Genomic DNA, 144179 nt, shown 5'->3' on the forward strand with positions numbered 1-144179 from the left:
GTTTTACTTTTCCGCTATGTTCCTGGCATTATCCCTGATCTTTGGTTGATATCTAACTTCTTCTTTTTTTAATAGAGAAACTCATACTATTTTTGTAACATTGTCGGTAAAGTGAGCTCTGTTATATAAAAGTCTATTTTGGATGCTGCTTCTGACGTAACGAGCAGTGCTTTTATAATTTTCGCCTATCCACTGATTTCCTAGAAGAGCGGAAGTCAAATTTAAATATCACGTGATGGGACTGGATTATATCATGATTATATCTTCTGGATACGGTGACGATTCAACGAATTCAGTGATCCATTCCGTTCAATCAATCGGAATCATCAATCAATCATCATCCAATCATTCATCGATTTTTCTTCTTGGCTCCTTCTAAATTTTACCGCCACACAGATATCAAATGCATCATCAAGAGTACTAGTATACGGAATGCACAATCGTACGCTATATATACAGCAGTTGATGATGTGGATAGATAGGGCTAGTTAATTTAGAAATAAATTTACATTCACGTTTTTGTAGCGTTGACATTGTTCCATTATGTAAAGATTTCATAATTTCGTGTAATTACATGCTGAATGCGTTACTCATTATGCCGGAGCGCTTTGCGAATAATTTTTATCATAATTATATCAAAACATATAGGACAGGGAGCTCCTGTAATGATAACAATAATGCATCTTCTCCAATATGTTTTGATACAATCATGTTCTATATCATAGACCGAAGAAAGAATAGGAATAAAATACAACTATATCAGGTCAGGTCAGATCGACAGCCGCAACATTTTCGTTTTTGTTATTACCATTACATATATATATATATATATATATATATATATATATATATATATATATATATATATATATAAAGACGATGAAGACAAACAAGTTGACATAATGCATTAGAAAATTTGGTTTACAAATAAATGAAGTTGGATTCTAATGCATTATGTCAACTTGTTTGTCTTCATCGTCTTTATATATATATATATATATATATATATATATATATATATATATATATGTATGTATATATATATGTGTGTGTGTGTGTGTATATATACATATATATATATATATATATATATATATATAAATTACGGATATCAATAACACTTTATGTGCCATGTTTAGCGGGTTTTTTTTTTCTTCTTTTGTCGGGACTTCCCAACAATTTCACAAGTGGTTAGATTCGCGATTGTGGAGTATCAACAGTATGTCTGAACGGTAAAATGTATGCGTGCATGTCACATTCACGTCGAGATCATCTCAGTGTGAGGGACTCCTTTTGCACACTCCAACAATGTTTTAGAAAAGTCATTTATGATATTGGCTTCTTCATTTAATTGTGAAATATTGGACATGCAGCAGTGGAATTAACAGTTTCTTTGCACAAACCCGAGATATAAATTCTTACTGACTGTATAGCACATTTTGGTGATTTTGCTCAACATTCAATCTTCATCTAAACATTTCATCTAAACACGTGTTATGGCAAGGTGGTGTCAAGGTGCCATTATCATTACCGGTATATAAGCAACATTCTCTCTGTAGAAGGTTCACAGTAACGTGAAATCTATGACCTTGACGACAAAAGGACAGTTGTTTTTCGTTGCGACAAAGTTTTCTGCTACAAAAGTTAGAGAAGAGCAATTCCGAGTAATTAGAGCACCAATACCAAATAATTTGGTTCATCTCGATTGTTTAGCAATATTGACGCTGTGATCCTCAAGAACATAGGAAAATCAATTATCAATATGACCGGAGGCAAATAATTTCATTGCGCCAGAATTATACCAAACTTTTTTCTCTCATGATATAAGCTCAATGAAGGTTAAAACTTTGTCTCCAAAAAGCAGCAATTGTTTTCATAAAAAGCTTTTCAATCATATCATGAATCCGCGGTTCACTGTATGAATAAGCAGATCATTTTTATATAATAGATGCTCTATATACAAAACCGGTCAGTTGAGATCTTCGACAGCCTTGTGGAACACAACACAAACGATAAGACCTTTAAATCAAAGAAAGAACTATAGAACAATAACTCATGAATGATCTTGAAAGCCTGATTCGGTAAATGCTGTCCTCGTGTATTGTAATAATACTTGGTGAGCTTCATCTTACTGCTCGGTCTCGCTAGCGGAAGTGTGTTATTGTGTCAAAAGTTTCATAAAATGGGTAAGTGCGCCAGCGTCCAACACGCTCACAAGAATTACCACAGAGTTACCCCTAACATGTTTATGTTCCCTCGCTTGCAAGAATGTGATTGGGGTGTCAAAACACTGAATTTGTTTAGATTTGGAGTTTAAACTGATGTCGTTGATAGAAGTCCCATAAATGATTATTTTATTATTGCTCTCCAACAGTCGCAGATAATTTGCCTACCAACTTTTCATCCTAATATAAAATTTTCATCGATCGGCAGACCCAGTTCCTATTCAATTCATTTTTTTCTCCATCTCAACAAACTCAACATATACGCACAATGTGAATGAAAGCAAAGAAATATCAACACAGGTTATAAAAAAAAAAACAAAAAAAAAACAAAAAAAAAAAAACAAGCAAACAGCGTATCATACTTTTGATGGAGATTGAAGAAGGGAGACATTTGGGCGATAAATCATGAAGGATGGAGATGGGGCACCTACTCATACAAAGAAAAGCTTGTATACTGTGGGTCCCACTCATATAAATTATATAAGACTATACACACCATATATACCCGAAGGCACTATCATCGTCAATCTTGCAATGGCATGTATTTATTTATAACCCCTTTTTCTTCTCTATGATTTCTCCTAGACCGTTGTACTGCTTCATCTTCATTAAGCTTGATGATGAAGCACTTCGGGTTAATACCTTTTCAGCACATTGGAAAACCTTCAGGGAGAGTACTTTTTTCCTGTCTTTTTTTTTTTTTTTTTTTGGTGGCGATTTCTTTAATTGAGATCAGAGTCAGACTGAATTACATCAATCGACTTTCTTACCCTTCTTACTCAATTCATCTCTATAGCTAGCTATATTATAAAAATGAGAACAGTGTCGCAACTGATAACTTGCATTCCACTTAAATTCCACTAATATTGTCATGTGCTTAAGAGGTGTCATGGTATCAAGAAATTTGATATGAATATATAGGAACATTTGATTTGATAGCTGTTGAATTGAATACCTCTCACTTAGAAAAGCGTTTTATTTCCTTTAGTAGAGTGGCACGAAAATTATAACTTTTTACAAACAGACGAAAAGGTCCTTTTTTTTTTCTGTGGTTGCAACAAGAAAATTTTATAAACAGGACAAGAGTTTTCCTACATAGATACAAACCCTGTTAATTTGTGAAGATTCTTTCCGTTTTGAAAATGATTCCTATCTATTGTTAGTGGGTTTTTTTTTTTTTGAAAATGAGGGCTCTACGGAAATGATAACGAAATTTACTACCCATGTAATGGCATATTTTGAGATGTTATACTTCAAAGATAAGTATATCATACGAATTACAATCATTACATGTTTTGCGGGTTTTTTTTTTTGGCTAGAATTTGATTGAAGTTTTCCATCAAAGTCCTTTGTATATTCAACGAACTATTAGCAAAGGTGTCTTGTAAACAATGTGTTACTTATTTCTTTTGTCAGCCGCTTTTCTGATCTAGCAAATGTTCATGACGACATGACTCGCCCCGCCAACGGCTCAGTTGCAGGCAAGGTCACCAAGAGCAGCGAGCAGCGGGGATGTTACAGAAGAAGTGGAATCTGTTCGCAATTTGTGCAAATTTACACGTAGGTTCTATAGCATGACAATGAATGCTATGCATTTCACATGCTTTGATGTTCCATGCTCCAAGCAGCTCTTCCCTATAGAATTTGGATATGGAGACCAAAGGAGAGGTTCTCGATGTTTATCATTTTCAGCTGTATTTCAGAGGAAATGTTGAAATCCTATCTTTGACTAATTTGGTGGTAATCTTGTACGGAACAACATCACTATTTGACTCCTCGTTATAAAGTACCCCTGGACTGAAAAAGGTGTATAAGTAGGCCTATCTCATAAATAATAATGATGATAATAATAGTAATAATAATAATAATAATAATAATAATAATAATAACAACAATAATAATAACATAGATAACCATCTTGTGCACATTGTGCATATAAGTTCGCCAGGTTGATGAGCACTCGAATGTTAAATCTTAAGACTTAAGTAATTGACTAATGCGTGTTTCTGCGTGTTTAGTAGTATTTTACAGGTAAAGAATTGCAATTTTATTGCATACTAAACAGTTATAGAGCCTACTAATGGCTAGTTATGTTGTATTTTAGGAATAATGCATACGTAAACAAAAGTGCTGTCTTTGTCACATCATATTTTTCTCATTATGACCTTAGTTCAACTCGCATGTACTAGTATACAGACCTTGTGCTTATACCAAGACAAACTTTTGTACATTCCGGTGAAGTTTCATCTAATTTATGTTTTGTGTAATTTTCGAATTTATGATATACTACTTTGTGATGTGAGAAATATGAAAATAAATTGAAATGGAAAAAAAATGAAATGGGCATAACTTCTTGGCGGCACGGAGCATGGGTATACTATTGATAAAGGAGAGATTCTTGTTTCTTCTCCATCTCTTGGCCTATATAGTCTAGATCCCCTCTATAGCAGTAAAATCTCCCTGGTGGGAGTCAGTGGGTGGGAGATACTGTTCCTTGCGCAATACTCTCGAAGCAAGCAGCCGCCGGTAGATGGCGTCGTTCTCCGTGGCGGAATAAATTGGCCAATCAGCTGGCGTGATTATCCTTCGGTAACGAACTAGCGCCTTTTTCGAGAACGGTTGAACCTGTTGTAACACTCATTTTACCTCTTTATTTCAGTCTTGGTAAGTTTTGGGGTTGATTTTGTTTTGTATTCTAATATAAAGATATGAGTAGGAAAGGTTTATTTGTCTTATAAAGCTGAAAAATAGCAATAATATGATTTAAACTTGCCACGTTTTGCGATCTCCGATCTCTTGTAATGTGAAGTCCCACACAATGTAATGTATGTATTGTATGAACCTCGAAATTGAACGTAACACCACACTGACCATTGCAATTGGCACTGCAATGCACTGCGTGCTGTATAGAGAGTAGTGTAACAGTTTACAAGGCGTAACACTTAGGGCCTTAAAAGACATAGAACATTGCCTAGCCCGACCAGACGCCGTGCGTGCGATGCACGACTTATACAGCGACTGGGCTGTCGTTAAATGTGGGGGTTGACGTGACCGATGAAAGATCTATCTCATCTAGCAAGTGTCTAGAGCTAGATCTAGATCTATCTCATCATGCTCATCTTGGGCCCGTTTAATAAAACTTGCCATCAGTGACAGTGACCAGTAACAAGTTACAATGTACACCTGTAAATTTACACCTAACAAAATAGGTCTCTAGATTGAACATTTTGTTTTCCCAAATTTATGTAACTTTTATTGATTTCTGTTGCCCTGGTAGGCTGGACATGCAGTGAGCAAAGCAAGATAGGGACCTAGATCTAGATCTAATGACTTTGATGAAAATTGTACATGTAACGTAGGGCCTAGGCTATGGATTTTTTTTTTTTTTCATTCAATTGACCAGTTAGGGGCCTAACGTTACATCTAACGTTAGATTTCTACACTTTTGTAAAGGCATGACGACTTCTGCACACAAAGCAGTGACAGAAACACGAGAAACTTAGAATTTACTTGCAAAAGCAGCAGGGAACACCACTTGATAGTCAATCACCATATAAAATGCAAGCTACATGTGATACACATGTAGGAACCGAATTGCGAGAAACGCTTTCATCATACTGTGGCATTTGGCAATTTATCGATCGTTTTGGGTGGGTTTCGGCGTTTGAGCAGAATATGCCAACTTGGCACACTGTCGACTGAGTCAGGTGTGTCAACGTGGCACATAAACTTATTAAGAATAAACAATGACAATGTCAACACGCTGTTAGTTAGACCTCTTCTGGTAACAGTGCCCTGGGGTGTCATGGTTACGGTCTATTGAATACTCCAGTCTCCACTGCTTGAGCGTGTGTGTGCATCCCCTTATCTTTCTCTTTCTTTTCTATTTGTAGTATTTCTCCTTCTTTCCTTTTTCTTTCATTTTCAGGTACAGTATTTCTACAAGCATTCTAAATTTCATTTTCCATCCTATTAAGCATTTCTTTGTGGGTTTCTTCCTTTTGTCTGACTTTTCTCAATTTCCTATTCAATCTCATTTTCTGCCTATCTGTTTGTTGTTCCTTCTCGTAATCTTTCCCTCCATCTACATTTCTGCATTTCCTTTCTTAACTTTCCTGCCAAAATTTGAATGTGCGCAAAAGCATAGGTTCTAAATGCAGCCGGCAGTCAAATTTTGGATAACTTTATAGTCACTTTATGGGCAGCATATTCTAAAAGTGTAAACTACCATCAAAAGGATTGTTGCTGTAGAGTATTGCCTTATATCATTAATCTTCTTGTTAATGACGCTGACATTAATCTTCTTGTTAATGACGCTGACAAACATTAATAAAGGAGTGAGGAAAAAAGTGAGTTGCATGCTGGATGTCTTTAGTTTATGAACAATGAAGATTATATATTGATTGACAGTTGACTGAGGTCGTCAGTGGACCCATAAAAATGGAATCATTCAGACTTGTAGACCCACTTGACTGTATTGATATGAATCCAACAAATCTGAATTCATTTAAAGCTTGTTTTCTTGGATTAATCTGTGCTGCTTTGTGCAGTGAAGTTATGACGACATTTTTAGGGGGTATTTTTTGCTTTTACCCTATAAACAGCAAAGAATGCCGGTTCTGACTGAGCCCGACCCCACCCAGGCTGGAGGGGATGCCGGGAATGAGCCAGCGGAGGTCATGGAGACCAGTGAGCCTCTACCCCAGGAACCATCTCCTGCGACGGCTTCGCAACCAAGGCTCATGATAACCCAGATTGTCACAGAGAACTTCAAGTCGTACGCTGGCAAAGTGGTTCTTGGGCCATTTCACAAGGTTTGTGCTTGAATGATAATGAGCTAGCAATGAAGTATGATCTCTCCACTAATGCAGGGATTTCAAAACTTCCTATGTACCCCATAACTGTGAAACCACAATTTTAGTTGTGTTTGGCTTCTCGGGTGTCTATGTCATTACCGTATAACGAGGAATGTTCGCTTGCATTTTAATTTCGCGAATTTCGCGAGCGCCAAAATTCGCGAAATTAAAATGCATGCGAAAGTTCTTGCCTACACAATATGCATTGGATGCCAGTGGCAATTTGTGAAAATTTCATGCTGCGAGAAAGACTGTCAGTTCCAATTTGCGAAATTTTCATGCCATGAATATATCATGTTTTACAGTATCTAGTCAAATTTATATCCATAAGTAGATCCATTGTATGCTTACATTGTTGGAATGCCACTAATGGTAGCTGACAGCAAACTATTGCTTGGTTATCCTTTTGTCTGTTGACTGGTAAATGATCATACATCCTTGCCATCTTGAGTATTTAGGAGATAATGCTTCCTTATAGTTATTAAAAGATGGAAAATTGTTTACAATGACATGATTTATTGATCTCATGAAAAAAGAAAGAAATGAACTGATGATTCTGAGCAAGTCAGTTGATCCAATAATGACTGTTTTTCAATGATGACTCCACCTTCTCTTTGTAGTGTAATTTTACTACATGCTCTGAAAGTACGCTTCAATCGATTGATGTATAGTGAGGCTAGATCTTTGATCAAACTTTTACATTAATAAGAAAACTTTTCAATTATCAAAGTATCGCATGTTTTCACCAAGTAGTGATTGTGTTAGCAGCCACATGTTGCATGTGAATCAATGATATCATCAACCCATGCCTTGACCATTCTGTTTCTAATATTCTATTCTTATTAACACAAATTTGAACACATGGTGGACTTACAGTTCCAGTCTTTGATTATCTTGCACACCACAGAGTTTTTCCTGCATCATCGGCCCCAATGGGAGTGGAAAGTCTAACGTGATCGACTCCATGCTGTTTGTCTTTGGCTACCGAGCCGCCAAGATCCGTTCCAAGAAGCTCTCCGTCCTCATTCACAAGTCTGAGAACCACAAGGAGTTGACCAGCTGTACTGTCGCTGTCCACTTCCAAAAGATCATTGATCTTGGGGTGAGGAAATAATTTTGGTACCCCCCCCCTCAATTCTGGATGTTACATAAAGTTCTTTTTTTTTACCACTTGCGCCGTCAGGCAAGCAGATTTTCAATTGTTGCAGAACACCCCACACATGAATTTTGCTTACTTTTTAGTATTATTATCATTTATTTTAAGTTTATTTGTATTTGCATTTTTTTTCTCATTGTTCTGGTCTGTCTAGCCTGGTGACGAAGAGTATGAGGTGGTGCCAAACAGCCAGTTTGTAGTGTCAAGGACGGCCCACAAGGATAACAGCAGCAGCTACTACCTGGACGGGAAGAAGGTGAACTTCAAGGAGTGCACAGCCCTCCTCCGCAAGGCTGGAGTTGATCTGGATCACAACCGGTTCCTCATCCTGCAGGTTAGTTTCATCCCAGTCAGTCATGCCACTTTCGCACATTGCTTTCATCGGGCTGGTGCAGATGGTTCCATGACATTTGCTCCTGCGACAATTGCTCCCATGAAATATCTGCATGCTAAGCCAAACAGAAATTCTACCCACAAACATATCTCTAACCCTTATCTTAATCCTCACATCTCAAGCTAAACCTAAACCCCTATCGCAACCCTAATTCTTGCCCTGAGTCTTTGGAGAAAAGAAGACCGGAGCAATTGTAGCAGGAGCAAATGTTGTGTCACCAGTGTAGATATACAATGTATACAAAAGTCGTCAGTCTGTATCCAGATGTCAATTCAGTTTACCCTTCCTTGTTTCAGCATGTAGAATACACCATCAGATACAATATAGTGTAATAAGAGATGAAAACAGCATAACCTTCCTGATTTTCAGATTCCGAATTTTATTTCTGGTAAGATGATATTAAAAACCATGTATGAAATATTAAAAGCAGAGGTCCTAGTAAAAGGTTGGACTTGCCTTTTATTAATACCTGCTGCTTTCTTTTACTTTATGTTTGGATATCACAGCCATTCCAAAACTGATTTTCATCAAATAAACTTTGAATTCCCCAAAAGCATTATACCTCTGTCAAATTCTGCAAGAGGTTTCTCATTATCACTCAAAGTTGGAAACCTGAAGACCCATCTCAACCAAAACTATAGTATACCATCCATTTAACAGGGCTCTACACAAACCCATTTCTGCTACTCGTCCGACCTGTCCGTTGGTCCAGTTTTTCCATTTTTTACTGGTAAATTCCTGAAAAAAGTTACTGGTCCGACAGTGATTTGTACTGGTCAGGGACCGTTGGACCAGTGCCAATGTGCAGCCTTATATTTACAAGCGAAGAAGGGCATAAGCAATTCTTTGATGGCTGGGTTCCACAGGGTGAGGTGGAGCAGATTGCCATGATGAAGCCCAAGGCCCAGAGTGAGCATGAGGAAGGGATGCTGGAGTACCTTGAGGACATCATCGGCAGCAACCAGTTCAAGGAAGCCATCGAGGAGCTGGCCAAGAAGGTGGAGGAGCTCAACGAGGAGAGGGGAGAGAAGGTGAGCTGGCGCCCTCATGGGGCTAGCCTCTTTTAGCTTTTCACGCGCCACGTTCACGTGCCAGACGCGATCGACGCTTTGCCAACTGCACATATTTTTGCTCAAATGCACAACCGTGCACAACCGATCAATAATTTGCAATGTGCCACAGTACATTGAAAGCGTTATCGTGCGTTTCTGTTCCTCACACATATACACCTACATCACAGCAAAGCTTACAATTTTCTTTACAACTTTGCGGTACTGGATTCCTAGCCTAAGGGGTTTTATAAAAAGGTCCATGGTTTTGAGAAAGAAAAACAAAAAATGTCTTTCCAAAGTGCACCAAAGCAAATTACGGGATGAATCCTATGCGTAGACTGGGAGGTTGGCTGAAAGAAATCCTTAACTGCTTGATGTTTTTCTCGGCATGGGGACTGCTTGCAAGAGACTCTTGTGTGAGCTCTTTTTAAGCATTATGTGGAGCAGAGGTCGGCCAACATCCACAATACATAGTTTTCCAAATATATGGTCCCTTTAAATTCTGCAGCTATCCTACCATAAATGGAAGGCTCTTCAACCAATGAAATGTTATAGTTGCTCTAGCTGTGTAATGATGAGGTAATTGTGATATTCAGTAATAATATCAATTACAAGTTAGATGATAAATGCCAAAGAGTATTCAGATTTGTAAATTATCTAGATACATTTTCACAAGTTTATTTGTCTCTTCAATATGTTAAAGTAAGATATGGAATTTATCGAATAAAATGTTTAGGATTTTCCCTCTCATGCACAAACCCCTTTTTGCCAGTTGCTTGTCTGTTACTTACTTCTCCATGATATAGTTCACAAAGCTTATGAAAGAATTGTCTGTTTATATACTACATGTATTTTATTTTGTGTCCTTCACTTGTATTTTACCCTTTTATCACATTTGAGTACAAAAGTATAGCCACACGAGCAGAATGATATATAATCTTATTTATTTTTTTTTCAGTTTAATGACCTGTGGGAAAACAAATGCAGTTGAATGGCAATAAATATTTCCGGTTCCCATTGTCTGGATGGATGAACGCTTATGAAAGTTTAAAATGACTTTTACTTTAGAACTGAACTGAATGAATTTTCTGTACATGTCTCCCCAGCTGACTCGAGTGAAGGCCGTGGAGTCAGAGATGGAGGAACTTGAGGGGCCAATGAAGGAGGCCAAGGAGTTCCTCAAGTCGGAGAATGAGGTGACCAAGAAGAAGAACATGCTGTATCAAAAGTACATGTAAGTTGCCACGATCATTTCATCCATACTTGTGAAGCTGGTCCGTAGTTTCAGAGATTCCAACCAATATGATTTTATAGTATTTAGTGCCATAAACAGTGTGAAATGTGATATTATAGTATCACCTCTTCAAAGTATGACTTTTCATATTTCGAATTGAAAAAAAAAATGAATCCAATATGAACTACAGAAAACTGCAGAAAACTGCAGAAAACTGCTTCATCACACAGAAAGATGTGCTAAAAATTCTTGCAACCCCTACAAAAACATTGAACAACAAGCCTAAATGGGCGGAAAATATGCAAATGCCTTTGATACAATTTTCTCAACAATGTTGATGAAGTAGCAACATTTTACTGGGCCGTCCTTACCAAGGAAACATTTTTCTGACATTTTATTGGCCCAGGGCCAAGGGCTAGTGGTGATTTCAAGATTTCATGAAAATCTGATTTTCCTCTCAAAAATCAGATTTTTTGTAGGATATTCCATTTGGATTTTTTTATGTCAAGAAGTTGGCATCTTTGTTGTCCTGTTTTATGTTTTTTGCAAGTTTTACAGCCTGCGGTCTCTGTATGTGGCATACCTGGCATTTTTTGTGGGGGCAACAGTTTGTGAATTGGGGCTTGTAAGACAACTCTGTCATACTAGTAGTATTCACAGTTGAGAAGCATAGCAGCAGAACGAGAAAAGAGAATTCATTTTGCAAGAACGAAACTTAAACTGCAACTTTCCCACATTTTAGACAGTGATTGTACATCTCATTTTGCTATATGAGTAGTAGACTTGTGTGTATTTGATTTTGTCAATATCAATTGATTCGTGAAATTTGTGTAACTAAGACCACCGTCAAATATGAAACGTCGCTTCGATTTTCTGTGAAGAGTGTCACCTAGTAGTCTTGTTCAGTCCTGCCGGTTATGTTTTAACCTAAAACAACCTGATTTTGCTTTATGCTAATAATGATCTGTGACACAGTAGTATGAGGGATGTAGTTATTTTTTGTATTTTTGTATTTTTCTTTCACAAATACTTTCAGATATGTCAACATCAATTAAACATTTTTGTTATGAGAAACTTCTCATAATGACCAAATGTATTCACTAATGGTTTTCTCAAGTTCCATTATTATTTTTTTTTTATTGTGTCCACTTCCATGTACACATATATGTGATATTATTTTAATTACTGAATTGCCTGTTTTCAGAAGTTTAGATGAAACATTACCATTTTCTTCCCTATGAAATCTATGAATCAGAATTGCCATAATTTGTGAAATATTTTTTTGGTATTATTTCCTTGTGTTTGCTATAAAAGAATTAAACAAATAATCTTTCTTTGGATACCAGAGCGGAGTGCAGTGAGAACAGAGCAAAGGCTGAGGAGAAGAGAACCTCCATCCAGGATGGGATGAAAGAGATGGAGGAGGAATTAAAGACTCTAGTGGCTGAAACCAAGGCTAAGAACAAAGAACACAAGAAGCTCTGCAGGTAAAGTATCCCGTACAGTAAAAGTGGAAATTTTCGCAGTGTGGAAATTTTCACACATCCAGAAGCTAGCATGAAAATAAAAGCTTGCAAATATTTTAACTTGCCATATGTTCCAGGAATTAATGTTCTGATTCTGCGGAATTAAAAACACACAAAATTCAACTTACCCAGCCTGCCAACACAGAAATATTACTCCCGCGAAAATATCTACCCTAACACTATTCAGTCACTGGTGTGCTAATGCCAAGTACTTGCAGAACACTGTGCGGCACCTCAAGTCGTATTTGAAATTTGATGCTTTCCAGTGGAATCTTGTGGTTGCACAGGATGCCCCCAACAAATGGAAAATGCTATGTCATCTGTGTTCTACCATAATAAAATAATAAAAGTAAGAAAATATTTATGCCGGGGGGGGGGGGGGGGGGGGGTGTGTTAAATGTGCTTTGATAGATTTTTGATCAATTGTCACCCTCTGTACAAATGTATAAATTTGAACAATTTTAACAAACATGTCGGAAAAAGAACCAGTTTGAATCAAACCTGTCATCTACTGCTTTCCTGGCAGCAACACTACCACCAGGAAATCTCAGGTTGCCAGCATTTGCACAATGAACTCAGGAAAAGTACCCAGACTTGGAATTCCGATATGGTTATGTTTAATAGTCCAAGGCGGGCAAGGCTTATTGAATGAAAAGTCCAACACTGTAACCAAAGCCTGACATTCAAGACTGATGCTGGTCATGGTATGTCACAGAAATCTGTGCAACTTTTGTGTTAAGGTGATATTCAATGGAAAGTATTCCACACTTTGTCCTTGGTGTGCTATCTTGACATGTTTAGTTTTCTTATTCAACGACCCTGAATCTATTGCTGGTGTTTGTTTAACTGTTTTGTCTGGTACAAGTAAATGCTTCTTACACTCTTGGTATTTTTTGACACATTTCCTTTGGAGAAAACGATAATTTTCAGGTTTGGCATACAGTTTTCCACCACCAGAATGCCACTAATCTGTTGCCTCTGTGTCTTTGTCATCACCCCATACAGTCAGTACGAGAAGCTGGCAGAGAACGCAGAGCAGAAGAAGGCCGACTTTGCCGAGTTTGAGCGCCAGGACGTCAAATGCCGCGAGGACCTGAAGCACACGAGGGAGAAGCAGAAGAAACTCGTAAAGAATCTGCAGAAGGAGAAGAGCAAGGTGAGAGTATTTTCTGTGCCTCTGAGAGGAGAACCATTTGAGACCCACCTTAAAGGGACGGTATAGTTCTGGTTGAGATGGGGGATTCAAGTTTTATCTTTTTGCGAGATATAATATTAAAATCACTGATATATGAGATATGAAAGAGCATAAATTTCTGAAAGGATTTTAAGTTCATTTGTTCAAAGTTTGTTTTGAAATGGCTGAGATATGAAGAGGTCTTAATCAAAGGTGGCCCCACCTTTTATTAGGACCACTTTGATTTACGTCTTTTTTTTTTTTCTTTTTTTTTGATATCTCATTGCTTCAAGATAGATTTTCATCAAATTAACTTTGAAGTCCTCTTAGGATTATGTGCTCTCAAGTGGTTTTATTATCTGGCAAAAAGTTCAAATCTGAATCCCCACCTCAACCAAAATTATACCATCCCTTGAACTTGCCAAGATCTGTCATCAGTTTTCAATGATCCATCCAAACTTGACCTAATTGTAGATTAGCAAGCCAGCACACTCAGGTGTAGCAATGTGTCTCAGACTCAGTCCAAAAGAAGGGCTGCAATGACAAAATAGAGATTAGGGGATCAATAATAAGCTCTATGCAGTGAAAATTAATTTCATGTCATCTAGACCAGTTGATTGAATGAAGCACTCCAGTGAGTGCACCAATCAGCAAATAAAGAACAATAAGGTTTGAATAAAGTATAATTTCACACTTTCTCCAAGTTAGCTTGAATGAATAGAATAAACTCAGATGAAACAGAATAAGAGAGTTATGGGTTGTCAAAGTTTTACAGGATTCCATGTCATAGTAATGTTTGCATCAATCATTTAAAATGCAAAGTAGACGTTGCAAGTGCTAATTGACAGACAGATACAGCGTTCACTCTGACAATTCCTGGAGCCGAGATTTGTTAAAGTGTTTATCTACACAATGCACTGAATGCCAGTGACAATTCGCGAAAAATTTAATGTCACGAAAAAGGTTGTTGGCTCCAGGTCGTGAAAGTTCATGCCACGAATATATCTGGTGTTGAAGTATTCACTTGCTAGCCCTCTAAGATGAAAGTTATATAGCCTAAGTAAGTGAATATGTGTCCTTTTAATTAGATAGTGGATCATAGATTACAGATATGACAGTGTCTTAAATTGCTGTCAGTCATGTGAAACTGTTGGTAGGAATCTGAAAAGTGATACTTCTAGCCCCTTTCATTTAAAGGCATGTATAAAATCAGAAGGGAGGGATCTGTATAGGCTTGTACGTAATTTACTGAAACACACATGGAAGCAGTTGGTGAGCTACATGTATGCTGCGTGCTTGACGATAGACATTCTTGATGGAATGCTTGGTCATCTTTTTAATTATCTCTGTAGTTGGAGACACTCTTGGCCGTACCCGGGGACAGCGAGAAAGAAATCGAAGAGCTAGAGAAGAAGAAGGATGCCCTCGAGGAGAAGCTGAAGGTAGAGGAGACTAAGATGAGCGAGATCATGGCATCCCTCAAGACAGAGACCCAGGGTATCCAGGCTGAGAAAGAGGTAAATTCAGGGGCGGCCACTGACCGTTTTTTCTTACTTTTTCCTACTGTCAGGTTTTGCTGTCCAGGGGCCTGTTTCATAAAGATTGAGTGTAAGTCACAATCAATCGCAAATTGCATTTCATAAACAACTTTTCGATTGATCGCAAGTAATGCTCAATCTACTGATAGTTACGCTTGATTTTTCTTGAAATCAAGTGTAAGTGTCTTTGTGAAACTGGACTTGTGCTCAATATTGAACTTACGCTTGATTCACCGAGTTATGCTCAATAAATCTAGCATGAGATCAATCGCAGCTCTTTTCGAAACGGGCACGAGGATGGCCACTGACTGTTTTTCTGACTCTTCCAACAGTCTGGTTTTGCTGTAGATTGCTGAGAAAGAGGTAAAGTCCGGAACGGCCACTGACTGTTTTTCTGACTCTTTTCTACAGTCGAGTTTTGCTGTATATTGGTCCTGGGACATGCTAATTTCAGATTGATGTCATGTTGCTATGTGATGAGGTGCTGAAAAGATGCACACCCTGCAGAATTTCAGCAAACCAGGATTCAGCAATTTGCCACCATTATAAGAATAAATGCAGTGCATTCATCTTGTGGGTGGTAAAACTTGTACAAGTTACTGATTTTGTGAATATCAACACACTAGCAAAATTTGCAAAAATGAAAACACTTCTAAGAATATGCTTCTCTGACAGACCAAATTCTTTTTTCCCCAACGTCTGCATTGAAGGAGGACCATCTTTTGATACTTTACTATTGACATGACACGGCTGTGACTGGAATTGCTATTTGTATAGACACATCAACGGAAAAGGTCTCCAGACAGTCAAGCTGTTGTAACTTCTTTTTTGTACAATTGACAGAGCCCAAATTTCTCAACCATTTGCTACTTGCAACCACTGCTTGCACTCAGCACAACACCAATCCTTTCCAGAGTAGGATGACCTTGACCTGCCGTGACCCTTAACCCTTAAACCTCAACATTTTACCTCTCACCCAATGTCAATTAAGGCCAAGGAGGCGGAACTCATGGGCCTACAGAAGGAGCTGAATGAGGCCAAGTCCCAGAAGACCCTGGCCGATTCGGAGCTGGGCCGCCAACTGAAGAAGATAGAGGGCGCCAGAACCAATCTGGAGAAGGCTCGCACCAACCTGAAGACCATCGCAGAGAATGTTGTGGAGTGGCGCAGGTAAACAAACATACCGAAACCAAAGAGTCGTTCTTCAACTAAGTTCATCTCTCCCATTTCTTATCATGAGCACATCTGACCGTTTTGTTTTTGTACTTTTTACTCTGGAAAAACAGGGATACCAAGATAGTGTTGATCTTTATCATGGGAGTAATATCTGCCGTTATAAAATGGGTTCAAGAATGTAGCCAATAGGAAGCGCTGAAATGAGTCGCGTGTGCTTTGGTTATTCTAGTCCCATCGCACTGCGTGTTAAATCCACCGTGGTTAAATCCTATTGCTGATCGTCTGTGCGCGCGGCGGCTCCTTTGAATTGCATGCATACATACAGTACGCACTGTCAATCCTGTAAACAACTTCTAGTTCGGGCTGCCGGCCGGCCGGCCTTTCTTCCCTTGTGCATAACATGTGTGGCGTACGTGACGTACACTTTGTACAGTACAGTAGACCAAGCGTTGTGGGACCGGACGCGTACATGGAGTCACTTTGGAGGGCAAATCCAACAATTTAGCAGGTTAATTCTCACGCCGTTTTCAGAGTATGTTGTCTAGTAGGCCTATATGAGGAGTCTATATCAAGTCTTTAAGGTAAAGGGTGCATATTCTATGTAAAATAAGTAAGTTCTCATGCGGGAACTTAAGTGTCCGGAAACCCAACCCCCCATCTTACTTATACTGTATGTGCGGGATTTCCGAGTGCGACGTGCGTAAATGTTTGGGACGAACATCTTTGGACGTCTTGACCCACAGAGGTACGTGAAAAACGCTGGAAAATGCTGTTAGTTTTCAAATTTTCGACCCATTTTATAAAACAAATGATGCACAGGATTATTTCGTGGTGTTAGTGGAGGCGTAACTCACTCTCGGGTATTTACAATGTAGTGCAACATGTACTCGGCTTCGCCTCGTGCGTGTTTCACAATTGTAAATACCCTCGAGTGCACTATACACCTCCACTAACGCACTCTATCCTGTGCATCATTTGTATACTAACAGTAGCATCTTGCTCTGATGTACGACTGAAAATGTTAGATGATACTGAAAGACCATATGGCAGAGAATGTTACAGATTCATGCAAGCAGAGAACATGATTGTGCATGTTTTAGGTAGTCCCTATAACTAGCTGGGCCGATAAACAAATATGTGAAATAAAAAAAAAAAAATGTGGTAACATGTGGAATACTGGAATTTGTTTCCACCCATCCGCTGACTAAAAAAACAAAAGCAGAAAGAATTAAGCAAGCAAAGAAAAAAACATACAAACTCGAGCATAGTAATTTGGTTAAAAATTTTAGATTGCAAGAATAAAGTACAACAGAAACGCCTTTTTTGTCAGCAAACTGTTAATAGATTAACCTTACTTAGTTCATCAAGTCCCAAACCCACATTCTGTGACTTGATACTGTATTGTTTTTTTTTAAAGATATTTATCACTGTTTTCTAATATTCAATAGGGAGGATAAAAAGTACTCTCCCATTTCAGCCCTATGTTGGTCATTGGTTATTTGAGTAGTGAAACTATCAAAGCCTGTATATCGCTTAATTTATAACTCATCCTTAAAATGGCAAGCCAATACATTTTAGAAGGATAAACTCAATGTTTCTGTCTGAAATTCCAATCTATTTGTCTGAATTGGTGCAGACTTAATGCATTTAAGCTAATTCCATCCAGTTGTTTTTCCAACAGTGGATACGCAATAAAGTGAGGTGGGAGTTGTCAACTTAGCGAGGATGAAAAGATTAAATCTGCAGCAAATCTACATCAGGACTTGATGAGATACACTGTATACATAATATGTTGCTTTCTTGCGATGTCAAACTAATTGCATACTGCATTGGAACTGATGTAATCCGATCTGATCTGATCTGATGTGATTATCCATGCAGCACCATCAAGACCCTTGAGAAGGAGATACCAGAGATGGAGGTAAAGCTCAGTGCATCAGAGAAGGAGCTAGTGGAGGTGCGAGAAAAGGAGGCCAAGGCAGCATCTGGGGTAGGTCCCTCTTCTTCTTCTTCCTCCTGTATTGTGCAGAATCTCTGAAGAGTATACTCACACATTTATGGCAGGGTCTCGTATGTAACAGACATAGACTTGTGGCATAAAAAAGTGCACCTGTTTTACTAACATGGGAACTATTGAGCGGAACAATGAACCCAAAATTAGGACAGATTCAGAGCAAGCGCATTAGTGCACCAATGCAAACCTCAAATACGTGCACAGCTTTAACGCCCAAGTTCATTGACCCTATTTGCCAAAAAGATAAAAAATCCTGCAAAATTTCATTCAAATTCCCGGATCAATACCAAAATTTAATCATCTGTTCCTTGTGTCATTATCAACTTTTCCTGTAAGTTTCATTTCAATTCCATCACAAATTTTTGAGTGATTTTGCAACATGCAAACAAACAAACAAACAAACAAACAAACAAACAAACAAACAAACAAACAAACAAACAAATAAACAAACAAACCACCACCGACAAAAACATAACCTCATTGGCGGAGGTAGTTATGTCTGCCACTGACTGTCTCTGTCATTTGGCTGCTACAGGTCAAGGATCTGACAGTCAAGGTCCAGGATGCCCGCAGCTCCATGCAGTCGGCCAAGGACCGGGGCACCCTCATCTCAGCCCTCATGGAGCAGAAGAGGCTGGGGAAGATTGAAGGCATCCATGGCCATCTGGTAATTGTGATGATGAAGTGGATGATGCTGGTTGTGATGTTGGTGATAAATGTGATATTGATGAAGGTGATATGGGTGATGTTGATAGTGATGATGATGGGGATGATAATGATAATGCTGATGATGGTGATAGTGATGATAATGATGATGATGATAGTGATGGTGTTGGAAGATGAAGATGGTGATGATGGTGATGGTGTTGAAGATGATGATGATGATGATGGTGATGGTGTTGATGATAATGATAATGCTGGTGATGGTGATGGTGATGATAATGAGGATGATGATGATGATGGTGATGGTGTTGATGATTATGATGGTGATAATGATAATGGTGATGGTGATGAGAGTGATGACATTGATATTGATAGATGATGTGAAGATGATGATAATGATGGTGTGTGATACTAAAATGATGATGATGATGATGATGATGATAATGCTCATGGTGATGATTCTTCCTTGTGTTTGTTGGTAGTGGTTGTGGTGGTATTGGTAAATCATATCATGATCAAAATATAGGACTAGTTGATGGGTATACTTATGATATTAAAGGACAAGTTCACCTTCATAAACATAAGGATTGAGAGAATGCAACAATATTAGTAGAACACATCAGTGAAAGTTTGAGGAAAATTGGACAATCGATGCAAAAGTTATGAATTTAAAAGATTTTTGTGTTGGAACCGCTGGATGAGGAGACTACTACAGCTTGTGAGTCATATGCGTACAACAGTATAAAGAAAATGTAAAGAAAATTCAACATATTTTCACTTTTTTCGCATAATAAAAGAGCACTTGACTTGCCTCTTTCTAAAGGCAGGGGGAATAATGTTACCCATAACATTTGTCGGTAACGAGTCGGGGGAATGTGTACTTTTTTCAAAAGATGAAATTTTGTGAAATTCTCTTTATATTTTCCTTATATTGTTGTACGCATGTGACATCTAAGTTATTCACACACTGCAGTAGTCTTCTCATCCAGCGGTTACTGCACAAAAACTTCAAAAATTCATAACTTTTGAACAGATTGTCCGATTTTCCTCAAACTTTCAATGATGTGTTCTACTAATATTGCTACATTCTCTCAATCCTTATGTTAATGAAGGTGAACTTTCCTTTAATGATAATAGAATGAGATGATTGCAAAGATGGCAATTAGGATGATGATAAGAATGGTGCATAATAATAGAAATGATAATTGTGGAGATGATGACAAAGTTTGGGTGACGAGAGTAATTCCTGATGAAATGAATCAAGAGAATAAGGGTGAAATGATGGTATCAGTGCTACATAATGAAGGAATGACATTCTTAAGAGAGAGAATAATTAGTCTACACTGACATCGTGTAAATCCTCCTTTATGTCTCTGTAGCAGCCCATGTTGATGAATGCTTGTCTTCCATAGGGCGATCTCGGCGCCATTGACGACAAATACGATGTGGCCATCTCAACCGCCTGTGGAGCATTGGACTACATTGTGGTCAATACCATTGACACCGGAGAAAAGTGTGTCAAGTTTCTGCGCCAGAACAACATCGGAGTGGCTACCTTCATTTGCCTTGACAAAGTGAGCCATTTCTTCAGTATACTCTGGCGTAGCAATTTTTCAGACTTGGATGAAAAAGTTTTTTTTTTTTTTTGTTTTATTATCATTATTATTATTATTATTTTTTTTTTAGTAACCCAGAAAAATACCAAGTAGTATCGAAATTGGGTTTGTGTGAATAGATTCGGCAGGACTTACTCTTATGTCTTTGGGAATTTGGTGAAAAAAAAAAGGAGTCTGTAATACCTCTCTGCTGTTTCTTTCGTGAATTGTCAATATTCAATGGTGTTATTGTCTATAATGATGATAATACGTTCTGCTTATGTAGCGCATGGTACAACAAAGTCTCTATGCACTTTACAATAATTATTCCAATAACAACAGTATAGTTACAAAATACATGTACTACAAATGCTGTAAAAACACTACGATGAACTGCAAAAGTAATGATTAAATAAATGTGTTTTGAGTCTAGAATTGAAAGTCTTTTGAGTATATAGAGTTCTTGAAAAACATTTTGTAATAGGTGCCATATAAACTTTTCATATCACTATTACTATTATTACTGTTTTGGCATTTCCCTTTTCTTTCAGATCAAGCATTTAGAAAAGAGTGCATTCTCCAAGATGTCAACGTAAGTACTGCTTTTACTATCTCTCTTCTGTTTTTGATATAAGTTTATGTATAATTGAGATGTGTGTGTGTGTGCGTGTGTGTGTGTTTTGGTTTCTGTGTATTTACATAAGCATATATGCATGTATGTAGATATGTGTGTATGTATGTATTTATGTGTATGTAAATTCACAGTAAACAATATGATTTGAATTCACCCACAGTTGAGACTTGTGTTAATAAGACAAAAACAAAACAAAACAAAACAAAACAAAACAAAACAAAACAGAACAGAACAGTATGGTCACAAAGGCATTAAATAATTATGATAATAATAGTTGCAATTTATATTGCACAAAATCCATTGAATGAAATGCTCATAAAGTACTCATGATGGAAGGATAAAGGTAAGATAAAAAAAAAAACAGGAGCAGATTAAGAAAACAAGCACATTCATGCTGTCAGGAAAGGACATTCATACATATCAATGTACTTGCTCTTTCTCATTCCCCCACAAATCTCACAGACCAGACAATGTAGCACGCCTCTATGACTTGGTGCGAGTGAAGGAGGAGAAATTCCGCATCGCCTTCTACTATGGCCTGGGCAACACGCTGGTGGCCAAGGACCTGGAACAGGCAACGAAGATTGCCCTGCAGGGGCAAAAGCGCCATCGTGTGGTCACGCTACGTGGAGAACTTATTGAATCCTCTGGTAAGTACAGATATGTGTGTATGACAAGTAGCCATCAAATAGTATTAAATACAGACACTTGCACTCCTGTTGTAATGAAAATGGTTATAATAAAATTTGGATGCAAGAAACTAAAAATTCATGTTTCAATGTCATTTACATATATGTCTGTATATTCTTAATTTTGTTGCTATAGTGAAATTTCGATACACACGTAACAAAAGAGAACTGCTAATCCCAAACGACTTTGTTGCAACAGGAGTCCCCTGTAGCAGAACAGGTCTTTCAAGATTTTGAGTTATAACCAATTTTCATGCAGGATTTATGCCTCTGGTTACATTATATGTGTAAGGTATTGATTTTCAAGGCAGGAAGTTGCCAAGTTATTTCTAGAAACAAGGATAATGCTTCTTTATCATTTTGTCAGTACAATTCTCAATAGTGAATTCAAGTGACTTGTAGTGAGGACTCAGTCTATGAAATATACTCATGAAATATATGGCATATTCATTATTATAGAATGGGTTCAAAAATGTAGCCAATCACAAGCGCCAATAATGAGGCATGTGTGCGCTCTTTATTTTCTTACAAACATGCACGGGCGTGCAAAAAGTGCAGCAAAAAGTATAACTGCATGCTCACGGATGTCACAATGTACAAAATGTATATACTTCAGGAGCGCACAGTCAATCAGTTATAAGTGCACCCTCAATCACTCATGTATTTACTGTATAATTTCTTAGTTTGTGTTCAGTGTGTTTGGAACATTCCTTCGGACATCTTGGCTTTTGAGCGAGTTGTACATGTGACTGAGCGGTATTCACCTATTGTTAAAAGGTACATGAAAAATAGTTCATAGACCCATTTTACAGAAGGCAGGTTTAATTTCAGGAGGTACATTCAAGTGGAGATGCAATTTACTCTCAGGTATTCACAATGTCGTGCCACATGCTCTCGGCTGCACCTCGTGCACCACACAACATTATAAGTACCCTCGAGTGCGCTGCATCTCCATTAATCATGCACTCTAACCTGTGTATTTTGTTACTATCATCATCATCATTGCTATTGGTCATGATTCCTCCTCGTGTGATGCTAGGTACCATGAGTGGAGGAGGTAAAAAGGTGAGCAAGGGGCGCATGGGCTGCACCATCGTGTCCGACGTCACCCCCCAGCAGCTGGCCACCATGGAGAAGGAGCTGGAGGCGTGTCAGGCGGACGCCACGCGGCAACGGGACCGCCTCCGCGCGCTGGAGGCGGAGGTCAGCCAGCTGGGCAAGCGGCTGAGAGAGGCCAGGCTGGCCGTCAAGAAGCACACAATGGGGATTAAGGTGAGATTGGGGAGAAAGGGTGCGTGGGTGGCTTAGGCAGTGGCGGATCCAGGGAGGACCGCACTTGGTGCACGCCCCCTTTTATTTTTTGTTGAAACCAAAGAAATAAAAAGAAAAAAATGGGGGGAGGGGTGCGTGCACCCCCCTTAAATTTAATAATGTGTGTGTGTGTGTTAGTGTGTGTACCTGATATGTTTGCATAATATGATTGAGTTTATATGCATGTGTCTGTCTGTGTCTTTGTGTTAATGTGCCATAATAATACATGGTAATGGTGATATTGATAATATTTTGCTTTTTCATAGCAGTTTTCATGATGAGATTCATCTGAAACCCAAAGTGCTTTACTGATGGTGTCATTGTAGGTTCATACGTTTGCATTTCATCTTTTTGCATTACAAAGCGTGGAGCAGAAACTCTCTTGTAGGTCATTCAGGAGTGCTGCCTTAGTGGCCTCAATTAGGGTGAACAGTGTTGATAATGTCTGTTTGTGTTTTGTGTACTTAATTGTGCTGACAAAAAGGTACTGCTTGGACCTATCTCCTTATTCTACAACAGTGTGCAAGAAATTAGTGCTCATATCCAAAGTATTTAGTGGTTGCTGAGAGGTATTTCTTTGCTTGAGATTCTAGGACTAGCTGTTTAACCCTGTCACCACTGTAGAGAATACATAATTCTGTGTTTGCATATTGCAATGCTCTACACTTGCACTGGTCCGATGGTCCAGACCAGTAGATATCACTGTCGGGCCAGTAACTTTTCCAGGAATCTGAATGGACCAGTAAAAAAATCGAAAAACTGGGTACCTACTGGTCCGACAGACGAGTCGGACAAGTACGTAGCAAAGATTGGATAGTGTGCAGCCCTGCATACTGAACCAAGCAGTGTGAAATGTTATATTAAGCATTTAAGAAAACAAATTCATGGTCTCATCAGAAAACAGATAGAATTCATTGAAATGGAAATCTCTGTAGTCAGAATTGTTGTTACAGGTCATCCTCAACTAAGTCAAATCCAACGGGACTGCCAAAAATCCTTCCACTTACATGAATTTCAACTTACACATTAGAATTATCACATGTTAATCCATTCAAGGAAGAATTTTTCCTTGACCTGGTCAATTTTTCGAATAGTGCAAGGTCGACTTAAGCAAGGTTGAATGTATTTTAACCCTAAAAAGACTGGGCTATTTTGGTAGCTCGAAAGACTGGGGGGGGGGGGGCCTAAAGGGCCCCCCCTTAAGATCTCGGCCGTGGATTGCGCGATCGCCGCGGAAATTTGCACAATGGTAGTGTGCAATGTAATCTACAAGATCATATATTTAAATTTTACAAAATAATCTTCTTTTATTTTATTTTGATTTAATTATGCTAATTTATGCGAGAAATCAGACTCTTTGATCTAAATCAGTAAATAAAGCTCCAAAAGTGCTCATTTTTGGTCTAATTATTCTTTGTGGCATTCTTAGCAAGTGTACTTGAAAAAAAATTCGGTATCAAAATTAATTTCTTACTTATTTTATTGTTTTATGAATTTCTTATGTATTTCTTTGTTTTTTCGACCTTTTGTTTTTGTTGTTTTTTTAACAAAATTTGTGGCAGACACTTTTTGAAGCATAATACTCCTAAAACAAATTAATTTTAGCCATTGAGAGTAAAAATAAGCATATTTATATGAACCATGTGAAAAAACTGAATTTGCATTGACTTTGTACACAAAATCACATTTTTGAGCCATTTTCGGCCTCACGTGCATGTACAAAAAGTTATGTAACTTCAGAACCGTACCCCCGGACGTCACAAATTTGGTGTCAAAATGTGCGGGAAACTCGAAAGAAAAAAGTCATAGAGCATCGCGGCGAGAGCATTGCGTGTTGCAGAGTAATCGCGCGAAATGTCGAGGGGGGGGGGCCTTTTAGGCCCCCCCCCCCCCAGTCTTTTTAGGGTTAAGTTTATGAAGTCTACAGTGAATTGGGATTTCCCCTTTTCAGCCAATGCAATATGGAAATATAGACTTTCTGAAATAGAAAATGTAATTTTGTATTAAAACATAAAGTCACGGTCCCTAGTCACAAATCTATTTCCCCGGCATCAGGCAAAGTCAGAAGAAGAAGGACTCCTGAAGGAGCAGATTGGGACCTTTGAGGCCGAGCTGAAGGAGGCCGAGCAGGAGACGGATCTCTCCGCCCTCGAGAAGGTGGCCAAAGAGGCGGACAAAGGTGAGGAGACATTCTTCACTCGTCATGCTAATGCCATCGAGTGCTCACTGTCTGATTTGATTTGATTTAATTTGATTCAATTCAATTCAATTTGATTTATTCATTCTCTGTATGGCATTGCTTTGCAGTTCCATCAATTTCCAGCAATATCATCAAATTTTATGATGTATACTTAAATGAATTGGTACCACATAGTATGGTTCTTTTGCACAATTTCAACAGTTGTCACTACACATGTACATATATAGTATAATTGCATGCATTATTTATCAATTTCCATTTACAACTGCTGCCAACAATAAGCAGAAAGCCTGACTATTTGGTAACCGATGATACATAATATTCATACAATCAAACAAGGGGGTCCAACCATTTCATACAGTCTATTCTATTCTTCGAGATCTTGTGGAGCTTTTTTCAGAAGAAAAAATGTGCGCTTATCGGCATTCTCTCTGGATTTATTCTGGGTTGAATGAAATTGTCCTGAAGCTTGGCTGAAATTATCGGTGTGTGGCATAAATCTCATGACAAACATTGAAAGAAGTAGAAGGGTAGGTGCACCCTTTTCAGTGCCTCCATGACTGCTGAAAAATCAAGCTGTTCCATATCCCCTCTTGTTATTTATCTTAACCCGTTAAAGATGAGTCCCGAGTATACTCGGGCAAGTGTCTATGGGTAATGTGTGTTGTAGCAAAATCGGCCCATCCTCAACAGGTTAACTTCTGATAACTAAGCACAGTGAATTCAACCAGGTACATTCTCTTTTAGTGCTTTGTTGACACCTGTACTGCGAGATGTCGTACATGGTTTTATAGTTCAAGCTATATTTCATGACCAGAAATACTGATATACCATGAAGGCAAGTGTAGCCAGTTCTGCTCTTTATGAAGACGAAAATGCATTTTGAGCCCAGACAAGTGTGTACTGTGCACGCCGGAATAGTTTGCAAGGTTTTTATTTTTGCGAATTTTGCTAGTCGGTGCTATTTGCAAATTTAAAAACATGCAAAAATATTAACTCTGATCCTGACATGATTGTAACATGGACACATACATTTCTATGTTCAGTGCTGTATGCCACAATTGCAAATTTAACCACTCGCAAAATTGTCAAGAAGTCCTGATTTGTGACAATTCGACTTGCTAAATATATGGCGCATACAGAAGTTCACATTGGCTGCCTTATGATAGCACTGTAGGGGACCTATATGCTCACATTTTTGCACGCTTCTTGTTATGTCAGAATGAGGAAAACAGTACTTGATTCTTTACATCTCTTCCCCCTCCTGCCGTCCAGCCTACCAGAAGATCGCCGACGTCGCCTCCCGCATCGAGGAGGAGGTGAAGAAGCTCCACAACAAGATCATGGAGATTGGCAGCAAGAAGATGAAATCCCAGCAGGCCAAGCTGGATTCTCTCACCACAGAAATCGACGCCGCCAGCAACGGCATGACGAAGGCGAAGGTTGCCATCAAGACGGCAAAGAAGTAAGCAAGGCGGAGGAGTCGGAAAAAAAAAGGCCTTATGTCTCTTGATTTGGTTCACTTTTCGACTGATTATGATTATTGATTTGATCAATTATGCTACTTTGCGATCATTTTGTATCATTTGGGTATAAAAGAAATAGATTAAAGAAGTGAAACTTGGTTTGTATTGTTTCGTAAAAAACATAACAATCAAATCAGTTGACCAAAAATTTTTATTGCATTTCTGGATGGATGACATATTCCCTTTCCAGCTTTCATATGGTGTGCTACAGTGGTGAGCATGATTTTGAGTTCGAAGTGCATTTGGACTTTTAGATTTCTTTTTGAGCTTTCAGAATAATTTCTCTTCAATGTTTTGTGTAAAAGATGTGATCAGTGGAAGTGTAGTGGCTTTACTTTGTTTTGTTTTGTTTCGTGTTAGATGTCTATTTGTGTGTGCTTTCCTATGTGTATGTTTGCATGTTTATGAATGTGTTTTTAAAACCTGCCAAAATTGTAGAAATATTGCCCAGTCAGGAGATATGTGTTTTCAATTGTGTAATCCACCAACACTGCTGCTATCTGTCGTGTTCTAACAAACATTATAACTTGCTCAAATCACCATGGCAACCATTCTGTGCTCTCCACCGTTACCAGGAACATCAAGCGGGCGGAGGAGAGCATCGCCAGCATGGAGAAGGAGGAGAAGGAGAATGCGGAGAACGTGGGAGAGATCGAGAAGGAGTTCAAGCGGCTGGAGGAGGAGGCCACCAAAGTGCTGGAGGACTTCAAAGAATCTGAGATGAAGATGAAGGAGATGGAGGAATCACTTGAGCAGAGCAAAGGTAAAACCACCACCGGACAGGAAATGAAGCACCAGAAATAATGCCAACCAATACAATTTTATAGTATTTAGTACGATAAACAGTGTGAAATATGATAATACAATATTGCCTCCTGAAAGTTCGACTTTCATCTTTCAAGTAAAATTTAAAATAAAGCCAATATCAACTGCAGAAAAACAGCATTATCATATTATGGGAAGATATACTATAAGTACCGGTATCTGCAACTCCTACAAAGCGTTGAATGACAATCCTAAATGGGCGGGAAATGCATGGATGCTTTACAATTTTCTCATCTATGTTGATGAAGTAGCAACATTTTTACATGCCTGTCCTCACTGAAGAAACATTTTTTTTTCTGACATTTCACTTGCCCAGAGCCAACGGGCTAGTGATGGTGTCAAGATTTCATGAAAATCTTATTTTCCTCTAATAAATGTGATTTTTTTTTTATATTCCATCTATTTTTCTATGTCAAAAAGTTGGCATCTCTGAAGCACTCCATCCAAGTGGCATTAATGCTGCCACCCCTCTCACAACCCATTTATACGGGGCATGCAGAGTGCTCTAGGAGCACTCCCGGGCCCTATCTCATAGATGATGTTAGGATAGCAACTCTTGCTGGAATGGCAACAGCCAATCAGGAAGCTGGGTTGGGACAGCAATTCTTACTGGAATGGCAACTTCCAATAACAACAGCCAGTCAGGAAACTGGATTCTCATCGTTACCATTGCAATTGCCATTCCAGCAAGAGTTGCTGTCGTATCAACTTTATATGAAATGGGGACCTTGTGTGAACAGGCAGTCAGCCCTGGTAGGCAATGCTCTAAATTTGCCCCAATAACAATAGCAAATCAGGAAGCTAGATTCTTGTCTTTACCACGACAATTGCCATTCCAGCAAGAGTTGCTGTCGTATCAACTTTTTATGAAATAGGGACCTGGTGTGAACAGGCAAGTCGGGCCATGGAATGCTGTAAAGTTGCCCCTCTTAACCCTAACTAGGCCAGGCTATTTAGGTAGATCACAGAGCCGGGGGGGGCCTCCCAGGCCCCCCCCCCCCCTCCAGATCTCGGCCGTCGACTGCGCGATCGCGACGAAAATTGGCACACACATTGCCTATGATGTAATCTTAAAGGGAAGATAAACCCCAAGAGCAATGTGGATTGAGTGAAAGCAGCAACATTAGTAGAACACATCAGTGAAAGTTTGAAGAAAATCGGACAATCGATGCAAAAGTTATGAATTTTTAAAGTTTTAGTGTTGGAACCGCTGGATGAGGAGACTACTAGAGGTTATGACGTATGAGTGGACAACAATACCAAGAAAATATAAAGAAAATTCTACAAAAATCCATTTTTCATGAAAATCACAAATTCCATCAACTTGATATTGACATATGTTACGGGTAGCAATTATTCCCCCTGCTTTCTGAAAGAGGTTGGTCCATTGCTCTTTCATGATTCTAGAAAAGTGAATTTTTGTTGAATTTCCTTTATATATTTTCTTTGTATTGTTGGCCACTCATACGTCATATCCTCTAGTAGTCTCCTCATCCAGTGGTTCCGACACCAAAACTTTAAAAATTCATAACTTTTGCATCGATTGTCCGATTTTCCTCAAACTTTCACTGATGTGTTCTACTAATGTTGCTGCTTTCACTCAATCCACATTGCTCTTGGGGTTTATCTTCCCTTTAAGTACTACGAAGTTAGATTTTAAAAAAATTGTCATTTATGCTAAATTATGCTAATTTATGCGTAATGATGCATGAAATCAGACAATTTGATATAAATCACTAAATAAAGCTCGAAATGGGCACATTTTTTGTGTAAATATTCCTTTTAGTGTCCCTAGCAAATATAAGAGAAAAAAATTGAGCCATCCGAAAAAATTTAATAAGTATGTTATTGTTTTTTGAATTTCCAATATGTATTTCGTTGTTTTTTCGACTTTATGTTTTTCATTGTTTTTTCGGTGAAACTTGTCCGCGACATTGTTCCGAGCAAGAAAATATGTTATTAGTTGAATTTAATCAATAAAACCCCAAAATAATCATGCTTTTATGAAATTTGACTGTAAGCACAGTTTCCATTGAAATTGTACACGAATTCACGTTTTTGAGCAATTTTTGGTCTGACATGTATGTACATATTTATGCGAAACTTTGGAACCGTGCGCCTGGGCATCGCAAATTTGGTGTCAAAAGATGCGGGAGACTCGACAGAAAAAAGTCATGAAACGTCCTGGCGATAACTTTTCACGTTAGCGATACATCGCGCGGAAATTCGGGGGGGGGGCCTCGGAGGCCCCCCCCCCCCCCCCGGCCTAGTTAGGGTCAAGGCTAAGTGCAGGAGGGCTCCTACTTTCAGAGCACTCGGGAAGAGATGCGAAAATTTCCCCAGAACTTGATGGTCGAATATATCTTTTGCATGTAGAGACACTTAGTCATTGTAAAAAGGGTTATGAATATTATTTAAAAGTTTTAGGAAATGAAAGTTTTTCATGAATTATCAGTGATATGTTGTGGACTGGTGCTTCAGCAAATTTATTGGCATCAGTGACTGTTATGAGTTAATTACTCTGCTGTATTGGTGTATGTGATCATGAAAAGGAAGTTGGAATAAATGTATTCAATTGATGATTACCTCAAACAGCCATCAGTAATCATCATAATATATTTCTAGATCATTTCTAAAATCATTAAAATGAGATTGAACTCTTGCACAAGATCACCTTTAACCTGTTGAAGATAAGTCCAGAGAATACTAAGGCAGGTGTCTATGGGAAATGTGTGCTATACAGTGGACTCCCGTCTTAACAAAGTTCTTGAGAACGACAGTTTTCTTTCGTTAAATCGAAATTTTGTTCTTAACCAAACAAATGAACAATGAAAATATATAGAGTGGATAGTGTTGCGGCCAGAATTTTTACTTCGTTGTAACCGAAATTTCATTATAACTGCATTCGCTATAATGGGAGTACAATGTAGCAAAATTACTCCATCCCCAACGGGATAATATATGTTAAATGACTGCATCAGCTGTTGTGAATCAATTACCGGTATCATTGATTACAATTCCGATATTTTCATACTTTCTGAAAATCGTTTGTTCATGGTCTTCACGGCCAATTAATTGATGACTTGACCTCTGACCCCTTGAATGGTTTCTCTTTGTGTATTTTCTGCAGCTGAGCTGGAGCGTATACAGCAGCAGGAGGCATCAACCAAGGCCAAACAGCTGGAGGTCAAACATGAGTTGGATTCCTACAATGAGACGATCCAGGAAAATGAGCAGCGTGTCAAGCACTGGAAGAAAGAGGTAATAAAATGTCTTCTGAATTTAAGTGAATTAAATGATTCGCCTATCACTATTCAGGGTGTATGCACAGAATCATTCACACAGTTACCCCCCCCCCCCAAAAAAAAAAAAAAACCAAAAAAAACAAAAACAAAACAAAAAAAAAAAAAAAAAAAAAAAAAAAACATGTTGAAACCACAGCTTTTTTGAAACAAATGAACAGGGTAATATCGAGTCAAACAATAAACTCAAAAGTTATGACAGATTCAGATCAGATCTGGTTGAAAAGGTTACATAGGCACTCAAGATGTATGCTAGAATGGTGCAAGGTGGGTGCAGGATATTGTTCCCAAATAGCGTAGTGAAACAGTTCCTAACTTCTGAGGACTAATTGATTCCAAAATTGTCCCTAAGATCGGTTGAACTGATTGTGACATTTATTTTCAGGCACAGTGAAACAGATCCCAGGGCATATTGTATTGTATTGCACTGCAAATTCAGGCATTTTGCAATCCATGTGCCCTCATTTGGCTCATATGAGACAGTCCATTTAGTGTGTTGCTTTCTGAATGATGGGCCGACAACACCCAGTAAAGCTAGCTAGGTTAGACAAATCCAGAAATGTGCCTTGAGACTTATCACATGCGGGTTTGCTAGATATTTCTTCATTTGGATGACTTTCATTCCTTGAAATTCAGTCATGCCATCTGCCATCTTGGAAACAGTTGTTGACATATGGTTAGAGAACTCCAGTAGAAGCTGTACATTTTACTACCTTTAGTACATGTACAAGGTGACCTCTCTGTTGTTGACCCCGAAGTATAGGAAAATAGGCCTCTTGTAATGTGGATGTTGGTGGTGCATGGATTGTGAAAACTGAGAATTTGATGAGTTGATGCATCCCTGAAACCTCCTCCCTATCTCCAGCTTGGCAAACTGGAGCTGCACCTAGTGGACCGGGAGAACCCTGAGACCCTGCAGGAGTATGTCCCAGAGGACCTGGCCTCGGTCAACACAGAGGACGTCCAGTACGAGATCACCGTGGGCGAGGAGCAGCTGGCCAAGATGACTCCCAACCTGGCGGCCATCGAGCAGTACAAGAAGAAGGTGAGGCTGGCTGGGCAGGAGGCGGGAGTGAACTTTTCTTTGGCTGGTTTGAGGGACTAGCTGGCCAGAGAGGCTGCAAGGAATGTTTAGATGTAATGGAACCGGTTTGACTCGTTTCCCAAGAGCTTTGTGGGAACCATTGTAGATATTAAAAACAAAGAAAAAAAAAGAGAGTAAGAAATGGCTTATGACAGTGCTCTACAGTGGATCTCGGTTAAACAAGGTCAGATACAGCAAGGTATGTGATATAATGAGGTAATATTGTTGGTCCCATTCCTTTTATATTCTTTTGTCTTTATCCCTGGGGGGCATTTCATGAAGCAGTTTGGTCGGATATTTTTCTTACAAACTGTTACAAGGTACTGAAATCCTCGCATCTGATTGGCTGAGAGCAAGTTTGTTCAACAACTGTTACTTTGTCAGACAAAATGCTTCATGAAATGCCCCCCCTGATATAACGAGATACCTGATATAACAAAGAAATTCCAGTGGTCCCAAGCAGCTTGTTTTAATAACGTTTCCCTGTATATTCAAAATAGACAACATTGAATGTTGGCATAGGTGTATGTCTTTACAATGTTATTTGTCAGTTTGCTAAGAGTACATCCAAGTTTGATGCAAATTTTGAACACTGATGCAAATTTTGAGACTGACCACGTGGAGTTCTGTCTGCCCCAACTCAAAAAAATGCGTGCAGGAAGAGAACTACCTCCAGCGCGTGTCCGAGTACGAGGAGCTGACGGAGCGGCGAAACGAGCAGCGGCGGCAGCTGGAGGAGAAGCGCAAGCAGCGGCTGGACATGTTCATGGGCGGCTTCAGCACCATCAACGACTACCTGAAGGAGATGTACCAGATGATCACGCTGGGCGGAGACGCCGAGCTGGAGCTGCTGGACAGTCTTGACCCCTTCTCAGAGGGCATTGCCTTCAGGTACGTATGTCTGACAGTGGTAGTCAAACAGGAGTGTCGCATCCGTACACACTGTTAGGTGAAGAGGTTTGCAATTGCAGTCAAACCAGCCCATAGCGCCCTCCCAATGAAGAAAAAAAGGGTGGTTGTTATAAACAGGATGCCGTTATATAGACAGGTTATCCGGCATGTCGTGTATATTGCATGCATTATGTATCATCGTATACATCTATAAATGTATATAGCAGGTGCATAATGCACATGCTTCATGCACTGAACAATGCTGTTTATATTGAATGAGCTATTGCACACTAGCATACATACGGCAAGCAAGCTTTTTATGAGTTCATTATTATTCCTGAATGTTGAGTGAATGCAATGTTGGTGATCACTTAGCTATTTTCCACGAATGTCCGGCATCTCTGCAAAGCAGAAAAACTCGAAGAATTGTCTTCTTGGCTATTGCTCTGTATGGGTCTGTTTGCCGCTACACACAGGTGAATATCTGCAGTGAGAAACAAAATTGATGGCCACTGGTTATGCTAGACAGGTGGCTGCTATGCACGGGGTCTTAATTTTCCCCATATTTTAAAAACAGCTCAAAGTATTTTCATGAAGATTAGATATTACCAGTAAGTGATTATTTGACAAAAAATGTGAGCCATGGGATTCAAAGGCAAGGGTCAAAATTCAAGTGAAAATGCTCAAATTCCCAATTACTGGATCTCTGAAACACTTTACTATTAGCCATCCAAATGAAATCTTGTTCAAGGAATGTATAAACACTCTCTCTCTCTGTTCTTCCCCTGCAGTGTCCGTCCTCCCAAGAAGTCCTGGAAGGTGATTGCCAATCTCTCTGGGGGAGAGAAGACCCTCAGCTCGCTGTCGCTGGTCTTCGCCCTCCACCAGTTCAAGCCAAACCCGCTCTACGTCATGGACGAGATCGATGCCGCCCTCGACTTCAAGAACGTCTCCATCGTGGGCCACTACATCAAGGTTTGTTTTCCGCAATGGTACATTCCTAGCATTTAACCCTAATCAGACCGGCCTTTTTTGGCTATGCTGAAACCGGAGGGGCGGATTTTGCCGGCCCTTTTGGGGTTAAAAGGTCCTTGCAATCAATTTTTTTTTTTTTTGTAAAATAAAAATACACCCACCTCCACAGAAAGATTCATGTGTATATGCATTGCATTTACAAATTAGCTTGCACAGTTTGTTGGTAAAATTGTACTACAGTGCTATTCTCAGAAGTTAATGTTGGGGGGAGGTGGTTAAACCATCAAATAATAACATAACATGTGTGCCTTGCAAAACTGTTCTCTGATATGTACTGTTGCTGTCTTTCATAGACCGCAAGGTCATCCTTTACACCATGATATGGTGTGCGAGGGGGGAAAAAAGTGATATATTGTGATAAGTCAGGCCATACATTTTCGAAATATATATTTTATATACAAGAAGTTTTTGTGTCCTTTGTAAAATGGATCACTGTCGTACGTGACTCTGGCAAGGGTGGTCTTATGTCATCTTCATCAGAACTCGGAGAATTGCTTCTTTTTATTTCAATATTTGTGTGAAATCTGTCATGAGATCACTATTATACCCCCATTCCACATAGGGCAAGACCTCTGAACGACCACTGAAAGGCCATAAAAATTAGCAGATATCTCAATGATCTCCTAGGTCCTTCGTGGTTCCCAAGTGATCTTTCGGTGAACTTCATGGTCTCAAAAATTTTTTGAAATGGATCAAAATAATCTTTCAGCAGTCCTTCACGAAAATGGTCTGTCTGTGGTCTTTCAGCGATTTTTCAGCAATCTCTCAATGAGTGCTCAATGATCTTACTAGTCTTTCTGTTATCTTTCTGCAGTCTCTCAAGAATTGCCACATTTCTAGGGGAAGATCACTGAAAATTTATTGAGAGATTACTGAGGAACCATCGAAAGGCTAATCTCTCTGAGATCTTGATTGATCTCTCTCATATCAGGGGGGTGTTTCAAATGATCTTTCAGTGATCTCTTGATAGTCTCATCTGTCTCTGAATGTGCAGCAATTTTCAATTTGCTGGAAAATTACGTTTTGTTCTTTTGATGATCTTTCAAGGGATTTTCAGAGCCATTCCATATAGACACTGTTTTCATCTGGTCTTGGAGACTGCTGAGGGATCTTGGTAATTTTGGGTCTCTCAGTTGTCTCTTAAAGGGATCGTAATGTTTTGGTTGAGACCTAACCTCGGGTTTCTAACATTTGCGGGTGAGATTATGAGAAACCTCTTATGAAATATGAAAGAATATGTAATTCCAAATGGAATTCAACGTTTATTTGATGAAAATTGGTTTTCAAATGGCTGAGATACCGAAAAAAGAGCAATTCTAATAAACTGTGGGACCCACCTTTTATTACGATCGCTTTGTTTTACTTTACTTTTGGATGTCTCGGCCATTCCAAAACCCATTTTCATCAAATGAACTTTGAATTCCTCTTACAAGGGTACGCTCTGTACTATTTTACAAACGGTTTCTTGATATCTCGCAAAGAGTTAAAAGCCCAACTCTCACCTCTACCAATACTGTACCATCCCTTTAATATTTGGGGGGGGGGGGGGGGGAGCTTTCTGACATCACAGTACAAGTGAGATCAATAATATAGCATAAAATGCAATGTGATGTTTGGTTTGTTTCATTTCTCTCTCCATGTCCGTGCTCGCTCACCTGCCGGTTGCCTTCTGTAGGAGAGGACAAAGAATGCTCAATTCATCGTGATCTCCCTGAGGAACAACATGTTCGAGCTGGCCGACCGTCTGGTGGGCATCTACAAGACCCACAACTGCTCCAAGACCGTCACCGTCAACCCCCGCAAGCTGGCCCTCCAGGCGCCCATCGAAGCCACGGGGTAGGATGCAGGGGGAGGAACAGGCGTGGTCCCCTCTACCCCTCTCCAGAGACCCACAGATGAAACCAGACATGTACTCGTGGTGTCTCTCATAGTTGAAGCTGACAGCAGCAACGGGCTGTGAATATTTCCTACTTCCGCTCATTTGTATTCACTTTTTATAGCATTCGAGACATGAAGACAGAACACAGCGGGAACTCGTGTCAAAACTGATGTTACAAAATATACCACTAAAATTCCTGGTATCTCTGGCTCTGGTCTCTGTCTTAACCCTAAAAAGACTGGGGGGGGGGGGGGCCTAAAAGGCCCCCCCCTCGACATTTCGTGCGATAACTCTGCAACGCGCAATGCTCTCGCCACGATACTCTATGACATTTTTCTTTCAAGTTTCCCGCACATTTTGACACCAAATTTGTGATGCCCGGGGGTACGGTTCTGAAGTTACATAACTTTTTGTACATGCACGTGAGACCGAAAATGGCTCAAAAATGTGATTTTGTGTACAAAGTCAATGCAAATTGAGTTTTTTCACATGGTTCATATAAATATGCTTATTTTTACTCTCAATGGCTAAAATTAATTTGTTTTAGGAGTATTATGCTTCAAAAAGTGTCTGCCACAAATTTTGTTTAAAAAAACAACAAAAACAAAATGTCGAAAAACAAAGAAATACATAAGAAATTCATAAAACAATAAAATAAATAAGAAATTGATTTTGATACCGAATTTTTTTTCAAGTACATTTGCTAAGAATGCCACAAAGAACAATTAGACCAAAAATGAGCACTTTTGGAGCTTTATTTACTGATTTAAATCAAAGAGTCTGATTTCTCGCATAAATTAGCATAATTAATCAAAATAAAATAAAAGAAGACTATTTTGTAAAATTTAAATATACGATCTTGTAGATTACATTGCACACTACCATTGTGCAAATTTCTGCGGCGATCGCGCGATCCACGGCCGAGATCTTAAGAGGGGGCCCTTTAGGCCCCCCCCCCCCCCCCCCCAGTCTTTCGAGCTACCAAAATAGCCCAGTCTTTTTAGGGTTAATGAAACAAAGTCCCTTATTTTGTATTGTTTTCTACATCTGATATAACCAAAGTACCAAATATGAACAAATTTCCCTGTCCCAAGGGCATCTTTATTCAAAATTTCCACTATACATGTGGCAACTTATCAATACAAATTGCCTCTGGTCTACCTCCCAGAATTTGGACCTCCGCGATTCATTTGAGTCTGCTGATTCAATATTTAACTTGCTCTCGAGTCAAATATCTTTGGGCGTAAGGAAAATCAACATCGAGGTGTATATGGGGTGTAATGGGTGTGCGATATGTCTGGTGTTTGAAGAGAAGTTTGGGGAAACAACACTTTTCCTCTGTCGCATTTGTATATTACATGTTTATAAAAATTGTACATAGCACAGGAAAAATATGTATATTACGTGGTGATGGTCTGATTCATCAGCCTTGCTTTAGTCGTGCACATTACACTGAAAGAAATATTTATGCATAAACATGTACTGGTAATTGGTTTGCCAATATTGTGCAGTTTGTGCTCATTGTAACAATGCTTGTATACAAGGCATTATATTTGACTGTCTTCTGCTTAGATTACCCCCAAACAATCTTGCATGTAAGTCTTGAGTTTCAAGTGCACACTAAATCTTGATAAGGTTATCTGTAGCTTTAGAATACAGGATTTAATCAGTGATAAGAATGCAATGTACATTGTATGTGGTCCGTTGCTGAAGAAGAAAACCAAAGGTGATACATATAATTGTACAGAAACTACTGAATATGTGATGTAACATCTCTACTTCCACGACTCACCACATTCCATTGGATGAATATTCTTGTATACAGTGTGTACAGTGTGATCTGTAGGAACAAACTAAAAATAGCGTACACCAGCAAGATCATTGTAGTGGTTGATATCACAGCCCAGTCCAAGTATAAATCAAACATTAGCATACTTTGGGTGACTTCTCATTTGTGATAACACAGGAGAGACATTGTAAATTCCAATTAATGAACACTCAAGTTTTTTCATCCCCCTTTATGTAATATACCACCCCCCCCCCAAAAAAAAAGTACTGGTTTACTCTTGGATAGTGTATATACACCCATACATGTATCTATATGATTGCACATGATGTGAATAGATGGTTGTATAGCTATGCAGGATTTGTGCAGTGATTAATGATGGTAGTCATTAGTAATCATGCCACTCTCAAATTTGTAAATAAACAGGAAACTGGAACCAAAAGTATGTGTCTGCCTAGAGTTGCATTCGTACATGTCCTACTGACTCTTGTTTCTGTGTGCATGGAAATGACCACCACCCCCCTCCCCCCCCCCCCCCCCCCCCGACTGTTCAAAGGATGAGCACATAGTACAAAGTAACTGTGTGGACACCAACGAACCAATGATGGTCTTTGTCACTGCATGGATGTAATGGGATCAAGATGACTGTGTGTGACATGGGTTCTTACTTGAGAAGGTGCTGTCGGTCTGCAGAGTAGAGGCACACATTTTGAAAGGGAGAGCTTAGGTGACACATTTAAAAAGCAATTTGCAAAATAACACAAACAAAACAACAAAACCCTTTGGGGAGCAAGGGTCCACTCATGAAGCAGGGATGTGAGAGTTCAGTGTTTAATCTGATTTCAGATTTTTTTTTTTTTTGGTCGAACTAAAACCCACTTTTCATTTTTTTTTTCCCCTTTCTTTTTAAGTTCAAATGCATTGAAATGATCGCAGCTTAGATGGATGGTAGTTTTGATCGAGATGGGGATTCAGGTGTTAACTTTTTTTTGAGATGATGAGAAACCACTTTTATGAAATGCATTTAACCCTATTCTAACTGGGGGGGGGGGTCAAATTGACCCCCCCCTCGACGTTTCGCGCCGCGATTCCGCAACGCGCAAAGATTTTGCCGCGTCGTTTCATGACTTTTTTCATTGAAGTCTCCCGCATATTTTGAGACCAAATTTGCGACGTCCGGGTACACCGTTCTGAAGTTATGCAATGTTTTGCATATGCATGTCAACCCGAAAACCGCTCAAATTCATGATTTTGTGTGCAAATCCAATGCAAACTGTGTTTTTTTGTTTAATTGATATAAATTAGATTATTTCAACTTTTAACCATTGAAATAAATCAATTCTAATGTAGATAAGCTTGAAAAAGTGCCTCCAACAAATTTTGGCAAAAAAACAATAGAAAACAAAAGATCGAAAAAACAATGAAATACATAAGAAATTAACAAAACAATAAAAAACAAAGAAAATGATTTTGATTGCACTATTTTTGTACAAGAAAATTGTTTGATGTGTCTTGAGGAACTCTGACACAAAAATTTAATAATCCTTCCGTCTTTTTGATGGAGTTATAGGTGAAAATATGATTTCATGCGTTAATTTGCATAATTAATTTATCAAAAAATATGAAATCAACATTTTTCTATTGTATGACCATGTAATCTTGTAGTTGACATCCGGCTCTATGTTCAGGCAAAATTTTGCGGCGATCGCGCGATCGGCGGCCGAGATCTGAAGGGGGGGTCAAATTGACCCCCCCCCCCCCAGTAAAAACTTGGTCTCAAATAGCCCAGTTAGAATAGGGTTAAAGAGCATACAATTCTTAGAGTAATTCAAATTTTACTTGATGAAAATTGGTTTTGAATTGGTCGAGATATTCTAATAAAAAGCAAAAAAAAAATCATAATAAACACACCTTTTATTAGGTTCAGTTTGTTTTACTTCGTTTTATCACATCAACCATTTCAAAACAGATTGTCATCAAATAAACTTTAAAATACTCTAGAATTGTATGCTTTTTAATATTTCAAATACACTGTAAGTGGTTTCTAATTATCTTGCAAAAAGTTTAAGCTGAATCCCCATCTCAATCAAAACTATGCTGTCCCTTTAATGCATTTCAGACTTGTTTTTCAAGTTTCATAGTTTTTTTTTCACTTTTTTCTGCAAGACTCACACCCCTGTTCATAAAGGCATAAGTTTGCATGAGTGTATATTTGTGCATGCGTGTGTGTGTGTGTGTTTGTCAATTCAATGTGTTTCACTGTGTACAATGTACTACATGTATGAATGTCAAAATGTAAACTGTATACCTTAAGCCCGCCGCACACTATACGACTCACGACCTTACGACTGACAGACTGTGGATCCGAAATAAATCTTAGTATCCTCAAAATAAACACCGCTTGTTTATTTCAGAGCCACAGTCTGTCAGTCGTAAGGTCGTGAGTCGTATAGTGTGCGGCGGGCTGTACTTGCACAGCAATTTATTGCCAAGTACCTTCAACACATACTTTTGCAGATATTTTTGACATTTGACCCAACACCTTGCATCCTGTATACATTGTATACAATACATATATGGAAGCAGCTTTGAGCTTGTTGAATCCTTACCATAGAGGCGCACAATTTTGCAGAAAATAAATAATAATTGTTTGAATTTTGTACACTACTAAAGAATGGATCCACTATGGTGAACCATTCTCATTACCACAAATATATATATATATATATATATATATATATATATAATCACAAGTTTTGTTACAACAAAGTAAAGATTCAGGTCCCAAAATTATCATCTTTATATACTGTTAAAATGTACTTTATTTATTTGGCTACAACAAAATTTTGAAAACTGCCGGTCCTGAGGACTTGATTTTAATGGGAGTCACCTGTACAGTAATCACACTTTGTTGATGGCTTGTTTGTATAATTTGGTTGAAAATCCTCGAGTGTGTGTGTGTGTGTGTGTGTGTGTGTGTGTGTGTGCATTTGTTTGTTTTGGTCTTCCACTGACACACGTCACAAACCTCAAAATGCAACAAATGCAACAAAAGGTAACAATCACCAGAACGTGTGTTGTTGCTATAGAAACAAAAAAAATATATATACAGGAGGAGCATTGATGACATCATTGCATTTCATGCACTACAGAAGACAAGGCTGCAATGCCATAATGCTTGCCAGATATCAAGAATACACATTGTCAATTTCATTTGTTTTGAAACTTTTAATTATACAAATGCATTTGCACTATATGCATGTACATTGTACATGGTATGAATATGCACAGTAGACATGTAGGATCAACAGCATAAATATTCCACAATAACACACAGTAACATACAAGTTTTTTTTTTTAATCCGTGAGGATGAAATTCCAGAGATCTGAGGGTCAAGTATTACGAGGCTAAAGCTTTTTTAACCCTATTCTAACTGGGGGGGTCAAATTGACCCCCCCTCGACGTTTCGCGCCACGATTCTGCAACGCCAAAGATTTTGCCGCGTCGTTTCATGACTTTTTTCATTGAAGTCTCCCGCATATTTTGAGACCAAATTTGCGACGTCCAGGTACACCGTTCTGAAGTTATGCAATGTTTTGCATATGCATGTCAACCCGAAAACCGCTCAAATTCATGATTTCGTGTGCAAATCCAGTGCAAACTGTGTTTTTTTGGCTTAATTGATATAAATTAGATTATTTCAACTTTTAACCATTGAAATAAATCAATTCTAATGTAGATAAGCTTGAAAAAGTGCCTCCAACAAATTTTGGCAAAAAAACAATAAAATACATAAGAAATTAACAAAACAATAAAAAACAAAAGAAAATGATTTCGATTGCGCTATTTTTTTACAAGAAAATTGTTTGATGTGTCTTGAGGAACTCTGACACAAAAATTTAATAATCCTTCAGTCTTTTTGATGGAGTTATAGGTGAAAATATGATTTCATGCATTAATTTGCATAATTAATTTACTAAAAAATATAAAATCAACATTTTTCTATTGTATGACCATGTAATCTTGTAGTTGACATCAGGCTCTATGTTCAGGCAAAATTTTGCGGCGATCGCGCGATCGGCGACCGAGATCTGAAGGGGGGTCAAATTAAATGTGTAGCTTGGAGATGAGTAAAAACTGACATAAATCATACCTCAACTAGATTTGGAATTTTCAAGGGAAGTACATGTATGATGAAATCATACTGGTTTTATGATTTGTGATCATGAAATATCACTGCTCTCGTAAAATGCAGTAAATGCAAAGTGACATTCCAAACCATGTCCACACAGAATTTAAACGATATGTGTCTAAAGAAAACATGTGAACAGAGGGGAGGAAATTTCTTCAAAACACAAACTTATACAGTTCTACAAGAGACTGTTATGGAATTATTACGCATTGCATGTTTTCACCAGATACTGATATTGCTAACCACCACCAACGCAAATTAACAGGGTAATGATGTCAACATCAAATCTTTCATGGTTTGTGCCCAAATATATGACAGAACTCACCTTTTGGTCAACATTTTAGACACTATACCAACACATCCCCAAGATTCATAATCATTATATCATACTTCTTACAACACAGTAAACATTTGATACCTGGGACAAACAAGTTTTTGTCTTTGATTTTACATCAGTGACAAAAGTTTAGTGAAGATTTGTAAAGGTTGGTCCATGAAAGGCTTGTGACCTCTTGAAATCACGACCTCTCCTAACTTGCATATTGTAGCTGGGGTGACAAGACTTTTTATCTCAACTTTTTGCAAAAATCACATTTTTTAAAATTTAATTGTCAAATAATCATGTAAGTCACATTCTGTCCAAATCCTAGCTGTCTAACCCCCAAAATAAAGCCTCCACGGCATGTTGAAGAAACAGTAATCCCACAAGTTATAGTGCTTTGATTGCCATTTTTCTTCTCTCTCTCTCCTGAACATTTGACATTTTTGAGAAGAGAGGTTTTGTCACCCCAACAGCGATATGTGGTTGGGACTAAGACCACTGTTCCTTCAAAACCAGTGAAACTTGGAACAGTTTGTAACTTTCTTATGTCAGACCCAATTTTGACGAGACCTCTACAAACAAGTTTTGAATTCACTCTGTTTCGCTGGGCCAGCTTGAGTGCAAAATGGAATTGTACTTTTTAAGAGACAATCTACACCTACACACTCTACCCTCCAGAATCTATTCTTTACTTGGGAAATAAACTTCACAGATGTTGAATTGTCATCTTCTAACGTTGGATGCCTTGAGGCGCATCAACACATGCCCTGCTATAGCTGACATTTCCATGAGCAAGGTGTGCAGATATTCACTTTATCTTTGAGACCTTAGTGAAAAAACACCAACAGATTCACCTGCTGCAAAATAATGAGTATCTGTTGGCTAATTGATTGTTACACAGCGCAAATTTATCATTAACTTCGAATTACATGGTGATCAGCCAATACATATCTATTAGCAAGTGAGCATTATGCAAGATTTGGTTAATTTTGTCTGCAAAATTCACTGCATTGACAAGGAGACCCTCTATGAGGTAATATGTGGAGCATGTAATCACATTGTACCACAGGTCTTTAGGCTGTGTATTGTAGACGGCGCCCATTGCACTACACAGCATGAAGCAGCTGAGCGTAGGCACATTTTGTCATTCCACAGCGTGTAGCAATCTGCCGCATTATGCTGTCTGTTGCAAAACCACCATTTCCCATGAATCCAGCACTGTACCGGTGCTTTAACCATCAGCAACAAGTTTGAATGTCGGTCAAACCCGTCCACTGCCTGTGGTCCGACCCAAGCCTTACCTTGGCCCTGTGTGTGGTCAGTTTACCATCCACACTTCACTAAAGTAAAGTCTAGCTTGGGCTTCGCAGGTTCACTCTATGTAATGTCTATTGTGGTTCAGCGGCATAATAGTTATAGGTTTCTTTGGAACAAATGTACAGAGGTCAATTTCCTGGGGCCATTCCTTCTTGCGTGGGCGTCGTCACCGGTGGAGGGGGGTTGGGCTGCGCCTTGGGAACCTTGGCGAGGATGGTGGCGATCTCCTTGCGTTCGTCATAGTTCTCCCAGAGTTCGTACAGTTTCAGGATGTGTTGGGTGATCTCCAGAATCTGACGGCAGAAAAGGGATGGGGAAAGGAATCAGAAGCATGTGGTGGCAACCGATGCCACTTGGTGCGAAGGAGATGAAACTACCTTAAGCTCATGAAAATCATTATTATTAATATTTAGCCACAATAGTTTGAATGAATGAATGAATGAATGAATGAATGAATGAATGAATGAATTTATCATCCAATGCAATAACAATCATTGTACATGTTTATAGTCGTATCAGTTACATAAAAAAGCGAGGATAATGGGAACCAGAAAATAGCATGAATGCTAGTCAAGTCTGGCCCCTTACAGTTTATGCAGTTACAAAGTATAATTATTTCTTAGTTTATTACCGTTCAGTAATGTGTTACGATTACCAGTTATCAATAACTGTAGTACTAAAGAAAGGAAAAAAATCTGATTAAATGAACAGTTTGTGACGTAATGAATCTACTGATAATAATCTCTAATCCGTGTATATCAAAAACATAAACAATGTCTATAATATAAAGTGAAAAAATAGTATTTACATTTAAAAAGGTAAAATATATGCTAACAAAATGTCAGGAGTACATTAACTTTCTAACAAAAGTTCTACGACAGCTTTTCAAAAACTTGACCTTGATGGTTTCTTCCTAATTTTGATTGGTAGGTCATTCCAAAAAATTGTACCTAGGCAAGATAAACACTCTTTTCCCAAGCTCGTCTTTACCTTTGGGAAATAAAGATTCTCATCTTCTTTTTTCCTTGTACTATATCCATGTTGAATTAATGAACAATATTCTGACAGCGAATGTGGCAAATTCTCATTAATCAAGTCATACATAAAACTACAGGTAGATAATCTATGCAGTTGATAAACATCAAGTATCTTAATATCCCTGAATAATGGTCTTGACCTTGTCATGTACGTACTGAATGTTATCACACGTAGTGCCATTTTTTGAATTAATAATATAGAATTAAGATCAACTTTTTTGGCTCCCCCCCCCCCCCCAAACTTCAATACCATATGTGATATGAGGCTGTATGAATGTCTTATATAGCAAAATCAAAATATTTTGTGGTACAAAGTTTCGCAGTCAGTATAGGATACCAACCTTTTATTTTAATAATAATTTTAGTTCGGCAATATGACTTATCAAGAGACTTTCAAGACAAGACTCAAAACTCATCTATTTCAACAATAATTTTGCAGTTAATTGTCTTGTTGTTTTTTTTTTATATCGTTTGTAGTATTTTGTAACAATTTGGCTATTACTATTAATATCAAAATAATTGTAAAGCCCATCGAAACTTCAATGTGACATGTGCTATATAAGTAGAATGTATTCTATAAGTAAAATGCATTATCATTATCATTATGATCAAATATAGACATTTATCAACATATTTGACAGTCTTTTCTGGAGGTGATTAGGAAGCTAAGGATATCAGCAAAATTCGAATCTTACTTTGTCTAAGTCAACATTCAGCTGGGCAAACCATTGCTTCGTGTGGTCGTTTTGTGAGATGACGCAAGCCATGTGAAGGGAGGCTGAAATGAAGATGATACTGAAAACATCAGGCTCATTCTTTATCAACCATCGTACACATTTATTAACTATCTTTTTATTTCATCTTGAAATGAGACCATATTTCAATGTATTTTTGTATTAGTAAGGGTAAGAACAAATAATTTTGTTAAGGATAAAAAAAAAAAAAATATATATATTCTGTACAAGAAAGAGTCCAGTCAATCAGACATTGAACTCTAACCCACAAAAATATGTTCGGCCACAAACTTAACCCTTTGAGGACGAGTCTCGAGTATACTCGGGCAGGTGTCTATAGGAAATGCGTGTTGTAGCAAAATCGGTACGTCCTCAACAGGTTAAGTCAGCGATCCAACAAATCTCGGCATGCAAGGGCGGTACAAAGCTGGTTGGGGAAAATTTCATTTTGGCATTGATTAAGACTTGTGGCTGCTGTAAAACCTGGATATGACATTGTGATGTGAACTTATTCCGTGTGATTTAATTCCTAGAAAGAGTGTCACATAAAGGAGATGGAAAAAGCTGACAAACTTTTAGGTCAAGCGGGATGTCATGCCATACCCATGTCCCTCAATCTATCATGGTCTTGTACCCGACAAATAAATTGACTATCTTGACTGTCCAGGGGGGCGTTTCATGAAGGAACTTGTCGGATAAAATGTCCGACAAGTCAATTATATCCGACAAGTTCAGAGAAATCAGCCAATCAGACTAAAGAATTTCTCAAAACTTGTCGGATATAATTGACTTGTCAGATATTTTATCCGACAAGTTCCTTCATGAAATGCCCCCCTGAGCTGCATGGGCAATCAGGGTTTGGGGCAAGTCTTGCCACTTGACACAAGACTTTGTGCATCCGCACACTTGACGAACACAGCTGGGTGCTATCAATTGCAGGCAAAGGTCACTCTCCCCCCAAAATTTTGCCCCAGGATCCGATTTGCTTGGCAGGGTCAGGGGACAAATCCTAGTGAGCATCCACGCTGTGGTTTTTGGGGGATGCAGGGACTAGTGAGAGCACTGTGACACACACATACATCAGGGCTCAACACTAACTCATGTTTTTTCTGGTAAAGTCTCTTAATTTGAAATTTGGTGGCTGAAAAAGAAATGTAGTGGCCAAAAATAAAAGGATATATATATATATTATGTAAAAACTCTTTTTGAAGTTAAAGATAATATTAAGTTTTGGTACCTCAAAAGTTTCCCTGAATTTCCTTGTCTTATTTTGTGTTTCAGGTTAAAGTACCTTTCACATAACTAACACTGTGAGACTTACTCCCCCCAAAGTGCTCTCATGTCTTAGTAATCATGCAATAATGGTTGCGTATCAGAGCCGTTAGTTTGACTCGCCGCCGTATGGTGGCGAGGTAGTACTGTACACGTGTTGTACGAGACCATTATTGCGTGATAACTGCGACCAGAAGCCCCATTTTTGGATTTTAAGTTGATATTTACCCGCGATACTAAATCTGTCATGATCCTGAATGCTACAATGCGAAGCCCGATTACGCTATGCATATGGGGCTGCTGGTCGCTATGCGTATGGGGCCGCTGGTCGCAGTTAATTGTATGATTACTAAGACATGAGAGCACTTTGGGGCGAGTAAGTCTCACAGTGTTAGTTATACGAAAGGTACTTTAACCTGAAACACAAACTAAGACAAGGAAATTCAGGGAAACTTTTGAGGTACCAAAACTTTATGTTATCTTTAAGATGACGGCTTGTGCCACCAAAACACAGATAAGGCCACCACAACACAGTCTTTTTGAAGATTTGGTGACTCGGCATCAATTTTTGGTGGCCCTGGGCCCTCTGCTACTGTCAAGCCCTGCATACGAACACACGCATGCAAACAAACACATATAATGCTTCTACTGTATTTACTATGTGTAAGTGGGCACTGTTTAGAGTCCAATGCTCTTGACTTACCTAGGGCAATGAGGTAGGGTGGATAGAGTAAACAGATGTCTGTTCTTAGGCTGTCATTGATTATATGCCTATTTAAAGGGTACAAAAAGACACAAATATTCACAGCTGAACTTTGTTATACGGACATTGGATATAACAAAACCCTCTTATAACAAGGTAATTGTCATGGTTTTTAGGTCCTCATTTTAATGAGATTCCCCTGTATACATGTATGTGCGTAACCAAAAAGATATTTGCTGGTAATTCAGGTGAACCTAAATTTCACAAACACTTGTATGATGAATTCAGTGACAAATTGTTTGAACTGATACATAACAAAGAACTCAATAATATCTTGTTTAAAGATAATAAAAAGTTTTGGTACCTCAAAAGCTTCCCTGAATTTCCTTGTCTTGGTTTGTGTTTCGGGTTAAAGTACGTTGTCTGTGAGAATTACTCGCCCCAAAGTGCTCTCATGTCTTAGTAATCATGCAATAATGGTTTCGTACCAGAGCCGACGCTGTACAGCGTCGATAAATATTGTACGAAACCACTGACTGCGACCAGCAGCGTGCAGCCCATTGTACGCATAGCTAACTGCGACCAGCAGCCCCATACGCAGAGCGTAATGGGGCTTCGCATTGTAGCATTCAGGATCATGACAGAATTAGTATCGCGGGTAAATGTCAACTTAAAATCCAAGAATTTCTTCGATTTGAAGACTTACCAATTAAGTTGAAGTATTGAAAACAGGCTTCGAACAACGTTTGGTTCTGCCAATAGTCCCTTTCTGTTCGAATTGATGACTGAATGTGACTCGGTCGAGAGGACCTTGGGAGAGCTACATACACTGGATACTATGGCCAGCGCATGCGCACACAAACATCTTATCCGTTCATGGATTTGAAATTTGTGCGCATGTGATGTGTTCGCAGGCACTGGCTGTAGTATTCAGTGTACTGTATGTAGCTCTCCTAAGGTCCTGTCGACCGAGTCACATTCAGTCATCAATTCGAACAGAAAGGGACTATAGGCAGAACCAAACGTTGCCCGAAGCCTGTTTTCAATACTTCAACTTAATTGGTAAGTCTTCAAATTGAAGAATTTATGGGATTTTAAGTTGACATTTACCCTGCGATACTAAATCTGTCATGATCCTGAACGCTACAATGCGAAGCCCGATTACGCTATGCGTATGGGACTGCTGGTCGCTATGCGTATGGGGCTGCTGGTCGCAGTTAATTGCATGATTACTAAGACATGAGAGCACTTTGGGGCGAGTAAGTCTCACAGTGCTAGTTATATGAAAGGTACTTTAACCTGAAACACAAACTAAGACAAGGAAATTCAAGGACACTTTTGAGGTACCAAAACTTTTTATTATCTTTAAAGTTTCTTTCAAACTGTCATTAACACATTCTAAAAAGCAAAGCGGAGTCCTATCAGAGCACAACATTGGATATATGCTCCAAATCATTAGTGAGGACCACCACAGTGTACATTTTTTTTTCTTGGTCATTCTTGTATTTAAAGAAGCACTTACAAGTAACTGAGAGCTCTGTGGATTGTAAAGCACAATATATAGCATACTGTGTTTATGTACAATGCATGAAACCAATAGACTGTACTTTCAATGAAATGTGCTTAAACCACACTAGAAAAACCCAATGACATAGATTAAACGCTCCAAACAAATGTGCAAGTTTTTAGACTACAGTGACAAGTCACCAACAAATGTATGAAACAGTTAAAAAAAAAAAATCTATGTGTATTACAAAAGAGTTATGTTAAAAGCCAATTTCTGTCAGAACCAGTTGAACAATATGGCTAACTTACCAGGCTAGAGGTAGCAGTTGATCTTCTTGGCCGAGGTCCGCTGCGTATTGGGTCAGAGGTCGGTATGGGTGGAACACTATCAAACAACAATCCTGAGTGATCGGGGAACAATTCGATATGGATTCTGCATGAATGTCTCCATAAACAACAGAATTACATGCACATGTGCCTTCCACTGCACTACTGTCAGATCCAAATCTACTACTTATTGTCGTGTTTTGCCTTTGTTTCAATGTCTGGCTTAAGTGATGATTTCCAATTAAAGACATGCACACACACAAAACAAACAAACAAACAAACAAACAAACAACAACAACTGCAAGCTAAAAACAAACAAATCAAAATGAAACAGCTATTGTACTTCTGTAAAACATGAAACATTTACAGCATGAAAGTTTTGCGACTTGGAGCTGACTGCCTTTTTCGTGGCATAAAACTTTTTCAAGAATTGCCACTGGCATTCAATGCATTGTGTACACAAGAACTTTTGTGTGCATTTAAAATTCGTGAATCTTGTCTCCTAATGAAATTTGCAAATGTTTCATGCACATGAAAATTTCTGGTTTTACAGTATCCCATTTAAAGATCTTGCAGTGTCACTGAGATAGCAGAAGGTGGCACTTTGCACACAGTTCCTTGATTTTGAAGTTTTCATGTGAATTTGCTGCACCCATGACACCAAACTGCCAATGTCTTTTCAGACGAATAGCGACTTTCAGTACAACTTTGCTTGTATCGTAGTATTCTCTTTCTACTGAGGTGTCTTATGCTGTTACTGTATTCACTTAAATGAAATTAGACATACACAATTGTGCAGCTTTTATTCATATTTTGAAAATATTGCTTCAACGAAAATATGTGATAATCTTACCATGATTTCTAGAAGATAAAATTCACATTCTAGAATCTGGAGAGATGAAAAATATACCAAGAAGAAAGAAATGGCAGGGGTAAAACAAAGTAGTCACAAAAAGGAGAAAAAAAAAACCCACCCCATACAAACCAAAGCATTACTTGTTGGAAAAAGTATGCTGAAGTGTATGAATGCTCAATGTTAATTAAGAAATGCTACAGCCTGTTATGGTGATATGCACAAGTTCTTCTTTTTGCCACCCTCACTTTCAAAGGTAAGGACACAAATGTGTGTTTCTGTCTCAGTTTATTCTTCTATACACTGTATAAAGGAAAAGCCATGATATGAAAAAAGAAATCAAATTATAACAGTATTAATGAAAATAATGACAGTAACAATAAACATTGTCATTTTTTTTTTATCATTGTGATCATCAATCATTAATTATGAAGTGCTTTATACAAAATGTTTCACGGATCTAACAAAAGCTTCAATCATTACCTGCAAACTCTGCCAAATGCATTCTAATAACCATAGATTTAAGACAACAACAAAGCATTCACTTCATACGCAGAGAGGGAAAATAGTTCATCACAAACAGAACAGTACTATCATTATCATTATAAAAGACTGATAATAACATCTCATTCTTTTGACATATCAATGATTAGAAAATAATAATTTTTACAAAAGGGAGATGACTGTTCATACTCACATGAGGCATCTTGTACGGAAATTCTTGACTTCCACTGCCAAAGGCATAAGCAAACTTTTTCACTGCAGATGTTAAGAACAAGAACAATTATAATCTTACAATTACTGCATTCCAGCATTGAAGCAAAAAGCAACAGTATGGGATGATTTTAACATGAGCAAACTCGCCTATAATGATAGGCAAGACAAGAATCCAACAATCATTTATGTTGACCCTAGGATGCAATATGAAATAAGATATTTGTCTGACTACATTCATTATTGAAGCTTAAATACTAACCTTCTCAGAAAACTACTGAAAAAGCCATGGAAATTGTATGCCAACAAACACTAGCAGATTTTATATAGCTCACAACATAGGCATGTTAACAGGATGTGACTGTACTTTCCCAAAACATTTTATCCTCTTTAAACATGCCACTGTCTTTTTATGTCAAAGCTGCCCAAAGTTGCGTACCTTATTCTCTCCTTGGGCACTATCTTGATCACTTCGGCCCACTAGGTCAGAATTGCTTGACCAAAGTCTTCTTTACGTCACAGCAACTGTGTTTCAACTCTCCTCAATTCATAACTAAATTATGCATAGATTATTCATTATTTTTTTCTCCCTTCTAGATGCTGCCTAAATTATACAACTCTACTTTGCAAAAGAAAAAAACAACAACAATTTATTTAATGTGTCCAATGTGTTTCTGGAGTAGAAAGACTGTTTCAAGGTGAAGTAAATGAATCAACGTATGCACATGACATGGAAATATGTTTGTGCTCATTTTAACTCTGTGTGTTTGAGTTTGCAACATTGTCCACCACGATGAAATAGTTTTCAAAGGTAGCATATCTGCAGGGAGAATCCTGCCAGCTTTTGGCAGTACACGGCACGCTTGTAACCAAATAAACTATGTCTTACCGACTGCTTGACAACCACTTAGTAGCCTGCTGTTCATGAGTACACCAAACTCCTGTCAAGAGGAAAAGGTACACAGGATTTTGAGTAGATAAACACGTAGGCATTTGTGACACTTCTTCAAGGAAATACACTTACATACATGTGAAATCTAAACACACAGCATTATATTTCATACAAGTCATACAGAGGTGATAGAAAAATACAGTGGACTCCCGTTATAACAAAGCCCTCGGGACTGGCAGTTTCCTTTCATTATATTCAAATTTTGTAACCGAACAAATAAACAATAAAAATACATAGAGCGGATAATGTTGCAGCCTGAATTTTTACTTCGTTGTAACTGGAATTTTGTTAGTACCCTGTTCATTATAATGGGAATGCACTGTAGAACAGATGGAAGTTTTTGTGAACAGAAAGAAACTTGGAGAAGATGGACTAATAGGAAAAACAAAAGAATTAATACATTTCTTGATTAGAACATAGGGTGAGGGAAGAGGGAAGGGATAAGAGATATAAGAGAGATAAAACTGTTACCACACACCTCCACTTTGGAAGCCAGGAAGAGACAGGTTGGAGCCATCAGTAGAGGGTCAATGCTCTTCAGTGTGTTCCTGAAATTGTAAGGTTGAGAGTAAAATACAGCCAACCTACCAGAGTGGCCACCTGTCAACAGCGGCCACCTGCCTTATGTTACCAATGAAAAATCCCCCTCATGAATCCCCCATGTTGAAGACCCTGGGTATAGCGGGCACCTGTTTAATGCAGCCAGCAAGTTTAAGTATTCTGTGATAAATATTATCCCGAGTACAGTTGCCACAGACCCACACGGATCCACAGCCAAGTTGATATTTTAGCATGGTGTGTTGCTTTGTAGCTGTAAAGGTCATGCATGGTGAACAGTTCAATTATCATTCAGGCATAGCACGCACTCTTGAAAAAACTCACTTGCTGTATTCACACAAGGATGCACAAATGCGATCAATAACAACATTATTCAATGCATTAAAAATGTGCATATATATACTTCAACATGTCAGAAAACCTTTCTATAGTGGCCACCTGTCCACAATGGCCACTCTCCCTTGAGTGGCTGCTGTAGACAAGTTTGACTGTATTCCAAATTTTACATCCCACTGGCGAACCATTCCTTGCTCCAAGAACAGACTTCTGGTACTTTACTGGGATCTATTACACTGTCATTCCCAGTGTATGAAACTTCACATCGAATGATCCCAATGCCAATCAACAAACGTGATAAAGTAAGAAGTCAAATTCAAACATCTACATAATTCAAACAAATAATGTATAATTCATGTATCCATTGATTAAAGTAGATAAGTATCAAACACAAAATCAGGAGCTGCTTGCTACATATGTTTAAACCATGATATGGCAACCCCTATCCTCAACAAATAAACTCAGCAAATCACACATTCTATAATGTCTTCAAATGTCTTACTTTGCATAGAACCTCTTGAAGTAGATGGTTGCTGTACTAATGACTTGTTGTCTGACTTTCATCTGTTCTCCAATTGCCTGGATGACTACAAGAAGAGACAAACACACATTTACATATATACAAATTCCTTTTCAATACTGGTTTCAATGTAAAATTTGCATAAGGGGGGGGGGGTGGGTGGAGGTGATAATGAAATATTGTTCCAAGTTGAATCAATGGCTGAAAACAAAATCAATCATTGTAGTCAGGATACTTTGTGTATAAATCACTTACTTCCTGTAAAATAGAGCAGAACTCATCATTAACGGTGAGCCCAAGAGACCAGAACATAACACAGTTCAGCTATTATCAAATTATCAAGGCAAAGTGTCAAATCTGAAGTATGACTGGAAAATATTGGAATAGCATCACTCTCATATTTTTGGTAAAATTCCCAAGATCATGTTGGTGCTGCCATGAAAAATACTTTTAACTTCAGTGGCTGTACATTGCAATGAGAAACAGCTTTCAATAACTGTGATGCATTTTCACATTGAAGTTGATCTGATGGGTTTTGCTCTGAAAAAAAAAAAAAAAATCTATCAACTTATGACAAGGAGGTGCTTTCTTATCAATGATATTTAGAATGTAAAACTTGACATTTTTACATTATATACTATATACTGGTAAACACAGATAAATGGACACAGTAATAATCTAAATTGCTATCCACAATCAGTTGACTATTAAAGGTCCTGTTTACCTTTGGGAGCAGTGATTTAAGAAATTTTGAAGACAGTGCATTTAATGCATTGATATATATGTGTAGGTCTGTTGTACCACAAAACATCCTATCATATAAAATTTGTGATAAAGCCTTAAATATTTGGAAATATCTGAATTTTTCTCAGTAAACAGTAACTGTAAACAGTTTAGTCTGGAAACATTTTTATTATAACTATGGTTCACATTTTCCATATCTAACAACACTGAATATTGATTTTACCAATTCAAATATTTACTGTGGTTGTTTCTATCCTGAACTCACATTTTAGAACTATTTTAAAGCGCTAATGCTGGGTTTTTGTTTCATCTGCAAATGGTAAATTCTGACTTTAACTATGATGAGACAAACACTTGGCATTATGAGCTTATTAGTGAATTCATGTCTGTGAAGTCTTACTTCCAGCATAGAAGATCATGACCTTCTGGTATTCTTCCTCTGAGAGCACCTGGAGATCTTTTTGTCGATCCTTCATCAAGACTTGCTTATCCAGGATCCACTGTTGGCTGTTGGAATCAGAAAAGAATGCATGCTTTGCTCTCAAGTTACCACTGATCATGAAACTCTGTGAAAATCTTTGATTAGTAAAAGGAAAAGCAAATAAATATAATTATAAAATAATAATCATAATAACAAATAATTTATATATAAATATAAAACCTACAAGCACAAAACAAAGCCTAACAGTAGTATGCCCAAGACTACAACTACATGCCTAATGTAAATATGTTACCACTTCATAATACATGTAATTATGTTGGGGATTGAGCATTTGACCTATGTACATGTTGACAGGCAAAGTCCACAACTCACCCCATAATGCTTTCAACAGACCAATTTACTCATCTGATATATCCATTGGATATATATCAGACGAGTATGACCATGAACATAAAGAATCAGTGTGTAACAAATAACAGAACGAATTGAGTTGTCCATCCACTGTGATGCATTGGGCTAATCCCATAACAAATACTGTGAAATCCACAGCACAATTATTAGTGCAAAAAGGCATCATGTTATCTTTAATAGCTATCTATGTGCACATGTATCAAAGGTCTGTAGTAGGCCCTACACTCTCTCTGATTGATGTTTCTATCTTTGGTATGACAAAGTTGATCGTGAAGAAGATACTAATTTACCACATATTGTGTAACCATGACCTTAGTCCTTAGGTTTATTTCCTAATCTACCCTCCCTGCCCTCTGTAAGTTTAAGCTAAAGTTTGTAGTGCAGAATTGAATTGAATTGAAAAATTGAATTGATGCTTAAGGACTATAGAGTAAAAGCCCCAATTTTCGGACACTTAAGCTTTTTTTGCAATATATATTCAACTCAATTTTCCACAAAATGAAATCTATAATAATGTTTGTTACATATATCAAACTAATTTTTCCCAATACTGATTTTGTTAAACCGATCATAAAATTTCACGAAATCCCCAAATATTATCACCTTGTCAATTCCCTAAAATTCGGACACGCGTGCAATGTCAGTACGCATACAAGGCCGCTGAAAAATCCGCGAGCGCCATACCTTGTTGACGCAAGGTTGCATTGGGGATGTTGCGGCGCCCGTTCGTGTCCGAATTTTAGGGACTCTGCACTTGCATTCAGCCCCTGTACATTCATTCACTGCATCGGCACGTACGGAGATTTTGTTTTTCTTTTGTGTTTTTGAGGATACCATCACACTCTGAGCTTGCGATAAGCGAAAAATCTCGCAACCGAACGGCGTAATTTTCAATTTTTAGCGCTTTTTCGGCGACCCTGATTCTTAACACGGGCCCTAATTTGTGTGCGCTTTGGAAAAGTCGCGGCGATTCCACGATTTTGACGGCAAAATTTGGGATTTCAGATGGATTTTTGGAGGTGACTCTGGCATTTTCATGTGGTGAACGAGTGTGCTAGTAATGGGTAGTATGTGAAACGATGTGATATGCTTGTGCTGTGACAGTCGACTTTGCTGCCTTGTGATAAGTGGCAAGTGTTCGGATATTGGAGGCCGTCCGAAAATTGGGGTTCTTACTCTAAGGAATAATAATATGATATTGGTATGCAGGGCTGCAAACTCTCACTCACTGAGAGTGAGACTCACTCATTTTGGTCCTTTCTCACTCTAAAACTTTATTTCGTTTGCATGCATTCCTATTGATCTCACTCATTTTGACTCCTAAATTATAGCATTGGCCTATGGGAGTCTCACTCTCAACTAGTTTCCAATGTTGGCAGCCCTGGGTATGACAGAATAACAAAAAATTCAGGGCTAGGCTAGGCGCTAACAGTTAGAATCTAACGACCGTGGCCGTGTTAGGTTTTTTAACATTTTGATTTTTTCTTTAACTTTGAATGTTCTATAAATATAATCATGTATGCACTTCTCTTCTGTACGCATGGCCCTATTAGTCTGCGGACTTACTGTTATGCTTCTTTTGATTTGCAATAAAACCAAATTGATTGAAAAAAGATGTGTTATGCCTGTTGCGTTACAGATTTACAATACAGAGAGAAATTACATCACAGATATATAGGAGTGGGACTACAGACAGCCTGCACCATTGATCACTTCTGAACTCGATGAAAATGTTGGTAAACGTAGAGACATTTTCGAGAAATACACATGAATCACAATAATGCTGAAGGTATACGTACCAATGGGAACTTTGCCAGAAGTTTCCGGCCATGATTGCCCCGTAATGAATAGAAAAGCGGTACAGATTTCTTCAGCAGTAGGACCCAGGCTACTCTGCTCAAACAACTAGGGCGGCAAGCAAGGATGCTAGATATATGCTGATGGGTTCGATCGGTCGGCTGACTGATACGTCAGATCGCGCGCTCTTCGTGTATTTTACGTAGACCATCTGTTCCAGTATGCCAGTTAGAGGCGGAGTAAGAGATACACAACGGTGACATTAGCTGTACATGTTTTACCATATCTATCTACACTTCTATCTATCTATCTATCTATCTATCTATCTGTCTGTCTGTCTGTCTGTCTGTCTGTCTGTCTGTCTGTCTGTCTATCTATCTGCCTCTCTGTCTGTCTGTCTCTCTAGATCTATCTGTTTATCTATAGATCTGTATTCATTTTTTAGTCATTCATTTATCTATTTATCTATCCATCCATCTATCTATCTATCTATCTATCTATCTATCTATCTATCTATTCATCTTATTTTGATTCTAAACGTTTTAAAATCACTTTCGCACATTAGTCATCACTACAATTATTAAAAGCATTTTACATGCAGCCCAGGCTTTCAGTAAAGTGACTCAACAACCGTACCTTAATTGTTTTTGACAGTGACACCAGCGGAAAAAACAACAACAACAAACAAACATGACATTTTTAAAAAAAAGTGAAGCTCTGGAAGAACAAATCAGACTTTTTTCAGAGAAAGAAGACGAGCGGAAAGACAAGCAAAGATCCGAAAACATGCAAAATTCTTTTAGGCTGTGTTGGTAAAACCGAAAAAAATTTGAGCCTAGCATATACAGCAACTACGATAACGAAGACAAACAAGGCCGAACTCATTGTCACTAAATTATCATTTGAAATCCTTTAATAAAACAATTATATGAGATAAACATATTATTGTTAATAATAATGTCCATTTGACACACTCGTTTGAACTATTTGTGCTTTATTTAGCGAACATATTCAATTCAATTCAATTTAATTCAATTCAGTTATTTCAATTCTTCTTTTTTCCAACAAAACATAACACAGAATAAATCAGGGTTTATGTCATAAACACATACATTCGATTTTGCAAAGGATAAATGATACAGATAAAGATAGCATACTAGCAAAAAATACAAAGTTATGCTTTAGTTGAGAAAAAAATGAGAGGTCCACTAAAACAACCTTGTATATTGCGAACCACTCAAAGAAAAAATACTTATTTACAAATACTTACCACAAATATGATTTAAGACGAGACGGAACAAAACAGGAGAAACAAAACAACAACAACATGACACGACTTGACGGAATAGATGGAAAGAATGGAAGGAAAGAAAGAAAAAAAGAGTGGGGTAAATAACATAAATTGTATATTACGGGATATTTCCATATACAATAAAAAACTAAAATAAACACAGTCAGATCTTATCAAGACGACCCTATAAAAATGATACAATCAAATCATTCTGTTAGAGATCCAAAGAATCGAAATATCATAACCAGTTGCAGAAATAGATATACAGGAACCTGCGTGGTAGAGGTCACTGAGATTTGGCCATTATATATATCTTGCAGAGATTGGGTTAAGAAAATTCCAGTTGATAGGGTAATGTCTCTTGATGTTATACAAAAATCACGGTGCAAAACATCACGTTGTTATCTGTCTCAGGGGGTCAAAGTCGCTTTGATGACCCTCTCCAAACAAAAGATCACCAGCTGATCCCAATTGTTTTACCTCAGTGCAAACATTCAAGAGCCATCGAAACTCAGACTGTCCTCGGAGCTGTCTCTGCCATCTACTTACGTTTACACATAGCCTATTGTCCAAATTACCAGACCAGAGGAAAATTTACTTGATACTTTATGTACTTACTGAGCTGTTATTTGGAACCATTCTCAGTAAATTCAGGTGAGATCGTTAAACATACAGACATAATCCCTCTTGCTTTATCATCATGCCAAAGTTATTCAATGTACCATTGTAGGTTAGAGCAGCACTCATTGCATTTCAAAATTAGGTCGGCGCTAGAAATTAATGCAAATTCTGTTATTCCATAACTGTCGTGTCTTACGTTACACAGATACACAGAAGTTCACATGATAACCATGCGTACATTTATCCTATCAACTAGCTCTTTGGCGTAAATGTGTGTGTTTCTCGCAAAAATGTAGTGATGATTCTTGTTTCAACTTTGGTGGTAGAACTGATCGATGACACATACTCCTGACAGGCATGACAGGTATATGTACCTTGATGATGCGCCATAACTCAGCACAGTCAAGTTTTTGTTTTTATAATGTTATCGATAAGAGAAATAATTATTGTACAGCAATCATTGAGGAGCGTGTACTTTACGCAATCAGCACAGTCAAGTTTTTGTTTTTATAATGTTTTCGAGAAGAGAAGTAATTATTGTTAGCAATTATTGGAGAACGTGTACTTTACGAGAAATCGTTACCATCCATAACATTTTGTTGAATGTATAGTTCTTGCAGTGATTCCCGCGTCATGTGCAAACGTGTCTTCGGAATTTGATAAGAATATGAATGTTTATACAATGTACTTTTAACATTTTTGTTTTTTCTTTGTTGGCAGTTCACTGGTAGAAGACTAAATTATATGTTAAATTAGGTGTATCATTGGTGGACTTGTACAGAGCTGCGTTGTTACATATCAAAAACTGTTATGAGCTTTGGAACTCATTTGATATGTCTAAGGGGATTCTTGGCACCAGTAGACATAACTTTGCAAATCTCATGAGCATCTATGTCCTCTTTTCTACTTCACATCCAGTGCCGTCCTCTAAATACTTTCGTCATGGGCGAATAATTGGACTAGTCTTCGGTCAAGAACACTTATCAAGAGGCTGATTCAATGGCAAACACAGTAATTTTAGCGTCTGTCGCCGTTATCGTTCACGTAACCTGTAAGTGACTTTCACGCGTCATAATGATCAAAGGTAGCACATGCATGCTATCACGGCTAACGGCCTGACCTGTATATGACTTGTTGCATATAATTATGGACAATTATGAGATAAAGTCAAAATAAAGTTATTAGAATATACCATGAATTAACTGCGAGGTTGGGCAACGACTGCACTCTCTTAAAACAAACAAACAAACAAACAAACGAACAAATAAACAAACAAACAAACTATCAACAAAGGGTCATAAACATCAATGGAGTCCAACTCCTCATCTTCGGTCGTCATCATGAGTATGATCATAATTTGTTAAGTTAATATTGCACTCGCTGTATATCAATAATAGGCATGTGGTTAAACCGATGTAACGATTGAGACTATGTTAAAAAGAATTGGTCACAAATGCATTTCTGACTAGACTTTATCTAAAAAAAAAAAAAACAAACAACTCATCACGTCTCATGTGAACGTTGCAATTTTCTTCTTTCCAATAGTATTAATGCAAAGACAATGACAAATACAACTAGAATGGAAAAGAAAGCTCCCCAAATTCTTAGGTTTGTCTTCTCATTTTTTTTTTCATCGTTGACATTGATCAATCTTAGTCATTATTGTTATCTGTAACTTATCATTTCAAAGTATATGGAATACTCCTGCTATCGGACATCATTCTGCAGAAGTATAGAGGTCATGTAAGTCATGATTACGCAAGTGCTGCATAACACAAGTCTCCGATCAGCACCATGGTACAAAGATCTCGAAGTGCACGTGGCATCAATCATGAAAGTCAATGGCCTTTCACAATGACTGTTATCTTGTTGATTTGTTTCGAAGCAGGGATAATCACTTGTACGAATCAAAGTACAAAGTTATACGCTCTAAAATATTCAACGGCTCGGATCTTGACTATTGTTACCAATATTTAGTGTCGTCTACTATAGGTGCAAATTGGGGAAACGTAGACTAAATTCAATTTCTCCTTAATGGTCAAGCATATTTCCATTTCAAGTTAGATGCAGAGATATTCTCAAGATCAAAGTGAGTTACTAAGTATGAGAGTTTCCTTACTTGCTGTGATTTCGTTAGGCGATAACCAGCGGCAAACCGTTTGAGACTAGATTACAAGTCTCTACAGTTACTATCTTTATTGTCGATTTTAACTACATACAGGAACAACCGAGAAGTCATTTCTGGGTGACTCTGAGAACAGCTGAGTAGAAAAAGAAACGTTTATTATTTGGGGTATTTCAATGTTATGGATCTCTTCACAAAAAGCTACAACTGTAACACGAATGAGGAAAGTAGTAATCATTCGAACATAACTGCGCAGAGTACCATATAATTATGTTTGTTTGGTTTTTGTTCTTTGCTTGCATGCTTTCGAGGGATTTTATACCCACTTTATCGCAATTTCTGTCAGATATAGCAGTACTCATTTTCAAACCTGTATCTGCAACGTCGGCGCCATCCACAAACCTCAGTGAAGATGAACTTTCGCTGCACATGTGTGCTCGTGATTGCACTCAACAACGATCGTCGCGCTTGTGTGCGTTCGAGTTCACGGCAGAATGGTACTACTCCATGTCTAAAGCATGCTATCGATGTCCTTTCAACTCGACTGACTGTGAGCGGCCGCACTGCATAGCGCTGAATGGGGTTCAGCGTCCAGTCTTGTCCATCAACCGCCAAATTCCAGGTCCGAACATACAGGTATATAAATGGAAGCAAATTTCAATGATAACCTACTAGTCAAAATAACCAACCATTACGAATTCAAGGTGGTCTTACAGATGAACTATTAGCATACCCATAACCTTTGATTTTTTTTTTTTTTTTGTGGTGGTACACTTAAAAAAAAACACTTATCGAAGTTAAGAATCGATTTCACTTTTTTTCCTCAGAGTAGTATCATGACAACAAAATAATATGTTAAGCACATGGATTAGTCAAATACCTGTCGGCCCTTGGCTTAACACGATCACGTGATAGTGAAACATAATGTATCACCATGAGTGCTCTTGACTCTGAGACCATATAGTGCTACATGTAGTTTATTACTTTGCCAACAATATCTTTGTATAAACCTAATTCAATGGCAGTTAATCTCACGGTTATATAGTTGGAATAAGTTTCGAAAATTCCAGTTCAGTTTCACTATTATACTTTCTGTCCATCCAACAAACTGTAATAAATGTACGATATTCAAAGTATACAATTTTAAAATCATATTTCTAAGAAGTACAAGACATAAAGTATGATACAAAATACATGAACGAATGAGTGTTAAACGAAAAATAATCTGCATACCTTTTAAGGCTTACAAAAAAATTCTTGCCATAACAACAGGAGTGATCTACTGAATTACTAAGTTTCCTTTCCTCAGGGTGTATAGATGAATACTGTCCAAGTAAAACATATCAACAACGGGAATTTGCCCATTGTTTCTTTCCCCTGTTAAGGTATGTCAGGGTGACCGAATTCAAGTGAAAGTTCACAATCTCCTGGACAACTCCGAAGGTCTGGCGATCCACTGGCACGGCCAGCATCAACGCCATTCTCCTCACATGGACGGGACGTCGATGATCACGCAGTGTCCGATACCCCACCCACAGACCTTCACTTACGACTTCGTGGCCGAGACACCGGGCACCCACTGGTGGCACTCCCACTCGGGGTTGCAACGGGCCGACGGCATCTTCGGATCCCTCGTCGTGCGGCAGGCCAAGGACGTCGACGAGCGCGGCGACCTCTACGACGTCGATCGCGTCGACCACGTGCTCGTGTTGTCCGACTGGACGGACGTGATGGCGATGCAGCACATGATGATGGACCTCCATGCCGACGGGCCTGGGGAACCGGACGGGCTCCTCATTAATGGGCGTGGCACGGGACAGGTTTGTCTTCCTCACTATTGTGACGTTGCTTCATCCCTTTGTAAATGATTTTATAAGATGTTACGTAATAACATTATATTATCACTGACCCACTGCCTTCTATATTCACTTGATTCCAACATTTTCTGTCATTAAAACATTGTTCCATTCAAACTATGACGATGCATAGTTCGGATGATATAATATTTAGTTTGCGGTGTACCATAGCGTGATTCTGCCTATCACCTTGCGAAGTGATTCGGGACACAAACAACAAATGAAGTGTCTCCCAGAAACAAGTAGATTTCCCTGTCTTTCTATCTGCATTATTCCTTGTAGGAATAACTAGGCCTGTAATTTTAAAACGTTCTGCTTACATCAACAGGTATTTGAGAAGGACGGTTTGAAAGCTGAACTTCAGCGCAGAGTATTTAGTGTTACACTCGGATTGAGACATCGATTTCGGACGATCAACACCGCGGTGACGAATTGCCCGCTAGTAGTATCGGTAACCGGTCATACAATAACAGTAATCGCTTCCGATGGTTCGCCATTCGATCCGATTTCAGTAAAGGGTTTCGTGATATCGGGAGGCGAGCGATTCGATTTTGTTCTCGCCGCCGACAAGCCGATAGATAACTATTGGTTGTGGGTGCGTGGCGTGGAGGGGTCCGAGTGCGAAGGTATCGAACAGCTTGCGATATTACGTTACGACGGAGCGCCGTTAAAGGAGCCGACTGTAGAGTTGGATGATGAGGTGCAGAATGGCGTAATTCTTAATTTGCCGAACCAGGAATGGATGTCGTCCTCAAGGCCCGGTCTTGTTGATTTGCGAGGTGCGTATGAGTATTTCGAGGCGTTGACATTATGAAAGAGAATAAGATAAAACATGCGTAATCTTTAAAGAGGAAACAAAACCTTAAAAAGTTATCATTAATACATTATAATACCTTGATCACATAAGGAATTACCATCATTACAGCCATCATGTACGCATCAGGATATTTCAAGTCGGAGCTACATAGACGAGGATTACGTAATTCGTTTAGTAAAAGGTATGACATCCGTCGTAAATATAATTTTTTTAATGTATGTGTATGGGTTTTATGTATGTATGTCACTTGACAAGTCTTCTTGATTCACGAAGATTTTCCATTTTACGGACAATAAGTAGATAAAGTGATAGTTTCTCAAGTTTACTAGTACAGTACTCTCCGCATAATCGGGTAGGCTCGGGCAGAGCGTTTCTTACCCGATTAAGCGGAGTACCCGATTAACAGAAGAACCCGGCTCATTCACAATGGACACACACAATGTGTATGTACATGTACATGCATTGTACACTGCACTAAACACTTGTCTGTCTATGCAATTGTGAGTGCCAGCTACATGTGCAATGTTCGTTTACGTGTGACAAGTCGGTACGTGTACATGTGCTTTCATGTTTAATCACTCCCCAAATGATCTGTCTGCTTTGCAAATTAAAGGGAAGGTAAACCCAAAGAGCAATGTGGATTGAGTGAAAGCAGCAACATTAGTAGAACACATCAGTGAAAGTTTGAGAAAAATCGGGCAATCGATGCAAAAGTTATGAATTTTTAAAGTTTTGGTGTTGGAACCGCTGGATGAGGAGACTACTAGAGGATATGACGTATGAGTGGACAACAATACAAAGAAAATATAAAGGATATTCAACAAAAATTAACTTTTCTAGAATTATGAAAGAGCAGTGGACCAACCGCTTTCAGAAAGCAGGGGGAATAATTGCTACCCTCAACATATGTCAATATCAATTTGATGGAATTTGTAATTTTCATGAAAAATGGATTTTTGTAGTATTTTCTTTATATTTTCTTGATATTGTAGTCCACTCATACGTCATAACCTCTAGTAGTCTCCTCATCCAGCGGTTCCAACACCAAAACTTTAAAAATTTATAACTTTTGCATCGATTGTCTGATTTTCTTCAAACTTTCACTGATGTGTTCTACTAATGTTGCTGCTTTCACTCAATCCACATTGTTCTTGGGGTTTATCTTCCCTTTAAGCAGAGAATGCGATTAGCCGTGGAAAATTTGACATTCGTGATTTCTTAAAGTGTTATATATGCGATGAAATGTGGGTAGAAATGAGATAAGAATAAAATCAGTTACCCATTTATGCGGAGAGGCAACCCGATTATCAGGTAATTTTAATGTGCATTGGAACTGATTCTGACATTACTACCCAATTAAACGGAGTACCCGTTTAAGCGATACCCGATTACGCGGAGAGTACTGTATTTGACCTGGTTTTTACATTTCGAGCTGAAATGGTCAAGAGGGCGATCTGTGAGTCATTATCATTGTTGTTATTGTTCCTGTCGTTGCTGCTTCTTTTATCTTGTGACATCTATAGGTCTGAACATATCACCTGAAATTGTCCGAAAAGACCCAGATGTCACGCATTATATCGAGGTCGATTCTGTCTACCGTAACTCTCCCAAGCTGCATCACCCGCTCTACTACCCCGTAGAGAAAGGCGGCCAAAAGGGCGCCACCTACACGGCCAAACGAACTCATATGTTGAACAACATTAGCTTCGCACTCCCACCCGTTCCCGCGCTTAGCCACCACCATCTCGTGTCCGACGACGAGTTTTGCACGAAGGAGTCGCTATTGGCAACGACGGGGCGAGACTGCGGAAAGGAATACTGCAGCTGTATTCACGTGATTGAAGTCAAGCTAGGTCAGGTAAACTATGATATTGTACCTCTTCCATGGATTATGCTAACGCAAAGATTCAATCACCTCCTCCGCGTTTTGCTATTGTTACAAAAATATATTTTTTGCTATCAGGAAATCATCTCCCTGCTGCTATGTATCTAATTCATATTCGCATGCAGACATTTCGGTACTCTTTTGAAGGTACTTGAAAGGTCATTACCATGATTACTGACCAGCGCAATGATAAATTCCCTCACAGTTTTATCAAAAAAAAAATGCTGGTATCGAAGTTAGTAATGTGTTTTATTTCAATAAAATGTCTTTTAAAGATTCGGCTTCACTATTTGAAACAAATTCTGATTCAGTCACTTCAAGATTGCAAAAAGCAGTGACATTTGAATGAAAATTTGTCAGATGCCCTGATATGGCGACATTGAAATCAGAATACAACAGTTGAAATAAAGTGGAATGAAAAAGAGAGCAGCTTCTTTCCACATTTCACTGCCACATTAAAAGTGTATACCTATATAGGTGTAGTACACGTCAAACACAAGTAGGGCCTGCATGTACAATTAAAATTTTCTCGAAAGGTTTGCTGATGAGGAAAGTAGAGTATCCTTCCCTTATCTTTGTTTCGTGATTATTACCTTCTCTTTTGAAGACGAATATTCTGCAGTACTTTTTACTCCATGACATTGTCTGACAGGTTGCGGAGTTGGTACTCGTTACCAAGTCACAAAGGGAATTTGAACCACACCCTCTTCATCTCCATGGAAACCACTTCTACCTCATCGCTTATGATAATGGCGACCAAGTTCCTCTGGAGCAAGTGAAAGAGATGAATGAAAGAGGTATAAAACTTTGATCGTTGGTATAGCGGGTATCCGTGGTAACCTCATGAGAGGTACGAATCTCTTATATTTCATAAATAAGAATGAAAGTCCATCTTGTCGATTCTGACAATCAACGAAATATGACAGGATGCGTTATATCGAGACACATTTTCACCATGAATTCCATTCATCCTATTATCTTGTTCGTATATTGCCTTTTAAGTAACATTAGTTTTCCTTGTTAATGAGGTCAGTACTCAGTGATCCAAGAAAATGTACGTTTGACTAATTCACGTCACGGGTGCACGTCACGAACTTGACGCCCACGAGTCATACAGCCCACGGGTCATATAGCCCAGGAGTTAAACACTATAGTGAAAAAGGCCCATTATTAAGCTCGACATCAACTAAGATTGGCCCACGAGCTATACGGTCCACGAATTAGACAATACATGCAGATAATGCCCATGAGATTAACATTTAGCTACCAATTTACCCGAGCTCGACATTAAGCAAAAACACCCACGAGCGCGACTTTACATCACTTGGGTTTGGGTTTGACTTGGGTTTTACACCTTAGAATCGAGCTCGTGGGCCTCATTTGCCTAGTGTCCAACTCATGGGTCTGTTAAACTTAGTGTCGAGGTCACCGTCATAGCGTCAAGTAATCACTAATGATTCACACGATGGATGGCCTCTGCAGGAGAATTGGAGAAAAATTTAGAGCGCCCTCTCCGGAAAGATACCATGATGATGGCCCAACGGTTCGTGATTCTGAGACTCAAGGCAGACAATCCTGGGTGGTGGCTGTTTCACTGTCATATGGATCTACATCAAGAGGTAAATCGGAGCACAAAATCAGCTAAATAGAAAAAAAAAAACACACAAAAGTGACATGCAGACTAATCAGGAAACATCAATTCCCATCTTTTTGTTTTTATTTTTCCATATTGAAATTAATTGCACGTTGCCCCAGCTATAACCCAAATACAACTCCATCATCATCAGCATCATCATCATCATCATCATCATCATCAACAACAACAACGACATCAACGATTGACACCATCGAAGAGTATTCAGAACGTGAGGATATGAAATTATGCGTGTATGCATACATATGACATATTTCTTTTATGTTTTATCATGTACAATTTTAATGATACGTTCAACATTTTTTTTCCATTATCATCTCTATGACTTGCTATTCAACCATCTACATGATCTACAGATGAGTTTATCGATCTCTCTCTCGCTCTCTATTTTTGTCTATTTGTCTTTCAGTTCAAATAGATTCAAGTGAAATTTTATTTCCAATGACACTTTTTTGTTGCCGATGCAAATTCAAGAAAACAAAACGTACAATGTATTACAGCAAACATATACATAATAATTTTACATGCGGAGAGCTTTTAACCAGAAGACACTAAATCCATTTAATTGAAAAACGATGAATTTAGCGCCTTTTGGAAGCGAGCTCTTCAAATACATTACATATGAGACTAATATTGTTCAAAAATAATTGAGTTATTGGAAAAGAGAGGCCCACGTCTTTCTGTATGTATCCATCCATTTCCTTATCATCTGTCTCTCTATCTTTGTGTATGTGTGTTTCAACCCTCCTTTATATGTGTAACAGCTCGGCATGGCGGTCATTCTCAGGGTTGGTGATGATGCCGATTTGCCCCTTCCTCCAGACAACATGCCCGTTTGTGCGCGAGACGATCATTCATACAACACCAAACCCAAGGAAGGTTAGGAATACTAGTACAGTGTCAGCGATATTGAAAATGCTTTCCAATTCCATAGACTCTGTACCAACATTTTGTTGACACATTTCAGAATAGAGCAGAGGGCCAAATAAAAAAAAAATGATAATGAAATAAAACAAAATAAAAGAGACTATACCCATGTGGGTTTGCCATAATTATAGTGAAGGTTGTTAAAAGAATGCAACGCCTTATTAGAGTTGATTATGTGTTCCTATCCTTTTTGAGGGAGCGGGTTTATAGACTACACCTAACGTAGGTAGGATCAAACAATGCATAGCAAGAATGGAATTACTCACTGCAGATCTGTGGAGAGTGTAACATGTGATATTAGATTCATCCAGATAACGGATGTTGGATCTATTATTTCTTTATACTTTCGAATGTCGTGCAATGAAATGACATCAGCAACACAAAGTATCATGTTTTGTAACGGATTCTGGTTTGAAGCATCGGTTATAGTGATACAGGTATACAACGCTGACAGTGTCCTCTGAGATGATGATGGTAAAAATATGTTTAGTGAAGAGCATCCATCCAAGAATTCTCGTAGCACACCTTGCCACGGTAATTACGTTCGGAATTTGTGTTAGGCTTACTTGTCGTTTTCGCTTGATAGCATTTACAACATAGCTACACTATGTATGCACATTGTGCTATGCTTCATCAGTGTTTTTATTCCGTTGCATGGGGTGTAAGATATTAGTTATACATGTAGTTTATTTAACTTTTTGTGCCTGCAGAATCTCCGGGAAACCAAAACGACGCCCCCATGGAACCATCGGACTGCGATGTGTTTTGCGCCACTCCAGTAGCATCGTCCGTTACCAGAACCGCCCTGTATTTATCGGCCATGGCCACGGGTGTGCTAATGACTTTAGCGACCATATTCGTCGTTGCCTCATGCAGAAAATATCGATCGAGGAATAACAGAGTCAAATACAAGAGATTATCAAATGGCCACTTTGAGATGACACTGATTGATGGTTAAATGACAATTGTTGTTGTTATCAGCATTGCTAGCTGCTCATTTTATTCATATCCATTCAACTCTTTCTCCATACAATACGATATCATTAAAATGTTGTCATCTTCAATATAATTCGTGCAATTATTAACCTAAAGAAAAGGCGATTACCGGGCTCAAAATGCATCGCACTCGAGCTGCCAATGCTCTCACTCCGTTTAATCGATGTGCGAATTAAATGTAGGTAGACAATTTCGATTTTTTTTTTTAGTATTATCTCTGATGAGATTTTTTGGAGTCGAGACATAAAGCAATGTGTGTCTATAATGTTCTCACAGTGTTCTTTTTCATACCATGTTCTGTCATAAAATAACATCTGGAAAGCTTGCTTCCAAAAGGCGCTAAATCCAATTTTTATCAACGGAATTAGCGCTTTTTTGTTGATGTTGAAAGCTCTTCGATTATATTGAAAATAAATCCACCCAAAAAAACCCCAACAGCCCCCACTGAAAAAGAAAGCAACAATCACTCAAACACAAAGTGTGTTCGCAAACAAAACCACTGCAAAAATATATGCTTATTCATTTATTTATTTGATGGTTTGCTTGCTTATAATGCTTGTTTTTTAACGAGTTCTTCTTTGAGTGATGATTAAAATCAGTTGTTGACTGTCTAGTCTACTCATCGATTTTTGAAGAACTTCTTTGATTGTAATGTTATACTTATGATGAAAGAATTACAACGGTTCGGGGACAAAGAAACGTAGACAACACAGACGAATCGATGGTTAAAGAAGGGGACGACTTGATTTGCTTTGCTTTGCTTTGCTTTGGTTTGATTTGATATGATTTTGATTTATTCTCTCTATGGCATTTCTTTACAAGTACATCAATTCTCAGACACTTCATTAACACTCTACAAATAAGGCATTACACAGTAGTATGACTATTTTGCAGCAGTTTTCGTTGTACAACCTGTACATCTGTAATGATAATCACATACGTTACATCTTCATTTTCATACAAACGATTGTCAAGAATAAACACAAAGTTTGACTGTTTAGAATCGGTAATGATTGAAATTAATACAATAAAAGAAAACAAGGGGGTCCAACATGATGCTCGTGGAATACAGGGTTAAGGAAAAAGACAGAAGGAGAGGGGGGGGGGGGAGAGGGAGGAGAGAGAGAGGGAAGGAGAGAGAGAGAGAGAGAGAAAAGGAGAGACTCACGGAGAAAAGAGAGTAAGAGGGGGATGATAGAAACCTCCCGACGACGACAGCAAAAAAGTTGTAGTCCAGGTAGTTTAGAAGGAGAAGAAAGAGAAGAATAGAGGGAATAAAGAGTAATTAAACCGATAATCTAGACGTGGTTATGATTATGATGATAATTTTCGTATTGAAAGAGAAAGAGGGGAGGGAGGAGGGGGATTTTTAAATTTTGATTTTTCACATGTTTTCCACAAAGAAAAGTGAGATTGTCACAGCAACTCAAGCGAATTCGAATCGGAGGTAGTAATGCCGTCACCTCACAGGACATGCACTGACCTTTATATACATTTTCATTAAACCTTAATTGACGTGAAATCGGTAATAGGTTGTATGTGTGTCACCAGTCAGTAATTATAACCTTCGGGGCAAAGAGGTTGTAGTTGCTGAATTCTTGACCAAAATATAATTACTGTATCAACGGGGAAAGAAGAATGCATATTCATACAGGAGCGTTTAATTTTTCCTCCCTAGACGCCCACTAAGAACAGAAGGGGGAGCCATTTGTACCCCTAAGGTCACCTCCCCCCCACACACACACAAACGGACATACATCCCTCCACATCTATATATATATATATATATATATATATATATAAAAGAAAAGTTCTTCCAACCCTTGGAATGTAATTGAAATGGAATGTAATAAAACAACTAAAATAAACCACGGGCACATGAGAGTAGAAATTAAAAAGAGATTCATGGCACTTTCGATCATTTTCGCAGTTTTACCATTGAATGGCAATAATTTTACGCAGCAAAAGTACATACAACATATGCATTCTATTTTGTTGACTCACAGTTAATGACGATTGTATGAAAAAAAAAGACCGAGATGTAACGTGAAATATTTCTTTTAGAATATCACATAATGTTAGTACATACAGTGTCATAATACTTTTGACATATTCGCCAATAAGTAAGACTAAAAAAATGATATTCATATTTGCACATTACATTATTTCAAGTTGCAAGGGTTCAGTGGCGGATCTACAGGGTGGCCGGTTAGGCGGTTAACCCCCCCACTCCCTTCGGCTCGTGTTTGCTTGTTGTTGCTTTCTACGTTTACAGTTCTTGCCACGACATATCAACCATAGGGCCAAAAAAACCCCAAAAAAACTATTGCCATGTAGAATGTTGAAGTGACGGTAGCTGACACTGTACTTTATCTTCCCAAGTATTTCCTCATTGCGCCTAAACGATGTTGATGTCAAATGTTTTCAGATAGTTCAACGAGTTCCTAAGTCAGTAGTCTCACCATGTGCCTCATAGTTCCTTGCGATATGTTTATATCTTGCCATTACAAAGCTTGATAAGATTATGTTTACCCAGGTTTACCCTCGGCTGATGAGGCTAAAGTCCGCTATATGCCCACTTAATTTGGAGTCTCAACATGATTCGAGGGATATCACACTTCTTCCCGCGTAGATTCATCACAAACATGATGTAAGGGGGTGACACAATAATAGTCCAGTGTTAATGGACTATGAGCGGAAAGCAAATAATAAATTGCCGCAATCTATTCCCTGTGTAATTATAATTTGGAAAACTTGGATATTATGCGCAACACACAGGCCTTATGTAACATAACTAGGAGCACTTTGATACTATTCGTGACACACAATGGATGTTTCCCCAATATGTAATCTAACAAAGTTCTTTTCCCCCAAGTGTCTGATGCACGCGGTGTCGAATTTGCGTGCTGTTCGCTACGTTGCTCACACCGAGTTCTTTTATTACGGGAATTCCCCGTTTGAGAATACGGGGATTCCCCCAGAACGGGGAATTCTCCCAGCCCATCCGCGCATCTTGTGTTGGTCGTTGCGCAATCACAGTGAAGCGCCAGTGATCATTGCTATGCCTGGGTTTACAAGTGCCGCGTATTGCTCTATCAGATCAGCAGCATAACATCACTATATATGGCGAAGTGGCCGTCATGCAAATGCGTCGATACGGCAATTTCGATGATAGAAAGTACAGTGAGTGGTGAGTACACCTGGAAGTGTCGACCAAGCTAGAAGCACGGTAACAGGTTGTTTCTGTTGTCCGAGAACTTTTGGTGATTTGCTGCAGATCTCCGGGGATACAGTGAAAGGGAGTGGTAAGTATGAACAGCAGCTGTTGACATTTGAGTAACTTTGTCTAGTCGGTGCGATATCCACACTATATGCACCCGAGTCACAGCAGCGAACTCTCCGCGTACTGTAAGGCCACCAACCAATGCCAGTCGCATACAGCTAAAACACTCCATTTAACACGATAGCAGGGTTTACACCTATGACGGCAGAAAGCGGACAAAAGATGTTGAAGTATCAGGGGCGTCACCAGCTTGTTTTCAACGGGGGTGCGTTTTGACATTTCATGTAACGAGTTTTTTTGGATAGACATTTGGAATTTAGGAAGCTCTCAATCCCCAGACTTTAAGTGATTTTTTAAGGGATATCAAACGGGGAAAGGGCACCGGCGTAGCTAGGATTTCATTGTTTCAGTGGGGGGATGCTAGTATGCGAGGGAGAGAAGCGACCGAGCCCGAGCGAGCGGAGCGAGCAAGGGGGAGGGGATGAGAGGGGGCGTCCCCCTCCCACGTTGAGAACTTTTTGCATTTTGATGTTGTAAATGGTGCAATTTGGTACTTGTTTTTGCTTGTTTAATCGACTTGAAAACAGTCCCACTTGTTTAAGGTAGCAGTACACTCTGATGTAATTATTGAACAATTTGCCTATAAAATAGTATCATTGAAATAAACTTCCTGTTTTTAATATTTACACTGAATATCATGAACGCGACCAAGCAAGAGCGAGAGGAGTGAGCGAGGGGGAGGATGTGGGAGAGAGTGTCCCCCTCCCATATTGAGCACTTTTTGCATTTTGATGTTGTAAATCTGCCGTTCTTAGCCATATTTTTTCGCTTTGGAAATCATAAGGGGGCGCACCGGTGGCAACAACTGCTGGCAATTATAACTGACAGCAACATCAGGTGAATTGCATAACGATTCAATGCGAGCGAGCGAAGAGAGCGAGCTTAAAAATTTTACATTTTACAGTCCAAAAACTGCCGTTCTTAGCCATATTTTTTCGCTTTGGAAATCATAAGGGGGCGTACCTGGCGCAACTGCTGGCAATTACTGGCAGCAACATCAGGTGAATGGCATAACGATTCAATGCGAGCGAGCGAAGAGAGCGAGCTTGAAAATTTTGACATTTTACAGACCTTAAACTGCCGTTTAAAGCTATATCTTTTTTGCTTTCGAAATTAAGGGGGGCGCACCGGGCGCAACTGCTGGCAATTACTGGCAGCAATGTCAGGAGAATTTAAATGTGAGCGAGCGGAGCGAGCGAGCTTGAAAATTGTGACATTTTACAGTCCGAAAACTGCCGTTTGTAGCTATATTTTTTCGCTTTGGAAATTAAGGGGGTCGCACCGGGCGCAACTGCCGGCAATTACTGGCAGCAACTTCAGGAGAATGGCATTACGACTAAATGCGAGCGAGCGGAGCGAGCAAGCTTGAAAATTTTGACATTTTGCAGTCCAAAAACTGCCGTTTGAAGCTATATACTTTTTCGCTTCGGAAATTAAGAGGAGGGGGGGGGGGGGGGGACGCCCGGTGCACCCCTCCCCTGGATCCGCCACTGGTAGTCAAGGGTGCCGGTTTATGTTCATGACTGGGGGAGGTATGACCAGCGAGGTGGCGTCGAAATGACCAAGCGGGGGAAGGATGTCCAAAATCTGCACTTTAGAGCGTCCCCTAATTGTGCGTGTTTGTTTGTGTGTGTGTAGTAGAAAAGTTAGGAATTAGCCCAGGTCAAGTCATTTTATTGGCAATGCAAGACAATTCTATTTAGGCTAGTATGTAAAGCAACACTGCAAAATCAATGATCTAGCTTTGATATAACGAAGCGTAAGGTACAAAGGTGTACATTCTACATCACATTGCGCAACATTGCAGCGACTCTTTTTGCCGTTCGGATGTTCTGAGTACACTGCTCACATCCTGCTTATATGCAGAATGCCAACCAGGAATCACGCTGAATCACAATACTTATCTCTGGACTTTTTGAACAATGTTTCACACTATATACCTATTTAATTATGGTTAAAAGAAATCATAGAAAAATATCTTATTTCTTGATCACCCTTTCATTCAAGAGCAGTTTACTAACCCTCGAAATACTATTTTGGTAAGTCTTTTTTTATTTTTTTACCCAGCGGATGGGGGGGGGGCACCCCCCTCCCCCTCCCTCCCCCCCCCCCCCCTCCGTAGTTACGCCACTGCTTTGGGGTGAAATAATTGGACAGATTTCTAACAACAAAGCAAGAAAATCTTTTCATCGCGGGAATTATGATTATGTGGGGTGGGGCAAACGGTGCGCTTGCCTTCCAATATTTTTGCGGGGGCAACATTTTTGTTTGCAAGAGAATTTGTGTGAAAAGGTATATATGACAGGTAATCTATTGCATACAATGAAAAGAAGCGTATATTTGTCATAGTTTGAATGTCAGTTTGCAATGACCTAAAACTGATATGAAAATTGACATTATTTGTATACGCGAACATTATTGTATCCCTTATTTTTTGAAAATGAAAATAGATAAACTTGAACTTGAACTTGATATGTCTGCATGATCATACACTGCCTCACTTTTGCCATTTCTTGTATTCGGTGAAGAGTGCTAAACAGGAAAATCAGCAGCCATGCGAGTTGACCGTACGATAGCGATCTTCATGCTTGAGATCCTTTGTGGGACATGATCTGAAAGATCTTAAATATCCAGCTTATATTCATCCGAAGAATACTAGTATTATACTCCGCAGCAGTATCTATCGCACTCCGTTTATCTCACATGCCGATTCTGTCATTCGTGTTACCCATCTCAAAACCACCATCGCAATGTCATCAAAATTGTCTACAGGGACAGACTGCCAGGGCTAGTTAACAAATAACAGGGCTAAAGTTAACCACCTTCTGTCCTGCTCGATTGAAGCAGTAGAAGTCATGGCAAGTGACTCCAGACTGGGGAAGGTGCTGCAAGAGATAAGCCAGCGAAGCCGGGATGACACCGAGCTGACAGCAGACCTTCACTCAAAGCTGGTGCAGGCTCTCTCTCCGTCTTCACTGTCCGCTGATTTCCGAGTCAGCAGTAACTTTTGGTGAGTATTCCATTGGCTTTAATCAAACTTTGAACAATGGGATGTATTGTTATGCTTCACTGGACAATTAGAATAAACCCATAATTCAAAGACCTTTTGAAACATCTTGGTGGCGGGGGGCAGATATCCAAATATAAAGTGAGCAATATTTTGTCACAATGACTTCCCATTAAAATTCATGTGATTATGATGTTGTGTTCGGGTTATTTCTATCATGTCTATCACATGAATTCATCAAGTTTTAGAGATGACTGCACATTACAAGCCCTGCTTTTTAGTTTTCCCTCCATTTTCAACATCATTAAGTGTATCATGCATCTTGACTACACAATTTATTATGTGATTATGTTTTTATATATTTAGAATATGTATATTGCTTTGATCAATACGATGTGTTTTGTATACACTGTAGTTATACTCTTTGTTTGAAATGAAAATGAATAAGTGAAATGAAATAAAAAAAAATACTGTATACATTATGGAGTGGAACAATCTGGCACATTGGATGCACTCAGAAATATAAATAGAAAAGATGTGTACAATATGCAGCAGTATCGCAGCTTCAAGGCACCCTGTGATGTAACCACTCACCTAACTAAATCTAAATGCACATGTTGCGCCTAATGTAACAAACCAAGATAGCGTTATACAGTAAAGCAATACAAGCTTCTTTTTTTCATATGAATCTTTAGAGCAGGAAATATGTAAGAGCTGAACGTAATAGGGCCTACAACACGTATCAGAGATGAAAGGGATGATATAGTATTGGTTGAGATGACGATTCAGCTTTTAACTTCTTCTGAGAAACTCAGAAACCACTTAATGAAATATTAAAAAGCATACCATTCGAATAGGAATTCATTAGGATTATTAGTATCAATTTGTTTGGATATCTCGGGTATTTCAAAACCGATTTTAATGAAATAAACTTTGAATCCCTCATAGATTTATATGCCCTTTCATATTCATAAAAGGTTCTTTACCTCACAAATAAAAGTTGGAAACCTGAAGTTTCGTCTCAACCAAAACTATGCCATCCCGTTAATCGCAGCTTCAATAAGGCTACGGTCACAACCCCCAAAATCAGCCTGCTCGGCGACCGGTCGGCGAGTTTTTAGCCAATTTCGGTAGGACAACGACCGGTGACCGACCGGTGACCGACCAGAAACTACTGATTTTTAGGGCATCGGTCGGTCACCGCTGAAGTTTTAACGCGGAGTTAAAATTTCAGCGGCGACCGACCAGTTTTCACTCGCTGCCCAAAATACGCTCGGTGTCCGAGCGGCAACCTCCCAGGCACTGGCCTAATCGAGCGGTCGCCGCCGAGCGATTTATGAAACAAAAATGATAGAGACAAAAATGACAAAAAGCACAGAAGAACATAAGGGCATAGATCGAGCGGTCGCCGTCGAGCGATTTAGGGACTAAAAGTCACAAAGATAAAAAATGACAGGACTAGGGACTAGATGGGGAAGAGAAGCCAGGGCAATGTGGAAGAAGCAGGGGGAGGGATAGAGGTATAAAAAAAAAAAAAACCCACACCAACTTCTCAGCATCTCAACATCTCAACATCTGGGCAATCAACATGAGGGACATGAAAGACAGGGACAACCACTTTTTGGCAAAAGAGATGATAGCTAAAAGTTAGTGTCGATATGTAAACTTCGTAATAATTAGTATTTGGTTTGGTCATCTTATCATTTTTTAAAGGCCTACTGAATTAATGAATGACAAAAGATGGGGAGCTGAAAATATGTAATAAAATAAGAATAGAAAAATACTATAAAATATAGAAGCAAACAAAGATACTTGGGAATATTCTCATCTATTCTAATCTTTGTTCCATGTTGGGTTTTCCTCCCTTTTGTTTGATTTCCTATCCTAGTTATCTGTGGTTTCACTCTTGATAGCTGAGGTTTAGTAGTTGGTAATTTAACTGTTAAATCTTTGCCTCGAGTTTTATCTTAATTGATTAATTTAACACATCACAGATCACATGGGTTTATTAATAAACCCAGGTAGAAATTTCCGGCAGAGACCGGCGGGCGGCCGCCGGTACGCCTACGGGACGTACACCGGTAGATGACCTATCGATCACCCGTCGGTCCCTGAGCGATTTCATAAAAATCGACCGGTGGCCGGTGGGAGATCGTCCAGTTCGGTTACTGCTCAATCTCTGCGCGGAGAAAATCCCCCATATTTCGCAAATTTTTAACCTAAAATCGACCGGCGACCGACGGGAAATCGACAGGGCATCGATCAGGCATCGCTGGGGTTTTACAGCCTGCTCGACATCTCCAAAAACTGCTGGGCGGTGCCAACATTTCAGCGGCGACCGAGTAGGCTACAAATCGGTCGGTCGCCTCTCAGAGTGGTAAACATATCCTTAGTGCAGTATAGCCTAGCAGGTAACTTGCTCCCAAGAAGCAAAATTATATGTCACGTATGTGGAGGATGATATTTTTTAGGTGATTTTATAAACACTGTGCACTCAGGGTCAGCTTTGAAATGAGAAGGTGCACACTCAATCTCCAATCCCAAAGCAGCCACATGTTCTTATTGCTCCTGCAGCAAATCATCACATTAATTTACATACCAGTGTATTTTGATAATAGTTCAAGCGTTCATCTAAATTGTACACATCATTTATCATTTCGGAAAGATTATTTTGTATGTTTCAACTGTATCCACGTCACTTTTGATTACTGCTTTCCTTGTTATGTCTCTAAAATGACCGCATGAGGACATAACATATTCTACCCTTCACCTTTGATAGCTATGTGGACACTGAGGATGATGACCAATACTTTGATGTCGATCAGGATGCTTTGCGTGAAGCATACCAGCACATCGCTGACAAGGATCATATCCTGAAGCAGGTTTGTTTCTTCATGCCCTAAAAACATGCATACACTTATGATGATATAATGGTATGTTTCTATACCATATATATATATATATATATATAGCATATATATTAAACTTCTACCTTTTTTCTATGTCATCAATGATACACTATGTACTACTATTGTGAGACACCTGAAGACTTGCGGTTGAGGTCTATTACATCTCAGAGTGTTGAAACATGTTTTTCACTGCTAGTTGGTAAAATCATCGAGAACTGGAGCAATCTAACTGCAACGCAGTTATCAAAATGTCTCCTCTTTTTCATGCAGTGTTTCACTGTTTCACTGTTTTCCAGCCAATAGTATTTCAGTTATCCTTACCACATTTCAGTGCTACTGGACAGGCCTAGCTGTAGATATGACTGGAAAAATGACAGTAGCCAAACCATAATGACCTTTGTTCTCAACCTCTGATCCTGAATCCTATCATTCCATGCAAGAATTGGCTGTTACGTAATAAAAACCAGTGGACATAAGTATCTGAAATGGACTCGATGTTTCAACTAATAATTTACAGCTCAAATAGCTTGATCATGGCTACAAGTTAGCAGCCACTTTGAGACTGTAGCATTATTCCTCCCACCTTTCTATCACATTATTCATGCTAATGTACCCCGCCCCCCCCCCCATTTTTGTTCTTAGACGCGCAACTGACGTACTAGAACGCAAATTGAAACCCACGATAATGACGATATTTCAACCTTGCGTAGATGGCCAAGGTGATCCACAAAGTGCACCAGGATCTGGGAACGTTTCTGTGCGAATCTACCAACAGGAAGGACGTACGTCTGATCCATATTCTCTTGGAGTGTCCCACTTTTGATAGAGTGGAAGAGGAGTGGAGCAGAGAGATCGTTTTGGATCTGGCCAAGACGCTTCTCAAATTGAACAAGAAAGACAAGAGGAAATTCAAGATTTTGAGTGAGTGTTTTCCTCCAAGACAAACTTAGATTGTGTTTGAGTTATCAAATCCCACTACTGCTTTGCCCAAGATTCTTTATTTTTGTAAAATAAGTGGTCATGGTGTTTATCTTGTTTCAAATCTAAGTCGTATGATTGTGTGTGTGTGTGTGTGTGTGTGTGTGTGTGTGAAAGAGCCATACCTAAATGTAGGGCCTATAGCTGGGATTATTAAATTCTATTACGTTGTGTAATACTCCAAGACAAAACAATCATACAATTTCTGTTATGTTTTGAAATAAAAAAAAATTAAAATGTCAAAACTGTGTGTCACGTCTTCAAGATTTAAACACTTAGTATCATAGCAGTTGTCTTCTCCATACAAATGCTGCATATTCCACGCCCTGTATTATATTGTGTGCTGTTTGTCCATCTGTAATTGTTTACTTGACACGACAGAACGTCTGATATTGAGAGTGTTTGTTAGAGGGTGTTGATGTCAATGTAATGCAAAGATGCTGGTAGCGCTGGATTTGGGGTTGATTTTGTTTTGTTTTGTTTTTAATTTCCCATTCTCTTTATGTGAGTGTGGTTGCTTGGTTTCAAGGCAGGGAAGCGCACTGAAGATGCTCAATATATTGTGCTTCATGTGTTTTTTTTTTTTTTTTTGATACTCTGCGTAAACTGTTCTTGAACTTATCATTAATTTCTAAACTTTACGCCTATTTTGCTACATTTCCGTCCTCGCATACAGGTGCGTGGTGGTACCAAATCCAGAACTTTTGGCAAGGACTGTCAGCGTGCTTCTCAAGGCTCTCCAATGCTTACATGGGCCAGAGGCATACATAAACCTCAACCGCGAAGATGTATATCTGAAGACTCTGAATCTCCTTCATGCGGTAGGGTTACTTCGGTTAGGAAAGTTCGCAATTGCACAATGAAAATTACTATCGAAGTTATAAGGAAATAAAGTTGTGAAAAACCATGCGGTGTCAGGTATATGAGTAGGGCAAAGCAATTTAGCATGATCAAATACAATCGACCATGCATTTGCCAACGGGCCCCTTCTGAACTGATCTGTTCTGAAAGGGGACTTGTATCGTATGTATCAAAAGGTGGCGTCACACTGTTCCAAAATTGACACATGATGACCATACGTATATTAAATTTTTCAATTTCGCACAAAGTCGGCCCTGAACTTGGTCAAAAAGCCAATCAAAAGCATAAGCAATTAGTACGATTCCTAGAGAAGACCAAGGAAATAAGATGGCTACACTAAGATTTTGCCACCGTTCACGAAGTTGCTGCTGGAGCTTAAGAAGCTCCTCTCGAATTAGGACATTTCCTTTATCGTGCGTCCATCTTTACTCGATTTCAGTACAGCGTAAAAACACAGTATTCACATTGTCTACACGTCGCGAACCGACTCCAAAGCTGACTTGCCCTCTATTGAAGCGAGACAGCCTTTAATGTGAGCACTCCCACATCAATACCGTGTAAAGCCTTCCTGCTTCGCTCCTGATTTGAATGCAATTTTCACTGTTTTGCTCAGTTGACTTATAATTTATTTACCGGTGTGAGAGTCAACTTGACTGTGGAGCCCATTTTCACTCCAAGGTAGTCGTCATCAACTCCAGAACTTATGTTTCCTTCCTATGTAGCTTCGAGACATTTTTCTCTTATAATTCCTTCATACATCAGCCTTGTTTAAAGAAGCTTCATCTTTTCTTCTTTTTTTTTCTCCAGGTAAATGGAGCGCACTCGGGCGGCAAAATAATTCCTGACGAGAGTTTCTACCTTCAGGGTTTGGAGTCTGTTGTGGTGAAGAAGCATCTTGATATCTACTCCGAGAAGGAACGAGCCAAGCTGGCACAGCTGCCACCATTCCATTACGCACTGGTACTACAGCGTAAACAGTGTTCTTATCCTTGAATTGGCACATTCTCGTGCAGTGTATAGACATCAAAAGAGTATCGTAAAAGTGATATAAAGACTCAAAATGAGGAAAACGTCAATCTACACATGGCAAATAAGCTTTCTCTGTTCCAAGGCACGTAGTTTGTTTAACTGTATATGTTTGATTGAAGTATCTTCAATAAAGGTACAAGTTAAATTTGTTAGACATTGGTGTCTTTTGTGATGTCACATAATTATAAGATATGGTCATCCAGGAATCTATTATGTTCTTTGAGACAATTGAAATTCGAGCGCTTTTGAGTATGAAACACTTTGAAGAATGATCCTTGAATGATGTCCGTGAGTGTCATGACAGTTAATATTTCTTTTAATACTTCTATCGTCGATAACTCTCTTAGGTCACGAAGCCACTTTCCCTGGTGGAAATTCCTTTCTTGCTTCCTGTGTCAGTAAAGTGGAGGATAGCTTGTGAAGAATTCGCCGTGGAACAGAGGGTAGGTGCCTACCAGTAGGTGGTTGCGTAACTTGCTTAGATTAGAGAAGTAGTGGTAAAGTGATGATTGCTATCGCATAAAAAGAAAAGGGGAAAATGTCGTAAAAAGAATATGGTTCAAATTAGAATTCACCTATTTCCATGAGTGAACGCTCAAGGAAAAAGCATCGGCTCTCCCGGCCAAACTTTTTGGGCTGAAAGACAAATCAAAGGGAAGAGTGACTTGTCTTTACGTGGCACGTGGTCAACATCATGTGTACACAGACACACGATATGGAGGTTGATGATACTTTCCAAGGCTTGTTTTTACTGTTCAAGTATACTGATTGTTCAAAGCCAAGGTGAAGTGTATAGGTGTGTACCCTGAAGGCGATGGTGGAGAGGGACGGGTCAAATTTTAAACAAGCACCTGTAACCAGTAACAAGGTACAATCCTTTACACTGTTTCCATGTTTTGTAGTGAGTGACTGATGAAGTCCTGTCAAACCATGAACAATTTGTAATCAACCCTACCTTAGTGGTCATCCCCTTACAGTGGTCATATGTCAACAGAGGCCTTTGGATGTGAAATTCTTATGGCGATCCTGCATTGCAGCGCCTATCTGTAGCGGTCAGATGTCTTTAAAGGCCACGATTCATGTTTCCATTGACTAACCAAGGAAGTAGATATAGATCGACTTGGCATTCGATTTTTCATTTTCAGCTCCATATTGATAGTTTTTGTAAACGAAATCCAATGAATTTAACTACTTGATATCTTTAACAGTACTCGTGTCGAAGACTGTTCAGTACATTCATTAAGTTTGCTTTCTTTCACATTTCAGGCTGAGGCATATGTATGCCAATTCCATAACCTTCAGGAACTGTTTATGACAGGAGGAGGTAACCCCTTTGCCCCGTTCTATCCACATCCATGTGTCCCGAATTTTGTCCCTGAGCAAATTGGCTTTGAGATCGACAGGGAGAAGGTTGTGGAATCGGCGATTGAAAATGTTCGATTGAGGGCTGTGGGAGAAATCAGGAAGCCACTGGAGATTCACTTCATCAATGACGTTGCCTTGGGCGTCAATGGCGGAGGACCAATGAAGGTAACGGCTGTGTGCTTCCTCTTTTTTGCCGGAGTGTTTGTTCCTTTGTAGAGAAGAAAGAATTCTGTAGGGACAAGATTCTGTGATCAATGACTACACCCTTGTATCAGGGCATTGCCCTGTTCAAGGTAGTAAGGCTCTGAATCTTGATTAGGAGATCATGCATTGGACACTTGTCTTGTCTTATGCGTACATGAATAAACGACATGTTTCACCCATTTTGTCCCTGTTGACCTAGGTGTTTAAGTCAGTGCTATACAAGTGGTGGGGAAAATCTCTTTCAGGAGAACAGCAATGGATATTACCCTGAGTAAAGAAGATTATGTTACCATGATTGTTCATCATGAATGGTACTCGGATCACTGCAGTAAACTGCTCCCACTGAAAGCCCAGCCAAACGCTAGTTCAACTCTATCATTTGAATATCTCTATTAGATTCACAGACATTATTCTTCTTCAAATAGATGAAGTATATACAACTGTAGTTTCTTCCAGAAGTAGTCACTGCCGGGCGGGATGTACCGGAGGTGGATGATTATGTCCCGAGCCCCCTGCCCTTTCAGACAATATCGCTTTCGTGCATCCTCATGTTATTTCGAGGGAGTGCGGAGAACTCGCCAATAGCGAAAATTAAAGGAATCTAGTGCATGGTATTGCAGCAGCCCTAACTTTCTTTTCTCTCTCTCTCTCTCTCTCTCGTATTTTGGAATGAATTGGTGAAAATTAAATTATCAATGTGTTGACTTATTATTTCCTACCAGGAACTCTTTCAGATGTTCTTTGACAAGCTTCTCGAGCCAGGAAAATATCCTGTCTTCAAGAGAATAAATGATCCAGCCATATCTACAACATGCTGGTTCAACAAGGTGTGTAAATGATATCATTCAATTTCAATTAAGGAGAGATGATGTGATGATTAGAAGATTACCCGAAATTTGCAATTTAGCGTTTCAACAAGGTGTGTGCAATGCTTTTAACGAAAATAAATTTGGATTTCTTGATCTTCCGTCCATCAACCCTCTTAAAACATGTTTGATTTTAATGAAATCCAGGTTCCAGTTGGGTCCATTTGAATGATTAATAACAAAAGAAAACGTAACAGTTTTACTCGTATACAGTGAGGTGATATATTTTCCAGGTCTGGAACTAAACTTATTGCGCTACCTGGCAGGAAAAAAAAAAAGAAAGAATCAAAACGTAATCGCAAGACCATATTATAACAATATTGTTATAAACCATCTTACGTAATTTCTTATCCACTGATACAGGATTTCCATGACCTCGACATGTTGAAGGCCATCGGGAAACTCTTTGGTCTGATGATCTACAACAATGTCATCATCACTCTTCCTTTCCCGGATCTCTTCTACAAGAAGATCATGGTGAACATGTCAGTACCAATTTTTGCATACTGGCATATGTGTGTTGGCTGTGCTGCATTTCCCCTTGATAATAACTGAACCTTATTATCATAGCAAGATGGTTCCCTCCCACTGTCACTTGCGTCCACTATGATATGGATCCAGCATTAGGGAGACAGTGTATAGAAAATGTGTGCTGAGCATTGTCAGCAGTAAAGTATGGATCGATACAATGCAGTTGAAAAACATTAAGGAAACACAAATGTGTCTCCATAAGGTGTAGTGTCTCTTTAATGCAGTAGTCAATATTGAAATATCATATGCAAATCATTCGTGTCCAGTCGTTTGAAGTCAAGGATCAAGGTTTTTCAGGTCAGCAGTGAATGATGTCACATAATCATTTGCTTTCATAGTTAGTATGATTGAATCATCGATTTTAATCAAAAATCCCATGTTGATATGTTACAACTGTAATAATAAAAACAAATCAACTAATGTTTCACAGAGTGTCCAGTTCGGAGGACCTGCAGCTTCTAGAACCAGATATGGCCAAGCGCATTCAGTCCTTATCACAGTATTCTGAAGAAAACCTTCAATCCATGGAGATGACGTTTGCTGTAGACGACTCCGGAGGAGAAACCAAGGAGCTAAAAGAAGGTGGTGATGCAGTGATGGTGACAACAGCCAATGTGTAGGTTTTAATCAATGCGTTTTGTGTTAGGCAGCTTTGCGCTGAAGTTTTCATATCTACTAAACAGTCAACGTAATCTTCGACAAGGTAACTTCGATCATACAAATTACAAAAGACATTTCAAACTCTTTGCAAAATTATTGTGAAATATTTGACAAGTTGATACTGACTTATCAAACTACTGTTTCATGTGTAGGTACATACCAACCCGAAAATTAGTGTAGTATTGTGACATCTCAAATTCTATGATTCTATAAACCTAGAGAAAACTTCAAAAGTCGAAAAATTTTGAACGGATCAGCAGATTTTCTTGAGATTTTCATCAGGTGTGTCACCAATATTTCACTGAATCTGCAGATGTTTTGGGAAACTTTCCCCTAAATGTTAAAACAGGTTAAATCTTCTATGTCTGATCTTCACCCCCTCCCCGTCTTTACTCCACCAACAGCAAAGAGTACATCGAGCTGTACTCCAGATACCACACGGCTGAAGAGCAGGTGCAAGCATTCAAAAGTGGATTCATGGAAGTGACTCCTGTAAAAATCATCCAGAGGCTTTTTAAGTGGCAAGAGTTGAGGGAGCTGTTCCTCGGTGGAGAGTTCGACTGGATGGCGTTTGAAGAGGTGCGTTTTGTTGCCCCTTCCCTTCAGTTCGCATTGTTAACCTGTTCTCTCCATTTGCCTCTTCGCGGCGTTATACCCCTACATGCCCGAAGAACGTTAGCCTTTTGCAAAGGCTGCTCGCAATAGACTCGCGTACGGCGGGCGGTGGACTCGCGCACACACAGCGATCGGATGCGTCGCAGCTCGCCGATCGCGCGCTTCGTATGCGAGTCCATTGCTCTCTGTGTGCGTGTGCTGAAATTAAAGCGAGCTGCCTTTGCAAAAAGGCTAGAAGGAACGTGTTTCTCAGTTGTCCCCCTTTCTTCGGTTCAATTATTTCTTTCAGTGATAAAAACCGGTATGAAAGACAAAAAGTAAAAAAGTAAAAAAGAACCAACGATATTCTTTTCACAGATCTTTGCCGAGATTTATGGTGCAGTGAGACACTAGGAATCTAAGAAACTAGTAAACGTAGTCTTCAAATGTTTGAAGTGTATACGAAGCCAGAATTATGGACAGTTCTTTTATTATCTTTGTCAATTGGCTTTAGAACACGTGATTTTGATGTTGCAGTAGCTTAATCGTTAAATTCACGCCCGGCCTTTCTTTTTTTTTTTCTGTTGTCGTTAGAGTACGTTTGCTATATTGGTGCAAGTCACTCGATCGAAATATACAAAATCCATCGACTTCAAGTAAAAAAATAAATACAAACATAAAAACCTTTGTTTCAGAGCTTTCGGTACGAACAAGGATACACAAGAGAACATCGAGTCATCAAAATGTTCTGGGAAGTCTTTCACATTCTTCAAGAGGAAGAGAAAAGAGAGTTCTTGAGTAAGTTGCTTTACCAAGGAGCTTCAAACAATCCTTAATTTTTCCTTGCATATCGCAGCAGTCAACAGCTTTGCTACTGTTAAGACTTCCACGTATGTATTCTGAAAAAAAAAAAAAACGAAAAAGCAAAACAAAACAAACAAACACCGCTGCACAAGTCTTTCAATATTCTGTTGTGAAATACCATGTCATACTACTTTGGAACTGACAGTGTCAACTTGGGAGTCTAATAAAAATGCTCTGCAGAGTTTAATTCCTCAATCTTTAAGCAGGTACTGCAATAGATAGGGTACGTACAAAGATTCAGTTTGTCGTTTGCAAAACCATGATTAGCAACACAGTCACCGTGACAGTGCTCTTTTTAATGAGAAGCCAGCATCTGCTTGGTGGAAGCAATTTTTCCCTATGGTCCTCATTTAGACTCGCGAGGGTTAATATCTTAATATTAGACGACTGTTTCTGGTTTGTCTTTCTTTTTTTTTCTGGCTATTTCTATGGGTATTCACCTGTGTGTTTGTAAAACTGTAGAAATAATTTTAACATTTTCATCGTCGTTATACATTCGGCACTGGGCAATACCATAAGCACCTGATATATAATTGCAATGACAAAACGTTAAAATCGAAGCGTCGAAATTGAGTGGTTTGTTAAATGATGGCATGAATGAAAGAATAAATGAATAAAAGTGTAATTAAAAGCAGTAATTGGTGTTGTTACATGTGTGAAAAAAAGTTTCAGCTAGGTGAAATAAAGCTAGCTTTACACCTTGGGAGATTTTTCTTTTTAAATGAAAAAGATGGAAATCGGAAAAACAAAATAGATAAGATGTCAATTGACTTAATATACTGTCATAATAAAAATGTTGAAACTATATAATATATGTATGTATATATATATATATATATATATATATATATATATATGTATATGTTTATTTGTCTATATGAATCTGAACATATGCTGCCTATGGGTACTCTTGTATCCCCGTAGGATTCTTCACTGGAGCCACACATGTACCTGTTGGTGGATTCGGAGTGATTGGTCCTCGGATGTGGCCCATGGGCGGGGTAAAGGACTGTCGCGGGGAAGCACCGGAGGAAATGTGCCCGGAAGTGAACACCTGCCAGGGGTACGTTGTGCTGCATCTCCCCATGTACAGACGCAAGGAACACCTGGAATTTCGGCTAAGAAAAGCTCTCAATATCACCACAGGTTTCCACAAGTTGCCCCAACCTTGAAGGGAAGAATGGAGGGAAGCAACAGCTATGTGCTGAAGAGCCGAGAATACAGTGACATATTTCTGATTTCAAGAACGTGTACCTGTTCATCCGTGGCGAGATGATCAAAGAAAAAAAACCCACCAAAACACCCATCTAAAGACAGAGAGCGTATCTTACAGAGATAGCAAGTATTATGGATGCGATTCCATTATACTCCTCACTCTTGTATTATGTGAGGAAAAGCAGGATCTAAACAAACTACAAAGAAGTAATTATGACTACAAAGGTGTTGGCAAAAGTTCAGGTGGTTACTGGTGTCTGCATAATGAGGGCAGACACAGTTATGCCTACATGAACTAAGGTTTCAAACATGATTTATTCAAAATCTTGGTAGAAATTCACATAGGGCCTATTGAATTTGTAACACTGATACACATTTTCATATGTGTTACAGGGATGTACTGTGTCATAACACACATGCCTGCACACAACATTGACACTTTACCTGTGTCTTCAAGGCCCATTTAACGTCAAATATATTCGGCGTCTTGTTTATTTTTCTTTAATTTGTGTAAATTTCAAAAAGATACTTATCATTATTTAGGTTAATATGAAGACACCACGTCAGTGCTTCGTTATGCGTTATAGTGTTTAAACTCATCAAATTTTCCAGGGTAATAGAATATCCAAATTATATTCATCTTTTGATGTAAGGTCATGGTGTTATGCTTTGGCATTTTTGCCAGCTTCGGAAGCACCTGCTGTGGTGATCGCAATGTTTCTGCTGTAATGATCTGCCGCTATCAACGAAAATATTGGCAAATCAAAAGCAGACAGCTCTCAGATTTTAGAGTGGCAATGGTGTTCAAATTATACAGATGAATATTTGAAATTTGGAGAAAGGAAGAAAGATCTTCCATCGAAATTTGTGAAAGATTCTTTTATCATAAAAGTTTAAACTATATTCAGCTCCGTTGCCCTCAATATTCTAGTTCCCATATAACATGATGGCACCCAGTTCCTATCAGGAATCTTCTCAAGTCTGTGATCCATTAGAGGGTTAGTATAATAGTATTGGTCGAGGTGAGGATTCAGCTTTTAACTTTTTTAAATGTTAAGGAGCATGTGATTCTAACAGGAATTCAAAGTTCATTTGATGAAGATCGGTTTTAAAATGGTCGAGATATCCAGAAACAAAGTAAAACAAAACGATTCTACTATAAAGTGATGATCATGATCCACAGCATTTGTATAGCGCCATATTATATCTGTTATAGAAACATTCAAAGGCGCAGACTCCTCCAAGAGAGTTAGCATTTCAATACGTGATGAGTTTTGAGTGAGGCTTTGCAGTGATCCAGTTTGTCAATTTCACGAAGAAATGATGGAGTCAAAGGAGGCCTAAGCTTTCAATCCTAGCAGAATCTTCGTCAGAGGCAAAATGACAAACATGCAGGGAAAACAGGCAAAATAACAAACAGGCAGGGAAAACAGGCAAAATGACAAACACGCAGGGAAAGAGAAAAGATGGGAGAGAGTTCCATAGGCGAGGAGCGATAGAGTAAAGTGCCCGGTCTCCGTATATCCTTTGAGATGTGTGATGGGCACCTGGAGAGTAAGGCCAGATGAACGAAGGCCAGGGCGAGGCTGCCGTCGCTCGATTAGGGAAGACAGGTATCCTGGGGCCAGACCATGAATGGCCTTAAAAGTGAGCAGTAGGATCTTGAAATCAATTCTGTTCTTGATGGGAAGCCAATGCAGCTCAGCCATGTGGGTCCCACCTTTTATCGGGATCCCTTTGTTTTTGATAATTCCGCCATTTCAAACCAATTTTCATCAAATAAACTTTGAATCCCTCTTAGAATTACATGCTCTTTCATATTTCATAAGACAATTCTCATTATCTCACACAAAAACAGTTGGAAACCTAGTGAAGCCCCATCTCAACCAAAACTATACCATCCCTCATTGTTCCTCTAAAGTACAATAAGACCAACATACCGTATAAGTAGACTGAAACTAGCGAGCCTAAAGTATTCATGTCAATTATACAAATTTCTTTCATTTTATTGTTTGACAGTGGGATTCACAAGGACGCTTAACAGTAATCTATGTAGGACATAGAACATTTAAGATGTGTTAGAGTCATGACAATAATTATCAAAACCGGCAAAATGTTCACATAAGCATCAGTGACGATATGATGTCGTTTAATTTCAAATTGAGCGGAAGAATCGAACCTTTGCACAAATTGTGCGTGTTCCCCAAGAAATACCTTGATACAAGCTGTTCTCAGAACTAGGAAAAAAAAAATAAAATGATGAATTAGTATACTTGTTTGTACTACATCTAAAGTCAAAGACGTGTGTTTTTTTATTCAGATTTCATGTGGGTTTTTCTTTTCGTGGACAAACAACTCCTTAATGGATTTAGATTTTACTGTCTGTCAGCATATTTAAAATTGTAGAGATCCTCCGTGTTTTGTTTTATTCTTGTGCTTAGCAATTTTTACTAGAATATACCCAACTGAGCATTCCAATGTATTTTCTGTCAAAGAATTTAGGATTTACATCATTCAATTTAAAATGCCCGTTGAAAACATTCAGATTAGTCGGAATTCAAGAAATCGTCTTTTCGGTCATTCAAATTAGCATGTGAGCATTCCGAGTTCAGAATAAGTTTCTTCAATTTGCTTTTACTCAAATTCTAAAAAGTAAATGCTAAAAGTGAAGATTTTGCATTCCATATCTTGTCTTTCAAATTCTATGATGTTGTTATAGCTACAAGAAATGAATTGTGTATGTGTGTATGCGTGTGTGTGCGTGTGCGTGCGTACGTGTACGTTGATAACTATGGTTATCATTTTAAAGTAATATATTTTGTATGATAATCGGTATGAACTGTTTATCTTTTTGATATGATGCTCTATATTTGTTATGTTAATGTAATCGGTATTTGTCATCGTTGAAATATTTATACAATGTATGTTGTTTGATGTAAATGATGTGTTTTTTTCCAATGTGATGCATTATAATTTAGCCTTCGGGCTACTACTTTGCATGTTTGTTTCAATAAATCATTATCAAATCAAATCAATTATGTGATTCTCCTGTTCGCGATTATCAAAGAAAAAAAAAACTCTATTTATTTCACTTCAGTTCACAGTATTTTCCCGTATTACAATGCTGTTGTGCAATCATGTCATTTATGTGCAACTAAATGCGCTTGTATTTTTTTAATGAAATAAATGATATGAAATATTAAACAAAACGAAATAAAATGAAAGTATTTTCACAGAAACATTCTTAACCGGTTTGTATTAGTTGCATTTTATATCCCTTTCTCTTACACCAACTTGTAATCATGCAGTCTCGTGTAAAGTATATGCATCGGACGAATCGGACGAAGGGCAAGGTTGATGGACGGCTTCGAGGGGCATCAAACCGATTACCTGCTACTGGCAGACAATAGGGAGCTTTAGATTTTAGACGCGCGGACGTTCAAAGGGAGAAAACATGGTCTGAGCGTGCGCAGAAGCGCACGTCAAGTTGACGCACGCTTCTGCGCACGCTCAGACCATGTTTTTTCCCCTTTAAACGTCCGCGCGTCTAAAATCTAAAGCTCCCTATTAACCCTTCCTGTGCCAATGCGTCAAATGTGGGCAAATTACACACATTTAACCTATGAGCAGGTAGTACTGTAATGTAGCAAGCAGAGGGTTAAAGGTAGCCAGAGCTACCAAGTCTCACGCATTTTGCGTGAGACCCAAGCATTTAAGGGCCATCTCACGCATGGCACCCATTTTTCTCACGCATCGGGCGAAGTTTGCAACTTTGCCTATAATAATAATCATGACTCAAAGGATTATTAAAGTGATAGTTGCAATTGAAGGTATATTTCCCTTTTGTCTTTCAAAACAAGTAAAAAATAGTCACTTAAGTATACATGCACCTGATCGCATCATTAAGAGCGAAAAATTGCAAAAGCTCCCTACAATGGAAGGGGGAAAAATCCCCTCCCACACCCTCGCTCGCGCACACATTTTGCGCGCCGAGATGCCGAGTCATGAAAATCTCACTTATAAAAATTTTTTGAACTTGGCATCCCTGGGAAGCCGTTGCCCAGATATAAATGTGGATTGAGCGGAAGCATCAATATTAGTAGAACACACCTATTTCAGGTTGAGGAGAATCGGAAAATCGATTCGAAAGTTATAGATTTTTAAAGCTTCAATGTTGTTATCACTAGACAAGGAATCTATCCAACACTTCATGACGTCATTATGGACAACAATATTATAAGAAAATTTTGAAGAAAGTCAACATATATTCACTTTCTCGCTTCATGAAAGAGCTTTCTTTTTGCTTAGGTAATATGAACAATTTATGCATAAATCCGATTACATTTGCCTAAACGGTCCGACTCGGTCATTGAAATTAATTATCATTATTATATCTTCCTATGTTTATTCCACGTGATTCCTGTTTTCGTTGTTATGCTTTTTAAAAGTCCTTGTTGTTTGTGTTTCATTCAGTACACAACGAAGAAAATCAAACTAATATGCAGACAAAATAAGATCATGTAATCTAATCCAACCACACACATGACATGTTTGCTGCATGCTCCCTTGGTAGCTGCTTCCAATACGTTGTACGTTCACGGGAATTCCCCCGTTTGCTCGTCACTCGGTGTGTTATTGCGCAATCACATTGACCTGAATGGCGCAAGAGATAAGGCTTGGCGTCGCCATGCATGGTATACCTGGGTTTCCCCAGCAAGTGTTGAGTTGCAGTTCGCAGACTGTTGCTAGAACGCCTTGAGGGCATTGGTTGTGGGCGGTGAATGCATCCAAATGTCTTAGTCCCCAGTGAGCACGTTCTTCTGTGACACCATACCAGGCTTGCTGGTTCAATAAGCTCAAACTCGGTTGCTTTTAAACAGAAGATCTGCGTTAACACACCGACGAATATTGGTAAGTATATTATAGTCAAGAAGTATTTTAAGTGACTTCAATTCTGTCAATTTGATTTCCGCGTACTTCATCAGAATGGAAGTGGGCAGGAAGTCTTCATAGCAGACATGCTGCAACAAAAGCTGATGTAGCTGCAGAGCTAGTCTTAGACAAAGAAGTGATGGATTTTGTATTCACAAACCAAAAATGACTGATGGGAATTTTGTTGAAAATGCATGTACAATGTATCTGGTTTTATAGCAATTTGAAAGACAGTGGTATTTACAATATCGTATCATTCAGGGAGGAACTAGCTACGAAAACATTTATAAATACATTATTTACATAAGCCCTTTTTATGTTTATTTGATGCGTCATCTCCTCATTGATATTCATTTGACCTTGTATACTCTTGATGGTTCGTTCCATTTCGAGTGCATACCAGCACTATCTATACACATTTGGTTTTCTGCATTTCATTGACGTACACTGTTGAACAGGTATGTATATCAATGTATTATCCCTCAAGTGGGGAGCAGGTACTATAGCAGCGCACGCCGTTTGACACGTTGTGAATGAAAACATACTCTAGAAGACTGCATAAGACAAAACGCGTGTGGTGACCCGGAGCTGATTGCACTAGCTGGCTGGATATAATGATAATGATAATAATAATAATAATAATAACAGTAATGATAATAATAATAATGATAATAATAATAATAATAATAATAATAATAATAATAATAATAACAATAATAATAGCGGCTACTTGTATAGCGCATAGGTCCACCTTTCAGTGCTCATGGCGCTTCATAAATGAAAAGATAAGATATATATATATGTATGTATATACATGTTCAAACATGACAACAAAGAAGAAAATGGTATACAACAAAAAGACATATACCAAATAAAGAATATTGTTCCGAACATTAATGACAGCAATCACAGTCCTCAATGTGAGAGAAACAGATACGTTTTAAGTTTGGATTTGAATGTCTCTGTAGATGACAGTTGCCTTAACTGAATAGGTAACTGTGATGATCGAAACTACAATTACTCCTTACGCTAGCGCAGTAATAATAATAGTAATTATAATAATGATGAACACATACAGCACATCAAGCATTTGCACAGTATCACCTGTATAAAGTTAATATACCTGAAAAGAAATTTTGCATTACAAATTAATAAGCCTTTAATGAAAACAATGTGGCACACTGGCGAATGCACATGTGCTGTGGTACGAATTCCATAATCTAAGAGCAGCAACCGAAAATGACCTAACACCATAAAATTGAACATGAACTTTAACAATTTCTTAACAAAGAGAAGTGATCGATGTGTGATCTACGACTCCATGTGGGAGCAGGTGGGGTTCATAGACTGTATACTGCTATTATTTTCTATCTTACTTATTAACAAAAAGAAGATTCTCAAAAACATGGGACATTTCTCAGTGATGAGAAAGTTTGTATTTCACTATATAATGCCTAGGGAAGTTTTCAATGCTGTGGACAGCAGTGCTTTTAAATCCTTTGAAGATGAAAAAAAAATCTGAATGAGGAAGACTAAATAACAGGCTGTTCAACTGTTATTTTCTTTTAACACGAAAATTTTTAACCTGTAGTGTTAGAATTTATTCGAAACGCCATTAAGGCAGTGGCGAATCGGGGGGGCGCACCGGGCGCGCGCCACCTCTATTGTTTGTCAAAGCAAAAGAAATGTTAAAAAAAGGGGGGGGGGGGATCAAGTCGTGCGCCTCCCTTTAATTTTGTTAAGGGCCTCCCCTCTACGGAATTCCTGGATCCGCCCCTGATTAAGGGTATGACACAAAATGTACCTTTCCCTTAAATAAAATCTATGCCAGTTCAGTGTTGATACTCGAAAGTACGCTTCTGCCGGTCAACTGATGAAGACCCATCGGGATGTTTGTGTTTGGTTTGGCTAGGATAATTTCTGGATTCAATCAAATACAAATTCAACACAAATTTCAGAGATACAAAGAATACCAAATGCAAAAGATGACACAAAGGGATAAGCATTAGCAATAGTATCGTAAGATGTAATAAGATGAATAATTCATTGTAAGATCGTAGTAAGATGAATACATTGTGGGAAGTTTTCCAGTAAATATGAGAGATAATTCGCGAAAATAAAACCACCGCGAAAATTTCAACTCGTACAGCTGTAAGTTACGTGTGTGTGGTCTGCAGTGACTATAGCAAATTGTCTATAGACAGACAATGGTCATGATAATAATGTAAACATGTGTAATAATAGGTGTAAGCACACTCTTGAGCTGCACCCATTCTATTCAAGTTGTAAGACTATGACTTCATGTGTATGTGTGTGTGGACACACATATATACGAACTTTACATTTAAAACGAGGACACACAGAGAACCGAGGACGGTATGCAGACCATTCCAAACGGTCTGCTTTTGCATGCTTTTGCATGTACGGGTACATGTTTGTAGGTCCTCGATTAGCGTTATTGTAATAATTCCTCGGTTTGATGGCAATATTATACGAATGAGTCCTCGGTTGACCAGAGTCCTACTGACACACAGGTCCTCGGTCATGTGGTAAAATTCTTATGGGTAAAACAGATCCTCGGTTTCCACCATAGACGCGTATGCGTGTGTGTGTGTGTGTGTATTTTGCATTATCATTGTACATTATCATTGTACACCAAAGAGTTATGATAGCTGCGATTTCATGATGTATTCTGATATTTGTATGCACGATTGTGAAACAGAATTAATTGACAAATAAAAAAACAACAACAACACTACAAGTCAGTCATTTCTACCCCGCTCTATTGAAGCAGTATACTAGCAGTTATGGCAAGTGACTCTAGGCTGGGGAAGGTACTGCAAGAGATAAGCCAGCGAAGCAGGGATGACACCGAGCTGACAGCAGACCTTCACCCAGAGCTGAAACAGGCCCTCTCTCCGTCTTCATTGTCCTCTGATTTCCGTGTCAGTAACTCCAGACGTAACTTTTAGTGAGTAGTTCATCTTCTCATTCTATTCACTACTAATCTCTTTCTCTTTTTTCCCCTCTATTTTCCTACCTCCATTCGTTTCAATTCATTTATTTTCACTCTTCTTTTTTTTTTTCAACAGAACATAACACAGTATAAATTAGGAATTACATCACAATCGTATACATACAACTTGCAAATGATATCAAATGATACAATAATAAAGTTACATATATATGCATGTATATGTAAAAATAATACAAGGTTATGTTTCAGTTGAGAAAAAAAAAGAATTGAGAGGTCCACTAAATAGCAAGCTTGAAGATTGTGAACCACTCAAGAAAAATCTAATGAAATACTTACTTGCATCTGCTTAGCACAAGTATAATTTAAGACAAGACGAAACAAAATAGGAGACACACAGCAACATGACACGACTAGACAGAATAGATGGAAACTGGAAGGAAGGAAGGAAGTAAGAGAATGCCTACACGCTGATCAAGGAAACGAAAGAGGGAATTGAAGAGGGAATTGAAGAGGTGCTTCAAACAGCTTGTGGCTGCACATAGCCGTGCAGAGATTATGATGTCTATTTCATTATAATGAATTCAGAGATTAATTGATTGATGGTTGGATGATAAACCCCGTGGTTGGTGGGACTTGGTTAATGAAAACGAAACATCAGAGAGGGTTTAAAAGAAAGGATTTCAACTTCCACTTTATAAAAGAATACAAGGATGGAGAATTTTTTATTTCGCAACATAATGAATTCCAGAATCTAGGGCCTGTGTATATAAATGTATTCTGAGCCAATAATGTTCTCTGGATCTCCCGGACTGGTTAAAATAGAGCGTGTAGAGTGAGGTTGCGTTTAATATATTATATTGCACACAATTTTCAAGTTAACACAACAAATTTAGTACCATCAGACAAGCAGAATGCTTCAGGTTCCTCCATCTACCATATTAAGCAGGTTAATGAATTGGAAGTTTTCCGTTTTCATGAATCAATGATGGTAGTCCCAATCACATTTCAAATCGGCAGAAGTAATGCCATTGATATATTATCATTATCATAATTGTTATTATTATTATCATAATTCTTGGCAAGTCTGTGTTTAACTGTACACAAATCTTCACTAATTTCCTTTTTGACACGAAATCAATGAAAGTAAGATGTACCCTTCTCATAAAATTATACTCTTGATTTAAGCAGGCAACGGTGCCCACATTTGCATTTGCCACTATTAAATGTATTGATGCTAGCTAAATGCAGCAAAATACAGGAAACACTTCACTTTACTCACGTAATTTGTCGTTGTATGAAGTATTTGATAACAACATTACTGCTCCAAGGTAATTTCATCGCGAGAGTGTATAGGATTGTTGGGGTGATTGTTCGTAGGTCCAGTAAATGTACTTATTTGTTTACTGGGGCCAGATTTGCAGGCGGAAGCAGATTGTATACACCTTGATCTTTAGAATCTGTAGGTTCTTTGCAGCATGGGGGTGGGGCATTTCATGAAAGGTTTTGTCGGATATTTTTTTTTTCCTGACAAACTGTTATAAACTACTGAAATACTTTTAACTGACTAACTGAGAGCAAATTTGGCTGACCAAGTCGTCTCACAAAACCCTTCATGAAATGCCCCCCCCCTTTTACCCCTCCAAAAAAATGTTCATAGGATTATCTTCTCCGCATTGCATTTGCAAAAAAAAAAAAAAACACCAACAATGCAAACAAACAAGCACGCACAAAGCATTCGCCCCCATTATACCAACCAGTTCATTGATTTAATGCATCAACCTCAAATTAATGTACCATGTAGGTCAGACTTTGTCAACATCATTTTTTCATCAACTGCTTCCTCTTTGTTGCTCTGAAAATGACCATCATGAGGAGACTACAATTACTATCATTTTTATATTTCTTGGCTGGATATTCTGAATTCTGACTTTGACCACAGCTATGTGGACACTGAGAATAATGACCAGCACGTGGACACTGAGAATAATGACCAGCACGTGGACACTGAGGATAATGACCAGTACGTGGACACTGAGGATGATGACCAGTACTTTGATGTAGATCTGGATGCTTTGCGTGAAGCATACCATCACATCGCTGACAAGGACCATGCCCTGAAGCAGGTTTGTTTGTTTGTATCTTTTTGTATATAGATAAACATTATGTATTAATAACTGTATATACATACACACACACACACTTATATATATATATATATATATATATATATATATATATATATATATATACACACTGCAAAAAGTCCGGTGTTAAATAGTGAACACCGAGCTGGTGTTAAATTTTCGGTGCTTATTTATGGTGTTAAATTAACACCTCCGGGTGTCATTTCCAAATATAAAACTGTTTTTGAAGAGTTTCATAGTAAGTGCACTTCTTGTTGATTTTTAGTTTAAACAAGACGATCAAGAATTTTACATTAAAATACTAGATTTAAAAAAAAAAATGTGAGAATAAATTTACACCACAGTAACACCAGCTGGTGTGGTCTCTTATTGAAGCTGGACGGGTGTTAAACCATTGATATTAACACCAACAAATATCAAATCAACACCATGTGGTGTCATTTTTGAATTAACACCAGTACAGTGTCAAAATAACACCAGGCACAGTGTCAAATAAACACCACGAAGTATCAGGTGAACACTTTTCAACACCATCACAGTGCATTTTCTACACCTGTGGGTGTGGTCCTCTATTGAAGTTTGATCGGTGTTAGATTTAACACCCATGGTGTTAAATCTAACACCGATGTTTTTACAGTGTATATATATATATATATATATATATATATATATATATATATCTATGTAGGCCTATATTGCAGATACAATGCAAAAGTAATATATCACTATATTTACTAACGATAAAGATATATCATGACAATTAACCTTGAGGGCTTACCTCTAACTGTTTCCACAATGTGATGACCTTTCATCCCTGTCATCTCTTCCAATAAGTGACTGTATTTTATCCTTCCTACAAAAAGCGTGTTACCAAATGATATTAATAGCTTACGGTTTGGCTGGAAAACGACGAACCTATAGTGACCACTGACCCAATTAGCTATACAAATAATTTCATTGTTTCATATCTACCTATCTTATAATATTCCATTGCCACTGGTGATTCCTAGTTGTAGTTAGCTGTAGTCTAAATGTATAAGCTTTTTTTCATACACACACCACAGTGACTTTGATCTATTGCTTTGACCTTTAACACCTATCATTCCATGTAAATACTTGTCTATCTTTACACTCGTTACTACCGAATAGTATTACCAATGGACATAGCTATAATAATGTGAAATGGTATCGATGCCCCCAAACTTATTAAAGGGGAAATCCAGTCCAAATATAAGTTAGTCTGATAGGAAAGAGTAAAATATCACGAGTTCAAAGGTACACAATTGATCGAAATTGGATGAAATACAAGGAAATTATGACATTTTGAAGTTTCGCTAGTTTTTGAGGAAACACTTCTTGAGCGGTCAATATGAATATGCATGCACAAATAGCAAAGTCAGCATGTCATCCCCTCATAACTTGCCATGAAGTTTGTACATAAAATTGTGAAATTTCCAGTTTTTCATTGAAACGCAATTATGCCCGAGGCTCAAATCGTGATATATCTAACTGATCACTATTCTGAAGTTATTTCATTAGGAATAACATTATGTTTCAGACTTCAATGACAGAAATATTGAGATTTTTTGTGTGTCATATTTTGTACACAATCAATGGATAATTGTGACGTTATGGCATGGTCAGCTCACTCATTTGCATATTCATGTCAACTGTACGAGAACTGTTTTACAGAAATTAGTAAAATGTCATAGCTTTCTTATTTTTCATCCGATTTCGGTCGATTTTTTACCCTTGGACTTATGTAAGATTTTACAGTGATTTCATCTTGATATTCGCTCTGTCCCGTATTACCCTCTTTTTATCAAGTTATTTATGCTCAGCTACCACCTCCACAAGCCTGTTCATATTAGACGAAGTAAAACACAAACCCACGATCATGACGATATTTCAATCTTGCTCAGATGGCCAAGGAAATCCACAGAGTGTACCAGGATCTGGGAAAGTTTCTGTGCCAATCTACCAACAGGAAGGACGTACGTCTGATCCCTATTCTCTTGGAGTGTCCAACTTTTGATACGGTGGAAGAGGAATGGAGCAGAGAGATCGTCTTGGACATGGCGAGGGCGCTTCTCAAATTGAACGAGGAAGACAAGCCTAAGTTTGATATTCTTAGTAAGTGTTTTTTTTTTCTACAACTCAAATCTATAGTTTTATTAAGGTTTAACTCAAATTTGAAATTGTACGTATCTGTTCAAGATGATTCGGCCATAACTCCTTTTTGTCTCGCCCACCGGAGGTGAAGGCGAGACTAAGGGATCCGTCGTCCGTCCGTCGTCCGTCGTCCATCGTCCGTCCGTCGTCCGTCGTCCGTCACAAATGTTAAAGTTTACCTGCAAGATTCTCTTATGATGCATAACTTGGCAACTGTTACAGCAATGGCAGCCACACTTGGGTGATAGAAGCTTTAGGGGTATCTTCATGTTATGGTGTTGTCAGAGGTCATGTGATGATGCCAAAGGTCATTTGAGGTCATATATTAAAGAGTATGTGCAAGACTCTCTTTTCTATGTTAAAGTTTACCTGCAAGACTCTCTTTTGACAAATAACTTCACATAAGTTGCTTGGATTACAACCTAACTTGGGTCATAGATGCGCTGGGGGTACCTTCATGTTATGGTGCCGTTGGAGGTCACAGGATAAGGTCAAAGGTCATTTGAGGTCATACGTTAAAGTTTACTTGCAAGACTCTCTTATCACATGTAACTCGACACATGTTGTTACAATGGCAATCAAACTTTGGTGATGGATGCACTGGGGGTACCTTCATGTTATGGTGCCGTAAGAGGTCACATGATAAGGTCAAAGGTCATTTGAGGTCATACGTTAAAGTTTACTTGCAAGACTCTCTTATCACACGTAACTCAGCACATGTTGCTACAATGACAATCAAACTTGGGTGATGGTAGATGTCTCTTGGGAAGTTGAAGGTAACCACAAGGTCACAAGGTTACAGACAGGGGTCAACGAACTTTTAGGGCCCAATGTTAAGTTTTTAGGGCGCATTTCATTTATGGCTCATAACTTTTGATCCCTTTGTCCGTTTGTGACCAAACTTGGATGGAAGATGTCCCTTGGGGAGGTGAAGGTCGTCACAAGGTCAAAGGTCACAGACAGGGGTCAACAAACTTTTAGGGCACAATGTTATGTTTTTAGGACGTATTTTGATTGTGGCTCATAACTTTTGATCCCTATGTCCGTTTGTAACCAAACTTGGACAGTAGATGTCCCTTGGGGAGTGAAAGGTCATCACAAGGTAAAAGGTCACAGAAAGGGGTCAACAAATTTTTAGGGCCCAATGTTAAGTTTTTATGGCCCGTTTCGATTATGGCTCATTACTTTTGATCCCTTTGTCCGTTTGTGACCAAACTTGGATGGTAAATGTCCCTTAGGGTGTTGAAGGTCATCACAAGGTCAAAGGTCATAAGCAGGTCAATTAACTTCTGGGAGTTATAAAAAATATTAATTCCTTGTACGCGAATGGGCGAGACACAATTTGGCGATTGCCTTGTCTTTGAGTAGAATCAGTGATATTCAATCCTGTCTGTATATATATTTTTTTGCTTCTTATCATATCTTATTTATCTATTTGTTTTGTTTCAGTATCGTAGCTCTGTCAGTGGCTACAGACACACACGGTTATTCTCAGAGGCCCTACACATACAATACTTTGCATCACAAAATACACACATTGTAAAATATATTAAAGTAAAATAACATAATATACAAATACGGTTCACTTATGGCCAGGTAGTTGAGTATTGCGGAGGTAGAAAATACATAAACAACTTCACCTTAAACACTGCAGTTCACTGAGAAGTGATATAATGGGATCTCAATATATATATATATATATTTATAAATCGAGACAATAACGAGGACAGAAGGTACATGCGTCTTCCTCAGGGTCGACAATGACAATTATGAAAATAAACAAGATGACTCTATTCTTTATATAGTAATACATAAGTGACTACCACTTGTATACTATGTATTATAATTTTAGAGAATAGAGTCATCATGTTTATTTTCATAATTGTCATTGTCGACCCTGAGGAAGACGTATGTATTCCTCGAAAATTTGGTCTGAATGAATAGCACTGTTGGACTGAAATGCATTACTACCCTACTTCGTCATCTTTTCTGCACTGGTTCCAAAACGCGGACTACAAACAACATCATATAATATATATGTATATATATATATATATATATATGTATATATATATATGTATATATATATATGTATATATATATATGTATATATATGTATATATATATATATATATATATATACATATATTCACAACAGTAGTTCAAGAGGAAAACTTCCTGAGAGACGTAGTTTTGACGAATTTTCCCCCATAGCGCTTTGTCAAGTCAATGACCTGACAGTTTTCATCTTGAACTACTGTTGTGAATCTATACTTTCTTGGACTCCGAGCAGAAACCTATTACTGTTATATAAATATATATATATATATATATATATAATTTACATATATATATATATATATATATACTGTCTAGATTACAGGACAGTATACATTGCATATCTCCTTTTTTTAATTTCACATCTTGTAATATATGAACTATTGTACATTTATCAGAATGATGTAAAATACATCTTTCTCGGAAACAACACATACACTTAACATTTATTTATTTTTGCAATTTTACTATGGTAGTGCCCTTAAACACATAGTCTGCTCACAATTTATTAATCTATAATAGGTGAGATAACATAACATATGGGGGAAAATATTATGTATTAACATTAATCAGTATCATATCTATTGATATAGAATTTATAATGATAATCACCTAAATATAACTTGTTGAAAAAAAGGGTTGCACAAGTGTATAGAAATGCTGTCAAAAAAGTGAATTATATATATATATATATATATATATCTTCACATAAAAATGCTGACAATGGTTCTTCCAAGTTTGTTTGCAGAGACAGAAAAAAATAATAGAGGACAGTCTTAGGTGGTATGATCATGGTCAGCAATACCCGGAAAGAGGCACCAACCATACCTGATCCCCCTTAATTCCGGGATATCACAGACTTTGGAGAAAGGCCATACTGAAAGAAAATTATCAACCCAACCCCACAAAGTGGGAAAAAGAACAGAAAGTTATAGATGGAAAGGATAGTGATTGTACATTTGTGGTTCAGTGTAATATATGCAAAGGAAAAGTATCTTCAGTTTTCCATGGCTACCTAGACCTCTGACCATTTTTCAACTCCGGCAGTTTTACCAAGCCACATTTTGTGGGTGTGATATATTATGCGCATCAATTACAATGTTCTGTTGACATAGTTGTGACAGACGTTCTTTGACTTGCTCTTTAAAACTTGTATCATTTCATCATTTTGCTTACATATTCTTGGGAATTTCCCTATCCTCACAGGGGCGTGGTGGTACCAGAAGCCAGAGCTGTTTGAAAGAATTGTCAGGGTGTTTCTGAAAGCTCTCCAATGCAGGCATGGGCCAGACGCGTACTTGAATATTTCCCCCGAAGACTTATATTTGAAGACACTGCATCTTCTTTATGAGGTATGTCTCACTCTCTGCAGAACCCCCCTCAAACAAACAAACAAAAAGAGTGCAGATGAGTGAAGAGTGAAATAATAAGACGATTTATGTACACAAGTTGTAGAATCTTGGGGTGCGTTCGAGCGCTCTCCTAAAGCGAACTGTACCGTACCGTACCCGCGCCAGAGGAGCGTTCGAACGCTCCTAAAGCATGTAAAGTGTACCGTACCGTACTGTACCGAGCCAAAAGTGGACCACTTCCCGATGTGCTCCAAAAGCATACCAAAAGCGTACCAAAAGTACTTACAGTTCGCTGCAAGCATGCGCGTATCATGCGCATACGTCACAATGCAAAAACATCATGGATGACATTCTTGCTACAAAAATGCGTGACCTTTTCTAAAAATAACTCGTGAGGTACGCTTTCTCCTCAGAGAGCTCGAACGGTCCAAAACTGGCAAAGTTCGGTACGATACGCTTTGGTTCAGTTCGCTTTGGTTCGCTTTAAAGCGCTCGAACGCATTCTTGGTATTAACAAGTGGGAGCAACTTCTCAGAATAATTAATGATAACACACAACCAATAACATGTTTACCATTCCCAAACAGGCGTATTCCAAATTTATGGATTCTATGCAATGACCATTGCTCACCCCGTGGTAGATATTGCTGTGAAATCTCATCATAAACTTCAGGATCTTACTGGTGCTTGTCACTGAGTGTCATACATATTTGCATTTTATAAAGACATTTCTTATGAAGACATGTGTAAAATATATATAAAAAAATCTTGCCATTGCTTTGCTGAAGGCACAAAAGATATAAGTAAAGGAGTTAGTGCAAAAAGAAAACACATCTCGCCCTCACTCTCCTATATAATGTATGTATGATTGCTGAATTTTGATGTAACCTTCATGGTCTATTTCTTGAGGTTGACGAATCTCAAGGGGCAAATTGAATGCTACAATTACACACGGCCGGATTTCGAACCGGGTCCATAAGGAATTAAAACCGTATCAACCCGTATGGGCCCTTGCCGTATACCACATTGCCTTCATGCAACGGATGATGACAAGGTTTACATCCGGATTGGTACGGGTTGAAGTGGGTTGACACGGGTCGATATAGGGGTCGAAAAGGATTCAGTTAAGGATTCAGTTAAGGATTTAAAGCGGATTTTTATACGGTTCGATACTGGTCAATATGGGTTTCTACGGTTCAAACCGGGTCGATACGGTTTTAATTCCTAAATTCTAAATCCGGTCGTGTGTGACTGTAGCATAAATTACCGTCCATTCCGGGACTAATTCGGCTCATTTTCATCCGGATCAAATCCGTTTTGTGACCCTGCCGTGTGTGACTGTAGCATAAACATTTTATAACTGGTATGATATCAGAAGTCATTGGTTGCGATGAGTAAAAGATCTGATTCAAAGTCACCGCTAATGTCATCCTCCTTGAACTGATGAGCTCTAAAGGTGATGCATTTATTTAATGCTTTGCATATCATGATTATCTTCTCTGTAGATCAATTTCACTCCTTCGGGTGAAGGAATCATTCCTGCCAAGAACTTTTATCTTCAGGATCTTCAGCAAAGTGTAGTGGATTGGCATATTGACATCTATATCAGGAACGTGCCAAGAAGTCAATCGCTGCCGGCAGAACATTCAGCACTGGTATCACTCTTTTTCCTTCTTTTATGGGGAAGGAAGTAGGGGACATTTTTCTCATAGGATCATTTGCAATGACAAATACCGGAATTATTAAAAAAAAAAGAAAAAATATATATATATATATATATATATATATGAAGTGTTTCTTCGCAAAAACCGATAAGTCCATTTTTGAAGATTTTTAAGTACGGTCTCTGTCATAAAGTACAAAATAATACCTTTTGAATGATATCTTGGTCACTACATATAAAGGTACATTTTTGAAGTCATGGCCAAAAGAAGCAAAAATTTTCTTATTATTTTCTTTATTTTTCTTGACCTTTAATCGCAAATATCTCCATTTGGCAAATATGGACTTATGGTTTTTGCGAACAAACTCTTCATATATATACATATATATTGATTATACACACACACACACACACACACACACACACACATATATATATATATATATATATATATGAATATATATATATGTATATATAACACTCCAAACACAATCCCAGAAAGAGCTACATGTCGGTCATTGTTTTCATGATTGCGCAAGTGCGTGTAAAACAGTTGTTATCACTTTATACGTCACCTTTATTAATGAGGGGAATACGTATCACAGGCATTGCTTTTTATCTTCCTCTCCATTTTCAATATTTTCAAAATCATTCAGTGAATTTCATGCATCTATAGACTTCACAATCTATTGTGTGTTTATTTCGATAATTGTTGAATCCATATACAGCTTTTTGTTTTGGCTTGATATGCTTTTACACCTGTATTTATTTTTAAAATGAAATTGGATAAACGTAAAAAAAAAAAAATGAAATAACGATTCATGTGACTATACACTGATTACCCGTGGACGAAATCTTGCAGAAATCATGTTCACTTTGATTTAGTTTGAAATAAGTGCAACTCAAGTCAACAGGTGCCCTCACTTCGTATTAGTGAGTTAATAATGCCTGGGATTTTTCTTTTATTCGTGTTACTGTATCCTTGAATAACTCTGCAGGTGAAGCCGTTTTCCCTGGCGGATTATCCTTTCTTGCTACCTGTATCCATAAAGTGGAAGATAGCTTGCGAAGATTTTACCACTGCCCAGATTGTAAGTGATGTGTAACTTTAAGATTTGGTGCATTGTGTGCTAAAAGTAGCGTGGCAGCATGACCAGGAGGTCCCTACCCCACTTCCCTGTTTTAACGGGACACAGTTGCATAGAGCATGTCTTTGTCAAAAGGCTCTTCCATTGTGATACATGTATATTAAGACCCAACTAAGTATTAAAAGGTAATTAACTTTTTTTTTTATTGAATTTGGCCTGTTGGTCACAGAAGTTTGAATTTCCTCCACGTGCAATTCCACACTGTGTTCAAGTGATATTACCAGAAACCATACGCAAAATAGATGAGTTGATGATGTCATGACCTCGCAAGTGCCCCTTCGATGCACACGCACAAAAAGGGGAATCTTTACCTAATTGCATTGTCGACACAGAATTAAAGAGAAAACGTGTATCGTTCGTATCAAAATCTAAACCTAGTAGTGATGATAAAAGTTTGCCACTGTCAAAATTACTGATCAAAAGCATTTGACTTTTCTGTGGAAACCAGTGTGGTGGTTTTCAGTTGAGTTAATGGCATTGTCAGCGCGGCTAATTTGCATATTTTGTCACCAATCAATATCAGTATTCAGTGAAAAGGATATGCCAAGCTTTTAAGTTGATTTTCTCGGCCTTTTATTTGGTACGGCAAAGATAGGCTATTTTCCCCAAGCACATGCAGCCAAAGTAGAGCATTTCCTTTGGATCCGTGGAAACCTGATGTACTACATCAGACAGCCTGACTGATCATACTTTGGTTTTGTCAATCGAACTCTTGCCATGTTTATAGAAAAATTTCCGGTGAACATTGTATGGTCACCTCTCAATAGCAGTCATCTATCAATTTTAGTGGTCTCTAACTTTATCTCTGGTTGAGAATGAGATGATGCCCTAAAGCGCCTTATCATTATTTTTCAGCTGACTGACAGTTTGACTTTATCATGGTTAACCCTGAGCTAGATAAAAACTGTGTTTTTATGTGATGTTCTATCCTTGCAGTGTTGAAGTATTTGTATCAAACATGCTCCAAAGAATTCTTTAATGTATTTCTGACATTTTCTCCTTTTTTTTTTATCAAGTCTAAGGGGCGGTTAAGGATGTGTTTTATCCAGGGTCCTGCATATTTCCAACCTGTCCCTCTACCTGCTCCCAGTAACAATCGTTCTGAGATCGACCGGGAGAACGTCGTGGAATCGGCAGTTGAAACTGTTCGGTTTATCCTGCGTCCTGTCCTCGTCCCTGTCCCTGATGAAATTCGTTTTGAGATTGACAGGGAGAATGTTGTAGAATCGGCAATTGAAAATGTTCGGACAAGGGCCAGGGGAGAAATAACAGAGGGTCTGGTGGTTCATTTCATCAATGATGTTGCCTTGGGTGTCAACGGCGGAGGACCCATGAAGGTAAGCACTTCGAATTTTAAAGACTTGGACTTTTAGACTAATTCCTGAATAATTCTGTGTTATGTTTTGTTGAAAAAAGAATGAAAATGAAATGAATTGAATTGTGACATAATGTGAATGAGGTTAGATAGTATATCCCTCACAAAAATGATTTTAGTCTTATAATAGCTGGTAAGACTGATGACTTAAAGGGGAAAGGTGTTACACTTGTCTTGTCATCAATCGTAAACGTGATTTTTATGATTAAATTTTGGCACTAACCTATGAGAGAAATTTATGACATCCTTACTTCAGTTAAATGCACATATTACAAACTATAATATACAATGTATGTGAAAATTTAAGTTTTCGTCATTTCTTGGTTTCAGGAGTATGACTGACTTTCATGTTACTTCTGCACTTTGTTCATCTGATTTACTCTGCTTATTCACAATGGTCAACCTGCACATGCTGTGAAATTGCCAATTAAGATTAAACAATTGTGGGAAAGTATTTTAGCACTGTAAGGATGCTTTACTAATGCCCCCCCCCCCAAAAAAAAAAATACAATGAGACTTTCTGCCACGATAATCTTAAAAATTAGTGAATCAATCAAAATGCAATTTCAAGGTATGAAACTATAACTTCTATCCGACAACGCACAGAAAACCCCATTCAATTTGCTTCAGTGGTCACAGACAAATGGGGATCACTGTCAGGCATGTCAAGAATCCCTTTCCTCTAAGTTCAGTCCATATAGTGTTGTGGATGCCAAGAGCATCCAAATGCTAAACTTGGAAGAAACAGACCAATGACATGCTTTACAATGATTCAAATTTCTCTGTGACCATTTAACTAGATTGAATGGGAATTTCTGCAAGATGTAGGGAAGAAGGTATAGTTTCATACCCTGAAATACATAGTAGCATTACGATTTTTTAAAATCATTTTAAAAGTTATCAATGCAAAATCCGATTGTAATTGTTTTGTTTTGTATTGTTTTGTTTTGTTTTGGTTTTTTTTTTTTTTTTTTTTTTTTTTGGGGGGGGGCATACTATACAGTGCCGTTGATATATGTCTGCTTATATCCTTGCATAATCAGGAGCTATTTCAGCTGTTCTTTGACGAGCTTCTCGAGCCAGGAAAACATACTGTTTTCAACAGAATAGGGGATCCTGCCTCATCGACAACAAGCTGGTTCAATAAGGTGTGTGGATTTTAGCATATGATTTAATTTAAGTGCAGAATACGTGACAATTTCGTCACAAGATTATTTTCCAAAAAAAAAAGAAAAAAAATCAAACAAACTCACCTGACATGCCTGATGTGTAGACAATATTTTTTTCAAGAATCTACAAAAGATATACTAGTTCAACAAAGAGTGTAGACGTAGTAACTTGATTGTAGTCATCAATCGGTTTAATCATTCTGTAATTTTAGCAGTGAATGTTTATGAGTGGTCCAAGATTGTGTAGTGGTACTTGAATAATGACTGACGTAATGATTCACGTTAAAGTTAGTCCAATACATCTGTGATTTCTCCATGCGTTTCTCCCATATACACAACATACCATTCACATTAAACGGAGAATATCGTTTGATATCAAAGAAACTAAAGAATTTCTTGATAAAAAGACTCTCTGATCCTATGTCATTGATGTAATTTATCACAAATTCCCGTAAGCACTTATCTATATCTTCTTTTCGTAAGTGTTTAAGTGGGCTATAATCTCGGCGCACGTCACAAACTCGACACCTATGAGTCATGCAGCCCACAAGTCATACAGCCCATGAGCTAGACACTAAGTGAACAAGGCCCATGAGCTCGACATCAGGTGAAAAAGGCCCACGAGCTATACGGTCCACCAACTCGACACTATAGGCAAATAAGGCTCATGAGCTGGACACTGATGCCGTGTTTTAACAGACCTTACCCCGACAACGTCGGGACAACGACCGGAGAGCAAAATTTCCTCGTCTCGGCCAGTAAAATGACAATAAAAGGAGAGAACGAGGGCTACCATCTTAACAGACACACATCGAAAACCTTTTCCGGGTAGGTTTCCATTACCACTGGTCTCAATATCCAGCTCAGCGCCACATGCCAAACGCTTGTCATACTGATATCTGATAGGAACTAGATCAATGTTATCAACTCGCCAAAGCAACCTCGCCCAGCTCTTGTCATTTTTTGGGAAAATATTTATTCTGCATTTCAAGAAATGCTAGTCAAATTGGTTAGATCAAAGTTACATACTGTATCTTAAGTATATATATATATATATATATATATATATATATATATATATATATATATATATAGTTCTAAACTGCACATTCAGGTAGGCAACCGTGTTTGAATGCACGTGATCGGCGCGCGGTGTTCATTCTGTCTGGACTAATGCGCATGCGTGTTGTGAGTATCAGATGAATCTTACCGCTAGCGTCTTTTTCGACTTTTTCGGTTTTTCGACGTTGCGGTAACGTGAGGGTAATGTCGGGATAATTACTCTAGCCAGCCTATAAGGTAGAATTTGGCATAATTTAGGCGCGACAATGTCGGAGCAATATTTTGAATGGAGCGTCTTAACAGGCAGGGTTAAAAAAAACAACAACAAACAAACAAAGAGAAAAAAAGAGATTGTCCGGACGTTGTCACGGTAACTCTGGTTTCCAAAAAAAAAAAAAAAACTATAAAAAAACCCCGAAAAACCCCGAAAAAGAGTCCCACAAGCTCCACACTAGACAAACATGTTAATTAAAGGGCCATGAGCTCTACAGCATGAAGAACGTCATCTATATCAAATACTAGCAATAAAGTACGCATTTGTACAAGGTGTCCTGATAATGGCATAAGAAAAAAAAATGAATAATTGGAGAAAAAATGTGAAATGATGTGTACATTCATATCAGCTTTCTGGAAAAACGTCCAATAGTAAAATAAAGCTTAGAAGGAACTCAACTGTTTCATAAATGGTCCATGTCAACGTGCACACCCGTTTTTACATGATCTGTAGTTCAAGCGGTATTCATCAGCGATGGTGCGAATAAATTGAGAGCAAATAACCTAAGGGTCTATCAAGATATTTGTAATGATTCAGGAAAAGAAGATGCATCCACGTTAACAGTTATTTGTTCCTTCGCATATTTACCGTATTGAGAAGGACAAACATACACACACACACAAATATATATATATATATATATATATATATATATATATAGTGACGTTGCATCGCTGCAATAGCAAAGAATTCTTCAATTGACATCATTTATACATTAGAGTTTCAGAGACGACTACAAATTGTTGTTCTAATAAGTTGGTTCCCAAGTAATTCTTGACAGTCGTGCAAGATGATTTGGGTATAGAATAGTTAACTAGTGAAGCAACAGAGAAAAGAAAAAAAAAATCTGACGTGCGGCCAATATATCTTCTAGCTGGAAAGATGGCAAGCCTAAATAGCACAATGATATTATCAAAGAGTTTAGACCCAAACTTCAATCTGTACATCGTTTTAGTTTTTGTATGTTTTGAGGGGGGGGGGGGGGGGAGGAGTCCATGAAGGCACAATGTTAACAGAAAATCCCATTGTTAATTAGTAACAATCTCTCACCCGATAGCGTGGCGAAACTGCCCCCTCCAATCAATTATTCTTTTAATGTCAGTATTGCAACACCTTGTACAAATACGTACCATAGTTGGTTTGACATGCATAGATGGCGTTGTTCATCTTGTTGAGCTCGTGGACTTTTTTCTTTCTACCAAATGTTGAGCCGGTGGACTTTATTTGCCCAGTGTCGAGTTTGTGGGCCTTTGTGGGCCTTTTTTAATCTAGTGTCGAGCTCGTGGGCTGTATTACTCGTAGATGTATGACTCGTGGGATTTTTTTTTTTTTTTTTGCCATGTCAGGCTCGCGGGCTGTATGACTTGTGAGTGTCGAACCCGTCGGATGACCCCATAATTTCTTGGCAAGATTTTTTTTCATGCCTGGAACATTCTGCCTCGACAGAATGATTAATGAAAAACCTAAAAGTTCTCAATCATTAAAATGCGACTGAGACATCTTTCCCTGATTTTGAATGGCGACACTGCAAGTACTTTATCGAATTGCACCTGATCAGATTGGAACAATAAAAAAAGAGTCTCTTTCGTGAAAGTTAAACACCCCACGTCTTAACGTGAACTGAATTCTGAACTCTGCAATAACAAAAAACAACAACAAAAAAAAAAAAAAACCCAACAAACAGACAAAAACAGACGAAACGTGACCGCAATGCCATAAGCTTTTGTGAAATCGTGCTTTGTCATTACTTATCCTATGATACAGGATTTCCATGACCTAGACATGCTGAAGGCCATTGGGAAACTCTTTGGTCTGATGATCTACAACAAATCCGTCATCACCCTTCCTTTCCCTGATCTCTTCTACAAGAAGCTCGTGGTTGATTTGTCAGTACCGATTTTCACATTTAAGTGCATTTCTATGTTGACTGTGCTGCATTTACCAATTTGCCATGTTTACTCTCGGTGTGTTTTAGTTTTAGTTTTAGAATGTCATTATGATGGTAAGATGGCCCCCTCTCGTTGCACGTGTGTCCACTTCTTACAAGTTCCTTCTTCCCTACCTCCCCCCTCCCCCCGAGTTCTGCTTAGAGCAGAATGATTGGGTACGTGTGATAGACCATAGAATTTACAAAGAAATAACCATTATCCAAGCCTCAGCAGGAATGACTCTGTCACCCGAATGAGTGAACTTGGTTTTAAAACAGGGCTCGGGCGATCGCCACTAGCTTCTTTTTTCTCTGGTGACCCGTTCGGTCACTAGAATTTGGTGGCCCGAAAGAGATGTGTAGTGGCCCGAAATAAAAACAAGCGTAAAACATCCATTTTGAATCTTAGTTGCCCGATTTTTGGCGGCTCCGGGCCGCGCCGCCACCGGGCCACCGCTAACAGGCTAATGTCGAACCCTGTCTAAGGAGAATAGATATCACATGCAAAGCATTAATGCATGTCTTTGAGGTGAAGAAACAAAATGTTTGGGTTTTTTTCAGTGCAGAAGTGAATGATAGCACCAGTATCATTTGCTTTAAAATTCCTTATGATGAAATCATCAAAATATTAATGAAAGTCCGTTAATCAAGATGAAATGTTCAATCTATATGTACATACACACGTACATTTGAGACTCGTCAGTTGTTATCTTTATATCTTTATATGGAGTGAATATGTCCTGTATCAAAATGTTGTAGCCATAACAGTAAAAAAGTAAAATATTCTATTAATGCACAGAGTGTCCAGTACGGAGGACCTGCAGCTTCTAGAACCAGATTTGGCCAAGAGCATTCAGTCCATATCACAGCTGTCTGCAGAAGACCTTAAAGCCATGGAGATGACGTTTGTTGTAAACGACTCCAGTGGAAAGACCAAGGAGCTAAAAGAAGGTGGTGATGCAGTGATGGTGACAAAAGACAATGTGTAGGTTTTCAATTCATGCAAAGTTTTGTTTCATTAACTTAGGTTTTCATACAGCCGAAGTAATCTTTGATACAAGGAACCTTGTCAATTAAAGGTTCCCGTGATAGAAGTAAATGACAAAAGATATTTCAAAACATGTGGAAAATTGGTTGTTAAAGAAATTGATATGTTGCATGACACTTACTAGAAAATACGGATTAGGGAGGACTTACAGACCTGTCCCCCCCCCCTCCCCCCCCCCCCAAAAAAAGGGAGAAAAGTAGTCTACTACTAATAATGATACATTTGTCTTTTGACTAACATTATTGTAGGTAGAAGAGACGATATTTTTCCGGACAGTTTTGAAAATAAATGAGACATCAATTGTAGAGGAGAACAATTTATGCCGTATATACGTCGGTACGTATTGTTTATACAGTCATAAATGCCATATAATGATTCTGCTATAGTTTTACATGACACTGTACTTTTATTTTTGCTCCTTTCTACTTTATTTATGTTTAATGTAATTTTTCATAACAATGTCAATTTTATCGTTTTAACTTAAGAAGCTGAATGAATGCGAACAAACGAAAAGAAAACAAAACACAAGGAATTGTAGGGTATATATTCTCCATGACTTCTGGAAGAGCTAAGTCCAGTGTTCCTTCAGTGTCCAAGAAATATGTAGTTCGGGAAAATATACTTTTTATGCCTCCGCCACGAAGTGTCGCCGGAGGCATTATGTTTTCGGGTTGTCCGTCCTTCCGTCCGTCCGTCCATCCGTCCGTAATCAATTTTTGTGGACAGCATAACTAAAAAAAAATTTGAGGTATCGTAATGAAACTTGGCAGGTATATGTATGAGGGGGTGAAGTTGTGCCTATCAAGTTTTGAGTGCAGATGCTCAAGGTCAAAGGTCAAAGGTCAAGGTCAAATGCTAAAAAATTCACTATTTCCCCCATATCTATGCAATGCCTGATGGTATTTTCTTGAAACTTAGCGTATACATACATGTATTACCCAATAACAATTCTCTAGTGAGAGTTTCAGGTCATGAGGTCAAAGTTCAAAGGTCAAAGGTCAAGTGAAAATGTTAAGATTTCACTTTTTTCCCCATATCTCAGAAATGGTTCAAGGTATCTTCATGGAACATCGTACATATGCATATACTAACTGGCAGTGATTATCTAGGGTATTTTGGGGTCATGAGGTCAACGATCAGGGGGTCGAAGGTCAGGTCAACTCATTTAATTTTACTTTTTCCATCATATTTATGCAATCCCTGCAGGATTTTTCTTGAAACTTGGTGTATACATGTATTACCAAATAGAGATTCTCTGGGAACTTTTTGACCAAAAAAGGTCGGGGGTCAAAAGGTCAAAGGTCAAGCGAAAGTGCTAAATTTCACTCTCTCCTCCATATCTGGGAAGTGGCTCAGGGTGTCATCATGAAACTAATATCTATGCATGTGCTGCCTGACAGTGAGTCTCTTGGGAATTTAAGGTCACAGGGTCAAAGGTCAAGGGTCAAAGATCAGGAAAAAATGCTAACAATTTACCATTTAATACAGAAATTACACTTTTTCTCTATACCTTGAAAATTACTAAATGCATAGACTTATAAAAGGGTCAAAAATCAAGTAAAAGTCCTCAAATCCCCAAATACATGCTCTCTTAGAAAATGTAGCCATTCATCCAGGTCTTCAAACAGGTCTACTTCAAGGAAAGTGAACTCTCAACATAGTATAACATGTCATTTTAATACTTTGCCAATTAGATGAAACTGTCATCACACATTGTCAAGACGTACTATAGACCTATTAGGAGAATAATACATTATGGCGGAGGCATACCAGTCGCCATAGCGACATTTCTAGTTATTTCATTTCTTTAATTGTGCAATAATGACGTCACACATCGCTTTACAGTTCCAATCTAGAGAGGGTAGTGTAGCACAGAAATTTGAACAGATTGTTCGTTCCTCACACTTTCACTCAGTGTTTCGCAAACATTTCTGACGTTCTGAATTTACAGATATGTTTCGAGAAACTTCTTTTTTCTCGTTAAACAATGCAAAATCTTCGATTCGATATTCCTGTGAACAAAGTGTTAATAGGCTGCCCATAACCTTTACCCCACCAACAGCAAAGAGTATATCGAGCTTTGTTCAAGATACCATACAGCTGAAGAGCAGGTGCAAGCATTTAAGAAAGGAATCATGCAAGTGACTCCTTTGACATGCCTCCAGAAGCTTTTTAAGTGGGAGGAAATGAAAGAGCTCTTCCTTGGTGGAGAATACGACTGGATGGCGTTTGAGGAGGTATGTTTTGATGCCCCCTTTCCCTAAGTTTGCATTCTTAACTTGTTCTCTGCTCATGTTTGCCCCCTACATGCCCGAAGAACGTGTTTTCAGCTTTCTTATTTTTTTTTTTCAATCATGAAGACTGGAATAAAAATACGTCAACCATGATTTTAAACTGCACAGGTCTATGTCAAGATTATGATGCAGTGAAAGACAATGAATTTAAGAAACGTGTAAACGAGGTAAATGTAATCCCCAAATATGAGAAGCATTAAAAAAGCATTAAAAGTATTTTAAAAGCATTTTGTAAGAATTCAGTATCCTTAAACAATGAAAGACATACTCTGTCACAATGCACATAGAGCAACTTCGTCACGTACACGCGTATCATGAATTGGTCTCATCCCCCTCTGTACGTAATCACGTCAATTGTTTTCTTGCAGAGTTAATGTAAATGTTGAATACCCACATGAACGATGACATTTTTTTTTTTTTTTTTAGATTTAGGAAAGTTTTATCCCATTACAAGGGTGACTCAAAGATGATGTGTGTAGTTTTCTCGCTTTAATCTCCTTACGAAACACATCCACATGTGGATGTACTGAACCATAATCATGGACAGTTCCTTACGTCTTTCTCAATTGCTTTTTGAACATGTGATTCTGATGTTGCAGTATAGTCTCGATCATGGCTTTTACACCAAGTCTTTCTTTTTTCTATTGTTGTCGTCAGAGTATGTTTGATATATTGCTGCAAATGACCTTCGATCGAAATATACAAAATGTATCGACTCTCAGCATGCTCAGTAAAAAAATAAAACAAACCCATAAAAACCTTTGTTTCAGAGCTTTCGGTACGAACAAGGATACACAAGGGAACATCGAGTCATCAAAATGTTCTGGGAAGTCTTTCACAGTCTTCAAGAGGAAGAGAAAAGAGAGTTCTTGAGTAAGTTGCTTTTACCAAGGAGCTTCAAACAATCCTAAGTGTTTCCTTGCATATCACAACAGTCAACAGCTTTGCTATTAGGGAGCTTTGGATCTGCGACGCGAACACTAAAGACGACGCTATTAGGCTAAAAATGGTGTTCTGCACATGTGCGAGGCAGCAGCTGTTCCATTGTTCAACCCAGGAGGCTGCGTGGCGTTCGCTTTCGAGTCGCACAAGCTCGCGAATGCTAAAAAACTCCCGCGGATGTATTCTGAAAAAAAAAAAAAGATAAAAAAAAACGCACTGCATAAATCTTTCAATATTCTGTTGTGAGATACCATGTCATGCTACTCTGGGACAGAACACAAGTTGAGAGTCTTATAAATATTAAAAAGGTTCTGCAGAGTTTAATCCCTTAATCTTTACACAGGTACTGCAATAAATAGGGTGGTATTCAGTTTGTTATTTGTCGTACACAGCTTAAGAAAGTAAAACCATGATGAGCTAAAGTGCTTGTAGGGAATTTACCCCAAGTGTATGTGGATTGAGTTGAATGCAGCAATATTAGTAGAACGCATCAGTGAAAGTTTGAGGAAAATCAGAAAACACGGTCAAAGTTGTGATTTTTTTTTATTTTTTTTTTTTACTGTGGAGATGAGATCGCTAAAAAAAGGGCTACTACTGATCATGACGATTATGTACTATACGATATAAGGAAAATATAAAGAAAATTCAACAAAATATCATTTCATATGAAAAGTACACCTTCCCTTGACTTGTTACTGACATAATCATGTCAAGGATAATATTATACCTCCTGCTTTATGAAAGAGGTAAATCTAGCGTTCTTTCTCATTATGCGAGAAAAGTAAAGATATGTTGATTTTTTTTCTTATATTTTCTTTGTATCGTAGTGCGTATGAGATGTCGGGAGCTGTAGTAGTCTTCTGGTCCAGCGGTCTTGTCACCAAAACTTCAAAAATTCGTAACTTTTGAACGGATTGTTCAATTTCCTCAAACTTTCACCAAAGCAGTTTTACCTTATGGTCCACAATGTAAACCTCGAGGGTTAATATATTGAATGTTAGACGACTGTTTCTGGTCTGCTTTTTTTTCCTGGCTATTTATGTGGGTTCACCTGTGTCTTTGTAAAACAATACAATAATCATCCTTATCACTTTCATCGTCATACATTACGCACTTGATAACACCTTAAACAACTTTTACAGAACTACAGCGAGAAAATATAACAAAGCGTTGAACCTGAATGGTTTGTTAAATAGCGACAGGAGGGTCTTTGTGCCCACAAGGTCTTTCAATCTCCCCCTTTGACATGTTTGATGAAATGCATACTGACTGATAAGGTAAATGAAGAGATATTTCATAAAAACCAGTACTTCGTACATGTGTGAAAACGTATTTGAAGTGTCAACTTGGTGAAGTGGCTTTGTACGTCTGGGAGAGCTGTGCTAACACTGAATATAATATTTTAGGTAAATAAGTTCATACTTATCATAGATGTATGTATTCCTTTTGTTTTTCTTTCTTCTTTTAAAGTGAGAAAAATGAATTGTAGTTGGAAAAGAGATGTATAAGGCGTAAAATGAATTAAATTTATTGGCATGATAAAGAATGTTGAATTAAATAGATAAACAGTGCACTTCCGTTATAACGAAGTCCTCAGGACCGGCGGTTTACTTTCGTTGTATCCAAAATTCGTCATAGCCGACAGTAAAGTAGGCTTACATAAAGTTATACTAGATGACAACTTTGGGATCTGGATAATTTTACTTCGTTGTAACGAGACTTTCGTTATAACAGTGTTCGCTATAATGGGAGTCCACTGTATGTACAAATATTGTATATCTATATCACAACAATTGTACAATAATTGTATCCCCGTAGGATTCTTCACTGGAGCCACACATGTACCTGTTGGTGGATTCGGAGTGATCGGCCCTCGGATGTGGCCCATGGGCGGTGATAACGATTGTCGCGGGGAACCACCGGAGGACATGTGCCCCGAAGTAAACACCTGTCAGAATTACGTTGTACTGCATCTCCCCATGTACAAATGCAAGGAAGACCTGGAAATTCGGCTGAGGAAAGTCCTCGACATCACCACAGGTTTCCATAAATTGACCCAACCCCGACCACAAATTGCCCCGACCCCACTGAATGGAGGAAAGCAACAGCCATATGCTTCAGAACCAAGAAAACAGTGACATGTTTCTGATTTCCAGGATGTGTATACCTTAGTAATAAACCGTGGCGAAATGATGGGGGGGGGGGGGACGTATCTGAAGACAGAGACCGTATCATACAAAGACACCAAGTCTTGTGGATGCAGCCATATTACACCCACACAGAGAAGTAATTACAACAAAGGGTGTTTTTATCAAAGTTCCAACTGGTTACTGCTGCATGCAAGAACGTAGATGTAGACAATCAGTATTGAGACATTAGAAGGTATCTAAGACTGTAGTTTCCAGCACGAATCCTCCCAAATCTTTGTGGAAGTGTAGACATGGTGAATTTGTAATTTCTGTTTGTAAGTAAGTGTAAGATTTTTCATGACAGCGATGTAGTTTGTCATAGTAAGACATGTGCCTTACATGTGCACACATAAGACTTACATGAAACTCACAAGACACACACATAGCTCCTACGAATAGATTATTTACCTGTGTCTTAAAGCCTATGCAAAATGTATTCATCGCTTTGTTTTATGTTTTTCAGTTTATGCAAATTGTGGGAAGTTGGTTATAATACATTAATGAAGAATGAGTCAACATAACGTTGTTGCCGAGTTGTTTTTTTATTATAGTGTTCTAACTTATCCATTCGAAGATCAACAATAAAACGTCACTATTCATATTAGTGTTTTTTAAGTTTACTCCTGGCAATAAAATTTGGTATAATGACAGCTTTGAAAGCAGCTGCTGTCATGATAACGTTTTATTTCGCTTCATCGAGAAAGATATATGGGAAAAGCAGACACAGCTCAAATTTTGGTTAAGCAATCGTTGATCCAGCGATACAAATGAGAGTGGATGTTGAAGAAGGGAAAGAATGAACTGATTAATTAAAAAGAATAATAATGTCGCCGAAATTACCATTTTTTATGAAATCGACCGTGCGACATTTAAGTGGCGCCCCATTTGGCGACATTATCCCCGAAGATAGCTTTTCCTCGAAGTCAAGGATCACCGTCTGAACATAGGGTATATCAAGCAAGATTATTGGAAATTTTGCACGAGTTGCACCTGTTCGCCAATTATTTTTAAACTGTATTCTTTTGTATTGATTGTTAGTGTGTGTTCTGTGTACTCCAAAAGAAGCATCATCATGTCAAATACAGTTCAAAAGTTCTGCAGTTCTGCAGATGCTTCGATGTCAGCTTGAGTGCAGTGATGTAGGCCTACTGGAGTATAATACCTTCTCTATAAATATCCGCGGAACATGCCAGCGCGAACACCCGTATTCAGCCAATCTCTATAGAACGGTTCTGCCATGATTCAGACTTCATGCATGCCTTGTTCACAATTAACAACCACAAAGCTCGCCGGAAGCAAAAAAAAAAAAAAAAAAAATCCTTTATCAGACGAGTGTAAGAGAAATGAAAAAAAAAAATGTATCACTTTGGATTATGTCAACTTTTTCTTTTCTTTTCTTTTTGATGATGGAAATAAATAAACTATTGAATTGAATTGAATTGAAGCTTACCCGACCTAGCAACAACAACTAAGTGAATTCTTGCCTATTGAACTTGTGCGAGGGAGCAGGTGAATGAAATGCTTTGTCACTGGGCTGTAGGAAAAGAAACATCCATGAAGTGTAATACATTACAGAAGCGGTCTATTCTAGCAAAGACTTTATGCCAGCTGCTCAGCTGGGTTCAGAATTTAAAAATGCAAACAACAACGACAAGACAATAGTCCAGCCTTGGACAATAAGCCAGTTCGGAGTTAGCTCATGGGCACATTGGTCCGAATGACCTTTCTTTTTTCTCAGTCGGTTAGGGGCACTTCATTCGTTTTGAGAGCGATATAATGCATAAGCGTTACGTAACAATTTATGGAATTCATTGATCCTGTTCAAATAAAGAATGAACTTGTATACACCAAATGACCAGAATGATCCGTCAAGTAGCACATGGGAAAGCATCCATTTCATTATTTTGCGTTGAATGTATTAACAACCTCTTTCTATTGATATTGCCAAATACCACTTTTGCTGTCAGGTGGATGTGCTGGCAAGCGGCATTTATAAGGATTACATGAATAATCATTACATCACAGATGCTTATCAGAGTGAATTTAAAAACCAACATGCATGTTGGTCCGAATGACCTTGTTTCTGCTCATGCGCAAAGTGGAACTCCGAACTGGCTTATAGCTTGAAAGTGTTTTATCACTTGCAGTCGTGAACACAAAGAGAATATATTCTCCTGTGTCATCAAACCTAGTACACTATCCATGCGCCTTGCAAGAAAAAATTACGATGGAATAAGCCTCTCTATATTGCGATTAATTTTTACTCCAACCCAAACGTTTTGCTATGATGAATGGCACTATCATTAAAATGCATTGTGCAAATTGATTACAGTATCTAATAGTATCTTGAGTATCTAGATCTTGTCTGTCACACGTAGACTGAAATTCGTGAAGATTTTACTTTTTGCATCCCTTGAAATCTTGAATACCTCTCCTCATTTTGAAATGATATACAATGTACAATATGATCACAGTACTATTGCTTTAACGGAATAATCTTGCGTCTAGCAATAGTTAGGTGTAGTTTTTTGGACAACGTTTTGAAATCGTTTAATAAATTCTTCATTTGAAGTATTAAAACAACAAATGTCAATGTTTAATATACCTTTCCTAGGTATATACATCGCAGTTCTCTTTTGACCGTCTTGAATATTTCAAAGATGTATTCATATATTGATTGAAGGTTGGTCAAAATATTTATAAGTGTTCTATATCTGTAATTTTCAAATTTTGCAATTTTGCAAATTTTAGTACTGAGCCTCATTGGAAGAGAGTATTTAAACATTAGTAATTTATTGTATAGTATGATTACGTTTTTTTGTGCCATGGCTCAATATTCCAGAGAAGTGATGGATTGCGTTTGAATATTAGAGCAGTCATTATTTATGCTTTATCTTCACCTACCTTAAAGTATGGTGAACGAGAAAAAAAAGGATGATATTCATAAACAAGGTAATTTATACATTTCTGAAAAGCTTAAGTCTCTAGGAATATGAATAACTAGCTTTTAGAATGTAAAAATATCTCCAGAACGATGGAGAGATGGTGTTTTGAGACCCTTTTTAGACCACCTGAACCCGCTCTGACGGCAAAATTTTGGTGACCAAAATTATGACGTCACGAAATGTGCGCTGTGCAACGCACTCCATCCACACAGTGAGCTCCGTCTATGGAGGGCCGTTGCGGACGTGGTTCGTTTGGGGCGTACGCAGGGAGAGGCAGTTGCATACGTATATATGCCTGTTTCCATGTATGCCCCAAACGAGTTATGTCCACAGCGGCCTTCCATATTCGTCGCCTCTCCCTCGCTTCTTTTACAACCCTGACTTTGCCACTGTCAGTATCAGTGTTATTGTCACTGTCATCACTCAATTCACTCTCGATGTCAAACTCAAAGTCTTTCCGTACAGTATAAGGTAAAATTTGACGTTTTAACGTCTCAGCCGAGAAAGCAGATGCGACTAAAGACAGGCCAAATATTGCATCCACTTACCAAGAAATACATGCTTTATGAATGGCGGCCTCGATGTCCCGCTGCACTCGTAAAGGGTTTTGTTCATTTCGTGACGTCATATTTTAGGGCCCGAAAAAGACGGCTGTTCCGGAGCGAATATCGGTGAAGCAAATCAGTCAGTTTTAACTCGCGATTTCTCATTCGCGCGAATATCTTTTAATATGTATCATTAACAATCTGTTTTAGGAGACATTTCCCTCTGCTTTGACACCTTCTTTTATATGATTTTCTTGATTTTAATGTCTCGTTCACCATACTTTAAAGTGTATTACAGTTCATTTATGGCTGTACTGATCAGCGTAGGACAACCAGGTGTATTTGCATATTTACTGCCAGCGCTTGAAATGTACAGAAAATAGCTGATGATGCTGTCACTCAGACTCAATGGAATAAACTTGGGCAGAGTGGAGAAAAACGGGAAAATAGCGGTCATGAACACAGTCATAAAATATAAAGCCCGGGTAAACATACCACAAAGGAAATGTATATCATGTTGCAACTTTTAAGTTGATTCTACACGTTCTGTAATGCTTTCATCATTTTATTTTGTATAGAGATGTTTTCTGCTTAAGAGTTGCGAAATCAGATCACAGCACATGTTGTAAACGTATAGTCAAACCTGCCTTAGCGACCACCTGTCTATAACAGTCACTTTTTCGTCTCCCATGGGTAGCCGCTGTTAGACAGGTTTGACTGTATTTTATGGAAAACAGTTTGTTTTAACAGAAGTGACTCCACAGAGTTATCAATCTAGGAAATACATGTTGGTCCGTGTCAAAATGTGCTTTGATGCAGGTACAATTGTAAATGATGTTTGTTCATTAAACATTATCTCATGGATCAAAAAGGAATTTTTAGTGTGTTACGCAATTGTCGTATCTTATTGACGATGTCGTACTTTTTCTTTGTCTACCTTACTTTCTGTTCGTCTCTTTGTGACGTCCCCCGTCCATTCTTTCTTTCCTCTTTATCTAGATTAGAATGTCGTATGTGAGTTCAAAGGCATAAAAAACCCCTCCCAGGTCATGTGTAAACTATGATAAGAGAATTTGTAATTAGCTCATGTTCACCAATGTACAAATTACTTTTTTTCCTTTCTGTTTTTTCTCAGTTAGTTAGGCACTTCACTAGGACCCCGTTTACAGTGTAAACGCGCAAAAGGCCAAATGCGAGGCCAAAATTGGCCTCGCATTTGGCCTCGCTCTGGAGGTGGTCTCGGCCGCGGCCGAGCCGCGGCCGAGCCCTGCCTCTTCTTAGTGTAAACGCAAACTGGGCCAAATGCGCGGCCAATTGCGCGGCCAATTTTAGTCTGGCTTCCAAACCCTCTGCCTGTATCTTTCGCTATTCAGGATATTAACCCCTCAACGTCGAAAACTAGTATAGTTTAAGGTGGTTTTGTCCTGCAAAGGATTTTTTCCTTCGGCAAAGGCCTTTGCCCGAACGGCGACTTCGTCGCCACGGAATTCATTTGGCAAAGGGTCTGAAAACCAGACAATACCAAATTGCGTTTGTTTACAAGCAGAGCGCCACTACGACAAAATATTGAAAGGTTTGAATCAAAAGCGCGGCCGAGCCCAGCAGTGTAAACGCACAAAATTGCGAGGCTCGGCCGCGCAATTGAGGCCGGACTCTAAACGGGGTCTTGTTTCATTTTCAAAGCGATGTAAGGCATAATCTTGCCCGACGTAACAATTTCTAGAATTCATGGTCAAACAAAGAATGAACTTGCGTAGACCCGTTCACCAGACTTGGGGAAGGATCCATTTCATTGTTTCGCATTGAATGCGTCAACAATTTTTTTCTATTGTATTGCCAAGCACTAGACTTCAATGAACACTCTGTTGCTGGCAGGTGGATGTGTTTGCAAGCACCATTTAAAATGATTACATAAATAATCCTTACTTCACAGATATTTGTCTCAATGAATCTATTAACCGACATGCCTTATAGCACAACAATACCTTATTCTGCGCATGAGCAAAGTGGAACTACAAACTGACTTCCTACTACAGCGTATTTGAAATGCCACAAATTGTGCAGTCAGATGAGCTGCCTGGTACGATGGTCAGTATAATGGCGACTCATAGAGCAACTTTCACGGGAAAAGTGGCAATGAACACTAGCACTGGACACTTGACACCTGTAAAAAGTGATTACGCAACTGCAGAGGCAGAGAAGAACATGTCAAACAAGAGAAATGGCTAAAAATTTGACTGTGAAAGAAATCCGTCAGTTTGCGAAGAACTCGGAATGTTGCGTAAGATATTGGGAAGAAACAGAAACAAAATGTGTGAATTTGTTTGTTTCATTCCCTGCGTCACCTTTGACTTCATTCAGGCACAACAAACGTATTCAAGGAAAAATTCACTTCAGAGTTCCCGGAACCTTCTCCATCATCAATACACTTTAAGTTAAAGGAAAGAAGGAGAAGTGGCAAAGGTAATGATAGAAGATATTTTTCATTTGCTTGAAGTAATTCGCTACATTTTCTTTGTCATTGTCCCCTTTACAACAACAAAGTATATAAAGAACAGGACATTAGCAGACTGAAATTGTTCCGGTCATCGATAATGTGGCAATAATACAAAAACTAGAGCCCGGGAGGTACCATAACGTAACAAGGACCGAACGATTATGGCATAAAGAACAAGGTGAAATCTGTGACATCTATGTCCTCTGTGACTGATATGATCAAACTGCGAAGGCCTAAATTTGGTATGTCACTAGCCAATGTCGCCAACTATGCTGCTAACGTGATTACTTATTAAGCAATCGTGAATTCGCTGTCGATCGTGAAATTTGTCAATGTGAATTTTTTGTTGAAAAATCTTTTCTTTTCTTTTTAAATCAGTGTAAGATTTGCATCTTAAAGAGGACTTAATGATATTACGTCACGATACATAATTTCATCGATATTTTTGTGTCAGACACTTAAAATACACTTGTGGTTTTTTTTTTTAATCACAACACTGTACAGATTTGCTGCTTCCATGTTTAAATACGTAATTTATTGTCTGTACCCCGGATCATCTAAAGCCGATAGATTTATGCTCAATAGATATAATACCCTCTACAATTAACTACCTGTACGTACTAACATTCTACATGTAATGACTAAAGCCTCAAACAGTCATCGCCATACGTGGAACATAACTTGAAAGTTTCGTGAAAACACTAATACATTTTTTCCTGGCCTATTACAGCAGTGATCGTTCTTTAAAAGATGTTAAAAAGATGGTGTCAATGACATCTTAGGACTGACACCCGACACCAGGCACGGAGTTTGAAAAAACGAACAAACAGAAATTAGAACAATAAACCCGGCTGTTCCCCAAAACAGTGAATGTGAAGACTTTTAGCGAGATGGAGTGATAAATGGTACTAAGCTGATTGTATCTCGCGGTCGTCTCCCTATATTATTTACTCGATTACCTATACGAATATCTCGTCAACCTAAATTCCTCATTCTTGAACCAGAAACATGTATAGAAAAGAAGAAGCTTTGCTTCTGAGCTTTTACATTCCCGTTTGAGTGAACATGACGTTTGACAGGACATTGAAAGCTTGACTGGTAGTCAAATAACTATTTCAAATGAATCGCGGACATTTGAGGCAAGACTCAACAGATTGTCAGAAGTGGTATCGTGGTCGGTGGTGAACTGCAAAACTCAGTCTCTCTTCATTTCTTTTTTTTTTAATGTTATTATTATTATTTTTTGTGTTTTATTGATTTTCAAAAACAAATCATACATAAAATTAAAACAATCAAAGCAAAAAAACAAGTCAAAAAAAAAAAAAAAAAAAAACAAAAACAGCCATACCAAGTATTTCACAAATAGGAAAGTCGGAATCATTCCCGAAACCTGCATGCTGGCAGTATAAATTGTATGTGACTCGCTGGAATGGATGACAACCTAAAAACAGTACATGTAAACAAATTTTGCATAATACTCATACAAAACCAAATAAGTACATGTATGTACTATTGTACATAACATTCTTTCAAGTTTAACAAATAATAAAATATCTCAACATCCATGTACCTATTTCAATCCTAGTACAGTATAAGGGAAAATTAGGGCAGTCCTTCTGTCTCATGAGAATTTGTACCCTATCCACATCAAGTGTCACTAACATGACACATACAGAATATGTACTAAGAATATGAAAAATTGTGTTACATAAAAAAAAGTATGATTTATTAAAAATGAGGGTTTTTTCAATTTATAGATAAAGATGCATAATACATGGCTACATGTATTTGACAATAACAGTTAAAGTTTCCTCTTTAACTAATCAGTCTCATAAAACATCATCCACAGACCTGTATGGGCTATGTAGCCTTAAAAAACAAAAAAGCTTTTGAATCACCCAATTCCACAGAACAGATAAAATACAGTTGTAACAAACTTCTTGAATTATACATAATACAAAATTATGGCTGATTCTGCAGAAACATATAAAGTAGATACACATTGTATACCATCAAAACATGCCAAGGTTAAAACTACTCATACAGACCCATGTGAGATGTCGTCTGGAAAGCTAAAATACTACACTGTATTTACAGATCAAATCTCCATTTCCTGAAATGAATCGAAAGTTTATTTCTTCTAGCAATATTATACTCGAGCTCCTTGTTGGCTATGACATACGATTTATAACCTTTAAAACTTGGTGGTTTATTTTGAAATTTACAAATATAAACATAATATTTAAGTAAGAGAAAAAGATATGTCAAAAATTTATCAGGATCAAAACCAAACATTTGTTCAAATAATGAAACATTTAGTGGCTTATTGATTTTCCGAGAGATAGCTTTAAGAGTATCCTCCCAAATGGGTTGAACTAAAGGACATTGAACAAAAATATGAATATAGGTTTCAGGAGCATTCTTACAAAATGAGCAATTGGGAGAATCTTTTCTTTTAATTTTATATAGAAAGTTATTCAAACCTATAGCTCTGTGAAATAGCTTAAAATAAAAAGATCGAATACGTGTAATTATGGTACATAAAAAGTTGTTCACATGAACCTTTTCCCAGTTGATTTCTTCGGACTCTTGGAGGTCACTCCAAAATACAGTCTGTCTTTCTGGATAACATGTTTCTTGCATTATACTGTAAGCGAACTTTGGATTTTTTTGAGTTTTTAAAAGTTTTGCTTTAATTTCCTGAAATATTTTGTCTGGAGTTAAATCAGAGGAAACAAACCAATCTTTTGGAATATTTTTCAATAAAAAATTGTATTTCCGCCTGTCCTTTTTGCTAATATCATAATCCAAAATTAGTTCTTCAAATAATTTATAACCTGGATGGGGAGGGTTGAGTAGATCACTTATAAAGACAATACCTTTGTCTAACCAATCTTCATACAAGAAGTATTGTTTGGATTTTGAACGAATACTTCTTTTAAACCAAATGCATTGACAAGAACCAATTGCAGAAAAAGCTGTATTGAATTCATCTTTAACAATTTTTTCTCTAAAAATGTACCATGTTTGAAGAGATTCGGCTAACTGACTTGAGCCTAATTTGTTCAAAATACATGCAGGGGGATGTGCTTTCCACAATATATCTTTTCTACCACTAAAATCATCTAAAGTACATAATTCAAAAATGTCCACATACTTTGATAGTTATCATCAAGAAGCATTTTAACCCATGTCATTTTTTGTGCAATAGAAAAGATGTATGAATCAATCATTTTTAAACCACCCGAAGAGTAATCATTACACAAGAGGTGTCTTTTGACCCTATCACTTCCACCACTCCATATAAATTTATATAGAATTGTATTGATTTGTCTAAAAAACTTCTTTGGTATTTTTATACATAATACCGAAAAATAATACAGAAGTTGAGGAAGCAATAGGGTCTTTATAACACAGATCTTCCCGACCAGAGATAAATTTCTTACACGCCAACAATTCAAAATATTTTCAATGGATTTAAGCTTTGTCTTGTGGTTAAGATCATACAGATTAATTATGTTCAAAGAAAAATGAATACCCAGAGTTTTAAAAGTAGACTTATTCCATTTAAGACCTTTCTCCGAAAATGGAAATTTTTGAGAACCCTTTAAAGAACCAGTCCAAATTGCTTCTGATTTAGAGATGTTAAGCTTACAGCCAGAACTCTCAGATAATAAACCAATAGTATCAAAAAGTGATTTAAACGAGTTTTGTGAACCATCAATGAAACAAGTAGAGTCATCTGCTAGCAAAGAAATTTTCAAATCATTTTCGCCCACTGGGATACCTTTAATATTTAGGTTTTGTCTAATAGCAAGAGCCATAGACTCGATAACCAACAAAAACAGGTATGGGGATATAGGGCACCCTTGGAAAATATCTCGTTCCATATTTATTGGTGTAGTCAAATGTCCATAATTTGAAACATAGCTTTTCCTACCTGAGTAAAATACCTTTATCCAATCAATAAATTTATCACTAAAATTAAACTTTCTCATTACCCGATACAAGTAATCATGCGAAACACTGTCAAAAGCTTTCTGAATATCAAGGAGAAGAATTGCTCCAGGAATTTGCTTTAAATCTGTATATTCTATTATATCAATAATTAAGCGAATGTTATTTCCAATATTCCTTCCTTTTAAAAAACCAGATTGATCGGGATGGATCAAATCCGAGAGACATTTTTTTAGACGATTTGCTAAAGTTTTGGCTAAAATTTTATAGTCTACTGTTAAAAGAGAAATTGGTCTGAAGTTTTTCAACAAGGAAGGATCTTTATCTTTTTTGGGAATCAAAGTAATAACTCCATTTCTTTGTGAACTAGACATTAGTCCATTCTGCAGGGAAAAATTAAACGAATCTAAAAGTAAATCAGAAATGTCTTTCCAAAACACGATATAAAATTCTATGCGTAGCCCATCCAAACCTGGTGACCCTTATGTTTCATTGAGGTAATTGTATCATATGATTCCTCCTTTGAAAGTGGTTTATCAAGAAAATCCTTATCAACTTCATTTAACTGGGGAATTTCAATAGAATTTAAAAAACCATCTTTTTCATCACCTGAATTGTTATCACATTGTTTTGAGTATAAGAGTTGGTAAAATGAATAAATTTTCTCCAATATAGTGTCTTGCTTAACAGTAATCTCATCATCATCATTCTTTGATTTAAAAATACTTTTCTTTTCTCCAGACCTCTTTTCTAAATTACAAAAATATTTTGAGCTTTTTTCCCCTTCTTCAATCCAACGAAGGCGCGAGCGAATAAACCTTTGGTTTCTTCGTCCAAGATATCATTTAAGGCTTGGGTTAAAAAATCCTTCACATTAAGAAGCTCATCATCATTTAAATCAACACTCAATTTTTTTTTCTACCTCCTCTATTTCCCGCAGAAGTTCTCTTTTTACAAAATTCTTTTATTTCTTTTTACGTGCACAGTATTCTATACAAATACCGGTAATGGTACATTTAAGCGCGCCCCATAAAATATTTGGATTACAATTACTTTTAAAATTAATAAGTTTAAATTCTTCAATGTTGTCCCTTATAATTGTACAAAAATCTGAATCTTTGTGTAAATACTGACAGTTCAATTTCCAAAATCCTGGACCCCTTAGTGGTTGGGCACCTTTAAAATTTAATGTCACGAGGGAATGGTCAGATTGAATACCTGGACTTATTTTTGATTGCGAACACAATTAGTAACAAAGTTATCAGAAGCAAGAATATAATCAATCCTGGATAACACTTTGGGATTTTTTTGATGTCTGGTGTATTGTTTACGGTTTGGATTAAAAGTACGCCAAATATCACAAAGATTAAATTCTTCCATAAGTGTTGTTGACATTTCACTTGATTTGACATTAGAGTGGGTGTCCCTACCCCCTTGATAGTCCAGATGGCCCAAAACAGCATTAAAATCCCCAGCACATATAATAGAAGCGTATTTAAGTTGGTTTACTTTGTTAAAGACTTCAAGAAAAAAATTGGGGTCATCATTATTTGGACCATACAAATTAACTAAAACTAAAGGAACTTTATTAATACTAGCAGATATAATCAGGTATCTTCCATTATGGTCAATATAAGAAGAGTCAAGGACCAATGAAACCCTATTTCGAATTAGAATGGCTACACCACTACTGTTTGAAGAATGGCTGGAAAACCATGATTTTTTACCCCATTGTTGCATCCAAAATTGTTCATCCGATTTTGAAGAGTGGGTTTCCTGAAGAAAAATTATATCACTCTCAATGGATCTTAAATAATGAAAAATTTTGCGTCTTTTTACGTGATCTTGAACTCCCCTGCAATTAAATGTTGTAAGTTTTAAATCCATATTTGTAATGTGGGGAAAACAGTCCATTTCTTATTACCTTTATACAGGACTTTCAATAAGTTTGAGAGCAAGAGCATCTGAGAAAAAATAACTGCCAACAAAATAAAATTATGAGACACAAAAACATACTGTATAATGATACTTGCGGTTGCTGTGAGATTAGAAAAAATTGGTATGATTAAAAAAAAAAGAAGAAAAACAATTGGAAAAAACAAACAGACAAAAGGATGGGTGCACAAGATAGGGTGGCACCGGGTCTCAAATTGTGAAACGGCCCGGGCCAAAAGTGCAACTTTGGAGTTGCCTCAATGTCCACCGGCGCATGGGGGCGTAAACACATATCATAATCGTGCCCTTCATACATTGTATTACATATGACTTGGAAAAAAAATGAATAAATAGAAATATGTTCTTCCTTTTTTTTTCTGCTAAGAATATAATGGAATCCACATAAGTTATATTAATAAAATGTAATTACTATTCCAAATAAAGTAAAGATAAGTTTACCTTATTCAGTTTTCCACAGTAAAGATATCAACGGAAGAAAAAAGAGGTATTTTACTTTAAAATACACCAATAAAATCTTTTACAACAAACTTGCATTGTGAAGATCTTATTCTTAAAGATCAAAAATTTGAAAAAAAAAATAAAATGATAATAACATAAAAAATAAGAATCTATTATGAGTGTAATGTATAATCAATTGTATTCACTTCTTCTCTTTAACCAGTACTAAACTAAGATAACAACAAAACACACCCATTATACAAGTTACTGACTACTGTACCACTAATTCTACTTCGTATACAGTGAAACCAACGATATCAATTAGAACTCGATCAGAATGAAATGAAAAGCTTGCAAACAATAATACAGCCAAGTGCAGACAACATTACCAGAAAATGAAATAAGGTCTTGGAGTTTTCATATCGGCTTCCTCTCCTTTTTTTCTCTCAAGAAGTAACATTGGTTCAAGTTATGAAAAGTAATGAAAGTATATTCTGCAATAGTATATCAGTTATAAGTATATAGTTAATGTTGATATTCTTCTAGTGTACCAGATCTTCCACATGTCTCTAACTGGACTTCCATCCTGAGATGCCTTTTATAATCACGAAAAACAGTTTAAAAGCATACAACAGCGAAAATGAAAAAAAAAAAATCCGATCTGGTGCTCCTGAAGCATGAAACAAGACATCTTGTTTAACTTCCTCTGGGAACGTCGGTATTTGCCGTTGGTGTTACGATCCTGCCCGAAGAATCTCTCGCCTTCAGAATGGCTGGGTAGATAACAAAAGGCTTGAAACCTTTTTCCTTGAGAGCTTTGAACTTGGTCAGCTGAGCCTTTCTCTGGTCCAACACCCGCTTAGACATATCATCGTTGACAAAAATCTTTCTGCATCTCTGGTCTGGGCGTGAAACAAACTTTATCAGCTCCTTCTTGACTCGTTCTTTTACACGATAACTGTTGAACCCGATATGAATAGGGCGAGGGCGAGAGTTCTGGTTGCTACGGTATGTAGGTGTGCGATGGATTCTGGAGGTCTCATCTTCAATGTTTATGTTGATCTTGGCCTCAGCAAGTATATAGGAGCTTCACTGATTTCAAACTCGCGCTAGCCTCATGTGCGTCATCTCCTTCCGTTTCTGGCAGGTTGAAAATAATAACGTTAGATCTCCGCGAGCGGTTTTCTAGGTCATCGATTTTTTCTTCTGCCAGCTAATGCAATTTCCAGTTTGCTTACTTTGTCAGATATCTCGCCAATCTCATGCTCGAGAAGGCCGTGGCTGTTTCGGCAATCCGCAGCCAGCTGCTCAAATCTAGCGTGCATACGAGCTTCAAACGCCCGGGCCCATGCCGGGGCTTGTTCTTCATCGTCCGGAATCGCTGTAGGTACACTCAAGTTTTCGTTTGAAATCATAGAAACATCAGAAAGTGGGCCTGTTTTTACCTTTTTCTTCGCCGGGCTGGAGGTTGAGTCCATTCTTGCGTTCACAACTGTCCATACGATGTAAAAAATAGCAGTATTAAGACTAAAATTGAAATAAATTCAGGGCACGAAAACCCACACGTGTTCACGCGTTAGTGTGCGCCGCCATCTTTTTCCTCTCTTCATTTCTTGCCAAGTTTGGATGGACATCTTCTGAGCTAAGCTCTGCTCTGCCAATTCTACGCCGGAACTTTGCCGGAGTATCTGCCAAGCCTTTTCCCATTGAAAAGCCTCGACTTTTTCAAGAGGTCGATTTCGTAAAACCTTTCAGTTTGGGTTTCTTCTCGCGTGGGCAAATTGTGACGGTTCGTTTTTTCAACAAGATGAAACTCCACGCGTTTCTTCTCCTTCTCCTGGCGGGCTGTATGGCACCCGCTGTCGCTCGACCAATCGAGGATCTGTTTGATGTAAGTGCACTGTCTGACATTAATTATTATATCAATCAAAACGTATTCTGCAGATAATTCATATTCCTTCTTAGTAAAGTACTTAAAGATTTTGAATGGGGAAAACTGCTCTCAATTCTTTCCTTGTTTTTCAAGATTATCTGTTTTAAATCACTTATGATTCACACAATGGATCCTCTGCAGGAGAACTGGAGAAAAATATAGAGCGCCCTCTCCGAAAAGATACCATCATGATGGCCCAGCGGTTCGTGATTCTGAGACTCAAGGCAGATAATCCTGGATGAGGGCTGTTTCACTGTCATATGGACCTACATCACGAGGTAAATCGGGGCACAAAAATCAACTAAATAGAAAAAAAAAAAAAACCCCAGCAGTGATAGTCTAATTAGGAGACATTATTCCAATCTTTTTGTTTTTATTTTTCCATACTTATTGAAATTAATCGCGCGTTGTTCCAGCTGTAACCCAAATACTACAACTTCATCATCATCATCATCATCATCATCAACAACAACGATTGACACAATCGAAGAGTATTCAGAACGTGATGATATGAAATTATGCATGTATGCATACATATGACATATTTCTTTTATGTTTTATCATGTACAATTTTAAATGATACGTTCAACAATATTTTTTTTTTCTAACCATCTTTAAATCTGTACATGTATAACTTCATTTGCCTTTCTATCCAACCATCTACACGTACTTATCTGTTCTTCTTCTTCCGAGTAAGTGCAGTCCACCATCTGGTGTATATTCACACTGTTTGGCGGGTCTGGTGTGGTATATGTACAGTGCCATATGAAATAACTATACATGATAATCAAGTGCAGCTAAAAAAAAAAACAGCATCCCCCTTCTATCGGAGCTGTTTATCGATATAAATATATATATCGCTCTACGTTTTTGCCTATTTGTCTTTCAGTTCAAATAAATTCAAAATTAAATGTTATTTCTAATGGCACTTTTTGTTGTTGATGTAGATTCAAGGAAAACAAAACGTACAATATATCAAAACAATATATTTGCAAATAATATACAAAAACAGGAATTTAAGTTTTCAAAATAACTTGCTTTATTGGAAAAGGGAAGACCACGTCCAGACGTCTTCCTGTCTGTGTCCATCCATCTTTATCATTTTTTTGTTATCATCTCTCTCTCTATCATTGTGTGTATGCGTATTTTTCGTCCTCCTTTTAATTTAAACAGCTCGGCATGGCGGTTATTCTCAGGGTTGATGATATGCCGATTTGCCCTTTCCTCTAGACAACATGCCCGTTTGTGCGCGAGACGGCCATTCGTACAACACCAAACCAAAGGAATTAAGATAGGAATACTGCTACATTATTGTATCCCTAAGAAGACTCGAGACAAGTGTCAGCGATATTGAAGATGCTTTCCAATTCCATAGAATCTGTACCAACATTTTGTTGACACATTTCAGAATAGAGCAGAGGACCAAATAAAAAAAAAATGATAATGAAATAAAACAAAATAAAAAAGACTACTCATGTGGGATTGCTATAATAGTGAAGGTTGTTAAAAGAATACAACGCGTTATTAGAGTTGATTATATGTCCCTATCCTTTTTGAGGGAGCGGGTTTATAGACCATACCTTACCTAGATAGGATTAAACAATGTATAGCAAGAATGGAATTACTGCAGATCTGTGGAGAGTATCATGAGTATAAGTGTGATATATAAGATTCATCCAGATAACGGATGTTGGATATATTATTTCTTCACACTTTCGAATATGGTGCAATGAAATGACATCGACAACACAAAGTATTATGTTTTGTAACAGATTCTGGTTTGCAGCATTGGTCATAGTGATGCTTGTGCAACGCTGACAGTGTCCTCTGCGATATTATGGTAAAATGCTTTAGGAAGAGCAGCCATCCATAAATAAGAATTGTCATAAAAATTATATAGCACACCTTTGTAATTACGTTTGGAATTCGTGTAAGGTTTAAGTATGCTGTTTTTGGTTGCTATAGCATTTATAAGATAGCTAAACACAATGTGTTATGCTTCATCAATGTTTTTATTCTGCTGCATGAGATGTAAGATAATGATTACAGGTCATTTTATACTTTTGGTGCCTACAGAATCCCCGGGAAACCAAAACGACGCCCCCATGGGACCATCGGACTGCGATGTGTTTTGCGCCACTCCAGTAGCATCGTCCGTTACCAGAACCGCCCTGTATTTATCGTCCGTGGCCACGGGTGTGCTAATGAGCTTAGCGACCATAATCGTCGTCGCCTAATGCAGAAAATATCGATCGAGGAATAACAGAGTCAGATACAAGAGATTATCCAATGGCCACTTTGATATGACACTCACTGATGGTTAAATGACAATTGTTGTTGTTACCAGCATTGCTCATTTCATTCATTTTTCATTCAACACTTTCTCCATACAATACGATATCATTAAAATGTTGTCATCTTCAATACAATTTGTTCAATTACTAACCGAAAGAAAAGGCAGTTACCGGGCTCAAAATGCATTGCACTCGAGCTACCAAAGCTCTGTCTCCGTTTACTCGATATGCGAATTAAATGAAGGTAGACAATTTTGATTTTGTTACAGTATTATCTCTGATGAGAGTTTTGGAGTCGAGACATGATGGAATGTGTTTCTAGAATGTTCTCACAGTGTTTTTTCTTATTTCATATACACAACCCCCCCCCCCCAAAAAAAAAAAAAGGTCAGAAAATAACTTCTGGATAATTATTATGTTGAATGTACACCCCAAGGGGCGGATCCAGGAATTCCGCAAAAAAGGGCCTTTACAAAATTAAAGGGGGGGGGGGGCGCACGCACCCCTTTTTTCTTTTTTTTCCTTTAGTTTTAAAAAGAAATAAAGGGGGGGGGGGCGCCCGGTGCACTTCCCCCGAATCCCCCACTGCCCCCCCCCCCAAAAAAAAAAAGAAAAGAACCACCACCAACAGCCCTTTCCCCAAACAAAACCCAAACCCGCAAAACACACAATTCGTCTTCGCAAACAAAAACCACTGTTACTCGGATATATGCTTATTAACTTATCTATTTGTGGTTTGCTTGCTATTATTGGTTCTTTTTAATTTTTGGGTGATGATTAAAACCAGTCGTTGACTGTCTAGTCTAAGCATCAGTTTACTTAGACTTATTTGATTATATTGACGTCTCCTAGCTAATTTACCATCAGTGTTCACTTTTATTAACATTCCTCAACAAGTTTTATTTAGCACCATGTTTAACACTTTTCCAGCTATAGTCCAGGTGTGTGTGATTGCAAGTCATATCACATGCTGTTTGTGACATGGATTGTGTTTGTTTAATTTTATATAATCATAATACGACAAAAGAGTAACCCATATACCATCGGCAGCATTGTTTGCTTTTCCGATTCCCTTTTAAAGCCAAATGCACAAAATGTTTCTCCCGGAGCTCCCTCTAGGAACAAAAAGGTGAGCCATTTGTACCCCTAAGACCAATCAACGCCACCTCCTCACCACCCCCCCCCCCCCCACACACACACACATTCCGAAAACAAAAATCTCAAAGCCATTAGAACGTGATTTATAAGAAAAAAAAAACTGAATTAAACATAACACATGAAAATGGACATTGATATACAGATTCATGACTCATTCGATCATCTTTTTAAAACATTTTGTTATATCAAATGGGTTAGTCAAATACCGGTTAGTGATTGGCTGAACACAGTCACGTGATGGAGGCACATTGGTTATGTTCGCCCATGGGCAGAACATTTTTGTAATGTTCTCCCATGGGAAAACATTTTCACGTAACAAATATAAGGACCCACGCACAGTGAATTTGGCTCTGCGCGAGCGATCGAGTGCGTTCTGCCCTCGGGCAGAACATTTTTGTAATGTTCTCCCATGGGAAAACATTTTCACGTAACAAATATAAGGACCCACACACAGTGAATTTGGCTCTGCGCGAGCGATCGAGTGGTTTGTATTTGAATAACCCATATACATGTACATGTAATATAACAGGTGACGACTTTTGTTGTCGGGAAGTACCCGGAACATGTGCCAAACGTTCCATCCTCGGGGTTTGAAATGCTACTTCGGGAGGCTATAAGTCCCTCGACCCTCGTCCCTCGGGACCTATAACCTCACTCAATAGCATTTCAAACCCTTCGGGCGAAATATTCGGTGTATTCCCTCCCCCGCCACTCATTGTATAATGTTGACATATCCCAGACAATACTGACGTTATGAAAATGGTATAAAAGAAAATCAAAGATGTAATGATTGTATATTGTTTATTTTTTGAAATATTATATCATGTTAATACATCACAAATTGCAAGTATTGATATGATTAAACGTTTTCGCAATGTTTAATTACCATGAAATTGGTGCAGTTATAAAGAAGGCTTAATTGAGACACTCCTTTTGATGTAGAAATAATGCTTTTTTCATCTCTATCTATAATACTACCAGATAGTCAGTTTGATTATATAATCAAATTCTCTCTTTGAATTGAGTTGTCCGGGTGCAATTTCCATGGTTATACACACACACATAAGCTAATGAAACGACTTTTATTGCTCCATTGCACCAAATGATACTGATGCTAAATGTTTTTAGATTGTTCAGTGAGTTCGTCAGTCAGTACATGTACCTGGTGTCAGTAGTCTCGCCATAATGTATGGACGTGCGCTATTCCTGATCGTTCCTTGAGATATTTTTATTTCTGGCCATTGCACAAGCTCGGTAAGAATATTGTTTATCCCGGCTAATGGGGCTTAAGTCACTTGAAAATACATCTCATTCTGAAGCTCTACATGATTTGCTGTAAAAAAAAAAAAAAAAAAAGTCGAGGGATCATACATCTTCCCGCGTAAATGGAAAATCACAAACATGTAAGGGAGGGGGTGGAATTCTATAAGAAACAAACAAACAAACAAAACGATAATAAGTTATACATGTAATAATCTATGTAATACAAACTTGAAGCTTTGGGATACTATTCACGACACACTTTGAATGTTTCCCTTTTCCAATTTTCCAAGTGTTAGATGCACGTAATATAACAGAAGTAGAATGTACAGTCTGTTCGCTACCCACTGACCCACGTTGCTCGCAATGTTGAATTCTGCTACTACGGGAATTCCCCACTTCAGCCCTAGTCTGATTTCCAGACTCTTTGCCAGCTGTACTCCTTTTACAAAATGCGCCCTCCACGGCGACGAAGTTGCCGCCCACGAAGTCTCCGCTCTACTTTTGTCAAAGCCATGCAACCAAACCCGCTACTCAGTAGGCCTACTTTTTTGTCGTTAATATTCCGAGAAGGAAATTGGTACTTGCTGACGGTCTGGAAGCCAGGCTACTCCAGCCAGGCTACTTCAGCCCACCGGGCTGGCCAGAAAATACACAAAAACGGACCATCATGGGTGATGACAGTCTGTTTCAGAATCTCCAAAATTGCGGCAATGATGCAGCGAAATTTTGAATCTGTGTTCCCTGAAGGAAAAAAAAAAAAGATATTAGTATAAATTGTAATAGGTATTAGGCGTGAATATTCATAACTGCATGACACACGCCTTTAAATTAAAATAACAACAACAACAACAACTTGTAAATACACTTGTACTCAATTCTGAGTGATACACGCCATTAAAAACCAAATCAGCAACAACTTGCGTATGTCTGTGTTGGTTGTTGCGCAATCATAATGAAGCACGAGAGATGGTTGCGACACTCGCACTGGCTTTCGCCCCAAATACGAGTGTATTGCTTTATCAGTCCAGCAGTAAAAAACGGCATCGCTACATTGTTGTGGCCGTCTAAATGCATTGATACTGTAACTTCGATGATAGGAAGTACAGTGAGTAGTGAGTACAGTGTTGGCCAAAGTAACAAACAAGGTGACGGATCGTTTCTGTTAGCTGAGAACTTTGGTGATTTGCCGGAAATCTCCGTAGGCGCATACAGTGAAGAGAAGTGGTAAGTGAGCTGCTGTTGACATTACTTAAACTTAATGCTGCAGAATCAAGATGGAGATCGATCGTAAGTTCACCAACAAATGCCAGTCGTATATAGCTCAAAGTTACTCCCAACGACAACGTAGTACTCAGAGGGGTTTACACTTACACCCTCTTTCCATAGATTTTTTTTTTTTTCTCCTCATCGGAAGCAAAGATTGTTGCATCCGGCCACCGAGGTGTATCGGATCGCAGTCTGATGAATTCGACTTGATTGGTCGAGTATCAGATGAGTGTCAGACATGTCTCTCAGTCTAATGATCCTCATCGGACAATCTTGCTTCCTCGGATCACCACCCGAAATGTCTGATTCTGACCTGATATTCGACCAATTGAAGTCGGATTCATTGGACTGCGGTCCGATGCACTTCTGTGCGTGGCCGGAAGCGATGAACTTGGCTTCTGATGAGTGGCCGATGAGGGAAAATATCTGTGGAGTGGGGGTATTACGATTGTGGAAAAAAGACAAAGTTGAAGTATATTAGTGTATGAGCGACAAATCAAAGAGAAATTGCTTGGAAAGGAAAATATGACAAATATATTGCTTTCGTTGAATGAAAACAAGACTTGTTGGTTTGAATATCGCGTTGTTAGTTTGAATACCAGTTCGTCATGATCAAAAAATTGTGTCATATTGATTTTCCTGTCATAGTCATGGACTCATACACTGGCTCACTTTGCCATTGTCTTGCGAGTTGACCACGACAGAAATCTTCATGCTTGACATCCATTTGAAAATATCTAGCTTTTATTCATATATATATTTATATATATATAAATATATATATATGTATATATATATATATATATATATATATACTATATAATGTTGAATAGGTAGTCCACTTGTTGGCAAGATAAAAAGATAAGTAACAAAACTGGAACAAAGTTCATGCTGTATTCACCAACGGTTTATTTCTGCACACAAATTTTCGAGCGTCTCGCCGCCCTTTCTCAAGTGCTGATACTGAGAGAACAATAACTAAATGATGATAAATCTGAGTTTCTGTTATTGGGATCAAAGCATAATATGTTAAGCAAAGTTGATTGTCAACATCGGTAGCACTTGCATTACTCCGTCAAAAACAGCCCGTAATTTAGGTGTCATGTTTGATCAGGAAATGTCATTTCGAAGTCATGTAACTCATATTCAGCGGAATGTTCGATATCAGTTGCGTAATTTAAGTTTCATAAGGAAATATTTGTCTAAATCTGCAGCTGAGATACTTATTCATGCTTTGATTTCTTCTCGGTTGGATTTTTCGAATTCATTGTTATGTAATCTTTCAAAAAAAGATGTCACAAAACTTCAACGGTTGCAAAATTCTGCTGCCCGATTGTTAACTTTTACTAATAAGTTTGATTCCATGTCCCAGTTCTCCGTTCCTTACATTGGTTACCTATAGAAAAAAAGGATTATTTTCAAGATTCTGTTATTAGTACATCATTCAGTTCATTCTTTTTCCCCAATATAAATAAGTAATTCTGTTCAAAAATACAATCCGACACGAAGGCTACGTTCATCATCAGATGATTCTTACTCCAAACACCCAGAGTAAAACATGGGTATGGTGATCGTGCTTTTTCCGTTATGGGACCAAAATTGTGGAATCAGTTACCTCTTCAGTTAAGGGAACTGTCATCTACAGAGTCATTCAAAATCCAAACTTAAAACTGATCTGTTCCTTTCATACTGAGGACTGTAATTGCTGTATGTCATTAATATTGGATCAATATTGTATTTTTAATTGATATATGTTGTATCCTTTATTTGGTATATATTTGCTTTTGTTTACCATTTTCTTCTTTGTTGAAATGTTTGAATATGTATATGCATGTAAATATATGATATTTTATCATTTTTGAAGCGCCATGAGCACTGAAAAGTGGACCTGTGCGCTATACAAGTAGCTACTATTATTACTATTATTATTATTATTATAACAAAATTAAGCCATAACAATAGCCGGGTTCACACGTACAAAATAGCGGGATGACGATCGCGATGCACATCCCGAGTTTTTTTTTTTTTTGCGAGCGTCCACACGTACCAAATTAGCGGGATAGCGATCGCGATCGGTATCCCGCTAATTTGGCGAGCGTCCACACGTACCGAATTATCCCGCTAATTGCCGATAGAGACAACAGCAAAGCCTGCAAACTGGGTCACACAGCGCCCTTCTCTATCACTGCGTGCGCGCACTTACCTTTGCATGCCCATTGTCTTTTACGCGTCAGTGGTGTGGTTCGCGCGCTGTTGTTGTTGTGCTCCAAAGAGGTGAAGGACCTCTTCGCAGAGGCCTCGCTGTAGTGATGTGCGCATTGCATGATGGGATATAAAAACTCGAGATTCTAATCCCGACCGTTCACACGTACCAGCGCGGGGCCAATTATCCCGCTAATTGATGAACCAGCGCAAGATTTCTTGGGATTAGCATCGCGATGCTTATCCCGCTAATTTTCGGGTTTTTTCTGTCCACACGTGCAAAAAACTCGGGATGACGATCGCGATGCAAATCTCGAGATTTGTATCCCGCTAATTGGTGTACGTGTGAACCCGGCTATTATATTGCAACCGTGTTACCAAGGATGCGCGCTTTAACGCATCAATGCTAGGCATCCTAGCACCCAGCGCGCATCCTGGCAACAGTGCAATGTTACGTCATAATGAAATGACAATGAGTATAAAGCATACATAAAAAAAAAACCCCTGGCACGACTGATACAGAATCTGAGACTAGCATGACTATGAAATATGTGTAAAATCAATTATTTGTAATTAAACAGATACGTCACAATTCGTCTCGGAGTGAAAACAAAACTGGTTCCAAGTAAAAAGAGAGCGTGTTTTTGTATATTCAGCATTATATTACTCAAGTTATAGTGATAAGACCCATTGCAGCGGGGTAAACGGGGGAACATACAACAGTAAGCGGCGCACCTACAATGTACTTGTAAAAAGTGTAGTTCGTGAGCCATGATAGATCTATGTTCATGCCCTGTCCCTGGAAGCTCCTTGTGCGGATGATTGTGTTTAGGTCTTTCATGTGTCTTTCTTCAAAGGCTTCCATGTCCTTGTATAAAATGCAACATTGCAGATCTGTTAGTGTGTGATTTGTTTTGTTGAAATGTTGTGCGACTGGATGTTGTGTTTGACTTCTGATTATGGAGCTTTTGTGGTTGTTGAATCGTTTTCTGAAGTTTGTTGTTTCTCCGATGTAGACAGCCAGGGGACATTGCTTGCATGTACGGCTGTACACTACGTTGTACACTACGTTGTACACTACGTTCTTGCAACAGCAAGAACGTACGTTGTATAGTGTTTTTATGTATGCTTTATACTCATTGTCATTTCAATATGACGTAACATTGCACTGTTGCCAGGATGCGCGCTGGGTGCTAGGATGCCTAACATTGATGCGTTAAAGCGCGCATCCTTGGTAACACGGTTGCAATATATTGTTATGGCTTAATTTTGTTATTGTTCTCTCAGTATCAACACTTGAGAAAGGGCAGCGAGACGCTCGAAAATTTGTGTGCAGAAATAAACCGTTGGTGAATACAGCACGAACTTTGTTCCAGTTTTGTTACTTATATAATATATTATATATATATATATACATATATATATACATATATATTTATATATTTATATATACATTCCGCCGTGTATGATATATATGATATACACTTGTATATACGCGTATATATTATATACTCGTATATACAAGTGTATATATATATATATATATATATATATATATATATACATTCCGCCGTGGTATCTACAATACTAGTATTCCATCTCAGATGCTGATTCATTCATCAGTGTAAAATCTCTCAAAACCAGCATCAATGTCATCAAAGTTGTATAGAGACAGGCTGCCAGCGGTAAATAACAGCTAGGTTTAAGTAGACAGAAAAAAAAATCCGTTTGTCCGGAGGAGTATATAGAAAAAAAACCAACAACAAAACAATACAAGACATTATTTGACGTTACGGCTGTCCTCCGTGACACCAGACGTAGTCTCCGCGAAACATATTATTCCCGACGACCAGAGAGACCGATCTTTCGGTCAAGGGTTTAAGCTAACCACTTCTGCTCTGCTCTGTTGAATCAGTACAGTCATGGCAAGTGACTGTGGGCTGGGGAAGGTGCTGCAAGAGATAAGCCATCGAAGCCGGGATGGCACCAAGCTGACAGCAGACCTTCACTCAAAGCTGATCCAGGCCCTCTCTCCGTCTTCATTGTCCTCTGATTTCCGTGTCAGTAACTCCAGCAGCAGCTCTTGGTGAGTATTCCCTTGGCTTTAGTCTGTTGATAATGGGAGGTGCTGTTGTGCTTCAATAGGCGATTAAAATATTCATAAGTCAAAGACACTGTGATTATTTTTAGGGGGGGGGGGGGGACAGATCCAGAGTGTATTTTCTCATATGACTTGCAACATGACCTCAAATGAATATGATTATGTTTTTTGTGTTTGGTTTGCTTTTTTTTTTTTAATTTTCAACAAAGAATATAACTTCACTTGAGAACCAGAAGAACGCTATCGCATTCTAAGATTTGAGCGTAAATAAGCACGGAATATTCAATTTTCATGAAGTCTAAAAAAGCATTTAATCGAAAGTGCTTAGATTTATGGCATTGTTCCTAATTTAGGGTGAAGTAGCGCCCTTGTGGTTTAAATTTTTAAATTTTGCTGAAATGAAAGTTGTTTAAAATTGACACCATAATGAGGAGATCGAAACAAGATGATACCAATAGCTCAATACCTCCTCCCACAATTGCGATAAAGCTCTTCTCAGTCGACGATAAGTGCACAAAAGATATCATGCAAAAAAAAAAAAAGTTGAAAAAGTAAACATTCTGTCGTCAGAATAGTTCTGGCACATAAGTAGATAAAGATGAAAAAAGTGATTATAATATTGAGCAGTATCGCAGTTTACGTGTACGCTGTAACCACCCACTTGAATCAAAATACAAAATAATGCTGTACCTAGCAAACCCCAAAATTGCTACAGTAAGGTAATGCAAATGTTGTTGTTGTTTTTTTTCATGTATAGAATCCCTAGAGCAGGAGTGATGTAGAAAGAATTGAACCTATAGCGCCCAGCACATATCACATATTAATTGCGGATTAAAGGGATGGTATAGTATTGGTTGAGTGGATGACTCAGCTCTTAATTATTTTGCGAGATACTTAGAAACCACTTTATGAAATATTGAAGAGCACACAATTCTAAGGAGAATTCAAAGTCTAGTCCTATGAAAATCGTTTATGAAATGGTTTAGCTTGCTGTTTTTGTGAAAGCTCAGCTTTTCCGAAACCAATTTTCATCAAAGAAACTTTGAATTCCTCTTAGAATTATACGCTCTTTCATATTTTATAAGCGGTTTCTCATTACCTCGCAAGAAATAAAGCTGGAAAAATGAAGCACCATCTCAACCAAAACTATGTCGTCCCTTTAAGTGCGGTAGCCTTTAAAAGGGCATTGTACCGGGTTTTTTTTAAATTTTTTTATATGTTGTTCTTTTAATTCTAAAAGACCCAGCGGTGCAAACAGAATCAGAGTTTCATAACGATTAAGTCCGTAATTTCATGTTAAAAATGGAACTTTTTAGGTGAGAATTATGCTAATGAGCTGACGAGCCCGGATGTTATGATGTCACAGGTGCTCTCACTATTACTGATTACAAGTGCTCGCATACGCGTGCGTTAATTCGTATCGAGTAGCAGACGACGCTTAGGCCTAATTTAGCTAGCAGGCGGCGCTTGCGTACTGTTCTATCCATGTAGATATCTCAAATTTCACTAAACCAAATCGCACCAAAATTAAAAGATATACTTCATAGCATATTTTAAAGTATTCTCTTATATTTGAACGAAATCAGTAATCGAGAAGTATCAGTATTGACCAACGGCGTAAATCCGTACTGAGGAGTGGGGGGGGGGGGGATGATTGGCGATAGTCACCATCACCACGATTACAAGCCCATAACCGGACCGGCGCAGCCCTGGGGGGGGGGGGGGGGGGGAGCTTTGCCCCCCCCCCCCCCCACACACACACACTTTACAGGGATCAAATGTCCCACTCTTTTCCATG

The 144179-nt window shown here is 38.2% G+C and overlaps 6 protein-coding genes and 2 pseudogenes across 6 annotated transcripts; 6 read left to right on the plus strand and 2 right to left on the minus strand.

Annotated features, from left to right (window-relative positions):
* Positions 1-6835: 6835 nt before the first annotated feature.
* On the plus strand, positions 6836-38202 carry LOC140244240 (structural maintenance of chromosomes protein 4-like). Its single transcript, XM_072323875.1, has 23 exons — positions 6836-7039; positions 7989-8183; positions 8392-8571; positions 9498-9662; positions 10790-10917; positions 12264-12404; positions 13449-13599; positions 14970-15134; positions 16147-16325; positions 18213-18321; positions 18881-19012; positions 20421-20582; positions 21155-21195; positions 21700-21887; positions 22966-23198; positions 25293-25416; positions 26713-26902; positions 27539-27726; positions 30919-31049; positions 31956-32135; positions 32833-33065; positions 33857-34040; positions 35776-38202. Exons 1-23 carry the CDS (start codon positions 6836-6838, stop codon positions 35938-35940), a joined length of 3768 nt encoding a protein of 1255 aa, XP_072179976.1. The 3' UTR covers positions 35941-38202.
* Positions 38203-40979: 2777 nt separating this feature from the next.
* On the minus strand, positions 40980-56604 carry LOC140244708 (cyclin-C-like). The gene is made up of 11 exons (XM_072324323.1): positions 56506-56604; positions 54254-54360; positions 53092-53176; positions 52174-52243; positions 51633-51684; positions 50727-50788; positions 50030-50065; positions 49159-49250; positions 47344-47411; positions 45330-45412; positions 40980-43890 (listed from the first exon to the last, which is right to left on the minus strand). Exons 1-11 carry the CDS (start codon positions 56535-56537, stop codon positions 43726-43728), a joined length of 852 nt encoding a protein of 283 aa, XP_072180424.1. The 5' UTR covers positions 56538-56604; the 3' UTR covers positions 40980-43725.
* Positions 56605-60969: 4365 nt separating this feature from the next.
* On the plus strand, positions 60970-68637 carry LOC140244323 (uncharacterized). Its single transcript, XM_072323967.1, has 8 exons — positions 60970-61176; positions 61926-62360; positions 62725-63175; positions 64737-65071; positions 65751-65895; positions 66581-66717; positions 67517-67631; positions 68390-68637. Exons 1-8 carry the CDS (start codon positions 60970-60972, stop codon positions 68635-68637), a joined length of 2073 nt encoding a protein of 690 aa, XP_072180068.1.
* A 6236-nt stretch (positions 68638-74873) lies between these two features.
* Positions 74874-83210, plus strand: LOC140244325 (probable E3 ubiquitin-protein ligase HERC4; annotated as a pseudogene).
* A 408-nt stretch (positions 83211-83618) lies between these two features.
* On the plus strand, positions 83619-87058 carry LOC140244326 (ubiquitin-protein ligase E3A-like). Its single transcript, XM_072323968.1, has 5 exons — positions 83619-83722; positions 84199-84384; positions 84833-85007; positions 85718-85820; positions 86811-87058. Exons 1-5 carry the CDS (start codon positions 83619-83621, stop codon positions 87056-87058), a joined length of 816 nt encoding a protein of 271 aa, XP_072180069.1.
* A 7782-nt stretch (positions 87059-94840) lies between these two features.
* LOC140244327 (uncharacterized) lies at positions 94841-106488 on the plus strand. Its single transcript, XM_072323969.1, has 6 exons — positions 94841-95004; positions 96950-97133; positions 99077-99287; positions 102591-102736; positions 105397-105489; positions 106483-106488. The coding sequence occupies exons 1-6, from the start codon at positions 94841-94843 to the stop codon at positions 106486-106488; spliced, it is 804 nt and encodes a 267-aa protein (XP_072180070.1).
* A 92-nt stretch (positions 106489-106580) lies between these two features.
* LOC140244328 (ubiquitin-protein ligase E3A-like) lies at positions 106581-117775 on the plus strand. The gene is made up of 7 exons (XM_072323971.1): positions 106581-106883; positions 107965-108069; positions 111191-111312; positions 112153-112338; positions 114464-114638; positions 115466-115568; positions 117456-117775. Exons 1-7 carry the CDS (start codon positions 106581-106583, stop codon positions 117773-117775), a joined length of 1314 nt encoding a protein of 437 aa, XP_072180072.1.
* An 8129-nt stretch (positions 117776-125904) lies between these two features.
* LOC140244329 (uncharacterized) lies at positions 125905-127703 on the minus strand (annotated as a pseudogene).
* Positions 127704-144179: the final 16476 nt, after the last annotated feature.

Source organism: Diadema setosum, chromosome 21 (genome assembly GCF_964275005.1).
Source record: "Diadema setosum chromosome 21, eeDiaSeto1, whole genome shotgun sequence".
Lineage (NCBI taxonomy): Eukaryota > Metazoa > Echinodermata > Echinoidea > Diadematoida > Diadematidae > Diadema > Diadema setosum.

Bases quoted from the DNA above. Each gene is read 5' to 3' on its own strand.
- LOC140244708 (XM_072324323.1), bottom strand. From the start codon at position 56,537: ATGGCCGGAAACTTCTGGCAAAGTTCCCATTG. The intron at 51,685-52,173 runs GTGTGTGGTAAC...TCCTCTTGACAG, and splicing joins TCCTGGCTTCCAAAGTGGAG to GAGTTTGGTGTACTCATGAA. The intron at 45,413-47,343 runs GTAAGTCAAGAG...TCTTCATTTCAG, and splicing joins ACCCTACCTCATTGCCCTAG to CCTCCCTTCACATGGCTTGC.
- LOC140244240 (XM_072323875.1), top strand. From the start codon at position 6,836: ATGCCGGTTCTGACTGAGCCCGACCCCACCCAGGCTGGAGGGGATGCC. The intron at 20,583-21,154 runs GTGAGCCATTTC...CTTTTCTTTCAG, and splicing joins CCTTCATTTGCCTTGACAAA to ATCAAGCATTTAGAAAAGAG. The intron at 26,903-27,538 runs GTAAGCAAGGCG...CACCGTTACCAG, and splicing joins GCCATCAAGACGGCAAAGAA to GAACATCAAGCGGGCGGAGG.
- LOC140244328 (XM_072323971.1), top strand. From the start codon at position 106,581: ATGTGTTTTATCCAGGGTCCTGCATATTTCCAACCTGTCCCTCTACCT. The intron at 108,070-111,190 runs GTGTGTGGATTT...CCTATGATACAG, and splicing joins CAACAAGCTGGTTCAATAAG to GATTTCCATGACCTAGACAT. The intron at 112,339-114,463 runs GTAGGTTTTCAA...CCCCACCAACAG, and splicing joins ATGGTGACAAAAGACAATGT to CAAAGAGTATATCGAGCTTT.
- LOC140244323 (XM_072323967.1), top strand. From the start codon at position 60,970: ATGTGTGCTCGTGATTGCACTCAACAACGATCGTCGCGCTTGTGTGCG. The intron at 61,177-61,925 runs GTATATAAATGG...TCCCCTGTTAAG, and splicing joins TTCCAGGTCCGAACATACAG to GTATGTCAGGGTGACCGAAT. The intron at 66,718-67,516 runs GTAAATCGGAGC...TATGTGTAACAG, and splicing joins ATATGGATCTACATCAAGAG to CTCGGCATGGCGGTCATTCT.
- LOC140244327 (XM_072323969.1), top strand. From the start codon at position 94,841: ATGGCAAGTGACTCTAGGCTGGGGAAGGTACTGCAAGAGATAAGCCAG. The intron at 97,134-99,076 runs GTTTGTTTGTTT...AATCTTGCTCAG, and splicing joins AGGACCATGCCCTGAAGCAG to ATGGCCAAGGAAATCCACAG. The intron at 102,737-105,396 runs GTATGTCTCACT...ATAACTCTGCAG, and splicing joins CACTGCATCTTCTTTATGAG to GTGAAGCCGTTTTCCCTGGC.
- LOC140244326 (XM_072323968.1), top strand. From the start codon at position 83,619: ATGTTGAAGGCCATCGGGAAACTCTTTGGTCTGATGATCTACAACAAT. The intron at 85,008-85,717 runs GTGCGTTTTGTT...CCTTTGTTTCAG, and splicing joins ACTGGATGGCGTTTGAAGAG to AGCTTTCGGTACGAACAAGG. The intron at 85,821-86,810 runs GTAAGTTGCTTT...GTATCCCCGTAG, and splicing joins AGAGAAAAGAGAGTTCTTGA to GATTCTTCACTGGAGCCACA.